Source organism: Culex pipiens, chromosome 3, assembly GCF_016801865.2.
Source record: "Culex pipiens pallens isolate TS chromosome 3, TS_CPP_V2, whole genome shotgun sequence".
In the NCBI taxonomy this organism is placed as follows: Eukaryota; Metazoa; Arthropoda; class Insecta; order Diptera; family Culicidae; genus Culex; species Culex pipiens.
The window spans coordinates 67587425-67726733 of record NC_068939.1 but is presented as its reverse complement, the minus strand read 5'-3'; the positions used below and the strand labels follow the sequence as shown (position 1 = coordinate 67726733).

At 37.6% G+C, this 139309-nt stretch overlaps 11 protein-coding genes across 13 annotated transcripts; 6 read left to right on the top strand and 5 right to left on the bottom strand.

Annotated features, from left to right (window-relative positions):
- Positions 1-332: 332 nt before the first annotated feature.
- LOC120420921 (HMG box-containing protein 4) lies at positions 333-1821 on the top strand. Its single transcript, XM_039584048.2, has 2 exons — positions 333-491; positions 549-1821. Exons 1-2 carry the CDS (start codon positions 467-469, stop codon positions 1718-1720), a joined length of 1197 nt encoding a protein of 398 aa, XP_039439982.1. The 5' UTR covers positions 333-466; the 3' UTR covers positions 1721-1821.
- A 2633-nt stretch (positions 1822-4454) lies between these two features.
- LOC120420914 (HMG box-containing protein 4-like) lies at positions 4455-6229 on the top strand. Its single transcript, XM_039584039.2, has 4 exons — positions 4455-4692; positions 4762-4829; positions 4918-5856; positions 5921-6229. The coding sequence occupies exons 1-4, from the start codon at positions 4560-4562 to the stop codon at positions 6071-6073; spliced, it is 1293 nt and encodes a 430-aa protein (XP_039439973.1). The 5' UTR covers positions 4455-4559; the 3' UTR covers positions 6074-6229.
- A 3634-nt stretch (positions 6230-9863) lies between these two features.
- LOC120420919 (ADP-dependent glucokinase) lies at positions 9864-15640 on the bottom strand. The gene is made up of 3 exons (XM_039584046.2): positions 15089-15640; positions 14867-15031; positions 9864-11043 (listed from the first exon to the last, which is right to left on the bottom strand). The coding sequence occupies exons 1-3, from the start codon at positions 15439-15441 to the stop codon at positions 10068-10070; spliced, it is 1494 nt and encodes a 497-aa protein (XP_039439980.1). The 5' UTR covers positions 15442-15640; the 3' UTR covers positions 9864-10067.
- Positions 15641-17744: 2104 nt separating this feature from the next.
- On the bottom strand, positions 17745-46874 carry LOC120420926 (phospholipase B1, membrane-associated-like). 2 transcript variants are annotated; one of them, XM_039584055.2, is made up of 5 exons: positions 46570-46874; positions 25415-25612; positions 25033-25361; positions 19217-19491; positions 17745-19150 (listed from the first exon to the last, which is right to left on the bottom strand). In XM_039584055.2, exons 2-5 carry the CDS (start codon positions 25601-25603, stop codon positions 18708-18710), a joined length of 1236 nt encoding a protein of 411 aa, XP_039439989.1. In that variant the 5' UTR covers positions 25604-25612; positions 46570-46874; the 3' UTR covers positions 17745-18707. The 2 variants fall into 2 exon arrangements, with proteins under 2 accessions (XP_039439989.1, XP_039439988.1); XM_039584054.2 differs by lacking the exon at positions 46570-46874 and adding an exon at positions 25947-26056.
- A 7867-nt stretch (positions 46875-54741) lies between these two features.
- LOC120420927 (phospholipase B1, membrane-associated) lies at positions 54742-57409 on the bottom strand. Its single transcript, XM_039584056.2, is given in 4 exon segments — positions 54742-54913; positions 54916-54957; positions 56277-56714; positions 56779-57409. Coding segments are annotated over 4 exon segments (1098 nt in total). The 5' UTR covers positions 57329-57409; the 3' UTR covers positions 54742-54845.
- Positions 57410-61025: 3616 nt separating this feature from the next.
- LOC120420918 (uncharacterized) lies at positions 61026-64222 on the top strand. The gene is made up of 3 exons (XM_039584045.1): positions 61026-61036; positions 61358-63044; positions 63095-64222. The coding sequence occupies exons 1-3, from the start codon at positions 61026-61028 to the stop codon at positions 64220-64222; spliced, it is 2826 nt and encodes a 941-aa protein (XP_039439979.1).
- A 622-nt stretch (positions 64223-64844) lies between these two features.
- Positions 64845-72714, bottom strand: LOC120420923 (uncharacterized). Its single transcript, XM_039584052.2, has 4 exons — positions 72548-72714; positions 65951-66388; positions 65411-65884; positions 64845-65353 (listed from the first exon to the last, which is right to left on the bottom strand). Exons 1-4 carry the CDS (start codon positions 72624-72626, stop codon positions 64929-64931), a joined length of 1416 nt encoding a protein of 471 aa, XP_039439986.1. The 5' UTR covers positions 72627-72714; the 3' UTR covers positions 64845-64928.
- Positions 72715-77509: 4795 nt separating this feature from the next.
- On the top strand, positions 77510-78624 carry LOC120420917 (uncharacterized). The gene is made up of 2 exons (XM_052709903.1): positions 77510-78520; positions 78595-78624. Exons 1-2 carry the CDS (start codon positions 77510-77512, stop codon positions 78622-78624), a joined length of 1041 nt encoding a protein of 346 aa, XP_052565863.1.
- A 3402-nt stretch (positions 78625-82026) lies between these two features.
- Positions 82027-90128, top strand: LOC120420910 (uncharacterized). Its single transcript, XM_039584035.2, has 9 exons — positions 82027-82151; positions 82200-82399; positions 82463-83201; positions 83262-83708; positions 83774-84199; positions 87580-87591; positions 88643-88842; positions 89018-89252; positions 89615-90128. Exons 1-9 carry the CDS (start codon positions 82079-82081, stop codon positions 90040-90042), a joined length of 2760 nt encoding a protein of 919 aa, XP_039439969.2. The 5' UTR covers positions 82027-82078; the 3' UTR covers positions 90043-90128.
- LOC120420911 (gustatory receptor for sugar taste 64a-like) lies at positions 90028-93202 on the bottom strand. 2 transcript variants are annotated; one of them, XM_039584037.2, is made up of 4 exons: positions 92295-93202; positions 91602-92238; positions 90264-90516; positions 90028-90202 (listed from the first exon to the last, which is right to left on the bottom strand). In XM_039584037.2, exons 1-4 carry the CDS (start codon positions 92608-92610, stop codon positions 90116-90118), a joined length of 1293 nt encoding a protein of 430 aa, XP_039439971.1. In that variant the 5' UTR covers positions 92611-93202; the 3' UTR covers positions 90028-90115. The 2 variants fall into 2 exon arrangements, with proteins under 2 accessions (XP_039439971.1, XP_039439970.1); XM_039584036.2 differs by having other exon boundaries at positions 90028-90516; positions 92295-92890.
- Positions 93203-105703: 12501 nt separating this feature from the next.
- Positions 105704-137261, top strand: LOC120420907 (alkaline phosphatase, tissue-nonspecific isozyme-like). Its single transcript, XM_039584028.2, has 6 exons — positions 105704-105932; positions 114159-114293; positions 120172-120364; positions 125033-125152; positions 136094-136491; positions 136680-137261. The coding sequence occupies exons 1-6, from the start codon at positions 105771-105773 to the stop codon at positions 137082-137084; spliced, it is 1413 nt and encodes a 470-aa protein (XP_039439962.1). The 5' UTR covers positions 105704-105770; the 3' UTR covers positions 137085-137261.
- The last annotated feature ends 2048 nt before the right edge of the window (positions 137262-139309 follow it).

Genomic DNA, 139309 nt, shown 5'->3' with positions numbered 1-139309 from the left:
ATTTAAGAATTTTAATAATAATTATTTCTGGAGCAACATTTGAAAAGGGCGCATAAGCATTTTGACAGCCAGCACTATTTTGCAAATTCTGAGCCAAAAGTAAAATATTTAACAAAACCCGAAGTGTTGAAAGGTAGCTGGGTAGGCCAGCTATTGATTAACATTTCGGGTTTTGTAAAAAAGTTACCTGTTCGCTCGGAATTCGCAAAATTGTTCATCGCCGTCAAAATGCTTATCCGCCCTTTTCTCGTGTTGCTCCAGATTTTGGTTTTGCGTGTAGGAAATATTTCAAAGCACGCAAAACAAAAATAACGTAACGCCAGTAACGCATATGGTTGTTATTTTTCCAAGTGACAGGAAACTTTATTTGTAAATATTAAATTTTCATAAAAGTTGATAACAATATTTATTTAGTTGATCGGAAATTGTAAAATTGTGTATTTCTAGAGCAATTTCCTGTTAAAATATGGAGCACACTCCAAAAGCTCACGGTAAGAATGATTTATTTTGTAGCTTTAAATTTTAATTGAAATAACTCTTCTGAACAGCCGAGCTGGAGGTGACGGGAGTGTCCCGAAGTGGCCGTGTCTGCAAGAAATCGTCCAAGTTGATGGACTTTCAGTCCCCGGACGACATCACCGATGCCAAGCAGAAGAAGGCGGCGGCAGCCCAAAAGTCCAAGCATTCGGTAACAGGTTCCGGGGGGACCACCTCCGGTCATTCGGGAGGATCGGGTCTGATGCACTTGACGGACGCCTTGAAGGAGGAGTTTGACGAGCTTGACGATGATGAGCTTCCGTCGGATTCCGGCGGGGACGACGGGGATGACTCCAGCGGTTCGGAGGACGATGATGATGCGATGGACATTGAAGATTTGGAAGGCACGCAGGAAGAAGATGACAAAAGTGATGGCGAGCTTTTGGTGGAAATGGCCCCGAAGCGGAGTTTGTACATGTCGGAGAAATCGTCCAAGTACAAGAAGGTGCTAAAGGATGGCAAGGTCATCATGGGCAAGTCCCAGCGAAAGGACAAGGGCAAGCGACGTTTCACGGCGTACATCCTTTGGGCGAAGGAGGCCCGCAAACAGATGATGTCGAATCCGGATTTGGACTTTGCGTCCATGTCGAAACGGTTGGGTGAAATGTGGGCCAACGTCCCGAGTAATCAAAAGTACAACTGGAAGCGCCGTGCTAGAAGAATCGCCAAAAAGTTCAAGGAGGGTAACGATAAAGCCGTTGAATCGCCCTATGTCAAGAGATTTCTGAACCTGGATCAACAGATCGGCACCCTGGTAGCTAATCCGGCACCGGTGGCCGCCCCCGTTACGCCAGTCGTTCCACACGCAACCTCTAGAAACAAAAAAGCTCAACAAAAGGCCGTGGTGGACACAAAACCGGTCGTGCACCACTCGCCGGAATCTCCCACCAAGAGTGCCGCGACGCACGGGAAACTTCCCGGCTATCAACCGACGGATGTGGCCGCCCACTTGAAGTTGCTCGGCGATAGTCTCACCATCATCGGTGAGCGGCTGAAGGAGCACGAAGGTCAAATCGCCGTGTCCGGCAGTTTGTCGGTGCTTTTGGACAGTTTGCTGTGCTCGCTGGGTCCGCTCATGTGTCTGACGGTGCACATTCCGGGCTTGCAGGCCGACGCCGAACATTTGAAGGACTTGTTTCAGAACACGCTGGATAACATTGCGTACGTGATGCCGGGATTGTAAGGGAAGCGAGTATCGTGTTGCAATTTGATAAAAGAATCGTGAATTTATAATTATGATGATATCCATACAGCAAAACTTAAATATATATGTCGTGATTAGGACTTGTTCACGTTTTTTTTTGAATCCGAAAGATCTTTGCAATAAATTTAATTCGCAATTCGCAATTTTCAGTGTAAGAACGGGCCTTGATCGATCATATGCACTAGGTTCCTGAAGAACACGCACTGCCCTTACACCTACATCTCACCCTTGCTCTGAGTCAGTACGAGCAGCACGCTAGAACGCGCTTTGAGTGTTCGTGCCAGGCATGCACACCTTCTTTTCCGGTTACGCATTTTAACTCGGCCGGGGGTGGTACATTACGTAGGGTTTGATGTAAGTATAAGTGCCTAACCATCTTTAGTGTGCCTATCAACTTTCATTAAAGCAAAAACCTCTTTTATTTTTAGTTTGAATTCAAAAACTAATTGTTATTTACTGTGTATTGATTTCTCCTGGAATCTTCCCTATTGTTGAGTCTGTTTATCTGTTGCTATTTCTTTTGTCGCGGTGTTTTGTTACAATTTTTGGTCCTAAGCATGTTATAAAAGTTTACCAAAAATACAATAGTAATATTTGTGTTAATCCTTTAACTATTCTATAAATTGAGTAAGGGCTCAAACCTCACTTGTTTGAAAAAAAGGGTGAAGATTGAAAACAATTGACAGTAAAAGATAATTTATTTTATAAAAATCAAGTATCAATAGTAAGAGAATGATGAGCGTATTTTGAAGAATAAAAATGAGAAGCTAGATGTATTAGATGTAAAATTAGACAATAGTTAATAAAAAGAGATACAAAACAAGCTTAGATTATAGTAATGATAATTTATAGGAAAGATAAAGAATTATTCAAATAAATAAATTCGCAATAAAATCAAAAAAGATTAGGCGAATGATAAATAGACTTGATATTACTAGTACATTAAGGAAAAGTATATTTTTAAGGAAAAAAAAACTAAACAAAGTTTGTTACAGCAGTATCAATTGATAGAAAAGAGTGGAAAATCTTTGAGAGATAAGAGAATCAAAAGTTAGTAAAATTAAAATCAAATGTTGGATATTAAGTAAAAGAATCAGTGAAGAATTGGGAATCAGAAGAGCAAAATAAAAATAGGAGATAGGTGGTAGCTGAGAATGAAGAGAAGAGAAACCCCGTTGTGCGATGTTTCAGGTACATCCACAGCAGTTGACTCAACATACTGCGAATCAAAACAATACCGTCTACAATCACAAATTACTTCCCTTTCCCACATTGTTGCGCCCCTTTCTTTTAGCCGTCTCGACTTTGACCCGCGGTGGTCAAAGGTTTACGATCCGTTTCCACAGGCCACCAGCTAGGTCATCATGAAAACCAAGCCAACGTGGAGGTAAGAAAATAGGACACTCGCAGGAACCAGAGCTATACTGTTCTGATCAAGATAATTCGGATGATCTAACAGAACTACGGATGTAGTTAGTTACGCTACTTCCAGAATGTTCCTTACGTGGACGTCAACCGAAGAGCACGCAACAAGGTCAGTGCCATTGCATGCTCTTAGGTATCAATCCTTGGCCTGCTTTGCAATAAATATAATTTCAATCAAAACTTTAATGTAAGGTATGCAGAGTTACCAGGTCAAAATTGGAAAAATCTGGCAAAGTATGGATAAAAAATCGGGAAAAATCTGGCAGACGAAAATCGAACCATTATTATCTATGGTGAAGGGGAGGGAGGATATGGATTAGTTCAAAAATTTGTAGAATTCAGATGGTTTAAATGATTTTATGACATCAAAAATATTTTATCAACATCCCCTGTAAGAAAAACTCATTTGATTTTTTTTTATTTTCAATGAAATTCGTTAATTTTAATCAAAAAGTTGTTCAAAATTGGCATGAAATGAAAAATCTGGCAGAATCTGTCAAAATCTGGCACTGAGAAGGATAAATCTTTATTCTGGCTGACACTTGAAAAATCTGGCATTTCCAGATTTATCTGGCAACCTGGCGACCCTGGGCATAGAGCTTTATGACGTTTCGCGTACGCACACTAGCGCACCATTTGATTTTGCTGGCCGGACAAAATTTAACCTCACTTTTTTTCGTGTACGTACACGCAATACATGCGCACGTAAATAACTTTATTAGGCTTTCTAGGCCCAGTGAAAAAAATAAAAATAAAAATGACGAAATTTGCGTCACAGTGTCCTGATGCAAACAACGATCGAGCGCCAGCTGTCACAGCCCTGCTAAGTATGTTGGCTGACAAATCGGGCGGCCAGTCATAAAATCCAGCTAGAAGTCACCTGACAAAAAACTTTTGCTAGAAAGAGATAGGAAATCTGATGCAAACAAACGTCCAGCTGTCATGTAAACATTCTTTGAATGTGTTGGTAAATTTCTGACTAGAAAGCCTTATGCACTTCGGAAGAAAACGGTCAAGAAAAATTTCAAATGGGCAGCAGCGGTAGCGAAAGCAAGCCAGAGAGTGTAAAGAAAAGCCTCAAGAAAACGTTTCCACTCTTTTGTTCTGCCGTTCGTAAAATCCTTTTCTTTCGAAGAGCATACCGGCCCTAAAGGTTTTACAGAATTTTGGAAACGTTTATTGGAACTTTCTCGAGTTGGTCGAGATTTTCAGTCTATGAAGCGTTACGTAAGTTACCGTCACTTACGCTCTTTGTTTACGTGTTTTGTTTAGGTTTATTGTTGCTTTTAATTTTTTGTTTAGTTGACACTTCAACGCAGAGCGATTTTTTCGACTCTTAGAACAAAAATTTGTAAAATAAGAAAAAGTTTTGAAACTTAAAAGACAACAATAAATGGGACGTTTAACCAAAGCCAAACTGGCCGCAAAGGCTCGCAGGGCCGCTCGGACGAAGGGAATCGTCCTTGCCGAACCGGTTCCAACTACTGATTGTGAATCTCCGAACAAATCGTTGCCGGAAGTTGCAGGTAAGTTAGGCCATTTTTACGTTGCCTCTATAATATTTACCAAAAATTACAAAATTTTGCATGCATAAGCCACATGTACCACAGAACCGATCCCCGTGGAGCAAGATAACTCTCTGTCACTTGAGGAGCATTTGAAGGTAAATTATAAATTTTGATGAAAAATGTTTTCCTCTGAAATGTGTCCGAAAAAACTAAAACGTATTTAATTATGATTTGTTACCTCAGGTTCACGTTATTCCCAACGCGAACCATCCGGAAAACCAGGTCAAAAGTGACCAGGTCGTTGAAGAAAATCAGCAGCAAATTCCAGAAGCGCTCCCCGAGCAGATCCCTCGTCGTGCTGAAAAGTTACCCAAGTGTTGTGAAGAAGGTAAAAAGGTCAAACCCAAAAAGCGCCCACCGCGCTGTTCACCCTTCACCCTGTGGGCCGAGGAGGTCCAACGACAGATGGCAGCCGATCCGAAGCCGCCCCAGGTCGGGTCCACGTACAAGCAGCTGCTGAAAAAGTGGTCCCGACTTCCGCGGCTTCAGAAAACCTACTGGAAACACCGAGCCAGCTTGACGAACGAGCCAAGCCGGAAGAAAGAGAGTTCAGAGCGGGAAAAGAAGGAACGGCCGAAGAAGGCCAAGGCCACTCAGACCGATCCCCAGGAGAAGAAGAGTGAAACGCTGGATTTGATGGTTGAGATGCTGCCGGTCAAGAATGAACCGGAGGATCCGGCGACCACACCCCAACCCGTGGTCTTGGTCTACTCGGCTTACACGCTTTGGCTGTTGAACTTTCGTCGGAGCGTCTCGTCCGAGATGAGTGACCGACTCGGATCCGGTTCCAAACTGGCCGCCCGGCTTTGGGATGGGCTACCGATGAAGGAAAAGGTCGCCTGGAACAACCGTGCCTTCCAGGTCAACGGCCTGCTGCGTTACGGTTGGGAACAAGCTACGACATATGCGGCCGTAAGAAAGTTCGTTCTCGGGGAAAAGAAAGAATCGATCACCACCAGACACGAAGAACCGAACCAACTCAGCATAACGAACGTTCGATCGCTGGCAGAGCCGGTCATCGTTAAGCAGGAACCAGTCACAACTCCGGCGGAAGCCATCGGTTGCATCAAACTGTTCAGCGATAGCCTAACCATCGTCGGCGATTCCTTAAAGGATTGTGAGGTAAGGGATCAACACTGCTTTGATCACCAACCACTTCACTTTTGCTTTGGATATTTTTTGACAGAGTCCCGATGTGGCGAGCAGAATCACGTGGCTCGTCGGCAGTTTGCACAGCACCCTGGAACCGTTGAGCGCGCTCGCTCATGGGATGGACCTTTCCGCGTTGCAGGACAACGTGGAGCAGCTGAGGAAACTGTTCCAGCAGCAGAAGCTTTGAAGGCCATCGTTACTTGTAAGTACATATCTATTTAAACTGTTGTTTTTTGCGCTAAATTATCTTAAGTAAACATTATAAGCTTATTACTTAAAATATGTGAGAAAATTACTTACATTTATAATCCTAATTAAATACAAAATATTATCAATTTTCAAATAAATATTTTGAAATGTCACTAGATAAAGTGTGATGGACTGTTTGTCTACATCCAAGGTTTCGCCCTTTTGAAAAGTTATCACCGATATTTTGTAACATATTTTTTTCAAGATTTTGTATTTTTCCCGTGCATAGAAGATTTTAGAATTTTATTTTAAGCCATTATTGTTAGTACGGGGATCGGAAGAAACGTCAAGAAAAATTGCGCACTGTTTTCGAATGTTAAAATAAAAAATAGATAAAATACAAATTAAAAAAAAATACCATTAACAATTAAAGAATCAAGCTGAAAATTAAAATAAATTTAAAATATCCGAAAAACAAAAAGAATTGTTACTTTAAAATTTTGAATAAGGTTTTCTAGCTTTTCTAGTCCCAATGAAAATAAAAACTACCCAAAAATGACGAACTTCTCGCCACAGTGTCCTCATACAAACAATGCATTGCAACGATCGTGCTCGAGCTGCCACACTGCAAAATATGTTGGCTGACATATCGGGCGGTCAGTCAAAAAAAAGACAGCTAGAAGTCGCCTGACAAAAAACTTTTGCTAGAAAGAGATAGCAAATATGATGCAAACAAACCCCCAGCTGCCATGTAAACCTGCTTTGAATTTGGTGGTAAATATCTGACTAGAAAGCCTTTTTTTTGTGTGCAACCAACCAAACGGGACCACGCGGTCACTTCTTACAAATTGAGTTGTTTCCATGTATTTTTAAATCTACATTCTATACATGCAAATAACTCGCATAGGCATTTGGAAGGTGTTAGCTCTGCCGAGCTTCGGTGACCCATTTCTACGCTGGCTAGCCGAGCGCGAGGTACTTCAGCTTTATCAACAAGCCCCGCCCTGAAGAACGTTTGGACCAATCGGATTCAAACGTTATTTAGAACTTCCGAACCCTTGTCAAATGGACAAGGACCCAGCGCGTATATAGTTGATAGTAACAGTATTCCTAATTCCAGTCATAGCTCACCAAGTCGCGAAGGCATAGTGGTTAGCATTTTTGCTTACCAATCCAAAGGACGGGGGATCGAACCCCGACTCGAGCGACTTTGATTTTTCGTTCATGTTCAGAGTTTTAAGATTTATATTTCCTATACTTTCTTGTTGGGAGCAGATGGGAATCGAACCCAGGACCATTCGCTTACAAAGTGAACACCGTGACCAGTAAGTCACGGCCGCTCCCTAAATATCTGACAAGAAAGCCTTAACCTTAAATTCAAAAATAATTCAATCTTTAATTTCTTAAATTTATTTTTTAATTTCTTATTTTTTTAATTCTTGAATGAACTTGAAACAACTGAAAATACAAAAAGGTAGACATTTTTGGTAGAGGTGGGCAAAATCGCTCTTTTTTAGGAGCCGCTCATTTTCGTTCGCTCATTGAAAAGAGCCGCTCTTTTGAACGGCTCTTTCGTTCTTTTTCAAAATTTTGATGAAAAGGTTTTTTTAAGAATCGTGTGATTTTATAAGTTTTTTTCTTATTGGACTTTTATAAATTATTTGATGAAAAAAATAAACTGAAAACGAGAAGATGCCCTTGAAAACCATAGGTCTTGGTGGTCTCTATGTCAAGATTTCTACTCGCACCTAAACATTCGAGTAATAGAATGTCATCCAAACTTAAATCTAGGATGCTGGACAAATTGCTATTAATTTTAAAATTGTATTTATTTCTACATGAAGTAAAAAATGCTAATATTTTATTTGCAGAAAATATTCTGTGATTTTTTTCTACATTCTGATTTAATCGATAAAATCTCTAAACTATTCAGTAGATTTTTGGTTATATTTTTACAAATCATTAACTTTTGGGATTAATTTTTAAAAGCATCGAAATATTTAAAATTGCATTTCAAATTCTCAAAAACAAATTTAATACTATTTTTTTTTAAATTCAATAAATTAAATTTATGTCAAAAATAATGCCATCTTGAAACGGTTCTTTCAAAAGACCGGAGTTTAAAAAAGAACCGCGGTTCTTTTTTTGTGAGCCACGGTTCGTTCGCTCTTTTTAGTGAACCGGCTCTTTGAGCGGCTCGCTCTTTTTTTGCCCACCTCTAATTTTTGGAGTCATATTCATTTTTTGTATTAGATAGAAAATACTGAACGATTTTTGAATTTTAAGTTCTTCAAGTTTTTTTTTTAAAATAATATTTATTTTTCAATTCTATCTTTAAAGCATTATTAAATAAATAGACGACCTGAAGTTTGAATTTGGTTATCCTTAGAATTTTTCAATTCTAGATTTTTTTTAAAGGTCCAAAAACTAAATTTAAAATGTTTGCTGTTTGGGAGTCCGTCTTGAGTCAGGGGTATTAAAAACACAAAACGCAAACAATTAAAATTCAAAATTTTGATAAATAAAGTGTTTTGAAATGCATTCCAATTTTTAGTTTTAAAAATATCGTAGTATTTTTTTCGGGATTTTTATTCGTTGGATTGAACATTGGTATTTTATGAACATTTAAAATGTTTTCAAAGGAGTTAAAACATGGTAAATATGATTATAAACGCATGAAAATGCATTTTAACTGGTTTTCAACGGTTTTTTTTTAGATTTTTTTTGTTTGCTCCTTGATTATTCAAGCCTACTTTGGGGAGGGGACGTGAAAATATTTGCAACAGCCTTATTTTTTTTAGTTTTTGGTTTTTAAATTTTTAAGTTTTTTTTGTGGATTTCTAAATACTTTTGTTTCAAATTTGATTAGTTTCCGATTTATTTATTTTTCTTTCAGAAAATGTAATGATAATTTTCAGAGTTTCTTTATTTGCAAAAAAAATCTGTCATTTCAATTCCAAGATTCTTTGCTTTGTGATTTGGCTTTATAAGGCAAGTTTGCAACGGTCATACAATATTTTAAGAGGAGAGGAGGGGGTAGTATGCACCCCCTCCTAAGGGAAAACCATAACAGCATTTCTGTGGAAGAATTTTGTTAGATGTTTCAAAACAACTACTATTCTTCGTCATCCATATGAAAAAAGTCTTGAAACCCCTCAAAATTATTTTAAAAAGCAAATTTTTTAAAACATTTTAGATTAATTTTAAACAATCATGCGGGGCAATGTGCACCACAATATTGGGGCAAAAAGCACCGGGTAAAAGCAGTTTCCACTAGTCACCACTAGATGACACCACTGCATCACAGCGGTGCATTTTGCCCCGACTACGCATTTTGTAGAAAATTTAATTAAAAATGCATTTTTTGATGTTTTTGGACTCATCTATCTACAGTATAAAGATGATTCTGGCAAAAACTATATACCTCGACACTTACAATATCAATAAATGCTTTTTATATTGTCCAAAAATCATAATGAAGGTTCAATGAAAATTAGATGAAAACACAACATTTTAATGTTTTACAAATAACTTAAGCTCACTTTATACTACGAAACTCAATTTTTTCCCGCATGGTTTAGCAATATTAGGCTTCCAATTTCTATATTTTTTTTCCCGGACAATGCTTCCAAATACCGAGAAAAGCAGGGGATGCATTTTGCTCCGGGGGGCATATTACCCCCTCTCCCCCTTTTCTTTTCGTTCTTCGATAAAGTTACCAATCATAAAATAAATAAACTTGCTGGTTTGTGATATTCGTCTTTCCTGTATATTGAAATTTAAGCGGAGAATTGAGTAAAACATCTTTTTTGCGTAATATCATTTCAACTGTATTGTCAAAAGTTGCAAAGGTTGAAATTAAACCATTAGGAATGTCGTAAAGAGTCCAGAACGGGAACAGATCTTTGAAAGCTTTGAGGATTAAAATTTGGAAACATTTTGCGTAACAATATCACTTGAAAACGTGGAATGATCATCACTACAACTACACACTAGATTTGTAGTATCAGTCCGGCTCCGGAGATGTTATCGCCCGCTCCGGCCGTTTGCTTGGCCACCTTGCAGATCAGCACCGGTGCCACGCAGATTTCGACCTCCACCTTGTGCTGCTCGTTGATTGTGACGGTTTCGTCCCAGCAGGACACCGGATCCTTCACGGCGAACGGAATCCTCCGTGCACCTTCCTGCGTGGAGGTGGCAAAGCTGTCATCCAGCAGCCGGTACGAAGCGTCCGGATTTACGATCGTGGTCGCACACACGTGCCGATGGGCCGTTAGGGACGCCTTTGCGGCGGCATTTTTCGTGTGCTTCCAGCTGCTGCCCTTGGCCACCAGAATAGCCTGGTAGGCGAGGGTGTGCAGATGGATCCGGGAGATCATCCGGCGGTGAGGATCCTCCAACCGGTGCCGGAAGAAATCGTCGTTCAGTATCCGAAACACGTTTCTTGCTTGGTCGAGCGATGCCGCCACCCGGGGATTGCAATCGGCCACCAAGCTGATCTTGCCAGTTTGCAGCACCTGTCCGAGATTGTCCAACTCCTGCTCGTTCATTCCTAAAGAATCGCTGAACGGAATAACGTTCTTGAGCAACTGCTGAAGCAACTCCAGCTCAACGAAGCTGGCCATCTCAAAGTGGACCAGAGTTTCCCTCGACTGGGCTTGTATTTGGTTGCGAACCTTCATGATGCGACCCTCGCGAATGCCAGCTTCGTACTCGTAGTTGTCCATCATCTGGAGGCCACTTACGACAAACAAGTGAGGGTTAAAGTTGGGCAGGGCCTGTTCGAACTCTTCCAGCGAAGTAATGAACGGATTGTGGTAGTCGCTGTGCAGAATGTAACGATTGGCTCGCGGTGATTCGAGTGTTCCCCACCGGTCGCCAGTTTTGTACTCCAGAATCAGATGGATGTCATCTTCATCGATGAGGCTACCGGTTAGGCGGACGTCCGGTCGCAGGTGGGTCTTTAACCTGGAAGAAGCGATTGTTTGTTAATTTAATGTTATTTAAATTTTGCGTGAATTGATATTTCTTTTCCAATTGACATTTCACAAACTTTTTCTTTGAATTGTTGATTTTTATGAAACTTTATCCATGCCTTTTTTAAACAAAAACTAACTTAATCCACCTATGTGGTTGGTGCCTTGATCAATCCTTACTAAAAGATTCTCATAGATTGTTGACTCGTTAAAGGTCTTTCGATTACCTAACCAACGATTGGTCGGATGACGGATCTGGACATAGTTTACATACAAATAAGTGAGATTCGGCTACAAAAAAAGTAAATAAATATCACCTAAGTTGTCATAACTTGAGATAGGATTGCCAGATCTTCAATGTTTTGGACTCATTGGAAAGGTTTTTTAATTACCTATCCAACCTATATAACATGGTGAAATTTGGTATGATTTCACAACATTTATCTAACATCCGGATATATGCGAAAACACATTTTCATACATAACTTCTGAACTACTTATCGAAGCATAAATTTTATTGAAACTCGATCGACGGATCCCTAAACCAAGTCAAATGCGACCGGTTTGGTCTAAAGCGGTTGAGCCAGTGCTGAGAAAACTGTGTGACAATTTTGGTAATACACAGAAACACAGACAAACAGACATTTGTTCAGTTTTCGATTCGATAGGTATACGTGAAGGTGGGTCAACGAGCTTTATGTGAAAATTTTAGAGCAGGATTATAGCCTTACCTCAGTGAGGTCAAAGTTGGTTTAAAAAATCAAAATATTAAAAAAAACATCAAAATGTCAATGAAAATTAAAGTGCAATTATCTGAAATCAATGAAAAAGGCTTTCTCTGACGTTTAGAATCATTTTTAGCACGTTTGGGTTTATTCAAAAATCTTTTGAATTTTTTAAAGTTTTTGATGTACAGTACCACAAAAAGTTTTGTTTTGCAAAAAAAAAAAAAATGTTTTCGTCAAATCTTACATTTTTGAAAACTCATTATTGCAAAACATCTGAACTAGTGTAAAGTGCAATTTATAACACCTTTTTTCATGAAAATTTTGAGACTATGGATTATTATTTCAATTTTCATATTTTTTTTTTAAATTTTTGCCTTCCCTCCCCCCTCGACCCAAGCCAGTGCCGGGGAACAAAAACTTTGAAAAATATTTGCATCAGCCTCATTGCAATAATATTTTTTTTTTGACGATACATCTCTTTTTCGACGGTCAAGTATGACCTTTTTTGTCAAGAAGGACTGCGAAGTTATTTTTTTTAATTGATTTAAACAATCAATTCAAATCCTTTGCGGTCGTACAAAATGTCATTGTACTTAGAAAAATAAACTTTATCGTTATAAACAATTATATCACAAATTCAAACTTCATTTTAGGACCCAATTACAGGCAGAGTAGGGTACACTGAGAACGATGAGTTCATTTTCATCGTTTTGAATTCTTTGTTAGGCTGTTTCTCAGAAACGAAACTAATTGTCCAATTTTCAAAGTCGTTACAAAAATATTTACTTCGGAGGTGCTTTTCTTTGAAGAAGTATTAAAAAAAAACCTTAAAATATATATCCAAAGGTGGCTATAACTTGTGAATGCTTTATTTTATTGTAATGATTTTAATTTAAATGATTTTTTTTTTCAATTTGCCGTTTTTTGAACATTTAAAAAAATATTTTTATGTAAAATCATATCTTCGGAACCAGATTATGTAAACTTGTGTTTTATGACTCAAAATTTGCCTTCTTTAGTCCCTTAAAACATCTTAAAAAAATCCGAAGGAAAAAAAGTGAATTTTAAAATATAAGTGTTAGTGCTAAAAAGTTAATAAGAAAAATCGGATTTTTTCCGTGTACCCATTTTTTCCGAGTTCTAAACATAACCTCCAACTTTGCCGAAGACTTTAAATCGATCAACAAATTCATTCTCAAGATACAGAAATCCATACATTAACAAACCTATTTTATATGATTATAGCTCCCAAAATTGTATGGAGACTGGCATGAAAAAAATCGATGCAAAATGACTTCTTTTGACACCATGGAATACAAGGACAAAGTTTCATCCAAATAAAAAACCCGATTTAATCCCACCAGGGTTAAGATAGAACCTTTCTTACTAAGGAATATAACTTCTTTCAATTCATAACATCCACTTTGTTTATTTATAACGTCAGCACAAAAGAAAGTGACATGATACAAAAAATCTTATGATGAAAGCAAGGTATCATTATGGAGTGTTTTCCAAAAGAAATTGAAAAAGAAATTTTCACCAAAAGAATATTTTTAATCGTATTAATTCTTAATCAAACAAACGTTTGTGCAATTCAGCATCTACGAAAGTGAGAGAGTCAGAGAAAGCTATTTTCAGGTAGATAGCCATTGGCGTCGCGAGCATTGAAAACTTTGAAAACGATATAAAGCTTAAAAGCTTAGAAAGCTCCCATTGGAATCCAATGAACTCTGTTAAATAAACTTACGAAATCACGACAAAATGAAGCCTACTTAAAGGCGATTTAAGGAGCACACGGGAAACAAATTGTTTATAGCCGGATGAATGTCCTAAGTCACAAAAGTTTTTGCATAAACATTGGACAGTTATGCGAAAACGGACAGGGCAAAAGAAACCGAAAAGCTACGATATCTTGCATTTTGTAGGAAACATCGGTAGACAAGCAACTACAAACGAGTATATCTCGAGGCTCAAAATATATGCGCCAGTATTCGAAGCTCAACTTGACAACTTGTCGACTTGGCGACGAAGCGTCGAAAATCGATGCAGTGTGATTTATAGCGACTTTTCCGATTAAAATTCATGCTGAATCGTTATATTTACGAACATGAAAATGACGTCCAGCCATAAAGTATAACCTATAACTTTCGGGATTGCCGATCGATGTCAAATTTGTTTCAAATGCTCACTCATGGTCTGTACTATGAATGTAGGAAGAAATTTCGGATAAAATTAGAAACGAAAAATGTTGGCGAAGGTCACCAGGAGGGCTTTTACCTTTTTTTAGGGTTTTTTTTTTCTTATGGTAGGTTAATCAAACGGCTCTAACTCCAGAACCATATTATGAATCTTGATGAAAATTTGGGAGGTTGTAGAGCTCAAAACTTTTGAGACAAATAAAAGATATGAAAATGGAAAAATGACCAAATTTTCATTTGGAAACTGTGTAATTCGTTGGAAAATCTTTTCACATCCGAAAACAGATGGATATTTCGAAATTTGAGCGGCAACTCGCCCAGGTTCAGCACACTAGCTTTCATCTGCATTCAGAAGAATCAAAATCGGATTCAGGGGAGCTGAGAACGACGCGACACAAAATTTGGCAAAATTTTACCACACACGAACATCACTCGATCTCCACGGAATTTATTTTCTCAAAATTCGAGGGTTCGAGATATACGAGTTCTGTCAAGATGAATCGATAGAGCGTCGAAAATCGATGCAGTGTGATTTTTTGGCGATTCTTCCGATCAAAATGAAAATGACGTCCAGCCATAAAGTAAAACCTTTACCTTTCTTTAGTAAGAAAGGCACTCCAATTTAACGCACAGACATTTGCTCAGAATTTGTTTATGAGTAGATATGTATGCGTGAAAGTGGGTCCACGAGGCCTATTTAAGAAGTTCATTTTCGAGTGATTTTATAACATTTCCACATTTTTTCAATGCAATCTCCCCTAACCACTAAAGTGCTACGTCTTTTGTGGATCGCCCTTAATCCAAACTTCGGACAATCAAGTCGGGACTATACTAAAATCATGAAATAATTGTTCCCTTTTTCATTTTCCTTATTATATTCCATACTCACTTGGACGACATCTTCGCTGCGAGCACCACTTCCGCGCCTTCCGAAGCCAGACGGGACCCAATGACCGGTGCGTTGCCTCCCAGTGCCCATCGCGGTTCGGCCACCGGGTGCTTTTTCGCCAGCCGAACCAGCTTCTGGAATAGCTCCTTGTTGCCGGTGAACCTCCTGAAATACGAGATTTGGATAAAAAATCCTCTTGGGCTTTGATTGAAGAAATTATACTCTGCGGCGGCTCCTCGCTGAAAGTAGTACGCAAAGCTCTGCAGGAACTCGTCCTCGGTGGTGATGTCGTCCACGTTGAAGGGCGTCGTCTGGTCCAGCGAGCGCTGCAACGCCTCCGTAAAGTTCAGGAAGTCGACGGCCTTCACGTACAGATCGCTGCACGAGCCGTAACCGATGGCGACGCGCGGTTTCGACACCTGCACAGCAAACTCAAGGTGGTTCAAATTCTTCAGGATGTCGGTGAGGCTTCGCAGGTCCAGCGAGGCCAGGTAGCCCTGGTAAATGATGGCAAACAGGGCCGCAAATACGCTGAGCACGGTCAGCAGCGAAAAGTACGAGGACACCGAGCCCATCGCGAACCAATTCAGAACTAAACGAACCGAACTAGAAACTACTGGAATGCATTAGATTGCGACGAGAGAATCAGTCGCGACAGTCAATTAAGAGTATTGATTAACGTTTAAGCCGGTTTTGGGGCCGCAGAGGGACTACCGAAACGAAGTGAGTGTGATAGAAGAAGATGACAAAGCGAGACTGAATGCATACGTAGAAAGTTTTTCTGTTTTTGTTGTGAACTCGGCAGAGGAGGCATGAATGGATCTCTACCTCTGCAATCGTCGTCGTCGTCGTTGCCGGTATATGGGCATCATGGGCAATGTCCGCAGCGAATGTTCCCTGCCGTCGCCGGGTGTTATGAATGGTTACGGCGTTAGTTTAGGTTGAAATGTTTCCAAATGGTAGGGTTGTTCATTTTTTAGAAAAAGCAATACAAAATTTCGCGAAGCGAAATGAAATACTAAGTAAACCACTTTTTCCCATCTCGGGACGTGCTATTCAAGTATCTGAAGTTCTTCGTCATGATGGTTATCGCTGTAGCATAAACACCAAAGAGTATTGAAAGTAGAGAGAAGTGTTGCACTCAAGAAAATAGTTGTCATTATGCAGTAATATATCTCTAGTAATTTGTGTATACACTTAAAAATCATTCCCAGTAAATGAAACCTATAGCTGGTGGCCTGTGGAAACGGCTCGTAAACCTTTGACCGCCGTGGGTCAGAATCGAGACGGCTAAAAGAAAGGGGTGCGCCAATGTGGGACAGGGAAGTAATTTGTGATTGTAGACGGTATTGTTTTGATTCGCAGTATGTTGAGTCAACTGCTGTGGATGTACCTGAGCATCGCAGAACGGGGTTTCTCTTCTTTCCATTTTATCTACCATCTATATTCTGTTTATTTTGTTTCACTGATTCTCTAACACGCCTTCTGTTTACTATCGTCCACTTGTTTTCGATTTTACTTTCATGATTCTCTTATTTCTCAACGCTTTTCCACTCTATTTACTAACTGATGCTGCTGTAACAAACTGTCTGTTTTCTCTTAATTTGGCAGCGATGTAAAAAAAATGTTTATCTTTATTTATATGTTTGAATAATTTTTCATCTGCCCTATAAATTGCACTTAACACAATCTAAGCTTGTTTGTAACCTCTATTTATTAACTAATGTTAATTTTTTTATCTACTTCATAAATTACTATTTTTCTTTTACTACTGATTCTTCAAATGCCGTAAACTGGGGTGACTTTGATAGCCCGGGGTGACTTTGATAGGTTTTTCAAATGCCCGTCAAATTGATATCAAAACATTTTTGAGAATTTTGAGTATGTAAGCGTTAGGGGTAGCTTATTATCGAACATAAATGCAAAAATGTGTTGGATGTATCAAAATTAGTGACCAAATCAAATTTCTATCAATGTCACCCCGGCCTATCAAAGTCACCCCAGTTTACGGTAGTTTAATTCTATCACTGTCCATTGTTTTCAATCTTCACCCTTTTCTTCTAACAAGTGAGGTTTGAGCCCTTACTCAATTTAACACAAATATTACTATTGTACTTTTGAAAAACTTTTATAAAATGCTTAGGACCAAAAAATGTAACAAAACACCGCGACAAAAGAAATAGCAACATATAAACACGACTCAGCACTAGGAAAGATTTCAGGAGAAACAATACACAGTAAAATAACAACTAATTTTTGAATTCAAACTAAAAAAACTGTTTTTGCTTTAATGAAAGTTGTTAGGCACACTTTAAATGGTTAGAAGCTTATACTTACATCACGTAATGTACCACCCCCGGCCGAGTTTAAATGCGTAACCGGAAAAGAAGGTGTGCAATGCACACTGTGCATGCCTAGCACGAACACTCAAAGCGTGTTCTAGCGTGTTGCTCGTACTGACTCAGAGTAAGGGTGAGATGTATAGGTGTAAGGGCAGTGCGTGTTCGTCGGGAACCTAGTGCATAAGATCGGCCAAGGCCCGTTCTTACACTGAAAATTGCGAAATTGCGAATTGCGAATTCAGCAAAGTTGCTCAAATGGTGTTTCCTACAACTATCTCGTCATCCCGCCAAAATAAAAATTCTGAACCACCCTTAAATTTGGACCACCCTATTGTCCACCATACCAAAGGTGACCCTATTGACCCTGATCATTTCTCTCGAAGACACCAAAGCTCTTAATCTTAACGTGTGGCCACTAGCAATTTTGTCACGCTAGATTAAATAAATTTTGTGATTTTGATATCCCAAAAAAAAAGATTAGATTTATCCGAAGTGATTTCTCCATGGCTTTCGGATGATTGAGTCTGGACTGTACAAAATATATAAATTTTTAATCGCGAACATAAAGCGGAAGGGTTGTAAATTGTTGTATGAAATAACTAAATCATAATAAATGACAAGGTTCCTTACGTTTCTACACCCAAAACTGGCAGCGCTAGTCCGAGAGAATGTTGGTCTCGAGTCGAGAGAATAGTGGTACCATTCACGGACGCAGAGAACAAAGCTCGAGATGGGCGAAAGAACTATTCTCTCGAGGTTCATTTGCAAAAAAAGTTCATCCGTCAAACAAAAAACCAAAAGTGTCGACAACGGGAATCGAACCAGAGACCTTTGACAAACCAATCCAATGACTTAGCTGCCTCGGCCACCACAGCTTGGTGACCAAGGAGAAGTCAGAAGTCGATGTATGACACTTGTTGGAGATTTATTGATTCAACTAACGAATGAACTCATTTGTTATGATGGTGTGAGTTGGTACCATTATTCTATCGATTTTGGCTCTGAGCCCTCAATAAATTTTGAGAGAACGATTATCTCGATTCTGAATTTTGGGTGTAATTGATAACGTTTTTCATAATAAAACAATAATTTTAAAAGTATCGAAGTATCATGTATATTTTTCTGAACTCATAAACAATAAGTTTTCTATTTACCTACCTTATTGAGCAGTGTTTATTCCAAGTCTTATTTCAATTGAACAATTTATTGATGACCTTTTTTTACAGAAAATGTACTCTCCAACATTTCCCAAGCGTGATTGTTTGCCGTCGATGATGGAAGACCCTTAATTTTAAACTGACCTACGCTGACTTACATTTAAACGGCAAAATGACAGTCTCTTGATAGGATTGCTATTGCACTAAGTTTGCGTTTATCACCTGACCTCCCTTTTTCTCCAATTCCCCTTTTCAACTTTGCAGCTTAGAAGCCACTCTCATTTCACCTCTATCACAGATTGTTCACTGAAAATAATTGATTCCCTCGCGGTTGACCCCCTCCTAACTGTTACCCCTGGTGCGAATGTACGGCATTTCCGGCGTGGGACAGATAAAGCGCGAAAATTCCTGCTCCCAGTCGTGGGCCTTCCGTCCGACCGGTTCGAACATGTTGTTCCAGAGGGCGTTCGCCGACCGGGCGTAACCCTTCTGGCTCAGGTGGAAGCAGTCGTAGGACATGTAGCTAAAGTCGGTGTCGCCGTTTGGCTTCTTCGGGAAGCTCAGATCGCTGATGAACGGCTGCACTACGACGCTAAAGTCCGGCTTGCTGTGGAACTCCGTCCGGTTGGCAATGTCCTCCTGCAGCCGGTTCCAGCGCTCGATGATCTTGATGTACCGCTGGCGCTGGCTTGCGAACCGCGTGGCCATGAAGCAGGGACATTCGAGGACGTGCAGCGTGACGCACTCCTGCGGCTTGCCCCGGAACTGGGTCAGGATGTCGACGTCTGTCAGGGGGAGGGAAGTTGATTGTAAGTGTTTGAAATTCAAGCAAAAAGCGATCCCAAACTTACTTGGACTGGCCACGATGTTAACCAGGGTTCGTGGGAGATACTCGCGGAAAATCCGCAACACAGCTAGCAGATTTTGCTCGTGATATTTGAGGGCCTTTTCCGGTGGGTTCAGGTAGCACATGTTGGAGCAAAAGTCGTTTCCTCCAATCAGCAGCGTGATTAGCTTCCAGTGGTTTTGGATGTCCACTTTGGGATCAGAGAGCATGCGCTTCACCAGGTTCTTTGCCATAGTTGGGATGTCCTGGCTCATGCCACCGGCCTCGGCGGCGTTGAAACTGAAATGATTATTTGTTTGAATGTTGAGCCGTTATGGTAGTTTTTTACCTTTTTTTTCATTTCAGCTATAAAAATTGCAGCTTTTATTTTGTTACCACCTTAATCTGATTTACCGCATTTTTTTATTACCGTCATCAGGGAGACATTGGGTATGGGGGTGAGATTGGGTTATACAAAAATGTCGAAATTTATAAGACTCAATCCCACCTCCGGACCCAATGTCACCCCTGATGACGGTATTTTGGAATATTTATAAAAAAAAATTAAAAAGATTCTTCTTTTGCTTTAGCAAATTTTGTTTTTTTTTTATATTTTTTTGTTTGAATGAAACTTTGTCTCTACCTTTTCTATGAGCAAAGAAGACATTTGGTATCTTTAAATCGTCAATTCAAGTCTCCATACAATTTTGGTAGCTGACAATACAAAATGGCTGATAAAATATTCAAAATCTGTATTTTTGAACGGTGATGCAAAACCTCAATTTTCCTGTTTGCTTTAATTTCATTGGCTGTATTTAAGCAACTATGCATTGGTCCAACCTTTTGTGATATAAATTCTTATCTTGTCGAAAAAATAATTTTAATTTGTCCTAGCTTGGTTATGATTTCGACCAGTAAAAATTTGTTTTTAAATTCCCATGCAAACTTCAACTCTCTAAACCGACCCCGCCATTTTAAGCAATAGAGAAGTACGGCCAATATTGTTGTCGCCAAGTTAAACCGTGCAAATATTGTTCAAAGTTTATGTCGACCCGCACCCAAAAAGTACGAAAATACTTTAAATAAATATTGAAAAAGTGCGCCACTTAAAGTTTGAATAAAAGTATGTAATAGACTATGACAAACAAACAAACAAACAAACTCGCACTTTTTGACAGTTTGCCTGCATTTGTTTGCAGAAACGTCAGCCTGCATACATTTTGAGTTGTTTGTGAATTTGCCGCAAATACCTAGTTTGTAAGTTTAACAACATTCAAACACGAAAATGAGCGTGTTTGGTTGTTTGTCATAGTCAAATACCTGCTTGACAAACGGTAGGAATGGATCAAAGCAGATTTGCGGTGCGTTCGATTTGTGCCTGAACGTGGAAGGGTCTTTTTTGAGCAGGACTCTTGTTCTTATCTTTTCAAAAGTGCTATCAAAATGTTTGACAATCTGTATCTTGAGAGGGAACTTTCGATCGATTTTTTCTTTCCAGAAAAGTTGTACGGTACCACCTAAAGCGGTATACGCATTTCGGAAGGAATCGGTCAAGAAATATTTCAAATGGGCAACAGCGGCAGAGTAAGCAAGCCAGAGAGGGTGAAGAAAAGCCCCAAGAAATCACTCCCTCTCCTTTGTTCTGCTGTTCGTAAAGCTGTTTCTTGACCCCTTTCCTTCCGATCAGCGTACTAGCCTTAAATCGATAATATGTTGGAAATTATTTATTCAATTTCAATGTCTAGGAGTCAAAATTCCCAGAAATTTCTACATCTCCTTACAAAAAATAGAAAACGACGAAAATTAGCTCTTTTAAAATGACGGTTTAAATTTCAAAATAAAAATAAGGTGTGAAAATTTGAGATATCGTCTACTGACAAATAAGAGCTAAACTAGTCTAGGCAATTTATTAATAAAAAAGGTGCAGATAGTTATGTTCTACATGACCAATATGACAAAGAACTTTGTACAAAACTCTAAAAAAATATTTTTTTTTTCAATCATGGCACCCCTGTGGAAATTTTTTTGCCAAAACAAGTATGGTTCGGAAAATGCCCCCCCCCCTCTCCCTCCCCCCCACAGAAAAAAACGGCAGCGATAGAGCTGCATCCGGAAAATCATAGACCAGTCAAGTCCAGTCTCAAAAACCATATTGCCCCAAATCGTATGGTTCGGTAAATGTCCCCCCGGGAAAACCTTCCCCCAGGGCCATATTTACTCCAAGTGTGGCCAATCCTGTCAAAATTGTCATTTTCATTACCAGTTTCAAAAACCATGAATTGCCCCAAGTCGTATGGTTCAATAAATGTCCCCGGTAGAACCTTCCCTCAGAGCCATGGCCACACTGGGTGTGTCCAATCCGGTGAAAATGGCCATTTTCATTACCAATATCAAAAACCATGAATTTTGTTACCCATTTTGCTGGATTTAACGGTGTACTTTTTTTTTTTAATTTCTTTATATTATTTTTCGAATGCAAATTCCAAAAATTTCCAAAATTCATTATTTATAAAGCGGTTTTTCTTTTTTTGTTTCTGTTAATTTAGGAGTACTTTTCATTATGCATTATCTTGTTTTTTTTTTCAAGTTTTTTTTTAAATTTATCTGAAATCGAAACCCGTTTAACGTTTAACTTTAGAAAAAAATATGTTTACATGAATTCAAAAATTTTTGAAAATAAGGCTTGAAATTTGATTTTTTCAATCCTCCTCTTGACCTCAAATTATAATAAAAAAAATTTAATCCTTACTATCAAAAAAATAAATTTAATGTAATAAGGCCGTTGCAAATATTTTTCAAAGTTTATGTCGCCCCCCCTTCAAAAATGGTGTGAAAAATCAGGGGGCAAAAAATATTTTTCCAAAAAACTTCAAAGTTTCCTCAAATTTCAAATGTTTGAGCTTGTTTAAAAATGTTTTGAATTTTTATGAAATCCCAATGTACAGCACCGCAAAAAAAATATTTTTCGCAAAAAATTAAAAAAAATGTCAATACTTAGATATTTTGGAAACTAATGATGGCAAAACAACTGGACTAGTGAGCAGTTCTCTCAGATTTAGGTCATTCGATTTTTTTGTATGTTTTAATCCGACTGAAACTTTTTTGGTGCCTTCGGTATGCCCAAAGAAGCCATTTTGCATCATTAGTTTGTCCATATATTTTTCCATACAAATTTGGCAGCTGTCCATACAAAAACGATGTATGAAAATTCAAAAATCTGTATCTTTTGAAGGAACTTTTTGATCGATTTGGTGTCTTCGGCAAAGTTGTAGGTATGGATACGGACTACACTGAAAAAAATGATACACGGTAATTTTTTTTTTGTGATTTTTTATTTAATTTTTTGTCACTAAAACTTGATTTGCAAAAAAAAACACTATTTTTAATTTTTTTCATTTTTTGATATGTTTTAGAGGACTGATGTGACTGAGCGTAATATTGAATATTTGGCCCATTTGAAATGTTAGTCTTGATTCAAAAATTGTGAAAATGTTTTTTTCGAAAAGATCGGAAAATTTCACGAATGTTTCATGCTTTAACATTGTAAATAGGACCATTAGTTGCTGAGATATCGACGTTAGAAAATGGTGGGTGAGAATTGGAAAACATCAATTTTCAATAAACATTTGCATGGCAATATCTCAGCAACTAAGGGCCGTATTAACAAAGTTCAAAAAAGCAAAATATAGAGAATTTTCTCAGCTTTTCAAAAATATTTTTTTCAAATGTGGGCAAATATGTGCACTAATTTAAAAAATGAAAAACTGCGACTATTTAAAAAAAAAGTTACCTGGAAATGGCCTTAACTTGAAAACGATGCACTTTATCAAAATTTCACTAAAGTACTTTTTGATTGCAATCGAAAAATGAAGTTGAAAATTTGTTGCGACCTATATTTCGATTTTTTGAATAAAATCAGTATTGATTCAAAAATTCATAACTCGGTCAAAGATTTTTTGCACAACCTGGAATTTAAAAAAATAGCATAAACAGCTGTCTTAATTCGTTACTTTTGTCCTGATTTGCTCCAGATGCCGGTTTATGATGAAAAGTATAAAAAAAAATCCCGGGATTTTTGTCCCGGGAATTCCCGTGATGAGCGCACTAGGCATACCAAAGGCACCAGAAAAGTTTCAGCCGGATTAAAAAATACAAAAATTAAATTTAAATGAAAAAGACCGATTTCGTAGAGAACTGCTCTAGTGTATAATGCATTTTAAAACACTTTTTTTCATTTAAATGTTGAAACCATGGCTCGTAATTTAAATTTTTATACTTTTTGCCTTCCTCACTGAGGAAAGGCTATAAAATCACTCGAAAACTGAACTTCTCAATTAGACCTCTTAGACCCACCTTCATGTATACCTATCGACTCAGAATCGAATTATGAGCAAATGTCTGTGTGTGTGGTGGGATGTTGATCAAAAAATTGTCACTCGATTATCTCGATATTGCGTGAACCGATTTTGTCCGTTTTGGCGTCATTCGATCCGTTTTGGGGTCCCATAAGTCGCTATTAAAAATAATGCAGTTTAGTTAAGTACTTCAAAAGTTATGCTAGAAAAACGATTTTGACAAAAGTCCGGAAGATTGTAAAAAGGGTGGTTTTTGTAAGAAACCCCGGCATGTTATACATTTTTAGAAAGGTATTTAAAAGACCTTTCCAACGCGACCAATACATTGAAGATCTGACAACCCTATCAAAAGTTATTAGCACTTAAGTGTTATTTATGCACTTTTTGGAAGCCGGATCTCAGATATCACGATGAAAACGTTGTCCGGATCTATCATGCAACCCGTCGTTGAACAGGTAATCAAAAGACCTTTCCAACGCGTCCAAAACATTGAAGATCTGACAACCCTATCAAAAGTTATAAGCACTTAAGTGTTATTTATACACTTTTTGGAGGCCAGTTCTCAGATATTTAGATGAAAACCTATTCCAAATATATCATGCGACCTATCTTTGGATAGGTAATTAAAAGACCTTACCACGAGCGTGTCTATTTTGGATAGCATTACCCTTTGAATGAGAGGAAGGCACCAACCACCTACGGGTGGATTAAGTAACGTTTTTTTTATATTTTTGCCCCCCTCGACTTTGGTTAGAGTCGAGCGACATGAACTTCAAAAAATATTTGCAACGGCCTAAATCAAAATTAAAGAAAATCAAAAATATTGTTTCGACAACCTAAAATTTGTCTGAATGTAAATACAGATCAATAAAAAAAAGTAAAGATTTTCGTTTTATTTATAAATATGGAATCGGGTCCTAAAATGAAGCTTACATTGCTGATACTATTGTTTACAGCGATAAAGCTTATTTTTCTGAGTACAATGATCCTTTGTACGACCACAAAGAGTTTAAAATGGATTTTTAAATCAATTTTGAAAAATTAACCTCGCGGTCCTTCTTGACAGAAAACGGCCTGCTTAAAAGCTCTTTCTAAGGGAACCATAGTTGATCCATCGAAAAAATGTTGTCTTGCCAATATTTTTTTTGCGTTAAAATGAAAAAAAAAAAGTGATCAGAAATGGGTTTTAATCGTGTTTTTTACCGTTGTACATAAAAATTTACATAGGGCTTTAGTACCCAATTGATGGGTAAAACTTCATTAGAATTGACGCAAATTTTTCAAATGGTGCTATGTCTCACGCAAAACCCATGTAGCAACGAAATCAAATAATGCTATGGAAAATTGGTTTGTGAAAACGAGATATACCATGATTTACTTTATGAGACCATCTTGCTTAACATTTTTTGTGACAAAATATATTTTTGAACAATGATTCAATTCAATTCAAAGCTTTTTCCTTTTGTTAAGTATATGTAAATTTTACCGCGAAGCCTTCCGCGTCGAAAGCGTGTCCATGATCGGATACCCGTACAGGGCCGGGTTGTACTCCTTCAGTATATTCGGCACCGTCAGGAACTGCCGCCACGTGCCCTGTCCGCCGATGCTCCACGAGAGTCCCTTGTTCTCAACAAACACCTCCAGCAGGTTCGTGGCCATGGCTCCGTTTCCGGCCGTCAGCGAATCGCCGATGGCCCCGACGACGTCGATATCGCCCGGCCGGAGTGCGTCCACCGAGGTCGGTACCGTCGGGCTGCGCATTCCGGTCGTGTTGCAGAAAAACGGCGCGTCGGCTGGGAACTGGGGCTGCACTTTCTGAAAGCAGTGTAATTTTAGGGTAATCGTCAGTTGAACCACGTTCTTCTCACCCCTTGCCGGTAGTTGGTCTTGAATTTGTTCGCATTGTCGCCGGTGGTGCCGATGAAGTTGAACGCCAGGTTGCGAAAGTTGCGGAACTGAGCCACGAACAGTGGCGAGTCCAGTGCCGTGATCTGGGCCTGGCCCGAGCAGTGCTGCACGACTGCGGTAAGCAGGACGAGTGTGGTTGAGCGGAACATTGTGTTGGTCTGAAATGATAAAAAATGCAATCTTTGATCAGACACATAATTCTATCAGCATAAATAGCAAAAAAGTTATCTACTTTTGAAATGAATTTAAAGAAAATGTTTTTTAAATCTTGATTATGAGGAAAATATAATTAGGGTTGTTACTTTTGGATTATTTATTGGATTGGATTGTATATTTATTTATTTTTTCTTACAAAGACAAATTCAAAAGATTCAAATATTTATGGAAATTAACATCTAAGTGATTATTTGTTCACAATAACTTGAATAATCATTGAGTTTTAAAAAGATATCTTTTGAGCTAATCTTCGCAAATGTTTGAAGAATTTAATACCGGAAATACTCGGAACCTCTGTGACATCTAATGACCTCTCAATGATTGATTGAAGAGCAAAAAAAATCATCAGATAAGCAACGGAGAACAAGTTTTAGATAAATAACAGTTTGATGATCCGGTGACGCCCTTCCACTTCAGAGAGGTGAATCACATTAGTCCATCCACTTGGCAGTTGTGTTTTGCTGAACTGATAATGTCACAAGATACCGTTTGACGTTTCTATAGTGTTATTTTGTTTCAAACGAAGAATTCAAATGATGTCATTTCTTATCGAATTTAATACATTTTAAAAATCTTTGAATAATTGAGAGTTATTAGAACGCCCACTAAGTCAAGTTTATACCAAATTTGTTTCTTTTTAACGGTGACGGCGGTAAGTGTGCTCGGATATTTTTGTAATATTTAGTCGAATTTAAAATTCTAGTCACGTTTCGAGCCCAACATTTTACACATTCGGAATATTAAAAGGCTCAAAATTTGAATGAAACTGTTATATCAGCGAGATATGAACTAGATGGGACTGATTCGGTTTGATACCAGTTGACACTTGGGATGTATTTTTGCTCTTGTAACCAAATAAAGACCATTTATTTAATTGTGCCTTCTTTGCATGACTAACGAAAAGCACTTATGAGGAATCATTTTCTGCGGGCAGAATAAATTAACCACAAAGAGAAATAATCTCACGGCTTCACAACACAAACGTTCACCTCGCGGGGTAAAAAAGAAAGAAAAAATCTTTAAGATTGCAGATCGTTGGTTCTTTCTCCATAAAGATGACTTGTGACCAATTTGCACGCAAAAGATGGGCAGAGGTTCAACGGTCAGATCGCGCGCGACATGGGAATGATTTATTTTGCTCGTTCAGTGTGCACGGTAAAAAATTCACATTAAGTTCGCAGTTATATGTCTTAAGTCACTTGTCTGGCCCTTTTTCCCCTTAGAATCAATTGTTGTTTTTAATTTCTACTGTGTGGCGCTATGCGTTCAAGTTCAGGAAATAAACCGTTGCTCTTATGCTTCAAACCTAGTAAACGATCAGTTGGAATCTTGAACAATGCACACGAGTCACGGCATTGCGGTTTCTTGTCTTCCGACAGTTAACAGAGAAATTTGCTGTCTGGTTTCAGACTGGATAATCATTTCTCAAAATATTTGCTTTCTGAGGCTTTATAAGAAGTACATAGGTGGATTTGTGTGATTTTTTTAGTGAAGAGTTTTAGTTTAGTTTAGCAAAGAAGACATTTTTATCATTAGTTCGTCAATACAAGTCTCCATAAAACGTTGGCAAATTTGAAAAGGCCCTAAAACCAGACGTGCATCGGAACTCAATAGCATTTCACAACATTTTTAGATCATTGTCCAAGCAAAACGGCAGAGTGAATCTTTGTTCATTTTTTGGATTGGATGGTCTTTCAGAAGCTGTAAATCCATTAGTCCAATTTTTAATATTTTTAAGCATATTTATAGAGAATTTAAAAAAAAATCTGATCTTAAAAGATCATAATCAGAATCAAATCAGAAAAAAGTCAGGTCGAATTTCAAACAAAAAAAAATTAAGTCGCTTTAACATGAAATCGGTGCGCAATCTAAAATTTCTGAATTCAATCTAAAATAAGCCATATACCACGTAGACCAGGGGTGCTCAACCTTTTGGCCCTGCGGGCCAGATCTGATTTTTCAGAAGCAGTGACGGGCCGGAACTAATATTTGATAAAAGTTGAAACAGTAAACACATTTTTTTCAATTTTCTCATGATTCATTTTAAGTAAATACATAGTTCTTTTTAAGTAAATACATAAAAGAACTAGTGTTGCAAATATGATTCATATATTTTGATTTTAAGAATGAGAAACAAAGATAACATTCAAAAATGTGTTTATTAGACTTATTAAAATTTTTGTTTGTTTAAAATTGTATAGATATTGTTTAAAACAAAATGACGATTGCAATTAAATACCTTGATATTTTTTTTATAAAAAAAAATTAAATTTCAATGGTTGTTGCAATCCTTTGAAGTTTTTGATACATTGTTTAATATTTTTAAAATATTTGCAGCGATCTATTTTCAGGATGAACAATTTGATTTTTAAAGCTTTTAAAAAAACTTAATCACTAAAAAGTTGTTCTGGAAAAATACATTAGTTTTGCTTACTTATTTATCTATAAAAAGAAAATAGAAAAAAAAACTTCAATTTGAAGTAAACAAAGTTAAAACTGAACGAAATAACATTTAGTCTTTTTTTTGTAAATTTTAAGACAACAGTCCTAGTTTTTTCATAAATTTCTCAATTTTACGAAATGGATCATGCTCTTTTCCTGCAAAATCAGTTAAAAAATATCAATATAAAAATTATAAGAATTGCATTCAAACATGAAGAATGTTCTTATAATATGTTAAAATGTGATCTCAAGCTTATTTTTTTTTGATCAGACAATAATTTTATTTATTTAATACTTCATGAACAGCCTTAAGGGCCGGTCATAGAACTATTTTGAAAAGCCGTTGCGGCCCGGATCCGGCCCGCGGGCCGGACGTTGGGCAGGCCTGACGTAGACACTTTTTTTTAACTGTCCTTAAAAAACTAAGGTAGACACCTCGGAGTTTATGAGACCTATTGCAAATTTGATTTAAAAATAAAATCAAATAAGTTTTTCCACTTTTTCGACAGTTTTTTTCAATGTGTATTTTTTCCCAAAGTTGGAAACACTTGAATAAACAATGAATTTTGACAAGTTGTGCCATAGCTCAAAAGATGCATTTTTTGTTTGCATTTTTTATTTGCATTTGATGATTTTTTGTCAAAAGTCAAATAAAAAAAAGGATAATTTATTAAAGTGTTTCTATTCATTTCAGAGAAATCGAAAGCAAAATCTTTGCCTTTGAGCAGAAAATTCGTTTTTGCTCATAACGTCATGATTCGAAATCCGGACACTTAGTAGCATATCATTTTTGTTAAAGCTTGCTAAAAATCATGTAATAAGTTGGAAATGTAGAAATATCATCAGAATGTAGTATAAACAGTCGGTTTCAAGAAAATGCATACAAAATATGTCTTGTATGGCAATTTTTCATCAATGGATATTTTATATACAAATTTTCTAGAATTTAAGGAAATCGAAACCATAAATTTCTGCTTTGCCTTCCCGGTGCATCGAACGCCTATGAAATATTTCAAGTGAAATGTTTCGTATTTTTGGTAAACTTATAATTTTATTTTATTTTAATGTTTTGGCATTAACTACAGCGTTCAAACAAACTTTAAATGAAAGTTGATGTAGGAATTCATCAAATAACACCATTTTGACATTCTAAATGCGAACTTATATCCAAATGATTGATAAAACAAGATGAAGTGTCCGGGTTTCGAAGCGTCCGGGAATTCGAATCATGACGTTATTCATAGTTCAAATTCCTGATTCAATTTTTTTTAAACTTCTGCTTGTGAGGCAGAAGCCGCAACCATTAGGCCACGGAGCTGGGTTTTACAAGATTTCATTACATTTTTTTATTTGACTAAAACTTCTCATGCACAAAGAAACCATTGTGCATGAACGATCTGCTCGTGTTTGAGTTTACGATAAACTTGTAGGTGTTAGTAATTTTAATTTTTTTATTCTTCATTATAGAGTTTATCAGCCGGAGGCTGGTACAACTCGGTGTTAGCTAGGAATTTTCTTATAAAATAGTTACAATTAAAAATATACCCATTTCTTATCAACTTTTTATCACTAAAAGTTGAATTCTAATCAAATCCATCAAATCTAATCTAACACAAACGCAGCCAGTTCGATGTAAACATGCTGGAAAATATATTGCAAAAAATTAAGCTTCCAGTCCTACTACGTTGTGTTTATCGCAGAGAGGATTCTGAGAGCAGATCACATTTCACAGAATCTACACGGTAGGAAGGATGCGTGGACATACCGTACCAAACGCTATAGTTTACAGTTTCATTTGTGTTTTGTATGGTGTGTTTAGTGTAAAATATTGTCACACGTTGTATTTTTCCGACATTAATATAAAATAGTCTGACCATTACAAACGCAGGCGATGGTGTTCATCATGTAGAAGGTAAATAAATCCAGAAATTTTGAAGAAACTCACTTTTAATTCTTCAAAATTGCCTATTGTCTCTGCTTATATTAAACCAAAACTGATACTTTTTCAGCAAATTGTTCAGAAAACTGTTCTCTACAATGTGTTTGATTCGAAAATGTTTTGAAATGTCATGGTGTAATGTAGCAAACGATTCAAAATATAATTTTGGGAGCCTATTGAGTAATATACAGCTTTGCAATGAAATAATCTATGTTTTGCATTGATTAATGCTTAAATTCGTATCTGGACAATATGTTACTGTATTTTCATGACAAATTTGGTCTTGGTTCTTCCAGCATTGATTTTGGGCTAATTTAAAGGAAAGCTAGAAATTTGGCAAGTTTGGTTCGGAAACTTTAAGTTAGAGTTAGAGTCTCCCAAGGCACGTTCATAAGAAATTTGATGGATATGTACAAGAATCCATTGGTTTTTAGCGACTTTTCTGAAGAAATATCCTATAGATAAGTGCAGTGCTTCTGGGGACGCGCAGTTCTGTTTTTTCGTGATAATTTTCGTCTCTTTTGTGTCGCTGTTTGTGTGCATGGGGTGATTGGTCAAAATTTGCTCGCGTTATCTAAATTGTAAAAACAGTAAAAATTTACTGATAAGTCCAGCCCATAGCACTACTGCTCGGCTGGCACGCGTTCGATAAAAAAAAACTTTTTAAATAATTAATTATCGATCTTTCCGCAGCCGGCTGTCTAAGATTTAAAATTTTCAACCGATAAACAAAATGCTCATGGTCACATCACTGCCACTCGTGAATCCTGACCTCATACCCATCTACTAACCCCCTCAAAACTCATGTGATACTTTGTCGGAGATGCAGTCGATTGGGCGCTCTCTATCACTCAAGTATCGGACTAACATTCCCATCCACTTCCCCGTGACCCTACCACTGGTCGTGGCCGGCGCCGGTATTGATCAGCATGATAAAGGCCTTTGAGAAGTTGCGAAGCGAGGAAAGATAGCTCCCACTCATCTTCCACGGCACGTGGATGTAACTTCTGGAGGTCCTAGTCAATAACGGAATAGCAACTGCGGGTGGGCACCTCTGCTTATGCTTACTTTTCTGAAGAAATATCCTATAAAATAGAAAAAAAAATCTAAAAAAAAGTTGCTGTAGACCCCCGACGAAATATTTCGGCCATACCCCGCAAAATGTTGGAATAGAGCCATTCTTTCGCGGTGCCAAATATCAGACATGCCGAATTTTTCATCTTAACTTTGTTCTACGAATCACCCCGTGGTCCCTCTTGCCCAGAGTTACGAACAGAACAGAAAAAATCTGACAAAAAATATGAAAAAAAAAAAAAAACTAGAAAAGCACTTTTCACAAAGAAATGAGAAAATGGTGTTCAAAATATATTTTAATTTGGTGTGGAAGAAGCATAGATTTTTTTTTTCAAATCGTCACCAAAAAATTCTGGACTTGCCAGATTTATCTGGCAACCTGGCAACCCTGCGCTTGCCCCATAGGGCCGTCTTGCTCAACTTTCCCCTATCTTGTATTTTTACAACACTTCTTTCAAGTCAGATTTTAATCAAAGTTGATATTTCTACCGAGAAAGATATCGTCTATACCAGTGTTTCTCAACCGGTGAGGAATTTCCCCCTGGGGCGAATTTAACTATTCTTAGGGGGGAGGGGGGGGGGGTGGGGAAATGAAAAGCTAAAAAAAATCTAGGGAATTTTTATCAAAATGTTATATTTGTAATTATTTTTAAATTGCTTGTGAAATGCTTGAGTTTCCCTGCCATTTTTTGGTCGTTTTTTTGAAAATGTCTAAAATACGAAATAAATAACTTAAAAATAATTAATGTTTTTTCGAAGATATAAATTTCTCTGAATTTTCATATTGTTTGAAACATGAAGAGTTCTTGAATATCTTAGTTCTAGTTTTCAAAAATTAGCTGTACTAAATGTCTGTGAATATGTGATACAGAATTCATTGACATTCTTTCAAACATGAGCAGTGCATTATTTTTAATAATTTCCTCGATTTCTGTTTGTTTTTTCGGTAATGAGCTAATCTTTATCTTAATTTTTCTTTAGACATTTGCATTCCATTGACCATGAGCAGCAAAAAATGTTAATACAAATCGTTGAGAATTTGTTCTTTTATTGCAAGAGTAGAAAAATATTTCGTAATGAAATTTTTTGTCTTTCTACATAAATTTTAGCCAAAATTATGATTTTTGTGAATTGAGCATGAGCATGAGCATGAGAGATCACCCATGGTTGCCCCTCCGTTGCTGAACAGAACCGTAATATCCTTTCAGCACTACTGATCATAGGCTTCGACTATCAAGTGGTGTTTCCCTTATCAACAGCATGTATGAATGCGCTGAAAAGATAAAACACCATGATTGCCAAAACAAGATCAGTTGCGAATAGGTAACAGTCATTGGCCACCAACGGCGCCCGCCATGTCAGTTTGTAGACCTCGATTTTAAGGGACGGGAATGTTAGTTAGCGCAGGTTGCTACTAGGGCAGCTGATTTACTCTGTGCTTACACCCCACGAGCGCCAGGAACCTGAAAACTTGTTAGTAGGATAGGGTGTTTGGTCAGGATTCATCATAGAAGATGATGATGCGACCCAAAATCATAGTGTTTGTTGAAAGGTGTTATATATTATTCTCAAGGCAAACAATCGGATGCTGCGGATGAGACATTTCCCGTTTAACTGTTGTTAAATTTTTAATTAAATGGTTTAATCTTAGACAGCCGGCTGTGGAAAGATAAAACCAAATAATATTTATTTATAAAATGAGTTGTTAAACGCAATGCTGCAATGTTAGCGTAGTCTGATTTTTAATTATATAATCATTTAGTTCACAAATTTGTTACGGAATAGACGCGACGAACTCAACCATCAAGTGCCTTCCGATCTTATTTCTTTTAGCTAAATAAGGTATTGATTTTCGTTGCCTCTCGAGCAAAATTATGATTTTTGTGAATTGATACTTAATTAATAATTGAAGGGGGGAATGGAGGAGTTGAAAATAATCCAAGGGGGGAATTGGTCGAAAAAGGTTGAGAACCGCTGGTCTATACTCTTAACACGCGGAAGTCATCCGTTTCGCCGGCTTTGCCTTTCATGCAGATGTACCGTAAAACGGGGTGACTTTGATAGCCGGGGTGACTTTGATAGGTTTGCGATTTTTCCGCAAAATGAAGAGTACAATTAAATTACGTAAGGAATGGTTTAGAAACATACTGACCGTGGTAGAGAAGTGTTCAAAGTACCCCAAGAAGAACTTTTCATAAAATTTTGACAGGATTGAAAAGTTAGTTAACTATAGTTAAGAAAATGTTGATGAAAGTCATTATTTTAAACTTCTCAAAGTGTCATGATTTTCTCAATGAAAATATTTTTTAATCGGAAAACAGAATGGGACCATCCATAAACCACGTGGACACTTTAGGGGGGGGGGGGGGGGGGTATGGCGATTGTCCATGCTCCATACAAAACAGTTTTTTTTTGTATGGACAATTGTCCACGAAGGGGGGGGGGGGTTCGAGATTCCCAAAAAAGTGTCCACGTGGTTTATGGATGGTCCCAATGCATTTTCGGATTCTTTGGAAAATTTTCCACTAAGAGAAGGTTAAAAAAGTTTGTAAATAATAAATAATATGTGTTTTTGAAACACAATAAAAAAAAATCTCCAAATTTTTAGGCAATTTCAGTTGAACAAATTTCATGTAAAATGTGAAAACTTGTTATTATTGCCTTGAATTCATTATAAAATGCAATATAAATCGATAATTTTATAAACAAAACTAGTTTTAACAAATTTCAGGCAAAATTCCGACTTTTTAAAAATTTTACCTAAAATTTATATGTATTTTGCTAAAAAGCATATACACTTAGTTAACTAAATATAAACATTGATTGTTTTTCTTAAAAACTATATCAGCTACTTTAGTGATGGTACATTTAGCGTACAAATAAAGTTTGAACATCTTAAATATGATTTTAACAAGAAAAACTATGACTATCAAAGTCACCCCGGAATTAAAACTAAGAATTTTTAACGTAACTATTTTTCTAAACATTATTGAAACAACTTTTTTCCGAAATAGTGCATGGACTTTGTGTGGCCTACCCCAGTACATGTTTTAAAAATAATAATCTTGAGAAAAACCTTACTTGTTGGAAAATATTCTAAAAACAAATTGAAATCCTATCAAAGTCACCCCGGTTTACGGTACGTTAAACAACGCGGGTGTAATTCATGTAATCGTCTCGTTAGCAAGAGGTTGGAGATTACTCTATTGAGCGATGTTACCGGTGAGTGGTGCCCTCCCCGGTGTCAAGTGCATGTGCCTTCTCAGTTGCAAATACGATCGCATCTCTCACGACACGACTCTTCTTCCTCATTCTGGATGGGAGATGCTGCTGATACGCTACCGGATAATGATGTATGATTATTGAATTACATGTGCAAGGAGCGATTTCGATCGGAAGAAATATTCTTGAATAGATTTTATAGTAATATTAAAAGTGTTAAACTTGTTTTGACAATAGAAACCTCATAAAATGTTACGACCACAGTTGATACCGCTAGATAACTGCAAACCATGACGCTGTTATTCTTCTACAGATGTAACAGCAAATTTTAGAAGGACATCTAGGACATGCATTTTGCTAGCTGCTTAGGACGCACGCCTCAGAGGAAGACATTAAAAACTCAAAGTACAATTTGAACAAAAAGATGCATAAACAAATCGCACACCGGCAGAGTTCTCGTAGGTCACTCAGGTATGGTTCACTCGTAGACAATAAATTATATTAACTTGACGTGATGAAGGGGGGATTCTCCATCCGTTCGTGTTGTGTGGCAGGGGGGTGTGTACGAGCACTTGTCGTGAATTCATACGAAACCGGTAAGGTGTGTTTTGTTGACATTACAGTGCGTACCGTTTCGTGCGATGTAACGTTAATTTTTATAAAGGTGTGATACGAAGGGTTTGGAGATGATACTAACATTCAGTACCGTAATGGTTCACATAAGTGCCTTTATCTCATACCAGGGTTGCCATATCAACAATGTGAATGACTTCATCAGAAAAAATATTTAAATCTCTATCTTATAATTTACAACCAAACTGTTCTGTGAGTAATTTTTATATAAAATGCCTAGAAAACATTTAAATTATTTAAAGTGCTACTAACCTAGGGTAGGGTTACCAGAACCTATTTTGTTTAATTGATGGATTTTTCGGATATTAAAAATTCTAAATAGCCTGACATATTTCACGCAGATTTACGCAGTTGTATTCTGACTTTTTCTCGAAATTTCCATAATTTACATTGTTTACAGTTTTTAAGTGTTAGCAAGTCACTGTACCACAAAAGAACCCGCAAATGAATGCACGTGGGGGAGCTATCAAATTTGCTTGTCATGTGGATCATACTTTGCAAACGTGAGCTTTTATTGGGCAACGATCTTTTTGATAAGTGATTGACACGTACGGCGTTTTAAGACGCCATGAACTTGCCCCCCAGGGTCACTGCAATTAGAGGCGGTTTATAAATCAATTTGAGCTATTGTAATTGCACTCTCGATGGTTTTATTGATGGTTTGAAAATTTGAACCCTGGTCATCGAACCCGGTCGGTGAACGGTACCGAGAAGTTCAGTTTTTGGCAAATGGAATTTTCGCGTATTTTATTACAGCCTGGGTGGGGACCAGGGATGGAAAATGGCAAAAACCATCGTGAAGCCCTCGTTTGATTTATTACCTTCCAGTTACAGAATTCACTATAATGATGTATGAAGCAATTGTAGATTTTGAACAAACGAACAATTTTGTAAAACATTGTTTTGTTCCTTAGTGAATGCTGTTGACACTAGAGCGTAAACAATGTCTAAAAATGCCATCATCGGCGTCCCTCACTCGCGATGGTGAGGGGATGTTTGTTTACGCTCTAATGTCAACAGCATTCAGTTTAGAACAAAACAATGTTCTACAAAGTTGTTCATTAGTAAAATATCTACTAGTGCTCCATACATGATAATAGTAAATTCCTTAACTGGAAGGAAATAAATTTAAAAAGCTTTTTGGAGGCCCATCGGCAAATACCTTCCCTGGTGGGTACACTCTCGGGTTTGTTTGTATTTCGCGGTCAAAACTCCAGGAAGGCGTGTGCCGATCCATCAAATGTACATTTTGTGACGGGCAGTAGGGTAAAGCTGATGAACCGGTTGTTGCCAATTTTTTTCTTTGCGTATTTGGGTTGGTTTGGTGGGATCAACATCTTGACAATCGAACCTCCTCCTGAATTCCAGATGGTCGGGTTCTAATTAGTAAACAAGTTTCTAGTATGGTCACAAAACGTTGTTAGAAACAAATGGGATTAGACAAGGAATGCTTTTACTGTGAAACTTTGATAGATTTTTTTAGCTGTGGCGTTTACGTTAGTTTTCGAAATCAGCCAAAAAGAGGTGCGGTCAAGGTCGAAAGAACCTTTTAGTTTTTGGCATCAACCCGTTCAAGGAGCTTACTAAACTGGATTGGCAGGTTTGTGTAATGCAAAGGGATGGTTTTGCATATTTCATATCAGATTAGAATGGAACCATAAAACACGATCAAGAATATGCTAATGAGCTAACAAAAACCAGTGCTAAACTTTGCGTGTTTGGTATGTGGAGATTCTTTGTTATTTTTTTGTATTTTTTTTCTCTCCAAAATCAAACTAATGTTCTCTTGTTTGCTTGAAATTTTATTGCCTTATTGTTGGTCAGAATAAAAAAAACTGTTCCAGACACTTACCAATTTCATATTTGACATTGATGCCATCATCAGAATCTTTTTTTTTACAGATGTTTAAATCTACAGATCGAGTTTGTCGGCGATCATTGCGTGAATTGGGGGGTTGTATAATCGCAATTTTAGCAATTACTAAGCTCACGTTTCAATTGATGTCAGGAGTTTTTTTTTATGTTTTGACTGTTTTGTACATTTGCCACATGGAACAAAACGGCAGTTTTATTTGCCATTGCAAATCTCTTCGCGGTACTCCAGAAAACGGTGACCAATTTCAACACGGAGGTACTGGTCAAGACAAATCCAATAGTCGATGTGATAACCATGTTCAAGGCATGATTCCATCACGGACGAACGGACATGACACCAGCATTTCGATTTTTAAGTTGGTCTTCTCTTTCTTCTTCATGTTCTTTTTTTTTCCTGCTTACATTCAGAACGAGATCGTAAATGTCAAAACAAAATTTGACAGTTTGCTTTACTTGACCGTTTGCTTGTCAAAACGTTTGGAATCGTCGATTTGCGTGCTAAATGAAATGGAATGAAAGTTTCGACGTGTTTTAACAACTAAACGAAACAGAATGGGGCATCTTAAGATTTCCTTCAGATCTTGCAGTTTCTAAGCAGTGGGTTTTGTTTTGCGGCTCAGAAGAACTATCAAATAATTGAAAGGAGCAAGAAGGTCGTGCCGCGACCGCAAAGATGCTCAGTTTATTTTGCGGGAGGTTTCCGTATTGGGTGTCGACCACCCGAGAGCTTAGATTTGGGACAGTTCCGCGAACCGTTGGCTGTTCCTTCCTTCCCGCACATGGTGTTTTGTGGCAGAGGCTTTGCGGATTAATGGACCGGATCTTACGAACTTGCCATTCCCTAGTGTTGGGAGGCCAGTTCTCGAATTCCGTGTGCTAAGCGTCCTTCTGACGATCTGATTAGTTATATTACGGACGACCGTGGTTATATCTTTTCCATTTATAGCTGTTGAAAGCTGGAATCTTGGGACGTGGAAGAATGGCATAAAAATTTTGGTTTACTCCCGTTTACGACAGCGGAAAATGTTATGCTTAATCACGAGCTCAAAATAATGAAAAATTCTAATTGTCAGGAAAATTATAAATAAATTAAATACCTGAACTTATTTACTAAATTTGTCGTGAACTTAGCACATCCTGCTTGCTCTGTTTATTGACAAATTCATGATTCAGTTTGGATTCGCTTCAAAAAGTATTGTTGACATCAATAAAATGTGTATAACTACCGTTCGCCGCAAAAAGAACAGCGCGCAATGCAAAAGTATTGGTAGCGGATAAAAAAACAGAAATTTTTCAATCGCCGCAGTATGCCAAAACTTTGACTGAACGTGTAATAATTTCAAAACAAATATAGTTCGCCAACGTGAACACAAGCGGCGCTAGTGTTTCATCGCGGTTTCAACGTATTTTTATTCGGCTGAAATTTGAATTTTGCCTCACAAAACTGGGCCAAATTTGTTCGTGGTGTCATGTCCGTTCGTCCGTGATTCCATTGCATTTAGTAGTCCAAATATATCATACCTTAACGACTGACTTTAACTTCAAATATGTCGAGTTTTATTTTTTAAAATGGATACACGAATCGAAATTTTGTAAGCATATCCGATAACTCCAAGTTTTCGATTTCGCAAGTATAGAAATGTATCCAAAATCGTCTACATTTCTCTCGAATTTGATATAAATGTTTTCAAAATCGACAACATTTACATCGAAATCGGAAAAAATGGTGGCGATTTCAAAAACATAGAGTTACCGGATAAGCTTACAGGATTTGTATCCGTGTAAGTAAATTCGATTATTTTACTATTATGAATAGGGTTGCCAGGTTGCCGGATTAATCTGGGAATGCCAGACTTTTCAATTGTTTTAATTTAATTGTTTTAAAAAAGTTTTTCAGCTGTTTGAATTTGGTACAGACTACAAAATGAAAACCAAGCATAAAAAAAATTGAAAAAATAATATTTATAGATATAAATATGTTCTAATCATAATCAACAAAACTTCAATGACGGCTTAGCATTTAGTGATTGTTTTTGCTGATTGTCCTTGAAAATTAGGTTTTGAATTTGATTTTTGTTTTTATTTATTTGACCTATGATTTTAAATATTAATATCTTTCTTTTTTGCACCTCTCACGATATGTTTCATAGAACAAACTTAAGAAAAAAATTGGCACCATGAAAGAACGATTCTTTCTCGACATTTTGCGGGGTCCATCTAAATATTTCGTCAAAAGATCTAGAACAACTTTCTTAAGATATATTTTATTGAATTCATTGGTTTTTCCTCCAGAAAAGTCCATGAAAATCGATGGATTCATGTACATATCCATCCAATTTATTTTGAATATACTTTGGAGACTTTAAACTCCATATTTACCAAAATTTGATCTCCAATAAAAAGTTTCCAAGCCAAATATATCACAATAACTTGAAAAAGCTGTTTATTTCCCAATTGGTCACCAACGTTATTTGTCCAGTCCTGTAGATTTTACACTGACATTTTAAAAGATTATTGAATCAATCACTTTTCAAAATCAGTTGCAGAACAAGTACCTACACCCAAAACTGGCAGCGCTAGTCCGAGAGAATGATGGTCTCGAGTCGAGAGAATAGTGGTACCATTCACGGACGCAGAGAACACAGCTCGAGATGGGCGATAGAACTATTCTCTCGAGGTTCATTTGCAAAAAAAGTTCATCCGTCAAACAAAAAACCAAAAGGGTCGACAACGGGAATCGAACCAGAGACCTTTGACAAACCAATCCAATGACTTAGCTGCCTCGGCCACCACAGCTTGGTGACCAAGGAGAAGTCAGAAGTCGATGTATGACACTTGTTGGAGATTTATTGATTCAACTAACGAATGAACTCATTTGTTATGATGGTGTGAGTTGGTACCATTATTCTATCGATTTTGACACTGAGCCCTCAATAAATTTTGAGAGAACGATTATCTCGACTCTGAATTTTGGGTGTACTTTAAAAAAAGTATAAACGACGCAAATGTTTGTAATTATATTTTAGGATTAAATTTACAAACATTAAATTCTCTTTTTTTCTACAAAATGCTGTGTTTAACGATCCGGGGGTAGGGGTAAGGGTAAGCGTGGTTGCCTCTCACCCAGTCGGATTGGGTTCGATTCCAAACGGTCCCGGTGACCACGCCTTCCATCCGACGGGGATGTAAATGTTGGCCCCGGTCTAACCTAGAGGGTTAGGTCGTGTGCTCAGCCCAGGTGTAGGAGTCATCTTCCTGGGTCCTGTCTCGGACTGGTAAGCAGTTGGACTAACAATCCAAAGGTCGTCAGTTCGAATCCCGGGGTGGTTGGAAGCTTAGGTGTAAAAAGAGGGTTGCAATTGTCCAACAATCAAGCCTTCCGACTCCTAGTTTCAAGTAGGAATCTTGCAATCGAGAACGCCAAGGCAATGCTGTAGAGCGAATAATTTGATTTTTTTGTGTTTAACGTACTGTGGTTTGATAGTTTATTGCAAATTATGAAAGTTTGATCATTATATGAGTTACGGAAATTGCTTTCCGTAGAATTGATCGACGCCACCAACATTACGACGTCGTCGTGCTATCTTGTCGCACCCGCCATTTTGACGTTCCGAGAAAAACGCGTTTTAATGTTTGACCTTGAATATTCAAAAACGAGAGCATGCAATGTAAACAATAACAAACACGTTTTGTTTGGCTCACCATTCTGTGCATTGTCCCAAAGTTTGGTTGAAGTTGGTTGCTGAAGTCCCGAGTTATAATTACAAATGTTTATGGTAGTCTAGCTTGTACGTGCGACAAACGCATCCTGACTTTCCTGGCCTGAAATCCCTTTGGCCTTTTGTCGCACTTACATGAATTTTTATGGAGTGACAAGATAGCACGACAAGATTGAAACTACTTTCATATGTAAAGTGACAAAAATGCACGGAGTTTTTTCGGTTTTTGTTGAATATCTCAGTATTGAAATCGAATTTTGGGGATCTGTGAAGGTCAAAAGGTGAGGCATTGTGAGCTGCACAAAATGGCGTTCTTAACTCAATTTGGCCCAAAATGCACGTACGACAAGTTAGCACGATGGCGACGATTAGCAGAACAGCCGACAACAGTTATCCAAACTGCGAACAAAGCATAACTTCGTTTACCTCGCTGCGATTAAAGCAAGTGGCTCGATTAATGCTCAATAAGTAAAACCTCAGTACCCATGTGTGAGGCTCTGAGGGACTTTTCGATTACAATAAAATCAGAACGTTTTGGACAGTCTAGCTAAACGCTTCGGCGAATTTATTTTCGAGAAAACCACCCTTTCAACATGGAAGCTTTATAACTTATGCTTACAAAAATTAAACACAATTTTGCGTCATTTGATTAGTTTATATGCCTGAACATGTTTTTTTTTAAATGGTCCAATAAACCAAATTTTCACTTTTTATGCTTTATACGTATTTTGAAACCGTCCTGACCCTGAGTCTGAGGTATTCGAAAACACCCAATAAGTTAAAAAAATAACTACACATTTCGACTATTTTGAAATTTTGAATGTTCCGACTGTATATTGAAAATTCGTGGAACATAATAAAACATGACTGGAATTTTAGGGTGGATTCGGAACGCATAATTTGCATATAAAAATGAACGAAAACCTAAAATCCAAACCAAAGGAAGACTCCATCAATCTAAACAGTGACTACAACTTAATCCAACCTGTTTGGCAGCCTAGACCTCTTGCACTACATAAAAAAGATAGATTCGTTCCTCGCTTTGTGGCATTACCCTGCCCAGTACAATTACCACTCTTACCTATATAGGACATAAAACATGCTAAACAACGTCCGCATAGTTAAAACCAGATGATAGCATCGAGTTGTCTCCACCTCCACACAATCATGTCGACGTCGTTGTGCTATCTTGTCGCACCCGCCATTTTGACGTTCCGAGAAAAACGCGTTTTAATGTTTGACCTTGAATATTCAAAAACGAGAGCACGCAATGTAAACAATAACAAACACGTTTTGTTTGGCTCACCATTCTGTGCATTGTCCCGAAGTTTGGTTGAAGTTGGTTACTGGAGTCCCGAGTTATAATTACAAATGTTTACGGTAGTCTAACTTGTACGTGTGACAAACGCATCCTGACTTTCCTGGCCTGAAATCCCTTTGGACTTTTGTCGCACTTACATCAATTTTCATGGAGTGACAAGATAGCACGATAAGATTGAAACTACTTTCATATTTATGTAAAGTGACAAAAATGCACGGAGTTTTTTCGGTTTTTGTTGAATATCTCAGGATTGAAATCGAATTTTGGGGATCTGTGTAGGTCAAAAGGTGAGGCATTGTGAGCTGCACAAAATGGCGTTCTTAACTCAATTTGGCCCAAAATGCACGTACGACAAGTTAGCACGATGGCGACGATGTCTTGCCTTTTATGTTTTCAATCTTCGTCCGTTCCGCGGGTTCGGAATTTGGAACAAGTGCTAATTGTCCACGCTCAATTAGTGTGTCGTTTCTGCAAATCATGGTTTTCAACCAAGAAGCCGGTCAGCAGCTACTGAAGAGGGAACTTGAGGTGTTTGATCTATTGTTGACATGCGGTGTAATACTTTTGGGGTGAGGGTACGTATTTTTGATCCTTTTTAGATTTTGCTGACTTTTTACAGGTAGTTTAAATTATGATATTAAAAAGAAATATGCAAAACAGAAAAAAATTTAGATCCAATTAAGGTTCATTATAAGGTCGAATTTAGAAACACGCGTGATCTTTAAATGATTTTAGTTACTTTAGAACTTATTCGAATCAAAATTAACTCTCACAGTCAACAATAGGTCATCCTACACTATCGCTTCCGAGAATTGGTGGGAACGCCGATTTAACGTTGTTCAGCAGTTTCTCTCGGCGTGAGATCAATCAATGAATTTCAGGCCCCTCGGCGGCGCAGACGAGGATGTGCCTGGTAGAGAGCACTTAAAGTGTGTGTTTACACATGGTTTGGGCACGTGTCGGCCGATATGCCTTAATCGGTACAAAACATTAAAAAAATATTGATAAAACATTCATCTTATTTCTAACCTGTTTATTTTTTTTTATTGTATCGTTTGTGAACAATATTTATATGAATATAAAAATATATTTTTTTCTGTGTAATGGTGCTCTGACAACAGTAGGGTTTGAGTGGTGATAGAAGGTAAGCTAGCTAGCTACATCGGAACTAACCTGAGATGGAGTAGGGAGGGAAGAAGGTGAACGAGCTCCTCGTATTGCATCATTGTGCGGATAACGGTTTGCCGTGTGACCAGACCAGATCGTGTTTGTTATGGTAATAAGTGCTGAATTAATGGATCATTCATCGCGAAAAATCTTCAACAGAACACAGAACGGACGATTATGGCAATGTTTTGGTTGAGATGCAGACTGGTTCAGCTGTTTTTAATTTCCAAGAGATATAACTTCCTTCGATTTGTATTTTAGTTTTTAAGTGCATTACAAAAATTGTGCATTTAATTCATCTCTGGTATTTTTAAAGTCTCACACAACCAACATTCTTTTAAACTGTGTTTGGCTCACTGGAAATTCAAAAGAAAACGCCAAATTTGTAATGTTTCAGATTTTTTGGTTTGAAGTTGGCCTATCTGTAATAAGTTTGAAATATTGCTTAGCAATAACTTAAATTGATTCTTAAATTGAACCTATGTGTTTTCGCCCTAGACATATATGTGCATGGGTACTGTTATCTAGATTAGCACCTAATAGAAAATTTAATATAGATGGCATCAAAAACAAAATAACCTCGGCATTGCAAATTTGTCAAAATTTGATTAGGGGAATTATACCCATTTTAATCACTCTAAGCTGTTCGACCAATTATCATCAATTTGCCATTTTCCGCTATTAAATCAACATTTTCAGATGTAGCAACAATGGAGAGTTGCTTGCTCACTTTTATTTGAGCTATTTATTACTTTGGAACAATCAAAAACACTTTATGAAAGCTGTAATTCATGATCAAAGTGCTGATAGGCCGATAATAGAAATAGGCTGAAAAAGGGTATAGTTCCCCTACATTCCTGTTTTCTGATGAATTTCAATCGACCAAATTTGAGCTTTTTTGGAATCCGGATATAGCCAATTGTATTGTAAATTTTTGATATCGGCGCAGCATAGATTCAATAAATGGCGTTCAAATAAATATCAACACTAAATTTAAAAAGTCCAAATGTGTATTTAAAATATTGCTTGAAAATTTTCTTTGATTCATTAAAAAATCATAAAATATATATCGGGACCATTCACAAACCACGTGGGCACTTTTTTTTGGTAATGTCAATCCCCCCCCCCCCATCGTGGACAATTTTCATACAAAAAACTTTTTTGTATGGAGCGCTACCGCCAAACCACACCCCCCCCACCCCCCTAAAATGTCCACGTGGATGGTCCCATCATAAATTATTTTTGTGATTCAAAAATGATCAAAAATATTTTTCACATTCGATGCCATTTTACACAATTTAATATCATTTTTAAAGCAATCGGGTTGTAGAAAATATTTTGCCGAAGAGTTATCTAAAGAAAATATCAGCTTTGGTTCAATTCTAACAAAGATATTTCTGAACTTCAACTTAATTGTGGAAAAGAATCAAATTTTATTCAATTTAAATTAATTTTAAAATTATAACTTTATAAAATGCACCGTTTTTAAGTTATTGCCACTCAAAAGTTATTTCAGAAAAAGGAAGCTTCTTTTTAGATGCCATGTTTTTTTGCATTTCTGTTTTTTTTCAAATAGCTGAGAAATTTCTCGCCAATTTTCAATTTAGATTATGAAAATTGGACCAATTGTTGTTGAGATAGAGCATTACATAGAATTTAAATTGAGAACGTGAAATTCCTACGTGTCTTCAAACATGCCTAATTAAGGGTTTTAAAATGAGTTTTACACTAAGCCAGTTGTGTTTCAATCATTAGTTTTCAAAAAATGTTTAATTTTACAAAAATAAAATTGTTAGCGAAAAAAAAAATTTTGTGGTTCTGTACGTCGAAAATTATCAAAAATCCAAACGATTTTTGAATAACCGCAAACACGCTAACATGCTAAAAATGATTCTAAAAGCGGGGAAATGCATGTTAAACTGATTTCAGTTGATTGCACTTCAATTTGCATTGAAATTTTGAAATTTTTCTAAAAAATATTTTTTTTGCCCCCTGATTTATCGCGCCGATTTTGAAGGGGAGGTGGGGACAAAAACTTTGAAAACGGCCTTATTTGAAAACAAACTTTTGCCTAAAATTTACAACATGGCTTTATCTTGAACATAGTACATTTCTGATGTTTTGTTTGAAAATGCCCAAAAAACTAAATGTTTATTTTTTGCTTTTTGTCAAAGATTTTTTTGTTTTTTTTTTTACTATTAAAAATCCCTCTAGATTTAACTTATAAAATTAAACCACTATTTAATTGCGACTTTTTTTATTTTTTGAATGTATTTCCAATTCCAATTGTTTTCAATATTCTAAAAAATAAAACATTTAAAAAACATATCACTGCCTTTTTTGTTTTCTTAAGCGGAATTCCTCAAATAGTTTCCACAAAACCAAAAAATGAATAAAAAAATTGCATTTCGTGGAGAATTGACCATTAGGTTTAAACAATGTTTCGATGGATTTTTCTTTAACCTTTATGGCTTAAAATGTTTATTTTTTCTTTTGTTCTACCTCAGCAAAGTCGACAAACATTGACATTCAAAGCAACTTGTTCAACTATCACTCAATAATTAACATTATAAAAAAATATGTTAGATATGAAGATCCTTTTTCAGATAAAGTGAAACATTTGAATACTTTCAGGCCCGTGATAGGGGAACAGCATCTAATTCCAGCGTGCCTCTAATGTTGGCAGGTCAGAACTTTGACATTCAATTAAAGCTAATTAAAAGCGTTTTCAACTGAACTCGAGTGATAAATAGCTCAATAAGAAGTGAGCAAGCAAGTTTCTATCAAAAGTTTTGCAAAATAAGTTGTTTAAATAGTGAAAATCAGCAAATTGGATGGAGTTAGGAGCGAGTGCTTGACCTGCCAAACATACGAGAATTTCCCCTAGGTCATGTATGACTCAAACCGTTTTTTTGTTTTTCAAAAACAGATTGTATTTTTTAAGCATTGACAAATAAACAAGCCAGCTTTTAATCTGAATAAACACTCACTTCTTTAAACACGCCAACGTAAACCATAATTTTCCCTAACTCTTGCCTGTTATCAAATGCTTAGCTACCGCAGAACTGATCGTGTGATTTTCATGAAACAGGTGTGAAGTGGCTCTATAAACTTCTGGATTGTCGACATTCCGGTTCGTACGAGAATATATTTTGTACATTTATTCCACCACTATTCAAAAAACACCTCAAATATTAGGCACGGCAAACTAAGTTGGTCCATTAAATGATTCTTCTGTGCGCTTGGGTTTTTAAGTGTTGAGTGCTAGGTGTTAATTAACTGCTTTAGAAATTTTTTGTGTATATTAATGCTGTTCTCATCACAAATTGGCTTGGTTTTTTTCTTAAATTTTTAATCATTTTACAGGCAAATTTAAAGATAAAGCTATGTGCAATATGTATATTTTCTAGACACTTTTTCAAATTAAAAACTGATGATGATGAATTTTGGAACTAATGTTTCCACATTATGACGAATCTTCTCACTAAATTTATCACTGGGACTCACCTTAAAATTTGATATCTTCACTGATCAATCATCCACAAAATCGGGAATCCTCAAATATTCCCACTCGAGCTGTTTGACGTCAAATAACGCCAAATCTTCACATTCACCGTCGATGGTCCAGAATGTCTGCCGGGTCAGCAGCAGCAGTTATGCTAAGCCGGTGAAGAATGACAGCAACAGCACCACCAACAACAACAAAGTCACCACCCGCGCAACACCAGCTGAATTCACAAACGACACTCTTTCGACGCGCGCGCTTGAAACGCAGGACGACGACGACGCAGGCAGAACGATGCGAACGGTGCGCGTGCTCCGTCGAGAATAAATTTCCCAGAACGTTTGAGCCCGGTGGAAGCCTCAACTCTTTCGAAGTCAGAACTTATTCCGGCTGAGCATCAAGAACTGGCTGCTGCTGCTGCTTCTCCCGTGTTGAAAGCGAAATCAACGCAGGCTGTGAGCACAGGTAAGTTTGTAGGGTGACCCGATTTCTAGGTTTTGGTTTTTAGTGTTTAGTTTTTAGCTTTTAGGTTTTAGTTTTTAGTTTTTAGTTTTTAGTTTTTAGTTTTTAGTTTTTAGTTTTTAGTTTTTAGTTTTTAGTTTTTAGTTTTTAGTTTTTAGTTTTTAGTTTTTAGTTTTTAGTTTTTAGTTTTTAGTTTTTAGTTTTTAGTTTTTAGTTTTTAGTTTTTAGTTTTTAGTTTTTAGTTTTTAGTTTTTAGTTTTTAGTTTTTAGTTTTTAGTTTTTAGTTTTTAGTTTTTAGTTTTTAGTTTTTAGTTTTTAGTTTTTAGTTTTTAGTTTTTAGTTTTTAGTTTTTAGTTTTTAGTTTTTAGTTTTTAGTTTTTAGTTTTTAGTTTTTTGTTTTTAGTTTTTAGTTTTTAGTTTTTAGTTTTTAGTTTTTAGTTTTTAGTTTTTAGTTTTTAGTTTTTAGTTTTTAGTTTTTAGTTTTTAGTTTTTAGTTTTTAGTTTTTAGTTTTTAGTTTTTAGTTTTGAGTTTTTAGTTTTTAGTTTTTAGTTTTTAGTTTTTAGTTTTTAGTTTTTAGTTTTTAGTTTTTAGTTTTTAGTTTTTAGTTTTTAGTTTTTAGTTTTTAGTTTTTAGTTTTTAGTTTTTAGTTTTTAGTTTTTAGTTTTTAGTTTTTAGTTTTTAGTTTTTAGTTTTTAGTTTTTAGTTTTTAGTTTTTAGTTTTTAGTTTTTAGTTTTTAGTTTTTAGTTTTTAGTTTTTAGTTTTTAGTTTTTTAGTTTTTTAGTTTTTAGTTTTTAGTTTTTAGTTTTTAGTTTTTAGTTTTTTAGTTTTTTAGTTTTTAGTTTTTAGTTTTTAGTTTTTAGTTTTTAGTTTTTAGTTTTTAGTTTTTAGTTTTTAGTTTTTAGTTTTTAGTTTTTAGTTTTTAGTTTTTAGTTTTTAGTTTTTAGTTTTTAGTTTTTAGTTTTTAGTTTTTAGTTTTTAGTTTTTAGTTTTTAGTTTTTAGTTTTTAGTTTTTAGTTTTTAGTTTTTAGTTTTTAGTTTTTAGTTCTAGAAAATTTTCCAATTTTAATAGACAAAGAGAAGAACGTTTTTAAGTCGGTTTACTAGAACTGGAAACATACAAATTTCTTTGCCATTTGAGCAATTCTCTACGAAATCGGTCTTTTTTCTTAAATTTTAATTTTTGTATTTTTTAATTCGACTGAAACTTTTTTGATGCCTTCGGTATGCCCAAAGAAGCCATTTTGCATCATTAGTTTGTCCATATAATTTTCCATACAAATTTGGCAGCTGGCCATACAAAAATGATGTATAAAAATTCAAAAATCTGTATCTTTTGAAGGAATTTTATCATCGATTTGGTGTCTTCGGCAAAGTTGTAGGTATGGATATGGACTACACTGAAAAAAAGTTATACACGGTAAAAATTTTTTGGTGATTTTTTATTTAACTTTTTGTCACTAAAACTTGATTTGCAAAAAAACACTATTTTTAATTTTTTTTATTTTTTTATATGTTTTAGAGGACATCAAATGCCAACTTTTTAGAAATTTCCAGGTTGTGCAAAAAATCTTTCAGCGAGTTATGAATTTTTGAATCAATACTGATTTTTCAATAAATCGAAATATTGGTCGCAAAAATTTATCAACTTCATTTTTCGATGTAAAATCCAATTTGCAATCAAAAAGTACTTTAGTGAAATTTTGATAAAGTGCACCGTTTTCAAATAAAATCCATATTTAGGTGACTTTTTTTTTTAAATAGTCGAAGTCTACCATTTTTTAAAATTAGTGCACATGTTTGCCTACCTTTGAAAAAAATATTTTTGAAAAGCTGAGAAAATTCTCTATATTTTGCATTTTTGAACTTTGTTGATACGACCCTTAGTTGCTGAGATATTGCCATGCAAAGGTTTAAAAACAGGAAAATTGATGTTTTCTTAGTCTCACCCAAACAACACACCATTTTCTAATGTCGATATCTCAGCAACTAATGGTCCGATTTTCAATGTTAAAATATTAAACATTCGTGAAATTTTCCGATCTTTTCGAAAAAAATATTTTCAAAATTTTTAAACCAAGACATACATTTCAAAAAGGGCCAAACATTCAATATTACGCCTTTTTTAAATGTTAGTCTTGGTTTGAAAATTTTGAAAATATTTTTTTCGAAAAGATCGAAAAATTTCAGGAATGTTTCATATTTTAATATTAAAAATCGGACAATTAGTTGCTGAGATATCAACGTTAGAAAATGGTGGGTTGTTTGGGTGAGACTAAGAAAACATCAATTTTCCTGTTTTTAAACCTTTGCATGGCAATATCTCAGCAACTAAGGGTCGTATCAACAAAGTTCTAAAAAAGCAAAATATAGAAAATTTTCTCAGCTTTTTAAAAATATTTTTTTCAAAGGTGGGCAAACATGTGCACTAATTTTAAAAAATGGTAGACTTCGACTATTTAAAAAAAAAAGTCACCTAAATATGGATTTTATTTGAAAACGGTGCACTTTATCAAAATTTCACTAAAGTACTTTTTGATTGCAAATTTGATTTTACATCGAAAAATGAAGTTGAAAAATTTTTGCGACCAATTTTTCGATTATTTCAAAAAATCAGTATTGAGTCAAAAATTCATAACTCGCTCAAAGATTTTTTTGCACAACCTGGAAATTTCTGAAAAGTTGGGATTTGATGTCTTCTAAAACATATAAAAAAAAAATAAAAATAGTGTTTTTTTGCAAATCAAGTTTTAGCGACAAAAAGTTAAATAAAAAATCACCAAATTTTTTTTACCGTGTATCATTTTTTTTCAGTGTAGTACATATCCATACCTACAACTTTGCCGAAGACACCAAATCGATGAAAAAATTCCTTCAAGAGATACAGATTTTTGAATTTTTATACATCATTTTTGTATGGCCAGCTGCCAAATTTGTATGGAAAATTATATGGACAAACTAATGATGCAAAATGGCTTCTTTGGGCATACCGAAGGCATCAAAAAAGTTTCAGTCGGATTAAAAAATACATAAAAAACGAATGACCGAAATCTGAGAGAACTGCTCATTTTTTGAATGATGCTATACAACTATGATAAACATTTAAGACACATACTTAAACAAGCAGCATCATTCTATTAGCAAGTTAAGTGTGAACAATCTTGCACAGTAAGTAACTTCTATTCAGACACTGTTCAAACGATCGCAACCATGAATCAAACTCACTTACGTGACCTCCAGATTGTGCTTTTAGCTGTCATGGAGTGTTTTTTCTTCTCCCTAGCTCAGATACTCCAGATGCCTGATTAATGATACGGTGCTAGGGTGTCAGCTTCAAGGAGGTCCTCGATCTGAGGGGGCAGGTCAATCCATGATTATTAAGAATCACAAAACTGCAATTGTCGCACACGTGTCCGCGTCTGCCCTAGGATCGGCAACCGCCACAAATGATAGACGCTGGCCGGTTCAAGTGATGCTGTTGAACTCTTTGGCACCAGCATCTCCCAGGCTGAAAACGTACAATTATCCTGCCTGCACACCTCATATGTGTATCATCATCAGCATGACTCGGTAATTCAATTAAGAATAGCTTTGCGTCTGATTGCGGTGGTCTGGAAATATGACGCGAAAAGGAAGTTCATGAGTGATAGGTAGGTGAGTAAACAGCTCCTTCGTCGCGGACGCAAACACGTCTGTCAATAACCGTAACGAGAATTGCATGCTTACGTTTTTGTTGAAATGTTTTCTCATAGTGATGAAATGATGAAATATCGCATTTCAAAAGTTGTACGAAAAAATCAGCTAGAATCATGAAATCGACCACTTTTGCCAAATTTGAACAAACTTCTTACTCATCACGTTTAATTGTTTCAACGGTTTAATGAAGGTGAAGGAAGTATCAATCACCTCGATTGTACTTGTACGTTTCACGTTGCGTTGGAAAAGAGAGAATACAAAAACTCTCTCACGAAGCAAAAGCCGACCGAGCACGTGGTGGATACGAACGACGAACGATCGCGAATTCGAAAGCATTCATTCAAACTAGGGGAAATATGCTCATTTTAATCACTCTAAGCCGTTCGACCAATTCTCATCACTTTTGCCGTTTTCCGCTATAAAATCATCATTTTCAGATGTATCAACAATGGAGAGTTGCTTGCTCACTTTTGTTTGAGCTATTTATTGCTTTGGAACAGTCAAAAACACTTTATGAAAGCTGTAATTCATGATCAAAGTGCTGATAGGCCGATAATAGAAATAGGCTGAGAAAAGGTATAGTTCCCCTACTTCGAGTAAACTTGTGGAACTGAAATCCACTAATGAATAACATCGTTCATCTGTGCTGTTGTGGCTCTTTTTGGCTAGTTTTATTTCGCACATGAACACTGCGTATGTAAAACGGAACGGAATCGATGTAACACCTTATAATGTGGCCCTCTTAAACCTTGCGGTTTCGTCAACGGATCCACAGGCGGGTCTCCTAAGTGTGAAGGTATGGCACGGGGAGAGGGCACCGAAAACCTATATTTACACTTAGAATTTTTTGCGTCCGCCTCGGGATTCGAACCGGTGACCTCTGGATTGTGAATCCAGTGCGCATGTACTTCGTACAAAACAGCAACTCGTGGGTTTCGAAGTAGTTTTTTTGAAATTGAAAATTTAATCAGTATTTTTCGACATATTGCGAGTTGAAAAATGATGGCTTATTAGGTGACACTGGGTAGTCAAAATCAAGTTTTGCAATGCGTTGAATACAACTTTTTTAGTAATTTCGGGAAACATCTTTTGTTTGTTTGAATTTTTTTCAATGAAACGTTTGTTTCACCTGTTGAATGTTGTTTCATAAAAAGTGTCAAATTCGGTTCTATCCCATACCCCAGAATCCCATTCCTCAGAAATCCATTCCCCAAAATGACCCATTCTTCAGAAACTCATTCCCCAGAAACTCATTCCCCAGAATGACCCATTCCCCAGAAAAGTTTCATTTTAATTATGAATGTACTTTATTTCAAAAAGTGAACAGTTTTGAAGTGTGAAGTGCTCGGATTTCGCCTTTATTGTGATTACTGCTGATAAAAGTTAAATGTTTCCTTCTTTAAAGAAAGGAAAACTCTCTTGACTTGTGATAATTGCTGACAAAAGTTGAATATTCCCTTTAAAGATGAGGTTTTTTCTTTAAAGAAGGGAAAACTCTCTTGTCTGTCAGTACTGCTGACAAAAGTTTTATTTTTCCTTTTAAAGTTGAATTTTGCCTTCTTTAAAGAACAACGCCCTTGACTTGTGATAACTGTAGCATGCTGACACAAGTTGAATTTTTCTTTAGCAGTTATTCATAGTAAAGAGAGTTTTCCCTTCTTAAAGAATGAAAAAAAAAATTAATTAGTGTCAGCAGTTATCACAAGTCACGATGTCTTCGCGATTCCAATATTGAATTAATGGTGAAAATTCAACATCATTATGCCAATTGACCATTATGCGTCATTATGACAAATTATGTTATGCCAAACGGGGTGCTAATTGGCATTATACCAAATGAAACACACGCAGAAAAATATTTTGTAGAATCAGCCTGTACAAGGTTTGATTCAACAAAATTTTTGTTGAATATAATCAACGCCGATTTTGCGTTGAAACAAACCTTGATTTTCTCAATTCCACAAAAAATATTTTGTAGTTTTGAAAAAGTTGTTTTGAAGTTTAACGTTGATTCAACAAAAAACTTGATTTTCAAATCAACAAAACGTTTTGTTGATTAAAAAATGCCTTATTTTTCTGCGTGCATAACATGTTTTGCAAGATTCTAAATCAGGAGGTATATTTCCTCTAAGATATATTTCCCCTAAGATATAAATGCGATTTTTCGAACAATTGTGAAGTTTGGAAAAAAATTGCCTACTTTTCATCTTAACAAAACTGATAAGTGCTTGTTAACATCTACTTGAGTGCTGAAAATAACAACTTTTCAGCACTTGTTGAGTAATTTGACGGATCTATCCCATTCCCCAGATTGACCCATTCCCCAGAATACCATTCCCCAGAATGCCCCATTCTCCAGAATGATCCAATCCCCAGAATGACCCATTCCCCTGGAATATTTCTGGAGTTTTTGTTGAAAAGGTCCAATAAACCAAATTTTCAGTTTTTGCTTTTTGGGTGTTTTTAGAACCGCCTTGAGTCAGGGGGTATTGAAAACACCCAAAAAGCAAAAACTGAAAATTTGGTTTATTGGTCCTTTAAAAAAAAACTCCAGAAATATTCCAGGGGAATGGGTCATTCTGGGGATTGGATCATTCTGGAGAATGGGGCATTCTGGGGAATGGTATTCTGGGGAATGGGTCAATCTGGGGAATGGGATAGAACCGTCAAATTACTCAACAAGTGCTGAAAAGTTGTTATTTTCAGCACTCAAGTAGATGTTAACAAGCACTTATCAGTTTTGTTAAGATGAAAAGTAGGCAATTTTTTTCCAAACTTTACAATTGTTCGAAAAATCGCATTTATATCTTAGGGGAAATATACCTATTCTAATCAAACACCGATTTTCAGCTAATGAAAAATAACTGTTTGAGTCATAAATTTACCACCAACATGCGATTTACTGGCCAACAAGATCAAATTAAAGCAAAGCTGCCTCAATTTAAAACTGTCAATGTGGAACCAATTTACTGTTCGCAAAATTATATCAATAATTGGCAAGTATTGTAATCGATCTATAAATTATTTTGTCAGGAATAAAAAAGTTGATGGCATGTAGTTTTTAAGGTATTCGAAGTCAACAAATCACGCAAAACCTAAGTTTATGACGTTTTTTGAAATGTTAGTGACGAATTATCAGTAAATATGAATGGCACATATAGAATAATCTTACTCCGCTATTATCACTACCATTAATACCGTATTTTGTCACGTTGGGCCTCTTTTAGCCGCTCAACGTTAAGCCTACGAACAAAAAAAAAAGCACTTAATTTTTCATCAAAAACTTTAACATCAAAAGATCGAAAATGTTTCAAAACAAGTCACTTCAGCAACAAAAAAAAAAAAAAACGTAAGGCTACTTTGTTTATGTTTACAGCCGTACATACGTTACACATTCTGTCTTTTCAGCTCCCAGCTTCCAACTTCCGGCAACAGGAACATAGTTTAGCCACACACTTGAAAAATAATCCAGAAACATGTTATTAATTACCAAGTCCTAAAAAAAAACAAAATTAATCACCCCTTAGGTGGTTGGTGCCTTCCTCACATTTAGAGGGTAATGCTATCCAAAATAGACAGGTCGCATGATCGATCCGGATAACGTTTGCATCAAATTATCTGAGATCTAACCTCTAAAAAGTTCATAAATAACACTTAAGTGCTTATAACTTTTGATAGGGTCGTCAGATCTTCAATCTTTTGAACTCGTTTTCAATACCTTTCTAAAATGTGTAATATGGCAGGGTTTCATACAAAAACCACCCTTTTTACAATCTTCTAGACTTTTGATAAAATAGTTTTTTTAGAATAACTTTTGAAGTACTTAACTAAACTTTATAATTTTCGATAGCGACATATGGGACCCCAAGACGGATCGAATGAGACCAAAACGGTCCAAATCGGTTCAGCCAGTTCCAACCAGTTTTTTATCAACATCCCACCACACACACAGACATTTGTCCAGAATTTTGATTCAGAGTCGATATGTCAAAATCAAAAAAAAAATAATAATCAAACCATCCACATTGACGACCCCCGGGTCTTTTGTGGTCTCTATTGCAAGTTTCTGCTCGAACCTAGGAGTCCGAAGGCTTGAATGAGGAGAGCACCCAAACCTCTTTCTACTCCAAGGAACCTTCCACCCCAGTGTTTGAACTGACGACCTTTGGATTGCGAGTCCAACCGCCGCCAGCGATTCCACCGGAGTAGGCTTGGTTTGGTGTGTTGTTTGTACTCCTCTTATCCTCCTCTTATAGAATAAATTTTTCGTTGGAATTTCGTACCAACCCGGAATTACGTCGTCGGAAAATCCGCCGGTTGGTACGAAATTCCAACGAAAAATCTATTCTATCGATACAAATACCCCCAAAACGGTGTTATATCCACTCCAAAATGTTTATTTAGCAATTCTATGGTAATATATTGACATTTAGTTGAATTAAAAGTTTGCAAAATTAAGTTTAGATAAGTTTTATATAGAATTTCCAGAGTTATATAAACTTTTATACTAAGTAGTTAGTAAACTTAATATTCAATCCAATTTTTTTATTTAATCAGTCAAGGCCTATTTGGAGTTGGGAGACTGGATTTATGGTGATTTGTCAACAAATAACATTATTTATGTTAATTTTTCGAAAGGTGTACAAACTTTTTTTGCACCTTTTTTATTTTCGTAATAGTATTTGTTATATAACTTTTTATAGAAATCATCTTTTCATGAGTTTTTTGTAGCAAAATGTTTGTCATAAGTTTCTGAACATAACATAGTTCTAGGTTCCTGTCAAACTTTAAATTGTTTACATGTTTCATCACAAAATGTGCAAAGTGCCCAAGGGGTGTAAATACTTTTTTGACATACTGTATACATGAAGGTGGGTTTAGGAGGTCAAATTAAGAATTTCGTTTTTCGAGTGATTTTACAGCCTTTCCTCAGTAAGGTGAGGAAGGCAAAAACCAAACGAACTGAGTCACTTGACCGATTCTAATCAAAGGATGTCGAAACCTGGGCTGGCCACCAACACCACCAGCAGCGCGTGTATGAATGAGCAAGTGATACCAGGAAACTCTCTCTATAAATGCCATTTTTTTGTGACAAATTGTACCACTAGGCAGACACAAAAGAGCGCTGAAGGAAAAAAGAACTCAGCCGACAATAGAAAAATGGGCGGGCCTCAGTGCATTCTCGTCAGACCAGAATACAGTTGGGAAATATTTTTGTAAAAGGTTTTGAAAAGGAATAAGAATAACTTTTACTAAAAGTCAATTTAAAAAGAAATGCTCACAAAAAGCAGCTCTACTGGTTGGTGTACATGGTTTTAGTAAATTTCAAGGAACACTCCAGATTATCCAGCATGATTCAGACACGACCACTTAGTAAGCTGGGAATGGATATATTTCCCCTATTTTGTATTCTATAACACAAAACATTGGAAAAAAATCATTTTTTAGATTGTTTTTGTCTTCTCAATACTTATTTTATATTTTACCAGTTATTTGAAAACAACTACAATTAAATGTGATAACAAAATCTCACCCAATTTATTTTTTATTACTATTTCCCCTCGTACGAATGAAGGGCATTTCCGGTGTGGGACATTTAAAAACAGAAAACTCGTCAACCCAATCGTGAGCCTTCTGCCCCACCGGTTCCATCATATTGTTCCACAGGCCATTCGCCGCTCGGGCATATCCCTTCTGACTCAAGTGGAAGCAGTCGTAGGACATGTAGCTGAAATCGGAATCACCATTTTGAGTTGTGGGAAAGCTAATGTTGGCGAGGCAGGGTTGCCAAACGACGCCAAAATCGGACTTGGTGTGAAATTCTTCGCGATTGGCAATGTTGGCTTGCAGGGCATTCCAGCGCTCGATGATTTGTACAAAGCGTTGTCTTTGTCCGGCGAAACGAGCTCCGAGGAAGCAGGGACATTCCAGCAAGTGTAGCACCTCACAACGGCGTGGTTTTCCCTTGAGTTGGGTGAGGATGTTGACGTCTGTGGGAAGGTAAATTTGGGGTTTGGAGTTGAATGTAAAGATAAGGTCATGATTATAGCTTACTAGGAGTGGCTACAAGATTCACGAGGGAGCGTGGTAAGCGATCTCGAAATAATCGCAACACTTCCAGTAAATTTTGCTCATGAAACTCTAAAGCTTTTTCCGGAGGATCTAGGTAGCAGATGTTGGAACAAAAATCATTCGATCCTATCATAATGGTTATCAACTTCCAGTGATTTTCAACGTCAGCTTTAGGATCAGAGAGCATCCGTTTCACCAGATTCTTTGCCATATTTGGAATATCCTGCGACATTGCACCGGTTTCAGCGATATTAAAGCGTGATGATTTCTCTGTTGCGACGCTATCCTTCTTTGGGAAACCGTACAGATTCGGATTAAACTCTTTCAGAATGTTGGGCAACGTGAGAAACTCCCTCCACGTACCTTGCCCTCCGTTACACCAGGAAAGTCCCTTGCTTTCGACAATCACCTCCAGCAGGTTCGTGGCCATGGCCCCATTTCCAGCCGTTAGAGAATCGCCTATGGCTCCCACTATGTCAATGTCTCCTGGCCGAAGCTTGTCCACCGACGATGGCACCTCTGAGCTCCGCATCCCGGTAGTATTACAGAAAAATTGATGGTCTTCCGGAAATTGAGGTTGTAACCGCTGTGAAATTGATCAATTTATATCAAACATTTGCTTGTAATTTATTTGTAATACCTACACTATTGTTGTGATTCACTTCAATCTTATGCCCATTGTCTCCAATATCACCAAGTAAGTTAAGGGCCAAGTCTCGAAAATTACGAAACTGAGAAATAAACGGTCTCGCGTCCAGTGGAGTTATGTGAGCTTGGCCGTCACAGTGAATCAGAAGATTTAATATGAATAAAATTACACATTGGATCATTCTCAGTTATCTGTAACGATTCAATTAATGTTTAGATCATTAACAAATACGTACAAAATAATAACAGTTCTTGGACAATCAAAGTGACACCTTATGAAACACCTTCAACGAAACTTACCTTAACGACGCGTGGCTATTAATCGTTTCAACAAGCACATCTGAGCACGTGTTTAGTGTAGAATGAAGTGACAGAGTTGCGTCTTGCTAACGCTTTGAGAGCAATTCTTCGTACTTTTGCAGAAGAAGCCTAATCTGATCCGTGTGCACGTGGGCACAGGTATTTAGGGTGGAAGCGGGTATTGTGGATCGAAATAAAATGTGGTTTTCAAATGTTAATTACAAATACCTCTTCAAAATATTCACAGAGCAGATTTTCTGCCCATATTCATGTAATTGTCTAAGTTTGAACAGCAAGCAAGCGCTTTTAAATTCAATTCAATATTCAGAACTTATTTTCAAAATGAGCATGAGCATGAGCATGAGAGACCACCCATGGTTGTCCTTCTCCGTTGCTGAACAGAACCGTAATATCCTTTCAGCACTACTGATCATAGGCTTCGACTATCGAGTGGTATTTCCCTTATCAACAGCATGTATGAATGCGCTGAAAAGATAAAACACCATGATTTCCAGAACAAGATCAGTTGCGAATAGGTAACAGTCATTGGCCACCAACGGCGCCCGCCATGTCAGTTTGTAGATCTCGATTTTAAGGGACGGGAATGTTAGTTAGCGCAGGTTGCTACTAGGGCAGCTGATTTACTCTGTGCTTACACCCCACAAGCGCCAGGAACCTGAAAATTGGTTAGTAGGATAGGGTGTTTGGTCAGGATTCATCATAGAAGATGATGATGCGACCTAAAATCATAGTGTTTGTTGAGTAGTATTTTTTTTTCTCAAGGCAAACAATCGGTTGCTGCGGATGAGACATTTTCCGTTTAACTGTTGTTAAATTTTTAATGAAATGGTTTAATCTTAGACAGCCGGCTGTGGAAAGATAAAACCAAATAATATTTATTTATAAAATGAGGTGTTAAACGCAATGCTGCAATGATAGCGTAGTCTGATTTTTAATTATATAATTATTTAGTTCATGAATTTGTTACGGAATAGACGCGATGAACTCAATCATCAAGTGCCTTCCTATCTTCTTTCTGTTAGCTAGATAAGGTATTGATTTTCGTTGCCTCTCGAGCTACGATGCTATGGAGAGGGCTTAACACACAAACAACCGACGTCGAGCCCTCCGAGCTACGGAGCTATGGGAAGGTCTTTTCAACACAAAAAAGACTCGCGCACCACACGACGTTCTTAATAAATCAAAATAATTTTGTTACGCGATAAACCTAACGAACTCGGATCGTTTTTATCGAAAACTATATCACAATTCACGACAAAAATGCGAAACAAAAGGCACACACAAAAAAAAAATCACTTTTCACTCCGAATAGTTTTTTACGACCACGCGCTCCCTTTGCCAATTATGCACTTCACTCGAACAGCGACACAAAAGAGACGGAAAATAACACGAAAAAACAGGACTACGCGTCCCACAAGCACCGCACTGCTGATCAATATTCAGAACTTAGTTTCAAAATTCATTTTTTTCGAAAATACTCAGCTTCGCAAATTATGGAAATTTTCAAAAGTAATGTAAAAAATGCGGTATTTTGTTAACCCTCTAACGACCAGAGCTGCTTGCTCATCGTAAAAATAAGGAAAATTACAAAACGATCGGTTTAATAACAATGTTTTGTCTTGTTCTTGAATAGTCATAACGTTTATAAACTTTTGTTTTCAACAAGATTTTTTCTGTAATTTAGAAAAATATGCTCCTGAATATTTTGTTGCTCATATGCCTAGGTGGTTAATTTCCTTAAAATTGGCCAATTTTTGTTTACAATTCGCACTGTAACTTTGCTTGTGCTCTGGAGTAACATGGGTGGGAGAGGGTTAAAATTTAAATATTTTACAAAAAAAAACTCTATACAAAAAACTCTAAACAAAGTGAAAAAGCATACAAAATTTCGTTTCGTTTGATACCTATATTGCAAATTATTAAAATTTGAGTATTTTCGAATAATACGGCATTTTGTGAAAAACTGAGTCATTTTCAAAAAAAACTCTAGCAAGAGTGAACAGCATACAAAATTTCAAAAAGTTTGATACCCATATAGCAAACTAGAAAGATTAGAGTATTTTCAAAAATTACGGTATTTTGTTTAAATTTTTAGAATTTCATTAAAAAAAATCATTTTTATTGATAAAGCATACAAAATTTTACTTGGTTTGAAACCCATATTGAAAATTCTTTTATTGCTAAAGCATACAAAATTTTACTTGGTTTGAAACCCATATTGAAAATTCTAAAAGTTTGAGTGTTCTCGAAAAATTTAAATTTTAATTCCAAAAACTCAAAAATAATGAAAATACAAAATTTCGAGTCGCCTGATACCCATATTTACAAATTATGGAAATTTAAGTGTTTTAAGAAAATACGGTATTTCGTGCAAATTTGGTTAATTATTGCCAAAAACTCTAAAATACTGAAAATGCAATATTTTGAATCGTATGACATACATATTGCAAATTAGTAAAATAAAAGTATTTTTAAAAAATATGATATTTTGTGAAAAGTTTAGTATTTTTCAAAAATCTAATAAGGCCGTTGTAAATATTTTTTGTAGTTTATGTCCCTCGACCTTGGCTAGGGGGCGACATAAAATTTAAAAAATAAAAAAAAGTGAAAAAGCATATTTTTTTGCAAGCCATGAAAATTGTAGTATTTGGAAAGGAATACAGCATTCAGTATTCATAAAAAAAAAACTTAAAAACTTAAAAACAGTGAAAATGCATGCAAAATTTCGAATCGTTTAAAATAATGAATATTTGAGTTTTTTCGCAAAACACGGATTTTTGGGATTTTTTTTTGGTATTTATGCTTTGAAAATTACTACATCGGAAATTTAACATGATATTGATTGTTTAAGGCTGGTACAAATTTTATTTGAAGTTTTTGTCTCCCCCCCTTGAAAATTGGCCCGAAAATCGGGGGGCAAATAAAATATTTGTTCAAAACACTTCATAAGTTTAATCGAAATTTAAGTGCAATCAGCTGAAATCAATTTAAATTGTATTCCTCATCATTTAGAATCATTTTTAGCATATTAATTTAAAAATGTTTGAAATTTTTGAAATTTTCGATGTTTACTACCGCGAACGACTGGACAACGCGTACCATAGGTACATTATGTACCGTAGGTAAAATAGACCCACCAAGTGGTCCTTTAGCCTCTTGTCCTGTAACTCCGATACCCTGGCCTCCCCGCGGTGCTGGCCGGGATACTAGTAACCATTGCAGAGATCGGGTAACCAACCCCCGGTGGAAACTTTGGTAGTATGCTGACAGGGTAAGGGGGGCTCCACCCTCTTCGGAGGGTGTAGCTGTACCGTTAGGCTTCGAGACAAAAGCCCCCGTTACGGTGTCGAGAGAAAACCGCAGCTGGGTCCCAGAAGCTGCAAGGTGGCAGCCCCACCCCGAGACTAGGTATTCGCAGCCCTGGTTAGGCGGCATACCGAAGCGAAACACTAACTCAGAAAAACAAAAGAAGAAATTCAGGACGGATAAATCGGCATCAGACCAGGCGATGTAAAAAGGACAACGATTGGAAACTCGGTACTTGGAACGTTCGAACTCTCCAAGATCCTGCACGTGCTGGCCTTCTTGCCAGGGAGCTGCACAAGCTGAACGTGCATGTGGCCGCCATCCAGGAAGTTCGATGGCCCGGTCATGGAGAGCGAGAATTCACGGCGGTGGACCCCATCGCCAACACCTCTTTCAAGTACCACATCTACTACAGTGGCGGCGAAAAGGCGATGCATGGAGTCGGTTTCGTAGTGATTGGGGATCAGAAGAACCGAGTCATCAAGTGGAAGGTGGTGAATGACCGGATCTGCGTGTTGAGAATAAAGGGCAAATTCTTCAACTACAGCCTGATCAACATCTACGCGCCGACGAACGACAAGCCCGATGACGAGAAAGACGCTTTCTACGAGCGTCTGGACAAGACCTATGGAGAGTGCCCAAGACACGACGTGAAGATAGTCATCGGAGACGCAAACGCGCAGGTCGGAAGGGAAGCCTTCTTCCATCCTGTCATCGGCAAGGAGAGCCTTCATCCTCGCACGAATGACAACGGCCTACGTTTGGTCAACTTCGCCGCAGCCAGAGGAATGGCTATCTGTAGCACCTTCTTTGCGCGCATGAACATTCGGAAGCACACCTGGCGACACCCGAATGGCGAATCGTGCACACAAATCGATCACGTTTTGGTGGATGGTCGACACTTCTCGGACGTGATGGACGTCCGATCGTACAGAGGACCGAACATCGACTCTGATCACTTCCTGGTAGCGTGTAAAATCCGAGCTAGGCTGTCGAACGTGCTGACCCCGCGGACTGCGAGGGTAGCGCGGTTGAACGTCCAGCGCCTCGCGAGCAGCGACGTTGCTGCAGAGTACAGTCGGAAGCTTGACGAGCGGATCAACGAGGACGCGCCTACGGGTAACCTGGACGAGCAATGGGGAGCCCTCCAGAGCATCGTCAACACAACGGCTACCGAAGTGATCGGCACGACCAGAGGACGCAAACCCAAAGGGTGGTTCGATGCGGAGTGCCAGCGAGTGACGGACGAGAAGAACGAGGCCAGGAAGCGTATGCTCGTTAAGGGTACGCGCCGAAACTGTGAGCGATACAGTGAGTTGCGAAGAGCAGAGAAACGAATCCACCGCCGAAAAGAACGGGAGTACGACGAAACGGTACTTGCCGAAGCGGAAGCACAGTACAACGCGAACGATAAGCGGAGGTTTTACGCAACTGTCAACGGTGTAAGAAGGAAAACCACGCCTTCCCCTGTGATGTGCAACGACACGGAAGGCAACCTGTTGACAGACAAGACTGCGGTGGCGGCTAGGTGGAAGGAGCACTTCCAGCAGCTGTTGAACGGTGAGGCACGAGAGGGAATCGTCGAGGACAGGATACACGTTGAGGAAGATGGAAAAGCTGTGGACCCGCCTACGTTGGAGGAAGTAGCTAAGGCTGTTAAAGAGCTCAAGAACGGGAAATCCGCGGGAAAGGACGGACTTCCGGCCGAACTTTTCAAGCACGGGGGTACGCGGATGACCGAGATTCTGCACCAAATCATCCTACGCATTTGGTGCGAAGAACAGCTTCCGACCGACTGGTTAGACGGGCTCGTCACCCCAATCTACAAGAAAGGGCAAAGACTCGATTGTGCCAACTATCGAGGCATCACAATCCTCAACGCAGCGTACAAAGTACTCTCCCGCATCCTGTGGAGCAAGCTGAGACCGATGACCGAGACCTTTGTCGGCGAATACCAGTGCGGTTTCGAGCGGGTCGGTCAACGACGGATCAGATGTTCACTCTGCGACAAATCCTCGACAAGTTCCGGGAGTACAACCTGCAAACACACCATTTGTTCATCGACTTCAAAGCGGCGTACGATTCGGTCAAAAGAAACGAACTTTGGAAGATTATGGTAGAACACGGCTTTCCGGCGAAGCTTATAAGACTGATTCGTGCAACGCTCGACGGAGCAAAATCAAGCGTGCGAATAGCCAACGAGACATCTGAAGCTTTCGTTACGTTGGATGGATTGAAGCAGGGCGATGCTCTCTCGAACTTACTGTTCATCATAGCGTTGGAGGGTGCTGCGCGAAGGGCAGGCGTGCAAAGAAACGGAACACTCATCACTAATTCGCACATGCTGCTTGGATACGCTGACGACATCGACATTATTGGTATCGACCGTCGTTCAGTTGAGGAGGCGTTCGTCCCTTTCAAGCGGGAAGCTGCGAAGATCGGACTGACCATTAACACTGCCAAGACCAAGTATCTGGTTGCTGGCAGAGCGCGTGGCAGTGCAGGTGATGGTGTTTCGGAGGTGGAAATAGATGGAGAAAGATATGAGGTGGTGGATGAATTTGTATATCTTGGTACACTCGTGACGTGCGACAACGATGTGAGCTGCGAAGTGAAACGGCGGATTAGTGCTGCAAACAGGGCCTTCTACGGTCATCGTAGCCAGCTAAGGTCCCGCAGCCTAAGGACGCCTACGAAAATCACGCTGTACAGGACCTTGATACTCCCTGTAGCTCTTTACGGTCACGAGTCGTGGACGCTAAAGGAGGCTGACCAGAGAGCACTTGGGGTCTTCGAGCGGAGAATCCTGCGTTCTATCTTCGGCGGCAAGCAAGTAGGAGACCGGTGGCGCAGGCGCATGAACTTCGAGCTGTACCAAGACTACAAACATGCTGATATCGTAAAAGTCATCAAGCACGACAGGCTGAAGTGGGCTGGACATGTAGCCAGAATGTCGGACGAACGGGCGGCTAAAACGATATTCAGTAGCGAACCTGGACGGGGTCGTCGGCTTCGTGGAAGGCCTCGTACGCGTTGGCTGTGTGCAGTCGACGAAGATGCAAGAGCGGCCAACATTGTGGGCGACTGGAGACGAGCGGCCCAAGATCGAGCATCCTGGAAATCTTCGATTAGTTCAGCGTTGGGTCGATAGACCTGTTGCTGATAAAGTAAGTAAAGTAAAGTAAGTACTACCGCGAAAAGTTTTTTTTGGAAAAAAAATTGTTTTCGTCAATTTTTACATTTGTATAGAAAACTTATGATTGCAAAACACCGAAACTACTGAAAATGCATTTTAAAACACTTTTTCCTTGCTAATGTTGAAACTATGGCTTTTTTATTTCAATAAATATTTTTTTAATTTTTTGCCCTCTCCTAAAATCCGGCCGGAGCCGAGGGACAAAAACTTTGAAAAATATTTGCATCTGCCTAAAATAAAAATAAGATTTAAAAAATGAGTTTTTGTCGATAGAACTGATACAATTATCGAAATAACGATAACGATAACGAATCAAAATATTTGTTTTCATGTGATTTCAGCAAACAATGAAAGGATTAATATCTAGACCAAAATTAGTGTAAAAAAATAAATTCTAGTCGTCGCTTCTCGGCTGTGAACAAAATAGCTCGTTCCACTTTGAATTGGACAGAATGAATGCAAAAGCCGAGTGAATACGGAATTGAATCGACCAAATGAACACTGTCCGAATGACTCCTTTACTCAATGTATGATTTGTAGACTTGTATGATTTACCAAGAATCAGTATCAGACTGTGTGACTGTGATTACATTTCCAAATAATTATTTTATTTCCAGCAAATCAGCTGTTAAACTTAAACACAGGATATCGTAAATCGTTATTAGTTTTCGACCAGAATTTCAAATTCTGTCAGCGAAATTTCGTTCCACTCGAAGGGCACCATCAGCACGCGCTGGTTCTCCATAACCCTGCCCGGAATCATGGCGCCCTTGTGGTAACCGCGCCCAATGTAGACCGTCTCACCCCACATGGTGCGGCCACAGACGATCGCCTTGGCGGGGATCCTTCCGCTGAACGGCACCCAGGACGCCCGGGTGTTGCACAGCGCCTCGTACGAGCTCATTTCGATTTCCTTGCCCTTGTACGAGGTGCGACACATCCGTCTACGCGGGATGACCTTCGCCGGCAGTTGGTTTCCTTCGTACGTGACGCGGCCCACGTAGATCGGTGCTCCGTCCTTGTCGTATCCACCGAGGATGGCGCCTTTGGGGAGTGGGGACGCGTTAGTGCTCGGCTGCCAGTCCACTGCGGATTGAGAACTGTTAGGATGGTTGAGTTTTTAGCCAGTTGGACAATACTTACAAGATTGAGCGCAGCGAGTCGTCGGATTGCTGTTGTCCACCAGAATGTCAAACTCCCTCAGCGTGTACTCCTTGAAGTTGTACGGAATCTTGCAGACTTTGCTATTCTCAAGGATTTTTCCCGGGGTCAAGCTGCCGCTGAACTGTCCCCGTCCAAAGTACAGCTTCTCGCCGTACTGATCGCGGCCACATTCGATCGCGTTCAGGGGGAACACCCCGCGGAAGGGCACCCAGGACACGTTGGCACAGCACAGGGCGTCGTACTCGGTCATCTCGAACTCGAGCCCCTGGTCACCGGTGTGGCACATCTGCTTGCGGGGCATGACCTTCGCCGGCAAAACTTGGCCGTAGCGGAACACACGACCCAGGTAGATCGGAGAACCGTCACTGTCGTAACCGGCCTGGAGGGCACCCGGTGGAACCGGACCCTTGCTCGATGCCCGCACCCAGTTGCCTCCGACGCTTTGCTTTTGGGCTGAAAAATTAAAACAAAGGTCAACTTCACCTCCTTCACACTACAGAACAGAACAGCTCAACTCACACTTTCCTCCATCGACCAGCACCTCGTACTTGGAGGTCGCTTGTTCAAATCCACCAAACGGAACGTACAGACAGCCCTGGCTTTTGAGGACCTTTCCCGGCGTCACGCTTCCGTCCAGGTGACCCCGTCCGATGTACATGGGTTCACCGTGGGTGGTTTTGCCGACGAAAACGGCACCCTTTGGAATTTCTCCGTTCACGGCAGGAACCCAGGTGAAGCTGAGTCCGGTGAGCACTTCAAAGTGTGCCTTGAAGAACTCGATCCCACCCTGGGACACGTAGGCCACCCGACGTTTGGGTAGGAACTTGACCGGCAGCATCTCGCCGTAGTGCTCCGCACGGCCCACGTAGATCTCCGAACCGTCGGTGTCGGTTCCGGCGCGGACGGCATTCGCCGGATGGACGCCGGCGTCGGCCGACCAGGGGACCCAGTTGTAGACTGGAAGGTGAAATTTAATCAATTAAAAATTTTGTTGTAGTGTTGTATTTAGCATGACAAAAAAAGCCTGCATTTTTGTTCGATGTCTTGACAAAAAGTTTTTAAAGAATTGCTGATAACTTTGCAGGATTAGCTCGGATAATGTTGTGGTTTTCGATTAAGTTGTTCCGATGTTTCGACAAAATCAAGTTTTTTTAGAGTAAGTCCAGTTAAAAAAAGGAATTTAAGTTTTTATTTCGATTTAAATTGTGTTTTTATGTTTTGAGATTATGGCCATTTTATAAGCCATTTTTACGTATATGGAGCCAGTTACACTAAAAAATAACATTTGAGAAGGGTGTAAGTAATTTAAATATTTTTGTATTTTGTAATTTAAAAATGACTGTGTCTCGAAGCCGTTGCATCGTATCAAAAAGTGGTGAAAGACAAACTTGTAGGAAATTGGATGAAAAAAAAAATACACTGAAAGAAAAAACTACGGCACTTTTATGAGATTTTTTATTTTTAAGTTTAAAAGTCACATTTAAAGGTGATGTCACGATTGTTTTTCGTTTAAAATTTTTGAGGAAATAGCCTAAATGTAACAAAAAGACTCACGAAAAATGCAGGATAGTCTCTCCCTTAAAAAATACAAAAATCGTGTACTAAAACTGTTTTTTTTTAAATGGTCTGAAATCCGGAAGTGAGAATCAATTTCCCAGACAATTTTACATAAAAGTCTCCATATTGACCATTGTCCTATGTCCAATCCTTTTGAAAGGTATAGCGGTTTTTTAAATAAAAATGGTGAAATAATAGATTTTTTGGTGGTTTATGGCAATTTCTATACGAGAGACTTCTTTTTTTTTACCGGCAACGAGCAATGCGATTAAGGTGAAGCCGTTGATCATTTTCGAAGAAAATTGATCATCACTATAAAATATTCTGTATTAAATTTAATTTAACGAATTTCAGCACCAAAAGGAATCAGCATGTGCCGGTTGCCTTCTTGAAGCCACTGAAAGAATTTTTGATCTAAATCAATTGTGCTTCAAAATTTATATAATTTTGTGGCACAGTCATTGACGTCTTAGTTGGCAATCATTGATTAATGACGATTTCCATAACTTTACAGGGAACGGGATAATCGTTACCAAAAGGAATCAGCATGTGTAGGGCACTATTCTAGGAAGAAGGAATTGGCTTTCAGATATAAGTTTAATAACATTGCTCATAACTGAAAATAGATATTTTTTTCAGTGTGGTAGAAACCTGGATAGTAAAAAAGCTTACGTAAATATTAAGATGAGTCAAATTGAAAAGCTGTCAAAGGCAAACTTATGGGAAATAGGACGAGCTTTCCGGTAAAAATATTTACGAGACTGAAATATTAAGTCTGTCATATAGAAATTGCCAAAAACCACCAATAAACCTATTTTTTCAACATTTTTATTTTAAAAACCGCTATACCTTCAAAAGGATTGGACATAGGACAATGGTCAATATGGAGACTTTTTATGTAAAATTGTCTGGGAAATTGATTCTCACTATCGGATTTTAAAAATCTTGACGTTTATAACACTTTTCAAAAAACTGCAGTTTTAGCACATGATTTTTGTATTTTTTTTAGGAGAGACACACCATCCTTCATTTTTTGTGAGCCTTTTTGTAACATCTTAGGCTGTTTCCTCAAAAATTTTGAACGAAAAAAAAAAATCGTGACATCACCTTTAAATTAGACTTTTAAACATAAAAATCCAAAATTCTCATAAAAGTGGCGTAGTTTTTTTTTCTTTCAGTGTATTGTTTTCAGAAAGCCCGTTCAATTTCCTAAAAAATTGTCTTCGATCACTTTTTGATACGATGCAATGGCTTCGAGATACAGTCATTTTAAAATTGGGTAATTCTCTACCAACTCACACGAAATCGGGAAAAGTTGCCCCGACCCCTCTTCGATTTGCGTGAAACTTTGTCCTAAGGGGTAACTTTTGTCCCTGATCACGAATCCGAGGTTCGTTTTTTGATATCTCGTGACGGAGGGGCGGTACGACCCCTTCCATTTTTGAACATGCGAAAAAAGAGGTGTTTTTCAAAAATTTGCAGCCTGAAACGGTGATGAGATAGAAATCTGGTGTCAAAGGGACTTTTATGTAAAATTAGACGCCCGATTTGATGGCGTACTCAGAATTCCGAAAAAACGTATTTTTCATCGAAAAAAACACTAAAAAAGTTTTAAAAATTCTCCCATTTTCCGTTACTCGACTGTAAAAAATTTTGGAACATGTCATTTTATGGGAAATTTAATGTACTTTTCGAATCTACATTGTCCCAGAAGGGTCATTTTTTCATTTAGAACAAAATTTTTCATTTTAAAATTTCGTGTTTTTTCTAACTTTGCAGGGTTATTTTTTAGAGTGTAACAATGTTCTACAAAGTTGTAGAGCAGACAATTACAAAAATTTTGATATATAGACATAAGGGGTTTGCTTATAAACATCACAAGTTATCGCGATTTTACGAAAAAAAGTTTTGAAAAAGTTACTTTTTGCGTTTCTCTTTGTTTCGTCGTCCGTGTCTGTCGCGAGTGACCATGAACGGCCATGATCGATGACGACCAACTTTTTCAAAACTTTTTTTCGTAAAATCGCGATAACTCGTGATGTTTATAAGCAAACCGCTTATGTCTATATATCAAAATTTTTGTAATTGTCTGCTCTACAACTTTGTAGAACATTGTTACACTCTAAAAAATAACCCTGCAAAGTTAGAAAAAACACGAAATTTTAAAATGAAAAATTTTGTTCTAAATGAAAAAATGACCCTTCTGGGACAATGTAGATTCGAAAAGTACATTAAATTTCCCATAAAATGACATGTTCCAAAATTTTTTACAGTCGAGTAACGGAAAATGGGAGAATTTTTAAAACTTTTTTAGTGTTTTTTTCGATGAAAAATACGTTTTTTCGGAATTCTGAGTACGCCATCAAATTGGGCGTCTAATTTTACATAAAAGTCCCTTTGACACCAGATTTCTATCTCATCACCGTTTCAGGCTGCAAATTTTTGAAAAACACCTCTTTTTTCGCATGTTCAAAAATGGAAGGGGTCGTACCGCCCCTCCGTCACGAGATATCAAAAAACGGACCTCGGATTCGTGATCAGGGACAAAAGTTACCCCTTAGGACAAAGTTTCACGCAAATCGAAGAGGGGTCGGGGCAACTGCTGTGTGAGTTGGCGGAGAATTACCCAATTACAAAATTCAAAAATATTTAAATAACTTACGCCCTTCTCAAATGGTATTTTCAAGTGAAACTGGCTCCATATATACAAAAATGGCTTATATAGGCCTAAGAAAACATGTCTACAAAGTTTCATTGAAATCGGAGAGGGTCGGGTACAAAAGTACCAAAAAATCCCGATTTGAGCTGGAATTGCTCTTTACAATTATTTTGTTCAAACATTTCAAGCAAAGAAATTTAAAATTATAATTAAAAAATGTTTGGTTAATAAAACGCTGTGCAATTGCTGAATTTGAGTTCAAGAGGCACATTTCCGCGAAATTGTACCCGATTAATGTCAAGCTTGCTTCGAGATTTCTCAATCGAGAGCCGGCGTAATAAATCTCAAGTAGCATCAGTCAGTCTGAAACGCACGCCAAGATCGCGTAAAATAGCTCCGAGCTGCCGAGCTGAGCTGAGAACAACCGTGGCACGAGCGGCACAGCTGAGATAACTACTGCTGATCGTGAAAATTTCACTCTCTGGGTTCAAACCAGGGCTGTGGAGTCGGAGTCGGAGTCGGAGCCGGAGTCGGTGGAGTCGGGTCTTTTTGGGGACCTGGAGTCGGAGTCGGAGTCGGAGTCGTCAAAACTCGAACAGCTGGAGTCGGAGTCGGAGCCGGAGTCGGCTAAATTTTAAAAGCTGGAGTCGGAGTCGGAGTCGGAGCCGAAGATTTCTGATAACCCGGAGTCGGAGCCGGAGTTATCTTAAATTTAACAAAAAATATGTTTTTTTTATTGTTCAGTATTTTCTATAGAACAGCTTAATTTACAAAACATCTTATATTTTTAATTGATTTATCAGATGACATTATGTTTTTGAAACTTTTTATTGTGATTGAAAAGCTCTAATTGTGTTATTACACTACAATCACTAAATGATAACCTCTTACCCAAGTATGTGGTATCATAATTTAAAAAATAATAAAAAATATTGGTTATGTAGTCAGACATATCTAATTGATTCTTGAATGCTTCCTTTTGCCTATATTTATGTGCCTTTTCAATTCAAATTTGACCAAATTTCATCCAGTTATTTCTGAAAAAAGTAAACACACAGTCATCTTTTACCCCGATGGCATATGTCTTGGAAGTTTTAAGTTAAATCATGTTTTAGGAAAAAATTACGAGGTACATAAACAGATTAAAAATAGTAATCACTGTTTTTGCAAATCGAAAAAAGTCACTGACAGTTTAACTTTTGTAACAAATAATCAACGATAATAACAATCTCTTACTTGGAACTAAACATGCGCATTTTTTTTATAACTGAGTACAAGAAAATCAAAGTGGTGCATTTAAAATAATTGAAACTAAAAAAAATATCAAAACAAGCTGCAACAAATTTTGAAATAATCATTGATTGTTGATGTTGATGTTGATTTAAGGTAAACTATTTTGATATCGTTGCAAATTATCGTTGAACAAATCTCAAGAATTCAGTACAAAAATGAACTAATAAAAAAATGTGTAGAACAAAATATAGGATTTTAATTCATTTTTCAAATATTATAAAAAAAAAAACAAAATCAAAATATTATCAACTGGTACGAATTTTCTCATACTATTTGTCCCACGCCAATATGACGGAAGGTGATAATCATTGCATATCAATGTACCTTAAAAAGATGAAATATTTGTAACCTAGAAAATATTTTACTTGTGGATATTTGTTTTTTATTATATTTTAAGTTTTTCATATATTTTGATGGAGGCGCAAGATCATTCATAAAGCTTCGTTTTAGGTGAAGATTCACGAAGTATCGTGCGCCTCCTTTTCAAAGTATATAAAATTTTAAAATAAAAATAAATTAAAAAATTCCAGGGTAAAATATTTTCCATGTCACAGATATTTGAAGAGGACATCTTAAGCGTCCTTTCCACGAAGAAATTGTTTAGATATATTGATTTGCAATAATGATCTCCTTCAGCCATGGCGTGATGTCCATGTACGTCTGAAAAAAAAACAAGAAAAAATGTTTCGTTTAAAATTGTCATTTAAAAACAAGGTGCCTGTCACTGTGCTTCTTACCAATGTCAGCCTGAAAGTGAGCAAATTGAATTTTAATGTTCAATAGATCATTAAGGCCAGGTTTCTTTTAGTTATTCATTCAAAAATAACAATTTAATATTTAAATTTATCAGCTTTTAAATTTTTTTTTCAAATTTGAGGTTAAGCAAATAAATCCAAATTTACTTACAAAACTGTTCTTCTCAAAATGCCTCTAAAACTGAAGATAATTTTTGATTTCTGTTTCCATAACGTATAAAACTTGTAACCTACAAACTTTTTTTCCGTTTATTTACTTTACTTAACTTATTTTTCTTGAGAAAAATATGATGCTTAGAGAGTATTTAAATAATCCTATTTATCAATGTTTTAAAAATAATTCACTAATAATAGTTAACTAACTTTTGAAACATTTAAAAAATTGTGGAGTCGGAGTCGGAGTCGGAGTCGGAGCCAACCATTTGTTGAAAGCTGGAGTCGGAGTCGGAGCTGGAGTTGGCTAGAGTTGGTAGGCCGGAGTCGGAGTCGGAGTCGGAGCCAACCATTTGTTAAAAGCCGGAGCCGGAGTCGGAGTCGGAGTCGGCTAATCTGAGAAAGCCGGAGTCGGAGTCGGAGTCGGAGTCGTTTGAAATATGACCCGACTCCGCAGCCCTGGTTCAAACTAAGGGAAAATGCAAGGTTAACGAAATTTAGGGCAAGGGCAATAGTTTTTTGTTGGTAATGTTCTATATGTTTCCTGCTTTTGATTTATCTTGGTCACATTTATTACTCTTTTTCATCTTTTATGTACGAAAAAAAGGTTACGTATTATCTCCAACAAAAAAGGATCTGTACTTGAAGGTTATTTTTGCGCTTACAAAATTTTTCAATTCAATTTTCACTTTTTCTCACCTGGCACGTTAACGTCATCCTCAACTTTTGAGGCAAAGCGTTCCCTTAGCCCGTACCGCGTCACTTCGTAGCAGGACATATCGAAATTTTGAATTATCACTCTAACTTAACCAAAAAGAAAAGCGTCTTGCTTCGATATCGCGGGAAAATCGACTGAAAAAGAGCGTAGTTTTTCCCGTGTCCCGTCAGTTATGGTACGAAAATAAATTTTCGTCAAGAGCGCGGTTATCCGAATTTCCGCTTGTTCTTCGCGAAACAACGGCAAAACAAATATTGAAATCGTGAGGAAAAAAAAGATACGACGCAAGGGAACACAAATGGGTTCTATTAATATTGGCGCATATGATGATGATGGTGGTCAAAGTACTCTAGAGAACGCCAACCGTTTTGTTTTGGTTGTTCGAGCGGGGGTGATGCCTTAGCTAATCACGGTTGATGCAGGTCATTTAGGATTTTAGGTTGAATGCAAGAATGCATTGTAATACTTGTTCAAAACTTGGTCATAAAATTGTAATTTTTACTCCGTATCGCATTGTCTTGTTTTGTTATGTTTTGTTTTTTTTTTGTTATGTTTTATCATAAATATTCGCAATTTTTCAGGTTCCAAGATTTTTTTTATTTTGTATTCAATTTAAACCCAAATAAAAACGATATCATTCGCTTAAAAACACGGTCTCCTTTGCAAGTCCGAAGGCTTGAAATGGGGGAGTATTCACACCTCTTTTACACCGAATTTCCTTCCACCCCGAGATTCAAAACGACGTTCTTTGGATTATAAGTCCAATTGTCGACGAGTGCCTAGAGCGTCCAATTTCCCGTCCGGGGAAAAAAATCCAGGGATTTCTCGAAAAAATAAATAAATTACCCGGTAATTTCCGAAATTCAAGCGGAAGTATATATTTTCTTAACATTTTGAAAAACAAGAGTTCTCAATTTTATTTTATTAAATTCAATTTACTGTTCTTATTGAACTGATGATATCAATTTCTGAAGAATTCACAACTGGGAATAGATATTGTTTATTTGTTGGGCAACAAAAAATACGATATTATGGAATGAAAATAAACCATTATAATTTTGGTAAGTTCCGCAAAGTCACACAGCAATTGCCCCGACCCCTCTTCGATTTGCGTGACGCTTTGTCTTAAGGGGTAACTTTTTTCCCTGATCGTGAATCCGAGGTCCATTTTTTGATATCTCGTGACGGAGGGGCGGTACGACTTTCATTTTTGAACATGCGAAAAATGAGGTGTTTTCAATAATTTGCAGCCTGAAACGGTGATGAGATAGAAATTTGATGATGTAAAATTGGATGCCCGATTTGATCAAAATTCCAAAAAAACGTAGTTTTCATCAAAAAAACACCAAAAAAGTTCTAACAACTCGGCCATTTTTCGTTACTCAACTGTACAAAAAATTTGGAACATGTCTTTTAAAGGAAATTTAATGTGGGTAATTCTCCGCCAACTCACACAGCAGTTGCCCCGACCCCTCTTCGATTGGCGTGAAACTTTATCCTTAGGGGTAACTTTTGTCCCTGATCACGAATTTGAGGTCCGTTTTTTGATATCTCGTGACGGAGGGGCGGTACGATCCCTTCCATTTTTGAACATGCGAAAAAATAGGTGTTTTCAATAATCGTGATAAAATCGCGATAACTAATGATGTTTGTAAGCAAACGCCTTATGTTTATATATTATTTTTTTTTGTAATTGTCTGCTGTACAACTTTGTAGAACATTGTTACACTCTAAAAAATAGCCCTGCAAAGTTAGAAAATACACGAAATTTTAAAATGATTTTTTTTTTGAAAAAGTGCAGTGCTTCTTGGGACGCGCAGTCCTGTTTTTTCGTGATAATTTTCGTCTCTTTTGTGTCGCTCTTTGTGTGCATGGGGTGATTGGACATAATAATTGAATAATGCCTTCAAAAGTGCAGTGCTTCTTGGGACGCGTTCTTGTGTGCATGGGGTGATTGGTTTTATGTGAGTAGGTTTTATGTGATTAGGTTTTATTTTTTATGTTATTTTCTTTCTCTCCATTTCCTCAGTGTGATTTGCGATGCCTTTCCGTCGAGTCGTGTTTTTTTCGCGTTCGTCGTCGGTGTGTTTTTCGTTTTTTTTTCGCGTGCGTGTATGTGTGTAAAGGTGCGGCTGGCTCTGGTTGTCATCGATGACAATTGAGCCAGTCTGATTTGCGATGCCTTTCGGTCGGGTCGCAGGGTTTTTTCGCGTTCGTCGTCGGTGTGCAATAACAACAAAACCTTATCATACCATTTCAGCTCGATAAACATCGTAACTCGTCGTTCGCTTCGTTAATCAGTACCCCACTAAACATGAATCATGTAAAACTCGTAAAAACATCTCAATTAAAAAGTCAGACAGTTAAATCCTTCATCATTTAATTACAAATAATTTGGGTTCTATCTTTCCACAGCCGGCTGTCTAAGATAAATCCATTTCAATTAAAAGTTAACAGCCGATAAACGGGAAATGTCTCATCCGCAGCATCCGATTGCTTGCCTTGAGAATAAAACATAATACCTTTCAACAAACACTATGATTTTGGGTCGCATCATCATCTTCTATGATGAATCCTGACCAAACACCCTATCCTACTAACAAATTTTCAGGTTCCTGGCGCTTGTGGGGTGTAAGCACAGAGTAAATCAGCTGCCCTAGTAGCAACCTGCGCTAACTAACATTCCCGTCCCTTAAAATCGAGATCTACAAACTGACATGGCGGGCGCCGTTGGTGGCCAATGACTGTTACCTATTCGCAACTGATCTAGCTTTAGCAATCATGGTGTTTTATCTTTTCAGCGCATTCATACATGCTGTTGATAAGGGAAACACCACTAGATCGTCGAAGCATATAATCAGTAGTGCTGAAAGGATATTACGGTTCTGTTCAGCAACGGAGGGGCAACCATGGGTGGTCTCTCATGCTCATGCTCATGCTCATGAAATTCTAAAATGAAAAATTTTGTTCTAAATGAAAAAATACCCTTCTGAGTCAATGTAAATTCGAAAAGTACATCAAATTTCCCATAAAAGACATGTTCCAAAAATTTGTACAGTCGAGTAACGGAAAATGGGAGAATTTTTTAAACTTTTTTAGTGTTTTTTTTTTCGATGAAAAATACGTTTTTTCAGAATTCTAAGTAAGCCATCAAATCGTCTAATTTTACATAAAAGTCCCTTTGACACCAAATTTCTATCTCATCACCGTTTCAGGCAGCAAATTATTGAAAAACACCTCTTTTTTCGCATGATCAAAAATGGAAGAAGTCGTATCGCGCGATATCAAAAAACGGACCTCGGATTCGTGATCAGGGATAAAAGTTACCCCTAAGGACAAAGTTTCACGCAAATCGAAGAGGGGTCGGGGCAACTTTTCCCGATTTCGTGTGAGTTGGTAGAGAATTACCCATGTGAGCAGTTCTCTACGGAATCGGTCTTTTTTCTTTAATTTTATTTTTTGTATTTTTTAATCCGGCTGAAACTTTTTTGGTGCCTTCGGTATGCCCAAAGAAGCCATTTTGCATCATTAGTTTGTCCATATAATTTTCCATACAAATTTGGCAGCTGTCCATACAAAAATGATATGTGAAAATTCAAAAATCTGTATCTTTTGAAGGAATTTTTTGATCGATTTGGTGTCTTGGGCAAAGTTGTAGGTATGGATAAAGACTACACTGAAAAAAAATGATGCACGGTAAAAAAAATTTGGTGATTTTCAATTTAACTTTTTGTCACTTAAACTTGATTTGCAAAAAAACACTATTTTTATTTTTTTTTTATTTTTTGATATGTTTTAGAGGACATAAAATGCCAACTTTTCAGAAATTTCCAGAATTTTTCAACTTCATTTTTCGATGTAAAATCGAATTTGCAATCAAAAAGTACTGTAGTGAATTTTTGATAAAGTGCACCATTTTGAAGTTATAACCATTTTTAGGTAACTTTTTTGAAAATAGTCGCAGTTTTTCATTTTTTTTTTAAATTAGTGCCCATGTTTGCCCACCTTTGAAAAAAATAATTTTGAAAAGCTGAGAAAATTCTCTATATTTTGCTTCATTGAACTTTGTTGATACGACCCATAGTTGCTGAGATATTGCAATGCAAAGGTTAAAAAAACAGGAAAATTGATGTTTTCTAAGTCTTACCCAAACAACCCACCATTTTCGAATGTCGATAAATATCTCAGCAACTACAGGTCCGATTTACAATGTTAAAACATGAAACATTCGTAAAATTTTCTGATATTTTCGAAAAAAATATTTTCAAAAATTTAAAATCAAGACTTACTTTTCAAACGGGCTAAACGTTAAATATTACGCCCATTTTAAATGTAAGCCTTGATTTAATTTTTTTGAAAATATTGTTTTTAACAATTTTACATCGAAAAATGAAGTTGAAAAATTTTTGCGACCAATATTCGATTTTTTGAAAAAATCAGTATTGATTCAAAAAATCATAACTCGGTCAAAGATTTTTTGCCCATTCTGGAAATTTCTGAAATGTTGGCATTTTATGCCCTCTAAAACATATAAAAAAAAAAAAAAAAAAAAAATAGTGTTTTTTTGCAAATCAAGTTTTAGTGACAAAAAGTTAAATTAAAAATCACCAAATTTTTTTTACCGTGTATCATTTTTTTTCAGTGTAGTCCATATCCATACCTTTTGAGATGGATTTTCGGCTTGCAGTCGTTGGAAGCAGCTCAAACACTTATTTGTGTACTTTATCCGACGTTTCGATTTTTATTAAATCATCTTCAGGGAAACTAGAAATTTGGTTTTTGGTTTTTCCGTTAATTTTTGTGTGTTTTTGTGTATTTGTATGTGTACTTACTCGTACGTAGGTGTTCGGTTGTCTTGGTACAGTTTTGTAAAATTTGTAAAATGTCGGTTTTGTGGCGTCGAGAAAACTATGAAAATTGAATGTTTGAATTGAATGTTCATCATGAACAGCGAGGAGTACAAACAGAAAATGCTAGATCTCCTGAAGGACGACCAAACATACCAGCCCATAACACGTGACCCCACCTCGCGTTTCCAGAAACTAAACAACAATCTCGTACAACGTCTACACACACTGAAGCTGATCGACTTGAGAACTACGTACAAATTGAAAACCAACAGCGCGTTATGCCCGAGGATATACGGTCAACCAAAGGCGCACAAACAGGGACTGCCCTTAAGACCAGTGGTTCCCAACATAACAGCGCCATCTTACAACCTGTCTAAGTACATTGGACAGATGATCCGCAAATCGATCAACAGCCAGTACAACGTCAAGGATTCTTTCGAATTCTGTGAGTTTATCAACACTGTCACACTACCACCTGGACACGTGTTGATCTCACTTGATGTAGTCTCGCTCTTCACATGTGTACCCAAGCTACTAGTCGTCCATGACGTCATATATGGGTGGGAGGGGATCAAGAAGCATGCCAACAACATCAATCTCGACCTTTTCTTAGAGATGATCGAGTTCTGCATCGACGCGAGCTATTTCAAGTTCAATGAGCAGCATTACCAGCAGATCTTCGGCACGGCCATGGGAAACCCATTGTCCTCCACGGTAGCAGACCTAGTGATGGAAAACCTCCTAGTATCTGTCGTCCATAAACTGGACTTCCAACTACCTTTCCTCAAAAAATACGTAGACGACATCGTTACGGCCATTCCCCCAGACAAGCTGGACCACGTGATGGAGGTGTTCAATTCGTACAACGAACATCTTCAATTCACCTACGAACTAGAAAACAACTACCGACTACCATATCTCGACATGCTGCTAGTTCGCACTGAAACCCAAACCATCAGGACAGAATGGTACCAAAAGCCCATCGCGAGTGGTCGGTTCCTCGACTTTCACTCGCTCCACCCCTTGAACCAAAAACTCAACACTGCCACCAATCTAATCAACCGGATCAACACCTTCTCTACAAACCTGTCCGACCAGCAGAAGGTGAAAATAATGGACAACCAGCTGAAAATCAACAATTACCCCCGAGCTCTCCGCAACCGGCTTATCAACCACAGAAACACTCGCCGTATCAACCCCCCTGTTGATCCAGTCCAGAATGACCAGACTACACCCACACAACATCTGCAACATACCTACCGTAGCATAGCATACATCCCAACACTGACTGAACAAGTCAAAAAGCAGCTGAAAAAGGACTACCCACACATAAAACTGGCCACAAGGAACATCAAAACAACCAAAACAATGTTCACACAAATGAAGGACACCACCCACAAGGAGGACCACAAAAATGTTATCTACAGCATACCCTGCACCGACTGCAACCAACAATACATAGGAATGACAACAAACAAACTCCGAACCAGGATATCAGGCCACAAATCAACACTCAACACACTGGAACGACTACGACAAACAGGTATCCCCCAAGATGACCCCCAACTAACAACACTTAGCGAACGCACAGCACTGCTGAACCATTGCATCCAACAAAACCACACATTTTCTTTTGAAAACACAAAAATTCTAGACCGACACAACATAGAATCAGCCTTGCCCATCCTCGAAATGCTTCACATTTCAATTACACCAAACACAGTTAACAAACGTACAGACACAGAACAGTTAAATCCCATTTATGCTGGCATTATAAACAACCTAAAATTTCATAACAAACACAGACATGACAACAATGTCACTGTCAACTGTAACCCAACAGAAAATTAGACGAGTCCCTTTCCAATTCCCCAAAACACACAAACACACAATCAAAGTGAACAAGATAAAAGTGCACACGATAGAGCTCCGAACAATAACGACCAAAAACAGTTAGAAACGACATCTAGGCGAAAAAGAGAATCCCCAAAATCATTACCAAACCAATGCAGTAAGTCTCCACAATACGAATCCACACACTCCCGATCAAAAATATCGACCAATGAACAAACATTCAATTTTCATAGTTTTCTCGACGCCACAAAACCGACATTTTACAAATTTTACAAAACTGAACCAAGACAACCGAACACCTACGTACGAGTAAGTACACATACAAATACACAAAAACACACAAAAATTAACGGAAAAACCAAAAACCAAATTTCTAGTTTCCCTGAAGATGATTTAATAAAAATCGAAACGTCGGATAAAGTACACAAATAAGTGTTTGAGCTGCTTCCAACGACTGCAAGCCGAAAATCCATCTCAAATTAACAAACACAGTCGAAAAAAGCCACATTCATATCCATACCTACAACATTGCCGAAGACACCAAATCGATCAAAAAATTCCTTCAAAAGATACAGATTTTTGAATTTTCACATATCATTTTTGTATGGACAGCTGCCAAATTTGTATGGAAAATAATATGGACAAACTAATGATGCAAAATGGCTTCTTTGGGCATACCGAAGGCACCAAAAAGGTTTCAGCCGGATTAAAAAATACAAAAAAATCGAATAACCGAAATCTCAGAGAATCGCTCATGTACCTTTCGAATCTACTTTAACCCAGAAGGGTATTTTTTCATCTAGAACAAAAAATTTCATTTTAAAATTTCGCGTTTTCTCCAACTTTGCAGGGTTATCTTTTAGAATGTAGCAATGTTCTACAAAGTTGTAGAGCAGACAATCACAATTTTTTATATCAACATAAGGGGTTTGCTTATAAACATCACGAGTTATCGTGATTTTACGAAAAAAAGTTTTGAAAAAGTTGGTCGTCGTTGATCATGGCCATTCATGGTCACCCGCGACAGACACGGACAACAAAACAAAGAGAAACGCAAAAAGTAACTTTTTCAAAAAAAAAAAAAAAAACTCGTGATGTTTATAAGCAAACCCCTTATGTTTAAATATCAACATTTTTGTTTATATTAAACTACTTAACTACTATTTTGCTATGAAAATTATTTTCATCGAAGTAATTTATTAGGTTGAATGAATGAAAAAAAAAAAAAAAAACATCAATTTGGTAGAATTTTTAGAGTTTGATGCTAACGAATTATTTCAACAAATTCTACCATCGGTTTTCTCTGAAACTTACCCTTGAATTGCTACGTAAAAACATTTGATTTTTTTAGGCTTGTTCAATTGATTTCATAAAATTTCGACAATGTTGCTTGAATTGACAAGCCCAACAACTCTGAATAAATCCTCAAAATCTTCCTGAGAAGTTAGATTTTCAGAAAACACCTTAACTTTCGACCAAGACAATAGTTGGCCCTTTCCATTTGCAACAGCTTTTCTCGAAACCAGTATGGCACCATTTTTCGAAAAATCAATTTTCTACTTAATTTTACGACATTTTTTTGTGAGATGTGACTGAACCCTTCATTCGTCTTCACTTTGTCAACCTGAGATTGACATTTTGCTTTCGTTCGTTCACACATCTAGATTTTTTTTTAAAAGGTCTTATAAACTATTGTCTTTCATTTGTTTATAGGACCTACTAAAAAAAAAAAACTTTAGACATGAACGAATGAGCGCAACGCAAGATCACTCATATACACAGCCATGTGACTCTCACCACTCTCTCATTCGGGCAAAAAAGTTCGCTTGAGCTCTACCGAAATTCCGAGCCGTATTGTTAAAAAGATTGGTAGATCGTGGTAGATTTCCTTTAAACAATTCGAACAGTCCAAAAATCCACCAACGCATCTACAACATTGATCACACAAAAAACGCGATCTACCGCGATCAATTTTTGACAGTTCGACGCCAACGAATTATTTCAAGAAAATCTATCCATTTAACAACTCCGATCTTTTTTCCCATCACGCAGCACTACACAAGCACGCACAAGCAAGTGTGCTTGAGTGTCGAGATCGGCATTCATTCGTTTCAACTTCGTGTGCGTTCACTGACTGCATAATGACGATCACGACAGACGCACTCAGTCAACATTCAACGATCGGGTCCATGATAAAAACTGTCATTGATTGTTGTCACGCTTGATGTGAAATCTTAGGTACGTTTGTAATATATCCGATATCGAAAATCAAAACCAATTTATGATAAAATTGACTCTCTTTTTTTTTAAATGTTATGCAATCATTTCTTATTGCACAACATGAAATCAATTACAGGTTTTACCGGCATCAGTCATATCTAAAACACACTATATTTAAACGCGTTTCTCACCGATTGGCAGCATCTGTAGCGGGTTTCCCAGATGCGATATTTTCGGCGGTTGTTCATTGGTGGTAATGGTAGGGTAACTGTATAAAACATTACCTATGCTTTGTATATTGATAATACGCGTCCCTACTTGAGGAACATTGCTTAAGTATTCCATGGCTTGATCGTATAAAAGGAGTGAAATTCGAAATTCCTTTGAAAATTTGAAATATGGACCATTTTACCCTAACTGCTAGTTGGACAAAAAGCTGAGAAAAGCATACATGTGCCGACTTCTATATTTAAGTGAAGCGCTTTCAGCAAATCCAGCAGTTTTGTATTGAGAACCTGTGAAGGAACAACCTAAGTGTTGGCCTATTAGCCGATTGATAAGCAAAGCAAACATTTTTAAGCTTGAAAAATGGAGTGTGTCGAGCGCATGAATTGCATCGGAAGATGTCCACAGGTTGATCGAGCCATGATCATTCCACAAGGTTAGTTGTTTTAGTCTCTAGTCCAAGTTTTGATACATTGAATTCCAGAATTCGAGTGGATTCCCAGCACGGTGTCCGGTGGACTTCCCCCGCTTGCCTTGTCGGTGGGTCATGAACCTGAAGGAACGCCAATTTACGTTGGCCGAGCAGACTACAACGGGTGCACGTTCCCGGTGAAGATTGTACCGGAAAAACAATCCGCCCATATGACGGTCGATGGAGCGAATATTTTCGTGCGTGATTTTGAGGTTTGTGTTTTTTTTTCATGTTGAAGGATTGAGAGCAAAAAAATAGAGTTCATTTTCTGACAGATTTTGTGTGGTTCTGGTTTTCGCTGGATTCGAAGCGCCAAAGGTCACATTCCTAGCAATGCTGTATCGTGTCAGAAGTCATCGGAGGGCACCGCACTGTATATTGGCCGGGTACATCATGGAGAAGGGCTAATCCCGGGCAGGATTGATCCAGCCGAAGGATGTTTGTTCATCTCTACTGAAAAAGGGGTGACGAGCTACATTTCGGACGATGTTTTAGTTCACGATCATCAGTCAATAGTTGGTTCGCAACGAATTGATGATCGAGGTCAGTGGGTACAGGCAGCTAGTAACGGACCTGTTCCTGCCGGTGCTGTCCGAGCCGGTCATGACAGTGACGGAACAGTGATTTACGTGGGACGCATGAATCATGAGGGGAACACGATTCCGGCGAAAATTATTCCGGAAAAGAAAATGGCTCATACACAGCACGATGGGCAGGAAATTGGGAAGTCACACTATGAAGCGTTGTGCAGTGCTCAAGTATCGTGGGTTCCGTTTCGGGGAAGAATTCCGAAAGAAGCTGTGAGCTGTGGACGGTTGACGAATGGAGGGCATGTATTCATTGGTAGAGGAAGCTATATGGGAAGCCTGACGCCCGGAAAAGTTTTACAGTCTTCGAAGATGCTTTACATCCCTTTCGGGTGGAATGAGGTGGAAATTGACGAGTTTGAAATTTTAATCTACAATCGTAATAAAGGGAATGATCAGCTAAATGAAGAGTTATCTGTTAAAAAGTGTAAGTAAATCAAAATTATAATTTAAAATATGTACTTATAAAACGCCAAATCTTTTCCAGTAACCTGGCTACCGCGTAAAAACTACCAAGACCCACCCGAGGGAGCCGTCCTGGCCGGGTACGACAGTGACCGGTCGCCGATCTACGTGGGACGGGTGATGTACGAAGGGAACCAACTTCCGGCCAAGGTGATACCCCGCAAGCAGCTCTGCTACAGCCAGTACAATGGCGAGGAGATCGAGATGATTTCGTACGAAGCCCTTTGCCACGGGAATGTTGAGTGGGTACGATTCCGAGGAACCATTCCAGCGAATGCCGTGGTGTGTGGTCGGTTGATTTCCGGTGAAGTTGTTCACATAGGCAGAGGTAGTCACTTGGGAAGTTTGACGTCGGGACGGGTACTGTCCGGCGAGAAGGTTCTGTACATACCGTTTGGTTGGAATGAAATTCGCATCACCGATTTCGAGATATTGATTGATAATGACTTTAAAGTTTTGAACAGGAATCGTAAGTTATAAAAGTTTCCTCTAAAGTATTTCTCGAGTATTAAAAGTACTTGTACTTACTTGCAGTAAATTGGATCCACACGAAACGGGAACAACCAGCTCCGAAGGGGGCCATCCTTGCCGGGAAGGACTTCAACGGGTGTCCAATCTACGTTGGACGTGTTCAGCACGATGGCAATCGCTTCGTGGGGAAAGTCATCCCCAGCAGAGAGATCTGCGATACGACCGATGAAGGGGGCAAAGTTATTCCCAAACTATCGTACGAGGCACTGTGCGATGCCGAGGTTGGGTGGGTGAAGTTTGAGGGATCGATTCCAACGGAAGCCGTAGAGTGTGGCCGGGATCGGCACGGAGGGAAGGTTTTCATCGGAAGGTGCCACTGCCGGACGGGGATTATTCCGGGGACGGTGCTGGAGGCGGAGAAGAAGTTGCGATTTGTCAAGGGGACTGAGATGAATGTGGAAGCGGAGTTTGAGATTCTTGTTTATAGTTGTGGAAATTAAGCATGATTTTTAATAAGTTTTCATAAAATAAGACCATAAAAATACAATTTTAATTACAACTCTTCAGTATCCATATGGGTTGAAATTTTATTTTTAATGATTTCCTAGGATAATCTATATATATAAAAAATTTCGACGGTTATTTTCGAACGCGAATCAGTTCAATACGGAGCGTCGGATCGAGGTGCTCTTTGTTGCGTTGGGTTCGTGTAAAACAATTGACACTTTGGCCACTCTGGAACCGATTCCGGAGCATCTGCAGATTGTATGGAAAAATTTACGTAAAATCAAATTTTGATCACAGAAGGCTGAATAAGCAAACAAACTAAAAACGTCAAGAAAAAAAAAGTCAAGACGAAGTTTGGCGGGTAAGGCTTGTTTTCTATAAAATGCAACCAGAAGAAAGTCTTTTGATGTAATAGTTTAAAAAAAAGTTACGAGTAAAATAATTTAAAAAAAAAAATAGAAAATCGTCAAAAACGTGGGCGGGCCAAAGAAGGAGGGATGGTCCAATCGGCACCAAACTGTCTACTATCAATAGATGAACGTTCCCTCCAAGTTTGGTTCAAATAGGGCAAGGTCGAGTCCAAAAGGGTACTTAGTTGACCCGGAATGATCCATATACACTCAAACAGTTGGTGTGACACCAGCTGTTGTCAAACGAACGGGGTCACTTTTTAGTATGACACCCCTTTTACACGAGTTTCACACACACTACCAAACGTGTGTTTTGAAAGTGTGCGTGAGCGCCGTGTAAAAAGTGACAGTTCGTTCATTAAGTGACAGTTATCTACAGTCGACTCTCTGGTTGTCAATATCCAAGGGACCGTCGAGGAAGAGAATCATCAGTTTACAGAACGATGCAAAATGAAGACTCGATTGAAATAGTAGTTTATGCAACAAGTTGCAAAAAGAGGATTTTTTCAGCACGAGTCGTACATTTATCCAACGAGGTTCACCGAGTTGGATAAATACGAAGAGTGCTGAAAAAATCAAGTTTTGCAACGAGTTCCATACAACATTTTTTGCAATTCCGAAAAACACCCATTGAGTGAAATTTTAAGTCAAATTTTCGTGTATTTTGTCAATAAATCGTTTAAATAAAAAAAATGTTGAAAAGCGTTACTTTTCGAAACAAGTGCTGAAAAGTTCAACTTTTCAGCACCCATTTCAGTGCTGAAAAGTAGAACTTTTCAGCATTTATTTTGAAAAGTGTTGCTATTCGATTCTGTTATTTTTGGTACAGAAAAGTAGGCTATTTCGTCGTTCAAGAATGACAGGAAAAGTACGTAGTTTCACGACGGAATTGCAAAAATATTTTTTTTGATACCCAGCTATGGGAGAGAATCATGGCAACGTCCATCAAACAAAAACAAACTAATGTCAAACACCCATCAAAGCTACGTTTCACCAAGAAAAATGTCTGTGCAAGCCATGAGAAAGTGAAATTATTGACAACCGGAAGAGATTTTTAAAGCAAAAAGAATCCAAGGGACCGTCGAGGAAGAGATCCTTCAAGCAAGGGAAAATATCGAGGAATGAAGATAATTGAAGTATGCAGATTGAAGGGACTGAAGAATTCATCGATAGATGGGGAATTATTGATATCGAGAAGATCGACAGCCAGAGAGTCGACTGTAGTATCAAAACTCTATACGCCCCAGCATTACTCGCGTCTGCATATGAAGCTCAACTTAACAACTTGTCGACTAGGCGTCGAAAATCGATCGTCCATGATTTTTTGCTGATTTTTCGAATGAAATGATTTGATAAAGAAGCTTGATTTTGAGTCGGAGCCAAAAGCTATAGGGTTTGCTCTTTAGTAAGAAAGGCAAAAAATCAAAAATTAGTTTGACAGTAGAGGGCTAACTTTCTTAAAAATAAACAAAAAATAAACTTAATTGATATTGCGCAATTCTCACTAACTTGGACATCGCACTAAATTATTGCTACTGATCGCACTATTGCGACTTGTCAAACTGGCTTGAAAATTAAAAATTTCCTCAAAAATGATCATAGAGAGCCGAGGATTATCACTTGTTTTTAGCTGTCACTCGCAATTTTGAAGTGCGATAGTTCAGTTTGGTGGAAACTGCGACTGGAAATGTAAATAAACAACGAGTGGTTGCCTAGATTTTTGAATTTTTGTTGTCAAAAGTGCGAGAGAAAAGTGGGGGCAAAATCCAAGTTATAGGCTAGTATGGAGATCGAAAGGAAAGGGGTCAAGAAACAGCTTTACGAACAGCAGAGCAAAGGAGAGGGAGCGTTTTCTTGGGGCTTTTCTTCACCCTCTCTGGCTTGCTTCCACTGCCGCTGCTGCCCATTTGAAATTTTTCTTGACCGATTCCTTCTGAAGTGCATACACCGCTTATAATGCAAGAATCAATATAACAGTTGTCAACTATTTGTAATGTACTACAAAGTAAAAAATGTGTAAATTACCACTTTTATGATGTAATTTTACCACAACTTAGACTGAAAAAGTGCCATTACATCAGAAAAGTGGCAAAATTACACATTTTTTGAGGTAAAATTGCACAGTTTTTGACATAAAAGATATACCCCTCCCTAGATGTTATATTACCATGATTTTTTTTAACTATTTTATTAAGGTCAACCTGCTGAAATTATGAATGTTTATTAAGATGTAACAAAATGGGTAATTTTTGTGGGAATTTCATGGCATGATCCCCTAGGTGTACTGAGCTTGAATCTCAAATATGAGCTAGATGAAACATGCAAAAATTGTTAAGAGGTCAAAACTGGCAAAAATCAAAAGGCAACGATTTTACGAGTTAAATCCCATTGAAACCTCAAAGTCAAAGCGCCAGGTCCTATCGCAACCAATCAAGCTCATATTTGGGATTCAAGCTCAGTACACCAAGGGGATCGTGCCATAAATGCCCACATTATTCCATCATTTTGTTACATCCTAATGTTTATACAAAGAGTATTGAGTATGTATTTCCCTTCTCTCTTATACATATAAAACCGTTTCTCGAGAATAATAAATGAGTTTGCTTGAATCTGAAATTTAAATCTGGACTGCCCTATTATTAATGAGGTAATGCAGTTTTATTGAACAGTGGCTTTTCTGTTAGAAAAGTATGATGACTAAATTGTTTCAAACTGGAAATTATGTTCAATGATTCGCTCAGGCCCTTTTGGAAATCACATTTCAATGGAATGTATTGGTGACACCACTAATTACTTATCTTTCATCTGTTGGGAGGATTTTAGTATTTGTATCAATTATGAAAGAAGTGAATCATACACGTTATGTGGTGTGGAACGATAAGGAAAACAATTTGCCCATGTTATTCAGGTGATGATAAGAGCTAAACTTTCTTTGAAATGTTTAATTTCCAGTTTTGAATACGAGTAATTGTATTGAAATTGTGATCGATTTTTATTTTTAAGTTATTGTCTGCCTTAATTTAAAAATATTTTTGGTAAATGTATGTAAATGAGAAAAAAATCTAAATCCAAAATAAAGTTTGCAATTGAGAATGGTTTAACTAAATGAGATTCATCTATAAGTCATTATCAAAACATCACCAAGCCGTTTATCAGTTCCAGGCCCACTAACACTGCGTAGTATTTGGCAGTAGTAACTAACAAAATTGATAACAAAATGCGGCCTTATTTACGGACCAACTGGCAGTACCGCTGAAACCGGCGTCAAGTAACGATCTAAAGTACGCAGAAACAGCACGGCTTTTGCTGAGTTTTCCAAGTTATTAGCTTTCTAGTCAAAAAATGAACGCAGGTGAGTCACTGCTGTCTATCGGTACCAAGTGCTGGGTGTTTTGTGAAGAGTTTAAACAAGTGTTTTGTTCTTTTTGTGATGAATAATGAGGGAGGAGGATAGTTGCTGCTGCAACGAACCTAGTTTAGATGATAACAACGAAAAGGCTGTGGGTTTTTTGAAATGTTTAGTAATGAGTAATAATCGTCTATTAGAAGAGTAAAAGATTTCGGAGATCTGGGAACTCTATCTACAGTTTGTAGTATCTGAGTTTGGAGTAACAATTAATCTAGAAATTAACTAGGAAAATTGATTGGACGTGTTTTTTGTGAGTTTTTGAAGATCTGGATGATGTCATGAAATATAACTGCTTCAATTGTTTTTTAGTATTATGTCATGTAATTAGATAGATTAGAAAAAAATGTTTTGGGAACACTGCCAAGAGATATCGGTATTATTTTCAAATTAAAATTCATAAAAAAATGACGAAGCTAGCAAATACCTAAAGGTAGATTTAGTAACGTTTTCAATCTTTTAATTTAGTGTAGCGATTGATGAACTTTCAAATTTTCCTTGTCAAACGATTACAAATGTTTTGATAAAAACGAGACCTTGCACAACTTCTGAACTCATCGATACCGAAAATTTGTAACAATTTGATAAGAAAATTCCGTCCCACCCTAGGATACAACTGGATGCCATGGTCGGCGCATCAGGGCAACCCCCCGGCCGGAGTGTACGCCGGCAACGACCAGGACGGTTCGCCGATCTTCGTGGGCCGTGCCTTCCACGAGGGAGACCAACTTCCGGCCAAGGTCCTCCCGAGCAAGCAGGCGGCGTACGTGTCCCACAACGGATGCGAAATTTTCAAGTCACACTTTGAGGTGAGCTGATGGCATTTTATCAATTTATGAATAATACTTGAAACTGATAAGGGTGAAAAGTCCCCGGGCTTTGCAGCGTTATCTTTCCCCGGGGGCCTAAAGTGTGTTTATTTTCGCTGGCGTGGTCGATTATATTGATTTGCACCTTTTTCTTTCTTATCTTGCTGCGGTACAGGTATTAAGTGGCACGGGATTCACCTGGGTGCACAGCAGCAACGGACATGTCCCGGCTGGGGCGGTGTTGTGCGGTAATACGACCACCGGGGAGCCGCTGTACATTGGGCGTGCCCATCACGAGGGCAGTTTGACGCCGGGAAAGATCCACCGCAGCCACGGATGTCTGTACATTCCGTTTGGAGGGGCCGAGCAGAGCATTTTGCACTACGAGGTGCTGGTGGGACAGCAGCGATGTAAGTTTGATACTCACCGATTTTAAAATCGTTTATAGAAATATCTCTTTTGGCAAATTTGACTAAAAAAAACTTAGGACTGTGGAGTTGGGTAGCTTTTGAAGCGACTCCAACTCCTACTTCGACTCCGGTTTCTGACAATTTGGCGACTCCGACTCCGGCTCCAACAACAACTTCAATACGAAGTTGTTCAACATTTGAATTTGACTATGACTCTGGCTGACTCTGCTGACTCTGGCACCAGGTCCTAAAAAAGACACGATTCCATCGACTCCTGCTTCAACTCCGACCAACGGCCAATGAAATAAGACCAAAAAACATTCATCCAATTCTTTTAAAACTAACAATTCTTGCACCCCCAGCCAACTGGTCACACTGCTCGGCCGGTGCTCCCCTGCCGCCGGGCGCCATCCTGGCCGGCCACGATGCCGACAGCGCGCCGATCTACGTGGGCCGCTGCTACCACGAGGGTGACCAGCTGCCGGCCAAGGTGATCCCGAGCAAACAGGTCGCGTACGTGTGCTTCAACGGGCAGGAAATTCCCAAGTACTCGTACGAGGTGCTGTGCAACGGAAACGTCAGCTGGGTTCCGTCCGGCTTTGGGACCGTTCCGCCGAACGCCGTGCTCGGGGGTCGCACCTCCAGCGGTGAGGTGCTGTACGTTGGCCGGGCGCACTATATGGGCAGCTTGACGCCGGGCAAGGTTCACCCGAGCCACCAGACGCTGTACATCCCGTACGGAGGCAGTGAGGTCGCGATGAAGAACTACGAGGTGCTGGTCGAAAACTGAGTGTATTTTTGTTGAAACCTTTTGTCAAAACCAAATCACACCAAAACACACATTTAGACTTCAATAAAAGAGCTTAAAAGTTGCAATCCTTGGTAGTATCTTGATCCTTGGAGACCTGGTCCAGCAGAACCAGCTCGTACGTCACGATCGTGCCGGCCATCTACAAACAAAGTTAAATCAGTCCAAACCCATTTCTTGAAAGACCCAAGCTCGAAACTCACAGCCAAAATCAGCGGTCGGGTGATGTAGAAGAAGCGCTTCCCGGAGAAGGCGATGTTCTTGAGCGAGATGTGGTCCAGCAGACGTTGCAGGTCCAGGTTCCAGTTCAGGGTGGAAAAGTCCCGCAGCAGTTCGAGGGGTTTCAGTGAGGCTTCGTAGATGGAGGCCGATATGTACAGGGTGACGAAGCAGCGGCTCATTAGGAAGAGCAGCGAGTACCAGAAATAGACCGATGTCATCGGGGTGGGTTTGAGTCTGTAATGGCAGGTGCACGGAAAAAATCAATTCTCGAAATCATGAATTAAATTCACGAATGTGAGAAACACGAAGGAATATATTCAAGTTTATAGTGCAAATGCACCATATTCATGAATAAATTCCTTCGTAGTTCTCAATTTCGTGAACTTAATTCACGATTACGAGAATTGATTTTTTCTGTGTGGCCAGATTGGTTTCAGCTATTTCCTTTATTCCAATTAATTGATTTGTACATGTGTTTTTTATGAGCAAATCCGTATTAACTTTTCAATAGGATGAATCTGTAGATGTTAACAAATAGTCTATCCTACAGTTCACGTTGAGTAAGAAAAAGATAGGCTGTTTGTTTACATGTACGGATTAGCCCTATTGAAAAGTTGATTCGGAAATGCAACAAATATAGTCCAGACTCGATTATCCGAAGGTCTTGCCAAAATTTCACATCGGATTATCGAATCACAAAAAAACGTTTCCTTATTTTTTATTGTTGAGCTTAAGTATGACCCCTTGACTACTCTAAATTGATTTAGAATTTTTAATCCAAGATGGCGGCAAAAATTGCGGTGATGAAGTATAACAAAAATCATTTCTCAATATTATTGGCAACCAACCATTCAATTTTGACTAAAATGAGGTAGCAGAACTCGAATTTTTACATCAAAGCAAGAAAATAAAAAAAATACGAAAACTTTTTTTTTCAATATTTCATTATCGGAAGTCTTAAACAAATCTTCGGATAATCGAATTTCGGATAATCGAACTTCGGATAATCGAAACTTCGGATAATCGAGTAGGGAATATAAAACAAATACAACAAATAAAACAAATACAACAAATACAACAAATACAACAAATACAACAAATACAACAAATACAACAAATACAACAAATACAACAAATACAACAAATACAACAAATACAACAAATACAACAAATACAACAAATACAATAAATACAACAAATTCAACAAATACAACAAATGCAACAAATACAACAAATACAACAAATACAACAAATACAACAAATACAACAAACACAACACAATCAAAAACAGAAAAAAATATTCCAGGATTAAAACTCACTCAAAAATATTATACAACTGCACCGAAATGAAGAACATGTTGTTCGCACAGGACATCAGGATGATCCGCGACAGCCGATCGTCCATAAAGTTGACCAGCTCACTCAACCGCAAGTAATCCAACCTTATTTCGCGCCACACTTCCGGCGGTTGATCCACTCCCTTGAACCGCTCAATCCTACTATTAAATTGCCCGAATCGCTTCTCCAACGAGAGACACACACAAATGATAAACACATCAATGTAGTGCCAGGTGAACTTGGCCACCCTCATCATCAGCTCGATGCCCACTCCGACGACCGTGTGGTACGGAATGACCTTCACGATGTGGGCATGCTCCCGGTGGAAAAAATTCCGCCAGAAGTCGTCCCTGTGGGAACAGTACTTGATGTGGAGTTCGTTGAGCTTGTACGCCGATATGAAGTTCATAATGTCCTCGACAAAGGCGAAGAATATCACCGCGGAGGCCACGCACTTGACCAGCTTGTCCAGCTTGAGTCCCTTCCGAGTACTGTACGGGTAGTACAGGAAGGGCTTTTCCTGTTCCGTCCAGTAGGCGACAATCCAGTGCCAATTTCTACCCAGGTTCATGAACTCTATCAGTGCCAGAGTAATCACCGTGTAGTAGATGAAAGTTGCTTCAAGAAAAAGAAGCATTAATCGTGAATCTCCTGTTACAATACCTTAGTCTTACCGGCACTGCTCAGCCCGAGTACTCCACGCCGGATGGAGTACATCAAAAACAGCACGACAATCGATACTATTCCAAACAGCGTCACACAAGAGTACAGAAAGCGCAAACTTCTGACCCTGAACGCCAACTTGTCCGGAGTGCGGTGAAAATACCCGCTCACAGGCATCAGCGAAAACAGTTGCCCAAACAGGATAATCGGTGCCAGGGCCACGTGCGCCGTACAATCATTCGGGATGGGGCTTTCTTCCTTCACTTCTTGAACTACCAAAATGGGGCCCTTTTTCAAGGACCCTGCCGATTTTGTAGCGAAAAGCATTGCACTATCGGAGGTGGTGTGTGTCACGCTCGAAGGACGAAAAGTAAATGTTTGTCAACAACAGGTTCTAACCAGACTGTATGCCACCACCACCCCGTGAGAATGAAGTATATGCTTTGTAAATTGATTCTTGCTATGATAGGGACTAAATTAGCACGGCGGTGATGGGGTGGTTCTCGTGCAGACACAAAAATTTTTATATGTTCCTCTTGAAGGGTGAACTATTTGGAAAATGAACCCCATGAGGATCTCCAGGTCAGTGTTTCTCAACCTTTTTTGTTCCATTTCCCCCTTGACTAATTCCCCCCCCCCTGATTTTAAACTTGTTGGTATCAATGCATAAATATTATAATTTGATAAAACAAATCAAATTTTCTTACTAAGAATAAACAAATCATACCCAGGAAGGTGATGTATCCTATCCCTCGCCTAGAAAAGAAAAAAATCCATGATAAGGCTGTCAGACCAAATCTGTAAGACCAAGACTGTCAAACCAAAGACTAAAAAGTAAACATTCTTGGTCTTTGACGAAGGTGCACACAAAACAAGAAAAAAAAATGAAAAAGAATTTAATTCGCTTAGACAAAATATAACTTATTTATCAATTTTGAAAAATGCTGTTAGAAACTGTGAAAATTTACAAAAATATTTTGAATAACGTTGAAATTTATTTGAAAACATGAAATTTACATAGAAAGCAGCTTAGATTTTTTGTATAAATGATTAAATAAATTCGGTTTATGATTTATGACTAAAATCTATGATTGCAATCGTGTAGATTTGCAATTCTATTCACGAAATATGTACTCTCTTCGGAAAACATAACCCGAGCATGGGTAAACAACAAGGGAAATGCGTAATAATACCTTTCTCTGGTATTGTAACCGTTCAGTTACAAGATCCCTAGTATTTTTAATATGTTAATTTATTTATTTATTATTTAATGTTCTTTGTGGTAAATGTTCAATGTTTTGGGTTACGAGCTATAGGGAAACACCTATATTATATAGCGTAGTCCCCCGTCAACAAACACAACCAAATATTGTCTCTTAAGAAAGGGCTCAGTGGGTGCAAGGGGGGTATCCAGTGGGTGCAACTTAAGGGCAAGCTTCTACGATGTTGGCGGTATTGGGGGATGACGGTTGAGGAGACCGATGACGGATCCTTCGAGGCAGGTATGATAGCCGTGAATCGGCCATTTCAATCCCGGTGTTCGTGCGAGAAAGTTGAGTGCTTAAGTGAAAGTTTTTAAAGTGAGCCAGCAGAAGATGGAAGAAGGATTCCCGCATCCCGAGCATGGGTAAATAACAAGGGAAATGCATAATAATACCTTTCTCTGGTATCAATCCCAAATTTTGGTATTCCTGGACCCTTGAAAATTTGTCTTAAGGATTATGCAAGAGCAAAATGTGGTATCATACCAATTTAAGGTATTGTTTTGATATTGCAAAATTGCAGAATTTGTCAATGGTCGAATACCACATTTTGGTATTCTTTTGGTATTACAGTATTTTATCAAATTCCTCTGAAACTATGGGAAAATTTTGACCAATTTTGACAAAATAATTAATTTTGCGCTAAAATGATGTCTCAAAGCGAATGCTTTCATTGAAAACCGGAAATTTCAAACTTGATTTTAAACATTTTTGATATACCCCCTACAGAAATGACTTGAAATTGTGGAAAATTTTCTAAGTCAGGATGGCACATTTTGGTATTATTTTGGTATTAAAATGTTTTATCAAATTCCTCTGAAACTATGGGAAAATTTTGACCAATTTTGACAAAATAATTAATTTTGCGCTAAAATGAAGTCTCAAAGCGAATGCTTTCATTGAAACCCGGAAATCTCAAACTTGATTTTAAACTTTTTTGATATACCCCTTACAGAAATGACTTGAAATTGTGGAAAAAAATTTAAGTCAGTATGGCACATTTTGGTATAATTTTGGTATTAAAGTGTTTTATCAAATTCCTCTGAAACTATGGAAAAATTTTGAACAATTTTGACAAAATAATTAATTTTGCGCTAAAATGATGTCTCAAAGCAAATGCTTTCATTGAAAACCGGAAATTTCAAACTTGATTTTAAACTTTTTTGATATACCCCTTACAGAAATGACTTGAAATTGTGGAAAAAAATTTAAGTCAGGATGGCACATTTTGGTATAATTTTGGTATTAAAGTGTTTTATCAAATTCCTCTGAAACTATGGGAAAATTTTGAACAATTTTGACAAAATAATTAATTTTGCGCTAAAATGATGTCTCAAAGCAAATGCTTTCATTGAAAACCGAAATTTCAAACCTGATTTTAAAAATTTTTGATATATTTCCTACAGAAATGGTTTGAAATTGTGGAAAATTTTCTAAGTCAGGATGGCACATTTTGGTATTGAAAGGTTTCATCAATTTTGGCGAGATAATTAATTTTGCGCTAAAATGACTTGAAACATAAAAATGTTAAAGCTGATTTTTTTTGGTGATATACTCACTTATATTTTTTTTAAAAACGTTGAAGTTTCTTTAAGTCGGGATAACCAAATACTTTGAAAAACGAGTCAATCAACAGATTATTGAATTTTGGTGAATTTCAATCCGATTTCATTTTAATAATACTTATTTTTCAATCTTGTTATTTTTCAGAAACTTCAAGAACTTCAAACACAGGCCGTTCATCAATGACAAATGCATTCGGTGTGGTGAAGAATATCACTAAGAACAACATGGAATCATCAGGTGAGTAGATTTGGCTGTTGCATATGGATCATTTCCGTTTTTTCACAAACTGCAACTGCTGCACTAAAAATGGTATGAAAATACCAAATTTTGGTATTACTTGTGCAAATACCAGCGACCAAAAGGTGCTCTTGGTTGCCCAGTAATAGATGGTAAAATACCATGAAATCATACCAAAATCATGTATGTGAAAGACCACAGAAATACCAAAATATGATTTTCCAAGGGCGCGGGAATACCTTAAAATAAAACCATGGCAATACCAAGTTTTGGTATTCAAGCAATGTTCAAAAATCCTGAAGACCTCAACTTGGTATTGAAATGGTTTTATTTTGAGGTATTATTTTACCCTTTGAATAACATGGTTTGGTATTGTTGTGCCCTTACACATACAAGATTTTGGTATGATTTCATGGTATTTTACCATCTATTACTGGGCAACCAAGGGCACATTTTGGTCGCTGTTATTTGCCCAAGTAATACCAAAATTTGGTATTCCCGTGTTATTTACCCCTGCTCGGGATCACCCTGCTGTTCGTTCAGGACCTTTTGATTTCGTCCACCAAGCGTACGCGCCTCACACTCGCACGGGTCGGTCCATGTACGGTAAGTGCGGAGGAGCCAGTACATGCACCTAATCGTAATAGGACCTCCCGCTCTGGATCTACGGATCCATAACCCGTAAAGGAGCGTTTTTCTCGGGCTGAAGCCCTAATTATCAAGGAGACCCTTCTCGGAACGACCGTTACGGTGATCCCGTGGTCCGCCCGATCGAGCCAACGAAGGAAGACACCGTAAACCTTGACACCAGCCTACGCCATTGCTGGTCAGTACGCGCCATCCGTCCGCCATCGCTCAAGCCAGCCCGCGGTTTTCCACGGCCGCCATTGCCACCCAAGAGCACTGGTCGATGTTCCGTGCGCGGCGCTGAAGCGAGCGTGGCCATCCGAGTGGTGCTAGCCCACCAAGAACCCGAGCCAACCGAAGCCGAAGCAGAAGTAGGAGAAGAAGCAGTTCATCAACGGTACGTACCGCAGCAGTTCCAGAACCCCAGCAACCCCCACAATAGCCCAAATATCCCCCCACATCACACACACAGTAGTTTCCGTAGTTTTTAATAAATTTAGTCTTAATTCCGTATTTTTCTTTAGTTGTCTTTAATAAAACTCATCCCTTGATATTTCCCACAAAATTGCTTCATTTATTTAATCCGCGTAATCCTCCGACACCTTAGGTAAGCCGACTCTGTTTTCCGTTCCTGGGGGAAGAGTTAGTGCCAAGAGCTTGCCGACATCACACCTTTTTCCATTACTACTTTGTAAGAGAGTAACAGTATCAATACCAAATTTTGGTATTCCTGGGCCCTTTAAAATTTGTCTTAAGGATTATTCAAGAGCAAAATATGGTATCATACCAATTTACGATATTTTTTTGATATTGCAAAATTGTAGAATTGTTCAATGGCCGAACACCACATTTTGGTATTCTTTTGGTATTACAGTATTTTATCAAATTCCTCTGAAACTATGATGATTTCATGGTATTCTACCATCTATTACTGGGCAACCAAGGGCACATTTTGGTCCTTGTTATTTGCCCAAGTAATACCATAATTTATTATTCCCGTGTTATTTACCCCTGCTCGGGAAGTATCTCTTAAAGTCTATGGATTCATGTACATATTTCCTAATGATTTTGCCTTGAGAGACTCTACTTACATATTTGACCAATATTTGACCTCCTATAATAAGTTTCGGATTTCAAATATATCAGATTTCTGGCTTTCTTTGGAATTACCTCAAAATCAAAGCTGGAAAATCTATGGTGACAGAAGAAATTTTGTGTTGTTCAATTTGACATGAAAATATAGCAACATATTGCCCGGATACAAATTTGAGCATTTAACAATACTTTTCAAAGTTATTTTTACAAACTTCTGCCATATTGCACTATACATTTCAAAAAAAATCTAATCAAGAGATCCTTGATAAGTATCAGTTTAAACATAAGCTGAGATATGCCCAATTTCGTAAAATAAAAAGTGACTTTCTTCAACATTTCAGGATTGAAATTCCTTTCACATTATATTTACCGTCTACTGATTTTTTTATGATTCTAAATAAATTTTTCATGAGTTTCGACAAAATTTTATATAAATTCCATTTTTATCAAAATATTATCAGCATTACAATTACCTGAGTAGGTGGTGCTCATCATGTAGAAGGAAATTAAGTCCAAACATTTGAGAGAAGTCACTTTACAGTCATCCCACATATTCGGAACACCCACTAATTCGGAACACTTTTGTGGTAATTTGTCAATAAGATGCGAAATGCAACTTTTCTGTCGTTCCTGCTAGTTTTAGGACCTTTATTTGGACATTCTCTTGCTATTTCACTAGTAAAAATAGTACTTTTTGAACAAATAACCTCTTTTCAAGACTATTTCATCCAGAGCAGCAAAACACTGCCTCCAAATTGCCTGTTCCATAATTGTGGGATGTTATTGTGCCTACCACAATTGTGGAACACTTGAATTTGACTGATATTTTCACAAAAAAAGGTTATCAGACCATTCATGAAACATTACTAAGCTTGAGTTGTATTGGTATCAGAGTGTGAAGTCATTTTTTTGTAAAAAATATGTACTCCTGGAGAGAAAAAAAAGTTTGTTTACATCGTAAGAAAGAAGTGTTCCGAATTTGTGGATTTCAAGGTTCAATGTTTTTCTTTTAAAACTTAATATAAAACGTAAAAATGTACAGCAAGTCTATACATCAATCGAAAGATCGCAAGAAAAGCTTTCACATGATGGAAAAAGCAAATCATTATGTTCAATTATCGATTTTCTATGATTTGTTGAACATTGGCAGATATGTAAACTGTTCCGAATATGAGGGATGACTGTATATGTTAAGAAATTCGGCATATCATTGCCTGTATCGAACCAAATTGATACTTTTTAAGAGAACTTGTTCTGCAAACTGTTCTCTACAATATGATTGATTTGAAAATGTTTTGAAATGTACGGCAGAAGATTGAAAAAATAATTCTGTAGTAACATTTCATTAGGTCGAATCTGCATATGTAAACAAGCAGTCTATCCCTTTCGCTCAAGTGACAGTTCACGTCAAGTAAGAGGGGGATAGACTGCTTGTTTACAAACGCAGATTCGCCCTATTGAACTGTTACTACGGAATTGTGGGAAATTATTTGGAAATAATAAACCTTTTTAATGAAATGTGATTAGATTTGTTTAATGTTCAAGTTTGTATGTTGCTGTTTTTCATGACAAATAAAAGCAAAACAATGTTAATGGGCAAATGTGGATTTGTAAGCAAGCAGGCTGTCCTGCCTATGTCAAATGTAAACATCCACTATTATGAGCAGGACAGCCTGCTTGTTTACAAATCCACATTGGCCCATTTACATTGTTTAGCTTGAATTGTACAGAAAAATAATCTTTTTTTGCGTTACGTAATAAAAGAACGCTCCCTTAAAACTGTTGTCCCTATTCATACTGTAGTCCCGATTAGCCCCTGTGGATGGTATCCAATTTTCTTTATTTAAAAACAATATTTTGTAAAATATGCAATAATCTAATAGCAATTTAAATTTTTCCAAACGTTTGAAATTTGCTTGCAAGTCAATTCATTATTATTTAATAAACTTAGTAGATAAAAGTTATAAAAGGGAACCACTCCGATTTAAACGAAAAGCCCCAATACGCTCGTTGAGCTAAATTAGCGATATTCGTCTAAAAAGCACTTCCCAGAGTGAGCTTTCGTTCCTTTAGTTACAAACTTTTCACACAAGCAGCGCGCAGCGCATCAAAGAGAAATCGCCCAACAATTCTCACAGATGTCGCCTGCTGTATCGATTCTCGCTCACCGCGCTGCCGTTTCGCATGACTTTAATGAAATTTAGTTTCCTGAGGCATCCGAAGCACATTCAATTTTCACACCGATCGTTTACGAGTGTTCGAGCTCGTCTTTCATTCAGAATCGTTAATTTGGATGATTTGGCAGTTTTCATTATTTCTTCGGCCGTATTTCTCTAGCCACAATGCCATTTTTCTCACCAGGCTAGGAATCAAGGCGCCGCTTGGACGAAGGAATCGCTCCCTTTTTTCGTGTTTTGTGCTGGTGGCGGTCTAAATTTAAAGACACTGACTTGCGCAGTAGAAAAATAAACGCGCTGACTAGCAGAAATGAAACTCAACACAATAGAGAAAAGGCAGCAAAAAACAAAAAGAAGAAAAACACAATCTCTCCCCGCTAAATTGCTTAGGGTGAGTCGTGAAGAGAGGGAAAGAGGTTTTTCTTCAACTTCAACTCCAACTCCCTTTTCTTTGCTTCCAACTTCTTCTAGCTGCTTCTGTAGCTGCTAGAGTTTGGTTGGATTATCGATCGAAATCGTGCCAGCTTGTGCCTGTGAGTCGATGAATAAATGATGAGCTCGGCTCGTTGGCTTTGGCTTTGGTTTGGGTTGGACTCTGCTGTTTCCTTTGGCCTTCTATGCGACCTGACACGACGGGAGAGGAGACTGCAGTTTTGTCGACGTAGTTGGCAGCCAGTTTTTGCTTCGGAGCGCACTTTCATTTTGTGGGGTTTTTTTTTATTTTTGAAGCCTTTATCAGGGTAGATGCTTAGAAGGAGGTTCGATTTAGAAAATCAATTTATAGTGGATCGGTTAATTCGTGAAAATGTCCAATCGTCCTTTATCTCATCTGCAACAAACATTACACGTTTAAGTTATGACTGCTATTGAAAACTGGGCAGCGCTCGTCTGAGAGTATAGTGGTGCCTCGAGCCGAGAGAATAGTGGTACCAGCTACGGAAACAGAGATTATTCCCTCGAGGTTCATTTGCAAAAAAACTTGTTGACTACGAGAATCGAACCAGAGACCTTAAACATACTACATAACCCAATGCCTTGGCCATCACAGCTTGCAAGGAGTGGTTGATGTGTGACACTTGTTGGAAATTTATTGATTCAATTTATGAATGAACAAATTTGTTTAGACTTCTTTATCGACATCATTTTGCTAGGCGAGATAGGACGACGTCTATTTTTAGACGACGACTCAGCACTTTTCCATTGTTGCACCTAAAAAAACTGATTACAGCACGATGTATCGCACGTCCCTATTAATTTTGAGGGTACGATTCTCTCGACTTTAAATTTTGGGTGTGGTTTAGCCTTTTACTGCACAATTTTTTGATTTTTTTTCATTGGTTTCAAATAGAACAGACACAAAACATCAAAAATAGTGCAGCGTTTTACAAATAGCTATCTTTAAAGTACTCTAAAATCTACTGTATCTATTCAGATTGTACTCCCGAATGGCCCCAGATGACGGAGTATGAATTTTTAGTTTAGACTATTAAATGTTAAGTGAAAAGTTGTGTACCGCCAACTGGAACAAATCAGATTTCAGTAATATTGGATATAAAGCTGCAAATTGTTTACAATTTACGTTCATATTCGAATATTTGTAAGCTCTTTTCAAAAACTACCAAAATCGATGAAAAATATCTTGCCAAACAGCTGATTTCACGCGTTAAAATTAGTTTTAAAACCATGCCAATATTCTCTGAAGTGTCATGATTTTCTCAATGACAGAAGTTCAATTTAGAAATCGGACTGCCGTTTCGGTTTCTTTGGATTTGAGAACAGAGAACAGATAACACTGACCTACCAAAAATAATAAAAATGATTGCGCAGGCTCAACTCGAGGAGATGCAGGAAGTTTAGGATCCCCAGAAACAAGTGCACTTTGATTTTTTCGAATATATTTAGACAGGGCCGAATGGTTTTCCTACAAAGTTTGTATGAAGAATTAGGGCGGTTCGTCGCTGTAGCATACAAGCAAAAATTGCAGGCAATATGTGGGAGAAGCGAACAGCACTAATTCTCCATACAATCTTTGGAGAAAAAGCATTCTTCACTGTCTCAATATTTTTGAAAAATTCGAAGTGTACGTGTTTCTGGGGACCCTAAAGTTCAGGCATCCCCTTGAGTTGAGACTGCGCAGACATTTTGTTGGTCGGTGTAAAAGTAGTTTATGCACCAAGGTGCAAAAAGTAGCCCGACTCGTACATAAACATGACAATTGCTGAAAAAATCTAATTTTGCACCGAGTTCCAAACAACATTTTCGACGTCAAAGTTGTAGTCAGTTTCGTGTTCATTTCAAAAACTATCATGATATGCATATACAGTCCAGACTCTTTCGATTCATCCGACGTTTCGATTATCTGGTAGCTGGTAGTTGGATTTTCTAGCATCTTCTCACGGTCATTGGAAACGGTCGTAGATAGATCTAGGGGGTTCCCATTTGGTGTGGATAATTTTAATTAATTGAAAAATTATGGATTACAATTATGATTTTTAATCACTTCTCCAACATCAGGAATAATTGTTTGAACATGCTCGCAAATTTTTTATCCAGTCAAAAAATTTTATTTTTCTTGAAAAAAGTTTCAATGTGATTAACATTATCACCTCTAATTCTGCCTTGATGCCGCCATCATGCAACCGCGTGCTCTGTTTGTGTGTCAATTCGCGATTAAAAGCTCCATAATTCCGGCAGATGGAGCAGAGCATCGAAGAATGACGATTAAAATTTTCGCTGTTCGCTTATATAGGAATGTAAACTTAAAATTGAATTCACAGCTCTTTGAACAACTTTTGAGAAAAATTTAAGTATTACGAGTGTAAACATTATGAGCTCTATAAATTAACACAATAAAAAAGATTTTGAAAAACAAAATAATTTTGAGAAAAAAAAATTGTTTGAAATGATAAATCATCAAAAGTTAACAATGTATCATCTTGAATTTTTGCTCAAAACATGTTTTGAACGCAGAACAGAGCGAAGCATGTTGATTGAAATTTCCGTGCTTTGAGGTTATGTATGAGAATTCTGTTTTGTTAAATTCCAATTTTCAAAACAACTTTTGATCAAAAATTCGAGTTGATACTTTGTTAACTTTTGATGCTCTATCATTTTAAACAATATTATTTATTCAAAAAAAAAAAAATCATTTTTTTTTATTGCGTTGATTTATAGAGGGCAAAAAGTTTACACTCGTACTACTTGAATTTTTAATTTTTTCTCAAAAGTTGTTCTAAGAGCTGTAAATTCAATTTTAAGTTTGCATTGCTATGTAACCGAACAGCGAAAATTTGATTCGTCATTCTTCGATGCATTGCGCCATCTGTCGGAATTTTTGAGCTCTTAATCGCGAATAAAGCTGCAGCTGGATGGTGAGATGAAGTGATGGAGGGGGGGGGGGGGGAGGTTTTTCCATTGTTATGCCTGCATCTGACCCGCCGCCTATTTCGACGGTTGTTTTCAAGGACCGAGTCCAGTAAGGAAATGATCGTACAATATTAAATTGAAAATGCATTTTTCAATTTTCCATCACTGCCATTTTGGCAGCCATCTTGGATTGAAAAATTCTAAGTCACTTTAGAGTAGTTCAGGGGTCATACTTAAGCTCGACAAGCTAAATTAAGACAAAAAAAAAATAATCGTGATTCTATCATCTGAAGTCTGCCCCCCCCCCCCCTTTTCGGACAACTGTTCGTAGGTGTCAGCAGTGGAGTATGTTACGCTAAATTCGGACAATATTGACCCCCTCCCCTTATGCCAAACTTTGTCACGCTGGCTCTGACCCAATAAACATCCTTCATCCTAATATCCTAACCCGCTAACGCCCAGAGCTTTTCACCTGTTTTAAAAATAGTAAATGGGTAAATTTAGGTTCAGTATCTCTAGAATAGCTTTACTTTGGTCCACAAAAATTGAATCCATGCAAAATTCTAAAATTTGCAGTAGTGCACCAGTGCTCCACCAGGAAGATAAGGGACTTTTTTTCTGTGCCGGTAAAAAGTCTATTTTTTCAAAAACAGGATTTCATGGCTAATATACGTAAAATTGATGAAGGAGATTGGCACTACCTCTAACATCAACTTCTATGAATTTATTCTTGCTAAATTGTTAATGAAACTATTTAAATTTATTTCAATAATTATTTGATATTAAGAATAACTACACAGCTAAAAAAGTAGTAATCCAGCTGCATGTAAAAGGCCTGGGTTTAAAATAAATATTGCATTATTTTACGCAATTTTATGTGATTTTACACCCTGAAAGATGTAGCCCATCAGTATGGGAAACCTACTTGACCGAAATGTCAAGCTCATATATGCGTTTTTTTGGTTGATTTTAGCGTGACGTACTTTATGGATGAAGCCTTAAGAAGGGTCCATATGATTCATGAACATTCCATCTAAAATGTTTTCGTGTCAAATTTCATCTAAAATGTATTCGTGTCGGTTGTGCCAGCTTGTAAAAATAGTGTTTAGTTATTTTCCTAAAAATACTCGATTTTTGTTAAAATTTTGGTCTGTAAAAACGCTCGTACTCCATCAATTTGATCAGAAGTTAGTTTATATATTTCCTAAAGAAGCAGTTGAAAATATTGTCACATTGTTTGAGTGAGATTTAGAAAACTTAAATTTTCCTGTTTCTTTTCCTTTAAGCCGCTGTGTCTCAGCAGCCAGAGATCAAATCTTTAATGTCTCTTAGACAAATTTATAGCTATTTTTTTAAATTTTCAAATAATAAAATATGTTTCGAAATGGTCACTTATGGTCACCATTTTTAAAGTACTTTTCGATTGCAACAAAAAAAAATCCAAAAAATGTGGTAACATTTTTTTTAATGAAATTTCAACATTTTTTTCAAAAAAATCTCATTTTTTTTCAAAAAAAATATAATTTTTCGGCAGATTTTTTGACCTTCTCTATGGCTGAAAAGTTGCGGGTTTTTGTCCCCAAAAACATATAATTTTTTTTAAATAAGTTAATAAAAACTGGGAAAATATTTTTCTCCGTGTACCTATTTTTTCTCAATATTCTTCAACAATACCTACAACTTTGATCAGAAAATTTACTCAAAAGTTACAGATGTTTGAATATTTATGTACCATTTTTGGACAGCTGCCAAAATTGTTTGTAGACTTCTGGAGTTTTTTTTTTTTAAATAAGGTCCAATAAACCAAATTTTCAGTTTTTGCTTTTGGGTGATTTTTAATACCCGTGACCAAGGCGGTTTCAAAAACACCCAAAAAGCAAAAACTGGAAATCTGGATCTTTAAAAAAAAACTCCAGACTTGTATGATTGATACAACGTCACAAAATAGCTTTTTTTGGTCATAGGGAAGACCCTTACCAAATTTTATACAAATAAAAAAATAAAAAAAAAATTGGTGAAATCGGCCGATTTTGTAAAGAATTGCTTAAATCCTAACTAAAGTTCCCCAAACAAATGCAGGAATTTCCCACCCTTCCAAAGTCTACGGATCGGATTTCCCCACCAAAGAAATCCGAGGTGCTCGGCAAATCTGCTGACTCATCGCGCCTAACCATTCTTAAGTACTCTATCCACGGCGCTGTCTTATCTCCGCTAACCATGGGACGCGCGTATTGTTTCGAGTCCGCGATATCCATCAGCACCCAGATTGCTGTTTGCCTTTCTTTGTACGGCGAAATCACCCTCTCGGTGGCAACAAGTGGTTCACCACCTGAACCAATCCAAAGTCTCCACCCAAGTGACCGTCCCTGCCGGGCCTGCGCGATGTACTTTGTGGAACTGTGGTGCCGTGTGCAAAAACCTCTTATCTGCACACGGCACCAATGTGTTCGATTTCGAATCGGCTTTTTGCCATAAAGGTGTTCATTCTGTTATCAGAGGGTTTGTGTCCCGGCTAACGATGTTCTTGGAGAGAGGTGTTTGGAGGTTGGGAAGAATTAAAATCTTCTCAATTTTTGGTCAATTAATCCTTCCAGCGAACGAATCAATTTATCAAGATAAGCATCTTAATTTCGTCGGCTTTTGGTCGGTTTGATCGGAGGAACATCGAGTTCTCAAGCCAGCTCCAAACCGACCAAGAGCAAGGAAATCGTGAGGACCGGTTCTTGTCTCATTATCATTTCTCTCTCTTCTCTTCGCTGCAGCATCCTCCAAGTGGATTCCTCAACTTTTTATTCGGTCTCCGATGCTCGTTATCTCTGGTTCGCATCTCTTTTTTGATCACACTTTCGAAGAAGATTGTCTTCATCTCCCATCAACCCAAATCCTGCCAAGTTTCCAGAATCATGTCGCATCTTTAATCCTCTGAGTGGGAGTACCTTCAACAGAAACTCATGTTTTCAGATGTTTTACAAACCGTTTTGCTACTTTCCTCTCCGGCAGTCTAAACCATATGATATCTTGGTTATCAGCAGCGCCCACCGGTCGACTTTCTTATCAATCGTCTATAAATTCGATGAACCCAAACCATCCGAGCTCAATCAGTCTTCGTTTGTGGTCTCGCTCAGTGTTTTCAAGAAGTTCTCCCTAGTGCTCAAGAATGGCCCTCGGATGCCGATTTGGGCCAACCCTGGCCATCAGCTTGGTTCTGTTCTGCGCCGCTGGATTGACCGGTGGCCACGAGGAGCACGATCCCAACTACTGGAACCACCAGGCTCACGAGCTGCTGTTCGAGAAGAAGGACTACACCATGCAGAAAATTGTAATTAAGAGTTTGCTTTATTTTTTATGTTTGAGGGTCATGTGGAAAGTCGCAGTGGAAAAGCTTCCATTCATAACGAAGTAATGAGGTTCATTCAAGTGGTGATAAGCTGTGCTGAAAAAGTGTTGTGATAAGAGGGCGAACGAGTGCCGGAATTATGCAATTATGAGTGTGAATGGCTTCGAATAAACACATTAATGGCGCTGAAAATATGTTGCAAGCATAATAATCAGTGCTGTGATATGACGTGTAGTGCAGTAGGGGATTAAGAAACTCTTATCAAATGATATGGTTGAGTGGTCGAAAATAAGTGGAAAATTTTCATAGAATTCGATTAAACATAGTAAGCATGACTCAGCAGAAATCGAATAGCGCCGGAACACGTGGCTTAGTGGATTTTGGTGATGAATTTGGCTGAAGTGCAGTTAAGGCATCGGATTATAACAAGGCTTAAGGGATATATTTTCGTTAAAGTAGTTATTTCATTTGAAACTTTGACCTTTTCCTAGATGAATTTTTCATTATATTTATATTTGTTCATGTTTTCGGTCTAATCTGTTATTTGTGCAAAATAAGAAAATTAACAAAATTCGTTAGTAAAATAAAAATAGTCAACCTAGAAATCAATCAACACAATGTAAATGGACCATATGAGCTAGTAAACAAAGAGTGTATCTTGATCACTCCAAATGCTAAAACCCATTGACGTGAGCAGGATACACACTTTATTTTATTTTGAATTGGTCCATTTACATGTTTTTTTTTTTAAATTTTGCCTCATATAACGTCATGATTCGAATTCCCGGACGCTTTGAAACCCGGACACCTCATCTTGTTTTATTTAGTGTTTTATCAATTATTTGGATATAAGTTCGCATTATGAATGTCAAAACTGTGTTATTTGATTAATTCTGTAATCAACTTTCATTTAAAGTTTGTTTTAACGCTGTAGTAACGCTATCAAAACAATTGAATATAATAAAATTATAAGTTTACCTAGAATGCGAAACATTTCACTGAAATATTTCATAGGCGTCCGAAGCATCGGGAAGGCAAAGCAGGAATTCATGGTTTAATTTCCTTAAATTCTTGCAATTTTTAATATAAAATATCGATTTTTTTATGTAAACACTTCATTTGAGACCTAAATAATGCCATTCACTAACGTTTCAGTCTAAATTTGTGCGATTCATAAGCAAAATCGAGTGTCCAGAATTCGAAGCTAAACTGTCCGGATTTCGAAGCAGCTTTTATCAGTGTCCGGGGTCAGTGGTTCGGGGTGGCAGTGCGTGGCCGAATGGTTACGCTGTCCGCTTTGTAATCGGATGATTCTGGGTTCGATTCCCATCTGCTGCAACCTTCCATCGGATGAGGAAGTAAAATGTCGGTCCCGGCCTTGGTTGTTAGGCCGTTAAGTTATTCCAGGTGTAGGAGTCGTCTCCATGCCATAAGTACAAACAACACACCAAACCAAGCCTACTCCGGTGGAATCGCTGGCGGCGGTTGGACTCTCAATCCAAATCCAATCCAAAGGTCGTCAGTTCAAACACTGGGGTGGAAGGTTCCTTGGAGTAAAAAGAGGTTTGGGTGTTCTCCCCATTCAAGCCTTCGGACTCCTAGGTTCGAGCAGAAACTTGCAATAGAGACCACAAAAGACCCGGGGGTCGTTAATGTGGATGGTTTGTTTGTTGGGTTCGAAGCACAACAAGTCATTTTAATTTTCAAATTCTGATGCAAAATTGTTAGAAAAGACATAGTTTGCAGGTATTATCTTAAAACAGACTGTTTACACTACATCCTGATGATAGTGCTACATTTCCAACTTATTACAAGAATTTTGTCAGCTATAACCAAACTGATATGCTACTATGTGTCCGGATTTCGAATCATGACGTTACCGTTGTTCATTTCTATTTCAGCATTTTTTTATGACCCAATCTCACCCCCAGACCCAATGTCGCCCTTGATAACGGTACTCATATCTTTTTATAAGAATGACAGGTCTTTTGATTACCTTTCAAGGAAAAAAAATCTCTAAAAAAACACACTTTTTATAATCTTCCGGGTCGAATTAAAGTGAAACGGGAAGGCAGTGCCATATTGCTACCACAACTCGAGTATTTGAAAGCAATCTGTGGAGTTCAGAAATTGATTTCAGTTGAACAGGGGTTTTATAAAAACTTTCGTACACCATATTCTTTTTTTAAGTCGCCTTTTTTTAAACGATTCTCGATTTACGCAACTTTTTTTAAGTCATGACTTACAAATAGAATGTCCATGACTTAAATTGAGAAAATGACTTAAATTAAGAATATTGGGGATTTCGTAACTTTTCGGAGAATTTTCAAAATGTATCAATTGTCTTTTGTTGAGAAATGTTATTAAAACATTTTATCATGGTTTTGGAACACCTGGGATGTTCTAGTCAATCCGAAACTTCCGCAAATGTTGTGCAACAGGCTTACCAAAGAAACAAGTAGAAACTTCAAGATTTTGACAACGGATCCTACCCAGACTGCTTCAGTGAGTGTGGTAGGCTACAGATCATTATTGTAACAACTAATTGGGATGATCTGGGACATCCAAGAACTCCCTGGAGTTAAGATCTGTGGGTCTACCGCCGTAACAAGCAAGAGGTCGACGATTTTTTACCCCGGAACATATCCGCATAGCTTCAGTGAGTATGGTAGACTACTTTTCTGGGGTGTTGGGATGTGTTTGGATGTCCAGGGTCATCCAAAGACTTCCTAGAGTTAAGATCTGTGAATCTACCGCCGTAACAAGCAAGAAGTCGACGATTTTTGACCCCGGAATATATCCGCATAGCTTCAGTGAGTATGGTAGACTGCTTTGCTGATATGTTGGGATGTTCTGGGACATCCAAGAACTTCCTGGAGTTAAGATCTGTGGGTCTACCGCCGTAACAAGCAAGAGGTCGATGGTTTTTGACCCCGGAATATATCCGCATAGCTTCAGTGAGTATGGTAGACTACTTTGCTGATGTGTTGGGATATTCTGGGACATCCAAGAACTCTCTGGAGTTAAGATCTGTGGGTCTACCGCCGTAACAAGCAAGAGGTCGACGATTTTTGACCCCAGAACATATCCGCATAGCTTCAGTGAGTATGGTAGACTAGTTTGCTGATGTGTTTGGATGTTCTGGAACATCCAAGGACTCCCTGGAGTTAAGATCTGTGGGTCTTTCGCCGTAACAAGCAAGAGGTCGACGATTTTTGACCCCAGAACATATCCGCATAGCTTCAGTGAGTATGGTAGACTAGTTTGCTGATGTGTTGGGATGTTCTGGGACATCCAAGGACTCCCTGGAGTTAAGATCTGTGAATCTACCGCCGTAACAAGCAAGAAGTCGACGATTTTTGACCCCGGAATATATCCGCATAGCCTCAGTGAGTATTGCAGACTAGTTTGATAATGTGTTGGGATGTTCTGGGACATCCAAGGACTCCCTGGAGTTAAGATCTGTGGGTCTACCACCGTAATAAGCTAGAGGTCAATGGTTTTTGACCTTGGGACACCCCCGCATAACTTTAGTGAGTATGGTTGACTACTTTGCTTATGTTTTGGAATGTCTTGGGTCTTCCAAGAACTCCATTGAGTTATAACACGAGAGTTTATGGCTGTAACAAGAACTTTCTCGAACGAGATGTTCACATAACAGCAAAGAAGTCTAACAAACTCGCTGAAGCTCTGCGGATATTTCCCAAGGTCAAAAACGTCGACCTCTTGCGTTTTACGTCGGTTGACCCACAGATCTTAACTCCAGGAAGTCCCTGGATGTTCCAGAACATCCCAACACATCAGCAAACTAGTCTACCGTACCCACTGAAGCTATGCGGATATGTTCCGGGGTCAAAAACCGTCGACCTCTGACTTGTTACGGTGGTAGACCAACAGATCTTAACTCCAGGTAGTCCTTGGATGTCCCATAACATCCCAACACATCAGCAAACTAGTCTACCATGCTCACTGAAGCTGTGCGGATATGTTCTGGGGTCAAAAACCGTCGACCTCTAGCTTGTTACGGCGGTAGACCCACAGATCTTAACTCCAGGGAGTCCTTGGATGTCTCAGAACATCCAAACACATCAGCAAAGAAGTCTACCATACTCACTGAAGCTATGCGGATATATTCCGGGGTCAAAAACCGTCGACTTCTTGCTTGTTACGGCAGTAGATTCACCGATCTTAACTCTAGGAAGTCTTTGGATGACCCAGGACATCCAAACACATCCCAACACCCCAGCAAAGTAGTCTACCATACTCACTGAAGCTATGCGGATATGTTCCGGGGTCAAATTCGTCGTCCTCTTGCTTGTTATGGCGGTAGACCCACAGATCTTAACTCCAGGGAATCCTTGGATGTCCCAGAACATCTCAACACATCAGCAAACTAGTCTACCATACTCACTGAAGCTATGTGGATATGTTCCGGGGTCAATAACCGTCGACCTCTTGCTTGTTACGGCGGTAGACCCACAGATCTTAACTCCAGGGAGTTCTTGGATGACCCAGATCATCCCAATACGTTGTTAAAATAATGATTTGTAGCCTACCACACTCACTGAAGCAGTCTGGATAGGATCCGTTGTCAAAATCTTGAAGTTTCTACTTGTTTCTTTGGTTACAACATTTGCGGAAGTTTCGGATGGACTAGAACATCCCAGGTGTTCCAAAACCATGATAAAATGTTTTAATAACATTTCTTAACAAAATACATTTGATACATTTTGAAAATTTTCCGAAAAGTTACGAAATCCCAAATATTTAAGTCATATTCTCAATTTAAGTCATGGAAATTCTTTTTTTAAACGATTCTCGATTTAAACACCCCCATTTCGTTGTGTAAATCAAGAACATGGTGTACTAAAAACAAACACATCACGAATTGAGTTTTTGGAAGCACCTTTGAGGAAAATGCCGTAACTTATGAAGTTTCGTTTTTCGCAGACGCATAATAACTTTAGGTCGATAGCAATCAATAAATTGAACAGATGTTGCTCAAGAATTGGCTTTCCGTTTCACCTTAAGAAGTTTTTTTTTTGAGTAAAATTGCATTTTATCAGTAGGGTGAGAAAAGCAAAAATGCAGTACAGATATAAAGGATCAAAGTTCCCCATTATTTTATTTATCAAAATTGAAACGTTTCGATATTTCCTTTGTTCTCAACAGGGCTGAGCTGTACACAGAAAATAACTGTGTAAATTTGGAAGGTGTAATTTTGAAAGGTTGAATATTACCTCTTTTATTATGTTTTTTTTTCTGTGTAGGTTAGTCGAAGTTATTCGTCGCCTAACAAGTTCTTTAACCCTATATCGCCTACGGCAGCACCAATGAACCAACAATTTGAGATCGAATTTCACGGAGATGTGAAGATATTTTCAATTGCTTCTCTTTGCAATGTAAACAAAATTTTTGACAAAATAATTGAACACAATTTTACAAGCTGGTACAACCGACACGCAAGCATTTTAGATGAAACAAGAAATGTTCAGGAATCATTTGGACCCTTCTTAAAAGCCCTTACCCATTGAATTTGAAATTTTTACTTGTTTGATTTATTTTACAGATTTTTCAAATTGGTGCACCAGAGCACCATTAGGCATAAGGAGAACAAAATCACTTGAAGGCTGATTTTTTAAAGTGCGATAAAATTAATAGTTTTGTGACAAATAAGTTTGAAACAGTCAGAACTAATGAAAAGCGTGTTAATTGATTGTAATGCGGTCAATAAACTTTTTATAACATTTTTTTATATATTTTAGTTATTCTTGGACTTCTATGGAAATATCAGAGAACTATTGATAACAGTTTAACTATTTTTATTGAAGGTTTAGCAATGAATAAATTGTAAGAAAATGATGTTAGTAGTAGTGCCATTCTCCTTTATCAATTTTACATACATATTGGCCATGAAATCTTGTTTTTGTAAAGATAGAGTTTTTACCAGTACAGAAAAAAAGTTCCTTTTCTTCCTGGGTGAGCATTGGTGCACCATTCCAAATTTTTAAATTTTGCACGGATTCAATGTTTGTGGGCCTATAGCCTATGGCTATTCTAGAGATATTACCTAATTTACTATTTTTAAAACAGGTGAAAAGCTCTGGGCGTTAGAGGGTTAAAAATTTCGTCCTCCTTAAACAATGCTCCAGGGAGAAGAGAACCATTTAGTTTGATATTTTTCACTGGTTCAAATTATATTAGATTTTCAACTTGTGGAAAGAACTGAAAAGAAAAAGGTTTTATCAAATGCTCATGAAACGGAAAGTACATGCAAAATGTGTTTTAACGAGCAAAATATTCCCGAAAACATCTTTATCAAATTCAAAATTTAACAAAATGTAGTTGGAATCCACGAAGAAATTGAAACGATTTTTTCATCTTCACGCATAAATTTAACACAAATTTTAACATGATAACCAAGAATCAAAATGAAATTAATTATTTTCATCACTTACTTTTGGCGTCTTTCTAGTACTTAATTTTTCCCAAATAAATATTGACCAAATATGGTGAGAGCCATTTTCTCACGAATGAGCTTTTTTTCACAAAGAAAACCATTTTTTATTGAAACATTCTGAATAAAGATTTGATTTTTTTTTCTAAAACAAACATGGCCGCCAAATGGCCGATCGGGAATGATGCCTTCCAGAGCCTTAAATGATTAAAAATCTGCATCTTGAGAACGGGTTCTCTGAACGATTTGATGTCTTTTGCAAAGTTGTAGGGGAGTGTGGGGTGATTTGGACACCCTAAGAAAATAGCTCTGCCACGGGCTGTATGGATATTTCAAAGGAATGTGGATGACACCAGAGGATAATAGAGACCATATTTGATGGAAAAAAATCATTCTTTTCGATAAATTTTGAAGAAAAACCCATTTTTATCGTAAAAATTAAAAGGTGTCCAAATTACCCCCACATTTTTGTATGGGGGTAATATGAACACCTCTATGGGGTAATTTGGACATGCTTTGTGGGGTTCAAATATTGAGGGGTCCATTCAAATAAAAGGGGTTTCGTGAAAGTCTCATTGCTAACATTCCTTTTTGAGTGTTTTGATATTTTAAATCCCTCTTAATTCTAAAAAACTCAATCGACCATGAAAGTTACTTTTTTTGCCTGTCAGGTAGACTTTCAGGTATGTCCAAATTACCCCTATAGCATGTTCTATCAAAAATTGCAATTTTTGATGATAAAAATTGATAAAATGCACAATATTTATACTTACATATCTCCGGCATCGTCCAAGCAACCCCCTTAATCGAATATTGTCCACTTTTTTGCTATATAATCCCTGCAAAACCGTATTTCCCAACCCTCAAATATTAGAACTTAAGGCAGTGTCAACCAGCCTTTGGAAACTTTTACATATTATAACAAAATTACTCAACCTATTCCAACTTTTATGGTTTGTCCATACTCCTATGCCATTACTAGTACTAGCCTTATCACTTAATTTGCCGTTTTCACTTTATATCCCAAGAAAAGGTGATTTTTAAAGGTGTGTCCAAATTACCCCCACTTGTCATGTTACCCCAAATTCCCCTAGATATTGCTTAGAACTTCTCAGAATAAAAGTATCAAATAACGCTAACCTGTTTTTAAGTCGATTTTCCACACAAAAAATGATTGCGCAGTATAACTATTTTTGAAAATTTTAGTTATACTTTCCTCATCTCAATGAGGAAAGGCCGGAAAAAAACCTCGGAAAACGAATATCGTAATTTGACCTCGTAGACCCACCCTCACGTATACATATCGACCATACCCCTGTTGATGTGCTCCACTATAAAAGATTCCGCCAACTGAGGCAAATCGGGAATATAAACTGAATAAGGACAGTCGTTTTTAGTTTTAGTCTGAATTGTAAGTGTTCTTTGAAATTGTGGGCAAATTAACATATCTACTCAATGTTGTGTAAAAGAGCAAGTTAGAAGTGCAAAAAGTTGTTTACAATAGATGATGCCATAGAAAATTGTATGTCTTGTATGACTTTGCCATATATGATTTTGGTCATATATTGAGATTAGATATGTTATATGACCGAATTAATGTATGGCTCAGTTTGCACGATAAATCGTCAAAGAATCTCCGCAAAGTGAAAGAAGAGAAAGTGATTTGTTTTGCCTAATAATGCATTTTTGTTTGCAAATTGAAGTTATTCTTAACTTACTAACTTCCTCTCCTTTCTTTCCTTCAATTTCAGAACATTGCCAAAAACATTATGGTTTTCGTCGGGGCTGGAATGTCCCCGGCGACCGTTACGGCGGCTCGGACCTTCGCCGGTGCCGAAAACGAAACGTTTGCCTTCGAAAAGATGAAATGGAGCGGTAATGCTCGGGTAAGTTGGGCGTTTTTGACAGAGGGGGGGGGGGGGGGGGTGGTTCCTCTATCATCACGTTTGATGGGGTACACATTTTGGGTTCAGAAGGATTGTATTAGGGTGACCTTAAAAGTTACAATTTTTTTAAACGAATATTACACTCCCCTGCCGAAATTCTAATTTAAATATGGCTTTGCACAAATTACTTGAAAAGCAAACAAAAGATCACCCTACCCTAATCCAGCACGTCCTTCTGTGTGGGTTGATGGCCTTTTAGTTGGAAATGCCCATTTTCACGGTGTCCGGACGTTTCTGACCGGGCAATAGTGAGCAGCAGGGGGTTAACAGAGGGATGGAATCGAACACGGAGTGAAAAAGAGAGTTTGTGAGTGGGAGGGGGTATTTTATGTGGTTATTGACACAAATCGTTTCCCCCGTCGTCGTCGTCGTCATCGTCGTTGTTCGGTTTCCTTTCCTCCGCTCTAGCTGGGAGTGATTTTTCAACTCATCCAGAAAAGTGGATAACGTGCAATGCCACGTGGAAGGAAGGTACCGTGTTGCAGCGTGAGTGTTTTAGTGAAACATGATGGGGTGTTTGTTAGCATGGAAAAAGAGTGGAAAATTTGCTCTGCGTTTTACGGACTGGAAAATTTTAGTGGGTTGGGAAGGTTGAAGGAAGTGTTTGGAGATTTGTTTTATTGAACCGAATATTGTAGCTTCAAAAGCAAATCAATCCACTTTAACAAACCCCGGGTCTTTTGTGGGCTCTGTTGCAAGTTTCTGCTCATTTCTAGGCGTCCGAAGGTTATGTGTCCTCTTTTACGCAAATGGACCGACGTTTTACTTCCCCATCCGAGAGAAGGCCAGGAGGATAAGGCGGGAATCGAACCCGCGCCCCATAGCAACTTAGGGGTCGTCAGCCGAAGCCGCTAACCACCGCGCCACGAGGCTCTCCATTCTAGCTTCATTTTTTTGCTATTAAAATTATTCAAATTCCTTGCATTAAACAGTAGATTTTCCATATTTTTCTCTCTGGCAATCATTGTTAAAGACAATGAATGTTCAGAAAATGGCTTGGATACCTTCGCAGTTCCAGAATCCGTGATCCGTGACTTTTTTATGAGAACAAACAAACCAAAACATAAATTGGAATATATTTTGACAACCAAAATAAATTTGATTGTCTTAGCGAAGCTACACCAAAATGTAACTGTTTTTCAATTTTCAATTTGTGAACTGGAAGATTTCATTGTAATTATGATTCGTTCAGTTCAAGGAGGAAAAGATTTGTTTTCAATTCGTTATAATGTATAGAAGAGCAAAACTTGTAAAAATTAAACTAGCAATACTGTATTGATTGTTTTGGTGTGCCTTTTGAAAGTCCATTACCGTTTCATTCAGGACTTGAATTTGATTTTTTTACTGGCAAAAATGAGACATTTATCCTATATTATAAAACGCAAGAACGGCTTTTTTTGTCTATCTGTGGCAATAGTGCGTCCATCCCGAGCATTCCTGGGACAAAAATCCCGGGATTTTTCCAAAATCGGGAATCCTCGAATCCCGGGATTTTTTTTATATTGATTTTTTTTTAAATTTGACATAAAATTTCAATCAGTGTGTGTTTTTTGGAATTGCAAAAAATGTTGTATGGAACTCGTTGCAAATTTGATTTTTTCAGCACTCTTCGTATTTATCCAACTCGGTGAACCTCGTTGGATAAATGTACGACTCGTGCTGAAAAAATCCTCTTTTTGCAACTTGTTGCATAAACTACTATTTTGCAATTCCGTCGTGAATCTATTTACTTTTCCTGTCATTCTTGAACGACGAAATAGCCTACTTTTCTGTACCAAAAATAACAGAATCGAATAGCAACACTTTTCAAAATAAATGCTGAAAAGTTCTACTTTTCAGCACTCAAATGGGTGCTGAAAAGTTGAACTTTTCAGCACTTGTTTCGAAAAGTAACACTTTTCAACATTTTTTTGGTTTAAACGATTTATTGACAAAATACATGAAAATTTGACATAAAATTTCACTCAGTGTGTGTTTTTGGAATTGCAAAAAATGTTGTATGGAACTCGTTGCAAAACTTGATTTTTTCAGCCCTCTTCGTATTTATCCAACTCGGTGAACCTCGTTGGATAAATGTACGACTCGTGCTGAAAAAATCCCCTTTTTGCAACTTGTTGCATAAACTACTATTAATTTCCCATAAAATGAAATGTTCCAAAATTTTTACAGTCAAGTAACGGAAAATGGGAGAATTTTTAAAACTTTTTTTGTGTTTTTGTCGATGAAAAATACGTTTTTTCGGAATTCTGAGTACGCCATCCAATCGGGCGTCTAATTTTACATAAAAGTCCGTTTGACACCAAATTTCTATCTCATCACCGTTTCAGGCTGCAAATGATTGAAAAACACCTCTTTTTTCGCATGTTCAAAAATGGAAGGGGTCGTACCGCCCCTCCGTCACGAGATATAAAAAAACGGACCTCAGATTCGTGATCAGTGACAAAAGTTACCTCTTAGGAAAAAGTTTCACGCCAATCGAAGAGGGGTCGGGACAACTTTTCCCGATTTCGTGTGAGTTGGTAGAGAATTACCCAAGTAGTTTCACGATGGAATTGCAAAAAATATATTAAACTATTCAGACTGTAGTCCCGGTTTTCTCCAGCTGGCCAAAGCTGAACAACAAACAAAAAATAAATATTATCAATTTCGTTTAAGGGGTTACATACATGTAGAAAATGCAAAAAATCCTATAACTAATCTTATAACATTTCGTCAGCTGTGTGCTATCTTGTGACATAGACCATTTTTGTCGAAAATAACTAAATGATGACGATTTGCTATACTTAACAAACACTACAAGATGCTTTAACCCGATTTTGGGAACTCGCTTCCGTTTCCCGGATATTGCAATACATACTTGTAGAGGGTGACGAGCGGGAATTCCCGGGAAAAATTTCCCGGGAAATCGACCATTTTTGGACCTCTCGATTCCCGGGAAATTTGGTCGAGACTCCCGGGAAATTTTAAGCTTATGAATATCGAAGCAAAATTATATAAACTAATCAGCCAATCAACTAATTCGAAATTGTTTTTGTCATTGGATGTTAAATTTAATATTCGGTGTTCAAGTTTGAATAAACCAATGCATCTCTAATCTTCTTATTCAGAAAGTTTAAATTTTAACTTAAGCATACTTAGCAGTTATTGTTTCTAATTATTATTTCAAAGAGGAAAAGACTTTTCAAGATAATTATAATTTACACATCCTCTCTCAAGCATAGCAATCCTCTCAATCTATTTTTTTTTTTGGTAATGCTAAGGTTTTTTTTTCTTTTTCGATGTCAATAAATTGTTTTGTGTTTCGCATCAACCTCATTTTTAATTAAAAAAAAACTCTGGCAATCTTTATAAAGTTAAGATCCGCCACATTTGAACATTCGGATTTTCCTAATAACTATTTCGTCAATTAATATTGCTTATTGCGAGATAAAATCACGTTTCTCCTTAGCTGTGAGTGACAGGAGATTATTGCCGCCTAACTACCGCAGTGTAAAAATCAGCAAGATGAACTGAAGTTCTGCGTTGATTTGGCGCGTGAACTCTAATTATTGACGCCCGCAGTTATATTTACAGTAAAAAAACAATTTTAAATTGTTGTTTTGAGACGTTATTTATCATATTGCAAAAATACCGATACTGGGAAATTTTACATCACAAAAATCTATAAACAAGTTTGTGCAACTTTTGAAAAATCACTTAGTACGAATTAAGATTCGTAAACATTTTAAACTGCAATTATGAGTCCAAAAAAATCAAGAAGCGATCTTGTATTTGCAGATTCAGAAAAAAATAAAGGTAGACAGTTCCCGAAAATAACGAGGCTAGTAATTAACGTTTAATTGAATAAGTATAAATTAATTGTATCTAAATTCATTGAAAAGAAACACATTAATTACTTTTCTTTATAAATGATTGGCACTTTTGGCATAGTTAAAAAAATCTCCCGGGTCCCGGGAATTCCCGGGAAATTGCAAAATTCAACTCTCGATTCCCGGGAAATTGAAAATCTCGAGAATCGTCACCCTCTACATACTTGTGACATAGACCAATTTATCATCAAAATGATTGTGCACACTTGTGACACGTCATAGGGGAAATATACCCATTTTAATCACTCTAAGCCTTTCGACTAATTCTCATCACTTTTGCTGTTTTCTGCTATCAAATCAACATTTTCAGATGTACTAACAATGGAGAGTTGCTTGTTCACTTTTATTTGAGCTATTTATTACTTTGGAACAGTCAAAAACACTTTATGAAAGCTGTAATTCATGATCAAAGTGCTGATAGGCTGATAATAGAAATAGGCTGAGAAAGGGTATAGTTCCCCTACATGGTGTTGGAAAATGTGGAAATTTTGTCTTGTTTTTCACAAATTTATGCTCACACATACTTTCTAAAGGCAATGCAACCTTTTGTCTTTGAAAATATACTGATTAAGTCGATCAAACCATTGATTTGAGCTTATTTTAGTTTGTATGGGAATTCTGTGCACACTTGTGACACGTAGTACAATTTTACTTTCGAAACACACTTGTGACACGTGCTTTTCAGATTTTTGTTTACATTATTTACTGTATCTTTCAACTGGTGTAACCAAATTAGTTGAAACTTGGAGCGTTTGTTAAGCGATAGTATGCGAACCGATTGCTTCAAAAAGTTTGGCTCTATCATTCATAGTTTTGACATTATTTACCAACAAACTTTAAAAGTCGATTTTCTCGAATAGTACTAAATGGTCGTTGTCACAAGATAGCACAAAACTGACGATTTATTAAATCCACTTGAAAGATGATCACTCCTGAAAGTTTCATGAAGATATTTCATTATTAAACTGAGTAAGAGACGATTTAAGCACAACATTTTGCCATGCGCATAGCAAACTTTCAAATTTTGTGAACATTTATGTTACCCCTTTAGCTATTTAAAAGCTATCGTCTATGTTTAGATTGAATTGTAGATTATCACCAATTAATATAATTGAGCTGATTCTATGATTTTTAGCTCAAAAACATTACAAATATAATGAAAATATATATTTTATGACTGTTTAGAAAAAAAACCGGGAATTCCAGGGATTTCAAAAATATTTTTCCCGTTTCCCGGGAAATTCAAAAACCCGGGAAAATTGGATGCCCTATGTGGCGAGTTACAAAAAAAATCTTAAGGTAATATAATCTAACACTGAATATGTAGAAAAAAGTTGCACAAATGCCTATTTTTTTGTTTTCATTATAAAGTTTCTAAATTAGTTGATTGAGTTTTGTTTATAAGATGTTATTTATTAATGTGAAATAATATTATAATTTTAAATTTACACAAAATTCAAAACATTGTGAAGTTTAAATCCATAATGTTTAGACATAAATTGAAATTCTGCCAACACTTTCTCTTCGCTTCGTTGCCAGTTGAGTTGATCGATTGAATTAAATTGGGGATTTTGAGTGGCCGGCCCTCGCAGCGGCAGAAGCAGAGAGCCAACATTGCGGCACCGTGTCGACACTGACACAGCATAAGTGGGTGGAATGACTGATGTGGTGTGAGTTGGGTGGGTGGAAGTAGAATAAATAAAAAAAGAAGCCGGTCGGTCGGGCGAGCATAACGATGGACGTTGGATATTGGATATGGGTTTTTTTTTACCTTAATCTATAGGGAGGGTTGGTGGTGCAAAATGTTTTATGATTTGTCAGTGTTTATTGATTGGGAACACATTTTCGGTGAAAGGTTGGAATGAAATATTGGGGACGTGCCGGATGTGGGAGATGTGAGTTCAAGGATAGAGAACATATTTTTAGAGAAAAAAATTGCTTTTTTTCAGACCTATTGCGTGGACAGCCGGGTGCCGGACAGTGCCTGTGCCGGGACGGCCTTTTTGACCGGTGTCAAGAGCAACCTGGGCACGGTGGCCATGCATCCGACCGTGAAACGTGGTGACTGTGTCGCCACTAGCGATAAGGTGAAACAGCTCGAGTCCATCGCCAAGTGGGCACTCGACGCCGGCAAGGTGGTCGGTAAGTTGATGTTGAGCAAAGAGGTGTTGTTTTTTGTTGCTTTCGTGTTTATTGTGATGTTTTTACAAGTGTTTGAGCTGTAAAGAGTAAGGGGCAAGCGAGGAATTACATGGGGGCAAATTTCATAAGGTAGCAATGTAACAATGTTACACAATGTAAACAAGGTTCAGAGAGCGTTTGAAGAGTTTTAATCTGATTTGAAAAAAAAAAAAAAATAACGGTATTCCTGGAATTTAATTTCATCACCTTAAATATTTTATATCTTGCATTAAAAAAAACAAACCTTAAATATCCGATAAGTTTAATAAAATTCGGAACAAATTGAAATAAACTCGACAAAATGTGTTACATGAGCTGGATAATTTCTGAACGAAATACCATCGATTGAATTAAGAATGGATTAAAAACCATAACGTTTTGTCTGTCAAAGCTTTTATCTGTCTATTCTAATCTAATCTAATCGAACAAAAGTGAAGCATGCTGGAAGAGCTTGCTGTTTGATGATTGCCGAGTAACCCCGAAAATGTACAGCAAAAATTAAAGCGGCCAGACCTACTGCGTTGCATTAACTACAGAGACACATTCTTTGAACCGACCACATTTATCAGAATCAACAGGGGAGGAAGGTTGCGTGGACATACCGTACCAAATGCTCTGAACCAGTTTGGTGTGATGTGTTAGAGGGATGTGGAATTGGGAGAATTGGTATTTGGGACTTGGAAAGTGGGGAAGAGGTAGGAGGGTTATTTAATTTATAATATTTTAAAATAGAAAAAATAAACATACAGCAAATAAAGATTGTAGGCTCTAATCAAGTAACATACAATATTCAACAAACAGCTAAAATCTTTAAAATACACAGTCAAATGGTATCCTGATCGGCAGCTCCTAGGTTCTCAGGAGACATATCAATAGGATGACTTGGAGGCTCATTTTTGGGCTAGTAATTTTTCACGACTCAAAAATTGGAATTATTTGGCATTTGTAATTAAAACATTGAAATTTCACGGCAATGTCTCGGTACTCGAAGAGATACTTGAAATAAATGCAAAAATATTTTATTTTAGTATTATTGTGTATAGGAAAAAATACTATGAGAACTAACAATACTTCAAAAAACAAAATATTGCCGCCAGGCACAAAATATTCCATTTTGTCCAGTTTTACATCTGAAAGACTTCAAAATTTTAATATCGAAATAATTTGCTAAAGGTTCTCCAAACGAAAACCATTCAAAAAAGGAGAGTTTTATATATGTGATTTTTTCAAATAAGTTTGGAAAAACTCAATTTGCAAACAGTTTTGCAGCATTTGGTAGTGATAATAACAAAGAAATAAATAACTATTCAAAATACTATTTTAAAATTGAATAAAACCCTGATTTCTGCCTAAAATATTCAAATTATTTTGAATTTTTACTCACGATATATAATGCAACTTATTCATCGTCATTTTACGAAATTAAATAGAGATTTAAAAACGAAATATGTAGCTCAAACTGTTTTAAGTTTTCTTTTATTAAAATTCACATTGTGTTATCCATGGCATGTTACAATCAAAGGTCATTTCGCTGTATATTTACATGTGAAAATCAGCATTTCGATAGGGATATTTTATGATCAATATCTTCAAAAAGGAGATCCTAATTGATCATTCAATATTTTTTGATTAATTTTCACAGCTGCTTCTAAAATGCTCTACACAGCAAAACATCCGATGGTAAAATCGCATGCAAAAGCATGAACATCACCTTCGTCAAAATAAACATTTAAGAGCGAGTTTTTCACCAATGTGTAACAGGTCGTATAGAGGTGCTCCGATTTGGATGAAACTTTCAGCGTTTGTTTGTCTATACATGAGATGAACTCATGCCAAATATGAGCCCTCTGCGACAAAGGGAAGTGGGGTAAAACGGGCTTTGAAGTTTGAGGTCGAAAAAACATAAAAAATCTTAAAATTGCTCGCATTTCCGTAAAACTTCATCAATTCCAACTCTCTTAGATGCATTCGAAAGGTCTTTTGAAGCACTTCAAAATGTGCCATAGACATCCAGGATTGGTTTGATTTTTTCTCATAGCTTTTGCAAATAACTGTTAAAAATGGATTTTTTTAAAACCCTAATATCTTTTTCCAACAGCCTCCAACACCCATACTCCCATAGGTCAAAAGTTAGCGAATTTCATGGACTATAAGCCTTCGGACATAACTTTTTGGCCAATCGCAGTTTTTCTCATAGTTTTTCTATTTTTCTATAACAAACATTTTACAACGTTAGTTTTTGCCCTGTAGACCGTCATAGCGGCACAGTTTGGTCTCAATTTTGTCATATTCGGAATCCTCGGACAATTTCACGTTAGTTAGAAGTATTGGAGTTGTAAATTTGATTGGAAAAAATGCCATTTAAAATGAATTAAAATATTTTTTAACATTTTGTCGGATTAGGGGTAAAACAGATATTCGCCTACTTAATACGGCATTTGACGTTTTGATCACAAGGTAAATAAGATCTATTTCTTTTTTCGAAAATGTTTTATTTGATTATTTTTTAAATCAAATTTACAATTTCAATATTTCTAACTAACGTGAAATTTTTCGAGGATTCCGAATATGACAAAATTGAGACAAAAAAGTGTCGCTATGGAGACCTACAGGGCAAAAACTAACGTTGTAAAATGTTTGTTATAGAAAAATCGAAAAACTATGAAAAAAACTGCGATTGGCCAAAAAGTTATTTCCAAAGGCTTATAGTCCATGAAATTACCTATCTTTTGACCTATGGAAGTATGGGTGTTGGAGGCTGTTGGAAAAAGATATTAAGGTTTTAAAAAAATCCATTTTTAACAGTTATTTGCAAAAGCTATGAGAAAAAATCAAACCAATCCTGGATGTCTATGGCACATTTTGAAGTGCTTCAAAAGACCTTTCGAATGCATCTAGAAGAGTTGGAATTGATGATTTTTTACGGAAATGCGAGCAATTTTAAGAATTTTCATGTGTTTTGGACCTCAAACTTCAATGCCCGTTTTACCCCACTTCCCTTTGTCGTAGAGGGCTCATATTTGGCATGAGTTCATCTCATGCATAGACAAACAAACGCTGAAAGTTTCATCAAAATCTGAGCATCTCGATACGACCTCTAGAACAAACCGAGCAGAATCTACAAATACTGCCTCTTAATATTACACACTGCATGTACAATTTTTGCAACACACAAAAAAAAGTTGCAACCGACGGGATTCAAACCCAGCACCAACAGTAAGGACTGGCGCCTTAGCCAACTCAGCCATCAGATCGATGTAAAGCTGTATGGATAAACGCATATATGAGCTTGACATTTCGGTCAAGTAGGTTTCCCATACTGATGGGATATTTCAGGATGTAAAATCACATAAAATTGCATAAAATAATGCAATATTTATTTTACACCCAGAGGGCTTTTGTTAATTTGATTTGGTTAACCGCGGTGGATTTTCTTGAATTAATTCGAACTGTCAAAAATCCACCAAAGCATCTACCGGTGCATACTTTTCTACCACAGATTTTTGTGCGATCAATGTGGTAGATGCTTTGGTGGATTTTTGACAGTTCGAATTATTTCAAGAAAATCCACCGCGGTTAACCAAATCAAATTAACAAAAGCCCTCAGGTCTTTTGCACGTAGCTGGATCACTACTTTTTTAGCTGTGTACTTGTGGTTTGTTTTAATTCGAAAATGAATTTAAAAAATCGAATCGTAGGTTTTGATATTTTTTCAAATTAAATATATCTTTATTGATTTATTTTTGCCTGCTTCTCGTCATTGGTCAGAGTCGAGGAATATAAATTAAAGCTTTGCTACAGATTTTTGGAAAAAGTGAATCAAGATTTATGGTATTTTAAAATTTATTCTGAGCAAGTGTCTATGTGTGGAAATGAGTGTTAAAAAAGTCTGGATTACTGGCTGAACGGATTTAGACCGGATTTGTTCCAATTGGTCCGGTTTGACTTCTCATAACTATCTTTTGAAGAATATTTATGTTTCGTAAAGTTTAAAAAGCAATACTAAAAAATGTTAGATGTAAAAAAGGTTTATTAAAAAATGTTTTTTTTTTTAAATAAGCTTGTTTTTATGCATTCAGGCGCATTGAAATAAAAACAGGAAGATTTTGCAATTGATTTTGGAAGAAGCGGTTTATAAAAAGAGTTGTTTTAATAAAAAGTGGAATTTTTAAAATAAGGGTTTCATACTGAAATGATAATGTTTTCCAGAGTGTTTATGAAGTGAAAATGTAGAACTAATTCAAGCAAAGTCATTAAAAAAATTTGATATCGTTGCTTCTCAAATTTTGTTTTCGTACCCTCTTTTCATTGTTGAGATAAAAAAAAGGTTATTTTTTAGTTGAGTTGAGTTCATTTATTTTTTATGCATTTTATAGGAATGTGAATTAGATCTTAGTTCAAATAGATCTTAAATTAATTTAGGATTAAAATATCACTGAGATATAAACTGAGGTATGAAAACAACATTATAAAAGGGGGTATGCAAAATTTTAAGGTATTTTCTAAATTTCAAATCAACTCCTATCGATTCCAATTACCGGTATCACTCCGATAGCACGACGACACCCCATTATTTCGCATTGCTGACGCTCGCTAACTGGTTTCCCGTCCGTCTCTTCTTCGCAACAGGTTTCGCCACGACATCTCGCGTTACCGCCGGTTCCAGCGCCGCCCTGTATGGCCACTCGGCGGACGCCCGCTGGGAGAACGACGCGGAGAAAACCAAGACCGGAAAACATGAAGGCATAAGTGCGGGAAGAAAACGGAGCAAGAGAAGAACGGAATCTAACAGGACAGGGGCCGGGGGTCACAAAGGGGAGCAAACGCGAGCGGAGGGTCGACAACACAAACATTGAAAACAACGAGAGGCGGCCGGATGATAAACCTAACTGCGTATACGAGCGTATACCACACACGCGTCCCCGCAGATCCCCGCTAAGATTGGCCAGCGGTAAACCGAGTAGTATGATATTACCCCCTAAAGAAAATCTCCTCAACCCAAACAAAAACCCACCTTATTATGGTAAACCCCAAACTCACCCAAAAACCCCCCATATATCCCTCCCTAATATACCAACCCCCCTATCCTCAAACACCACTCGCCTCCCCCAAATCTACAAACAACAACACAACCCATAACCTTACCAACAAAACATTTCTATCTCCTCCCTCCCAACCCCCACCCCTCTCCCATGTAATTCTGCCTTCCTTTCTACCTTTTCTCTCTTACACCAACCTTTCCGGCCTCTTTGCCCTCCTCACCCCACTCTTCTGTCAAGCCTCCTACGCCCTCCTCCCCTGCCCCAATCTAGCTTACAGCACCCCAACCCCCCCGCCACCGTTTTACCAGCCCCACACCCAAGTTGTTCTCAACTCTCTCTCCCAACACCTCCAAACAAAAAACGAAAAAGCACTCACCTACCACTCTCATCCAATTCAGGTCACTTTAACCTCTTTTCTCAGCAGAACAAACACCACCAAAAGTCCACCAATAAACCACCACACCCCAAAAAAAAATACTCTCCAAACCCCCCCCCCCTACAAACAACAACGCCCAGCCTCCACCCCCATCCCCCAATGGCCCCCACAAAGCCCGGTAAAACCGCCACCATTCTTACCCCCAACTCAGCCACACCGCCATCCTATAACAGCTCTCTAGCCACGCTACTCTACCTTTTGACCACCCACTGCACCCCCCCCGACCACGCCGCACTGCAAATGCCGCGCCGGCCCCGAACCACCCACACCATAAAGCGATTATCGTTGTTGTGACATTTTAAGCCACTCTGGCTGGCTCTATAGGAGTACAAGCCGGATTGCAAATAACCGCTTTTGAGGCACCGACGGCCAATTCGGAGTAACATGCGATTGCACCACGACGATTTGCAGTTCAATCAGTATGAGAACGAGAGAGAGAGCGTTGTGAAGCGAAACTTTTTCAATGGCGCAAAATTTCTTTCAATCAATCAATCAAGAAAATCGGTCGGAACGAGGAAGACAACACTGGGCACTGAACTGCACTGCTTGGGGAATTTATGCTGGTGCAGCATTGAATTGTCTGTCTGACAGTCCGGGCAATTGAGCTTTATGGTTCGATGAGCTCGAACAGAATTGATTGAAGGAGTAAGGGATTTGAACTTGACTAAAAATTGAAACAAAGAAATTATATTTTAGAAATCTGTTATCGCTTGTTCATGCAGCAAGTTGCCAATTAAAATTTTTCAGCACAATTTAACATTTATTCAACGAGGCTCTACCGGATTAGTGCTGAAAAAAACGAAATTTGCATCGAAAAAAAAAAATAAAAATAAAATTCAATCCCGAAAAGTACTCTTTGAATGGAACAGTAGTTTATGCAACAAGTTGATGTTCATTAGGGTGACAATTAAATAAATCAACCTCAGATAAACCCGCTGACTCGAATCTTTTGGCAAAAATAAGTAACTTTGCCAATTTTGAGTGAAATCGGTAAAGATTTAAGAGTTGCTATAGATCGTTGAATTGGTGAAAAAAATAATTTCTTACAGAAACGTCTTCTTTAAATCGCTCATAACTCATCAGGGTTAACTCGGGTCGTTTTGCCGTCTTTCCCAAAGTTGTTTGTCATAAAATTTTACGTAAGAATCTCACGCTTGACAATGATCCGACGCATTTAACGCCACCTTTAGGTGAAATTTTGAATTTTTTAGCTTTTACCCATACATTTTTGCGATTTTTTCCATACAAACTTCAACGAGCAATAGCGACCTTTTAACCTTATTCGATTTGGCTCAAAATTGGCACAGTTACTTACTTTTTCTCTAAGAATTACCGAGAAAAATAACTTCAGACTTTTCAGGTAGTTTAAAATTTTAGTCAACACTAATTTGGTTAGTGATTTCTATTGTCAAACTAAGCTAAGTTTCTTGATTTTCTCTGGATGGAATTGTGTTTATCATATAATTTGAAATTAAATAATACAATGTTAACAATGTATTAATTTTATATACTTCCAAAGCAAGTTTCATATCGGGAGGTGTACACAGAAAAAATAATATAAATTTGGAAACTGTAATTTTGGAAGGTTGATTATTACCTCTTTTATGATGTAATTTTACCTCAATTTAGACTGAAAAAGTGACATTACACCAGAAAAGTGGTAAAATTACACATTTCCAGAGGTAAAATAACACCTTTTTCTGACATAAAAGATGTACCCCTTCCCAGGTGTAATATAACCATGATTTTTTTTTCTGTGTAGGCAATATGCCCAATCTGTCATTACTTCAGCACTATATTACATTTATCTCTAAAACAAACTGAATTTTTATTGCAATTGAGTTGCCATTTTTTTTAATAAACCACTTAAAAGAAAATCTCATGAGATGAACGATTCGAAGCATTTTTGGAATTAGTTTATCGTAAAATGATTTAAAACCGAATCAAAATCTACTTTGCTTACAAAAGGATGCTGGAACCTATAGCAAAAATAACCTGAGATTTTTTCTAAATATATTCTTGCGTTCAATGAAAAAAGATGATTTGGATCGAACAATTTTCGAAAAAATGTTAATTACATCAATAGAACATTGTGTATTTTTTTCTTTACAAAAATTATTGAATGTTGTACTTGTAATTACATAAAAAAATAAAGTTCTAAGGTTAGTTCAGTTTTTGGTTACTCCAATGTTAAGACATTTGTCTTAGAAACAATTTAAATTTTACTCATAGCCTTGAATACAAAATAATGTTTGAAACTAAATTATTTTGAACAAATCAATATGTTGACCGAGAAGAGTGATGATCAGGCTTAACAATATAAAAATGGCAGATGAAGATTGAATAATTTACAATATTTCGTACCTTTTCGGATCTAATATACCAAATTTCCCACTTGATCAACTGGCAAAGTTAACATTTTAAAATGAACAAGTTTATGCAATAAAATATCATTTTATGGTATTTTTTTAGTTTTGATTATTTGGGGAAAAAAGAAAATAAAGGGAGATAGAAGATAATATTTATACTTTGCATTTGCGTTGACCTTACTAATTTGTAGCCAAAGTTTCCATAGTAAAATTACTTTTAGTTTAACCCTCTTTGTTTTAAACCCAACCTGTTGACGGGCTTTAATGTATATAAAAATCGATAAAAATCCATTTTCAACCCACTTTGAATCTTCTCCAAACATTTGAGAACAGATTTTTTAAGCTTAAAATAATCTTATAGAAAAAAATCCTAACATTACAAAAACATATATAAATATTATAAATGAATGGGGAAACAAATTCAACAAACGGACAGTTGTTCAAAATATAAAAAATGATTAAATACATTCAATGCCTTAAATATTTATAAAATAAAAAAAATCTAAACTTATTACTTATTAAAATTTGTCTGAGCTGTGAAAGTATTGCTTAACTTTTACTTAGACTTATATTTAAAACATAACACTACGATCTGATTTATACCAACTATTCACTCAACCGTAGCATACAGCTTCACGCTCATTGTTCTAGCCCTGGAGTGACACTAGACCATTTTTGCAACGACGACGAGCCAGCCGGGCCGGCGGCAAACTCCGACACACAACTGGGTCCCCCGAAACATCCCTGAACGAACGAACGAACGGTCTCGTCGGAGATCCAGGCCAGGCCAGGCCGTGCACGATTCGACCGATTTGAATTTGATTTATCGTGCAGAGCCCCGATGTAAAATGGCTGATATAAATCATTCACGTCAATTGCATTCTTCTGTAGGACGACGGCGACGCTTTTTTTTGTTGCTGTTTCGCTTCATTCGCTCCTTACGTTCCTTGTTGTGCAAAAATACTCTTTGCTCCGAAGAAACCTTTGCATCGTTTCGTGTGCCAACGATGTTGGTTTTTGCGAGAAGCCCTTCTTGGTAGTCGAGACATATAACCTCTGAAGGCTTTGTTTTGTTTGGCATGTTGGTATTATTATTTCGACTTAAAACGAAAACCGAGGGTTTGTTTGAAAATTTTAAGTTAATTTCATTTTAGTTGATCTCTAATAAAAGATAGATCGAACAAATCAACATAAATTTGAAATATTTTTACAACTTATAATCATGTTAAACAATTATATGGATTCATAGGCTCAATTCAAAAGCCTTTGATAAATCTAAGCATTTTTAATAGTTGAAGATTTCAAGAGGTATGTGAATTTGATAGGCCAATGTAAACATTATTTAAAGTTTTTGTTTCCTCCCTACAACACAATTAGAGTGTTTTAAGAATCATTGCCAAACATATAAATTTAAGGAAAAAGATAACAGATTTTAAATATAAAAAGAATCGAATATTTTGCACTACAGATCGGAAATTGACGTACCCTTTCTAATCAAATACCTATCTTCATCATATGGACAGTTTGATGCTCGATTAAACTCCAAAAAAACATTATTTAGGCTATAAACTTACCAGCACCGTCTCGAGTAAGCACGCAAATTTATGCCACTTACTGGCCAAAAAGATCAAATTGAATGCACTTTTGATCATAATTTCTATTTTGCGAGACCATTTCTCATCATTTTGTTGGAACACACATCCACACTGCTCAACGAATCTCAATCCGTATCTTTTCACTTGCGCTAATGTTTTCAAAGCGCTTAGATATGAAATTGCTTCCAACTACCGGCAACACGTTCTTTTGCACATTAGTTAGTCACTCACTTGAAAAATAATCCCAAAACATGTAAATAATAAGCAAGCGCCATCAAAAAAACAAACGCACCAAGTCTTTTGACGTTTCAATTTTGGCGACCCATTCCAATCGAAGACTGAAGAGAACCGAGCGAGAAGCGAAGGCAAATAAAGAACAAAGGGTGACCACCAACACCACCAGCAGCGCCTGTTGGAGTGAGCCAGTGATGCCAGGAAATTTTCTCTATAAATGCTTCTTTTCGTGAGTGTTCGCTTAGAATTTCATTAATTTTGGCAGCACTAAGCAGACCCAAAAAAGGAATAAAATAACTTTTAGTAAAAGTGAAAATAAACATAAATGTTCACAAAAAGTTGCTCTGGTCGTTGGTGTACTTGGTTTTAGTAAATTTCAAGGAACAATCCAGATTATCCAGCACCATTCAAACACGACCGCTTATTAGGCTTAAAATGGGCATATTTCTTCTAGAACCTTAGGAAAAAATATGTTTTTGCAATTCCGTCGTGAAACTACTTACTTTTTCTGTCATTCTTGAACGACGAAGTAGCCTACTTTTCTGTACCAATCATAACAGAATCGAATAGCAACACTTTTCAAAATAAATGCTGAAAAGTTCTACTTTTCAGCACTGAAATGGGTGCTGAAAAGTTGAACTTTTCAGCACTTGTTTCGAAATGTAACAATTTTCAGCATTTTTTTGATTTAAACGATTTATTGACCAAATACATGGAAATTTGACTTAAAATTTCACTCAATGGGTGTTTTTCGGAATTGCAAAAAATGTTGTATGGAACTCGTTGCAAAACTTGATTTTTTCAACACTCGTCGTATTTATCCAACTCGGTGAACATCGTTGGATAAATGTACGACTCGTGCTGAAAAAATCCTCTTTTTGCAACTTGTTGCATAAACTACTGTTATGATTTTTTTTTCGTTTTGATAGTGACATAACTGTGTGCTGTAATGGGCTATGAAACTTTAAATTGCTTAAAATTGCATTTTACACGCGCATAGTTGTTTTCAATTTTTAGTTTTCAAAACATCGAGATATCGACAAAAAGTTTTTTTCGCAAAAAAAAACTTGAAAAATATTTGCAATGGCCTAATGTCAAAATCTCACTCTTTTTTGACCCCATACCAGTTGGTCGCTTTTTTTACACAAAAATTGGTGGACTAACAATTTGTGGGATGAGAAATGATGCGATGATGAGAAATATATAGCACTACCAATTCAAAATAATACAATTCGCTGACCACACTGTAAGGTCCCATCCCGCCGGAACTCTAACCGGAAGGATGTCCGTAATGCGGAAACGTACCACAAAAAAACGAGACCAAGAAGAATAAGAAGTAGACCACCCGAGAACGACGACGAGGCAACAGACTAAGTAATAACAACATCCTCATTATCTTTCCGCATCAGTCATTTCCATGCCTACGAGCGACGGTCGGTCCGACCAACTAAAGTTGTGCAGAGGGGGTTCTGGTGAAGCCCAACTTCAGCAAACAGAAAACTCCCGAAAAGGAGGGTTCTCGCTTCGAGTCGAGCCGAGTTTGTTCTGCCTCGTATATTTTTTTTAAAGTTGAGCGCCCGTTGAACCTTCCTACCCGACCGAACACTTTAAAGAGTTCGTTGGATTATGCTTGCCTGTGCGCTGGCAGCACTGGCACGGGTAATGAGTTGTGCAAAAGGGGGAAGTCTGGCAACGACGGCGATTCGCTTGCACGAGGGGACCGAAATGAAATGGAATGAAAATCAAATTACGAAGAGCAGTGCGAGGGTCATACGAGGGTTGGAGTAGATGTTGGGAGTTTGGAGGGAACGCTGTGTGTTGTGTTTTATATTTTATATCATACATTTATGCTCGCCGTCAAATACGAGCGGGTTTTATCGCTGGTAAGCGTGAATATCTTTTTTTTTTATATTTTATGATTGCGCGTTCATGTTTGTGTGTTGGGCAGGCTGAATGAATTGATGTGTCCGATTAATTATAAATAACTTCAAAGATGGTGTGAGAAGGGTTGTGTGTGAACTGGAATTCAGAGTAATTATGAGGCGGATAACGTGCGTAATGTTGAATAATTTGTTCTAGAAATATGTTATCGTAAGATTGCATAGCTTTATTAAATATAGAGGTTTTAAAAAGAAAGGGAAATCAAGTTTAAAAATGCACGACAGATGACTTCCATAAGAGTTGCCCAGAAAACTATTCGATTTTGTAAAATTCCAAGGGGTAATTTTGGATCCCGATGACGAATCTGATCTCGTGGCAATGAGCTGACCGATCAGAGATGTGTTAAATGATTTCTAGCTCAAAATCATAATGATATTCAATTTTGTATCAAATTGATTTGTATTTAGAATAGCACGGATCATTCAACAGCATACATTTTTTCATTTGATAAGTAAAAAGAATTTTAAAACCTTTGCCATTTATGGTAGGTAACTCAACCGAAAAATATCAATAAAATAAAGTATTGATACTTTTTGAATCTGCAATGCAGCCAAGTTTTTCGACGTCAATAGACAAAACATACTGTGATTTAGTTTAAAGCTTTTCTATTTCTATCTTTTTCCTTAGCAAATCTAGAAGGTTTTTTTTTTTAATTTTTCCTTCTCTTGCCAAATCCATTGTTAGAATATCCAATTACATCAAAATGAATTATAGTTCAAATCATAGCTGAAAGAAACTCCAAAACTCTATTAGGATATAAGAAATACGGAATTGTAAATTGATTATTTACTAATAAAATAAATTGAATTGAATTGAATAAATTGAATCTGAGAAATTCTCTACCAAAACCGGAAATGGATTTTATTTGTATTTTTTGATTTGGCTCAAACTTTGTGGGGGCCTTCCCTATGACCAAATAAACTATTTTGTGTGATTGGTTAATCCATACAAGTCTCCATACAATTTTGGCAGCTGTCCATACAAAAATGGTATGTAAATATACAAACAGCTGTAACTTTTGATTGAATTTTCTGATCAATTTGGTGTCTTGGGCAAAGCTGTAGGTATTGTTGAGGACTTTTGAGAAAAAGTATAGGTACACGGAAAAAAAATTGCAAATTTTTTTATCAACTTTTTTTTCACTAAAACTCAAATTCCCAAAATACTTATTTTTTTATTTTTTGATATGTTTTAAAGGACAAAAATCCGCAACTTTTGAGCCATAGAGAAACATGGTCAAAAAATCTGCCGCCGAGTTTTTGAAAAAACAGTGATTTTTGGAAAAAAAACGAAGTTTCATGCAAAAACAAGTTTGACATTATTTTTTAATGCAAAATTGAATTTGCAATCGAAAAGTACTTTTTTAGATTTTTTGATAAAGGGCTCCGTTTTCAAGATATAGCCACCGAATGTTTGATTTTAGCGAAATATTTGCAGTTTTTCAATTTTTCAAATTGATCATAAGTGACCATTTCTAAAAATATTTTTTTTTGAAAAGTTCAGAAAATTTGCTATAAAATTGTCTAAAAGACATTGAAGATTGGACCTCGGGTTGCTGAGAAATAGCCGCTTTAAGAAAAAGAAACACGTAAATTGATTGTGGTTTGGTTGAGCGTTTTAGCAGAATGTGAATACAAAGAGACGAGTTGTTCCGTTTCATTCCGCTATATATTTTTAATATCTTGACAGATACGTATTTCGTCTACTACTTGCAGACTTCATCAGTGTTCTGTTCTCGACTGAAGGTTCATCGCTGGTGTATCCGTATTTGTAGTTACTGTAGGTACTACCTCCTCGTTCTTCTTTTGTGCCTGTATGGGTAACAGCTTAAACAGCCACGTTGAGCCGTTACCTGAATCCTTGTTGAGTAAACGTTTGTTGCCTGCCTTGAAGATTTACAAACTTTCGGCGACAACCAGCTTCGATGGGTTTGTGATGTGTCTTAAGATGACCGCGTCGCTAGTTGTGATGTTATGTTTTTCCTCGATGATGTGTTCGGTTACTGCTGACCTGAAATGGGGGACAAATCCTTTCCGTTTTTCCTCCTTGGCAATTTTGACATATGTGTTTATATGCTCATCCAACCTGGTTTGCAGCAATCTCTTAGTTTGTTCAATGTAGCTCATATCACAGTGGCCGCAGGATACCTTGTAGATGCCGGGTTTGCCTAAAGTCGGTATGGGGTCTTTCGTTGAACCTAAGATGGATTCCAACTGGCTGTTTCTACTGCTGAACACTAAATCGATGCCAAATTTAGCCAGTTTTTGTCGTAATGGGCGTGTTATCCTGTAGTCGAATTCGAAGTTTCTTTGCCGAAGACACCAAATTGATCAGAAAATTCACTCAAAAGTTACAGCTGTTTGAATATTTACATACCATTTTTGTAAGGACAGCAGCCAAAATTGTATGGAGACTTGTATGGATGAACCAATCACACAAAATAGTTTATTTGGTCATAGAGAAGGCCCCCACAAAGTTTGAGCCAAGTAAAAAAATACAAATAAAATCCATTTCCGGTTTTGGTAGAGAATTGCTCATATGTGACCTTAAAGTCAAAATTTCCAAAAGTAGAATATGATTTTCGTATTTTCGTAAGGGCCCTTAATATAATTTTCCCATCAAATTTTTTTTTAGAAAAATTCAAAAGACGTTAGGTCGAAAGAACAAAAGGTCGAAAGTGGACAAAAGGTCAAAATGAACAAAAAGCCGAAGGGACAAATACAAATGAGTAAAAGTCTTAATTTAATCATACTTGAATATTAGAAACATTTTTTGAGACCAAAAATGAGCAGTTCTTTCGAAAACAATTTGAAATTTACACTGAGCAAAACTTACACAGCTCAACGAAGTGTTCTAGACATGATCTGGCCCTGCTGTACAGAGCACTCAAATATCAATCGCAAAACACTTGAAATTTCTGTGATTGGCCATCAAATAATGTCAATAGCCAAACATTTGAATTTTAAATGGTGTTGAAAAATAAAAGTACGTACAAGCAATTTACAGGTTCTCGCTTGCTAGTCGTGCACGCTACCACTGCGCCGGCCGGCCAGTTGAAGACGGGAGAGTTTTTTGTGCTATTGGTTCTTGCCTCGCTTCTAGCTTTCGATGAAAGTCGCGCAAAAATCAATCAGTGAAACACATTAAATTCATGTGGATAATCACGTTGACTTTGAATAGTGCCTGTTTTGGCTAGATCTTATGATCATTTTCAAGTGTTTTGCTCATCACTTTGAATAGTTCAAGATGGTGGGACAAATTCACGAGCAAAACAATTGAAAAGCTTGAGCCACCCGAATGAAAATAACATGTTAAAAAATACCAAAAAGTCAACCGCCCAAACACTTGCATTTGATAGTGGTTTGGATTGATGTTGAAACACAAAACCAATTAGATCTACGATGTGATTTTATTCAATTATTCAGGTGTTTGGGCACTTGAATAAAAAGTGTGGCATATTTTCACTGTATGTCTGAATACATTCATAAACTAAGTATTTTTTTTTTTCCTTTTTGTACTTATTTGTTCTTGCTGCAGTTATTGCTGTTCATGATTATCTTAATAATTACTTGATGGGGTTCGTTCAAATATTACGTCCATGAATAGGGGGAGGGGGGGGGGGGGTCTTGGATTTTGTGACAGCCTATGTTAAAGGTATCCACATTTTTAAGCGAAAATGGCGTTCGAATGGTGAACGCCCGAAATGTCAAAATCACGCAGTGGTACCAACATTTCGAAAAAAGTGTGCCATGGCATGACCACCACATTTTTTTTCTAATGTTGGTGCTACTGCGTGATTTTGACAGTTCGGACGTTCACCAATCGAACGCCATTTTCGCTTAAAAACCTGGATAGGAAAAGTGCGTGACAGGGGAGGGGAGGGGTCTAAAATCCCGAAAATCACTGGACGTAATATTTTAACAAACCCTCGACTGTGACGTTATGTTAAAATTAAAAAAAATCGACTCATCCTTTCGACCTACTATTTATTCGACCTTTTGTCCACATTCGAAAATTTGTAAATTCGACCTTTTGTCTTTCGACCTTTTGTCATACATTTTAATCCCGCACTAATTCAAACGTCTGTCAACTCTATCTCTTTCAGGGAGAACTGGCCGCGCTGGACACATCCAAAATTGACCACCTCCTGGGGCTGTTCGACTACGACCAGCTACCGTACGCCGCCGACGTGGGCAACGGCCAGAACCCGGACACACCGCCACTGGTTCGCATGGTGCACTACTCGCTGGAAATGCTCCAGAAGAAGGAACATTCGAACGGGTTTCTGCTGTTTGTCGAGGACGGTAACATTCTGAGGGCACACCAGGAAAACAAACCCAACAAGGCGTTCCAGCAGGTGGCGCACTACTCGATGGCCTTTGACATGGGCCACATGATGGTTTCGGAGACAAACTCGCTGGTTGTCTCGTTGAACGACGTTGGAAGTACGCTGTCGCTGCCCGGATATCCGGTAGGTTTCACTTTAAGCTAGTATTATATAATTGGATTACATGAGATTATATTCTTAGTGACTAAACCATTTCATGACAACAAAGTTCTCATTAAAGAATTCATAGCAAACCACAACCCCAATCTCTAATCCACCCATATTTGCTTTGTTCTTTTTCCTCTTCCCACAAAAAAAAAACTCTTGCTCAGGCACGTGACACCGACGCTCTGGTGTCCGCCGGCACTAGCGACCAGGACTCCAAGCCGTACCTCAGCGTGTCGTACGCCACCGGCCCGGGATTCGACTCGTACTACAAGCTCCCCGAGGGTCGGTTGGATCCGGTGACGGTGCTGCAGAATGCGGCCACCCCTGCCAAGGAACGAACCTGCTCGGCCTCGGTTCCGATGACGGCGGGAGTCAACGGGGGAGAGGACGCAATGGTGTACGCGAGTGGACCGTGGGCGTTCATGCTGTCCGGAGCGTACGAGCAGAACTTTGTCGCCCACGCCATTACGTTCGCGTCCTGCATCACGGACGTGTGCGGGGGTGCCTCGAGCGTTGTCCTGTCGGCGGCCACCGTCCTGTTGGCCATCGTGGTGAAACTATTCGCTTGAGAAGTGAAAATAACCCCCAGTTAGGAACGGTGAGACCACAACGGCTGAAAGATCCACTAAGAACAAAACCAAAAGTATTTGAAAAAGAAATATAAACTCCACTACTGTAGAAGGCTCGTAATGCTAGTTAAGTTAGGTTATCAATTTGTACTGTTAAAATAAATCGTTAGCTAATAATTGAAAAATCTTTCCAAACTATCAAAAACCTGTTTCCCAAAATTTCACAAAATAAGCATTCCAATCCCACAACGCACTTGATAATCCCCTGACCACACGGCAAAGCAAAATAGTTGGCCTGTGGAGGTTGTCGGATGTGCATCAAACGTGTGGAAGGCGGGGGATGTGGACCCAGGCAGCAGCAGGGCTCAGGGGCCCTCGCTCCGTATATTGGCTGCAGTTCCCGGCAGGCAAGCCGTTCGTTATAGCTCCGCCCTACCTCTCCGCGTTGTTCATGACAGACAGGCAGACAGAACGGGCCATGGCAAAGGCAAAACAGCCAAAGGCGGCAGTCGAAGGAACAACGCAAGCAGCTGCCAGTAGTCTGGTCGGCGAGTCTGGCCGGTGAAGCCCCAGCCAGCGCTGAAGGAGAGAAGGAGAATGAATGAAAAATGAAAAAAAAGTAAAATAAACAAGCAATATGAACACGATGAAGTAATGCCGTGTCACAGAAATGTGAATAACTTTGCCTTTGCACTTCTATCGTGGAATTTATACGAGCTAGCTGGGTAGAGCAGAGTTAAATCTAAAAGTGGGTGGTTGGGTGGTCACTGAATCTCGTAGCAGAGGAAGCTCATGAATATGGAATGTATTGGCAGTAATCATCCTAACGTGGAACGTATTTTAGAACGAATACCTTTTATTTCTTTGTCAACTATCGCTAACTGTTACTTATTCTTTTTTCTCTAAACACATTTCGAGCCAAACAATACATTGGGGCACAAAACCAAAACATAAACATTTGGGATTATTGCACCATTCCATTCATTAGTACACTCCCTACATGCCCTCTAAGAATCAGATTGATAGCAAACAATTTTGTATTGAAAAAAACAAAAACAATAAAGGGCACACTCCAAACCAGAAAAAAAAGTTCAATTGTGCCCTTTTCTTTTTTGTTAGTTTTTCGTGGTTAAGGAACTTTCTATGTTATAAAGTGAACTTTTCATACATTCTTAACACTAATTCACATCAAAACAAAGTTTTGTTTACGTTTCACCAAGGAACAATCTTCTTCGAAATACAATATTTAATACTACCCCGCGGCTGCTGTTCAGTACACTTTTGAAGAATTTTTATGTTTCACACACCTTATCTACACCATTCGTTCACAAAACATCACCAATTATCAAAATTTACGCTGAATTCCTCATTATTTCTTACAAAACAAAAAGGCCTATAAACATCATCAAAAACAACAATCAGGTGACAGCGCTTTAGTGCCCTTTCAGTTCTCTTCGAAATTGCATTTAGAAAGGGCCCTTTATGAACGACAGTTGGAAAGTTAAAAGGGCCCAATAACGAGATTTTTTTTTAAATTATGAGTTTTATCGCGAAAATCAACATAAATTAAGAAGCTTTAAAGCAGAGTAGAGGATAATGATGTGTTTTATCGTATCATCAGTAAAAATACCACCAATCAAGCTTTCTTTTTGAATAGGAATTGAAACAAGTTGTCCACTTTTTGTCAGCGATTTTCTCGAATCGCGGTTTTTGGGTTTGTGCCCTAATGAAATGTTTGTAGTAGTACTTTTCATTTAACCAAGACGCTGAAATGAAAAAAAAATGGTTGACCATTATTACAACAAAACAATTAAGGTCCCTTTGAGTGTTCCAAACAACCTCTAAAGCATTTTACGTTTTTTACTTTTTTGCTGTCTATTGTTAAAAATAGCTATTTTTAACAACATGACTAGGACCATCCTTATAGTCTGAGATTGCTCAGTAAATGTCATATTTTACTGAGCTGTCAGTAATTTTTGTCAAAATTACCATGCTACAGTAAAATACATTTTGCATCATTAGTTTGCACATATAATTTTCCATACAAATTTGGCAGCTGTCCATACCAAAATGATGTATGAAAATTCAAAAACCTGTATCTTTTGAAGGAATTTTTTGATCGATTTGGTGGCTTTGGCAAAGTTGTAGGTATGGATATGGAGTACACTGAAAAAAAAATGATACACGGTAATTTTTTGTTTGTTTTTAATTTCACTTTTTGTCAC

Bases quoted from the DNA above. Each gene is read 5' to 3' on its own strand.
- LOC120420917 (XM_052709903.1), top strand. From the start codon at position 77,510: ATGAACAGCGAGGAGTACAAACAGAAAATGCTAGATCTCCTGAAGGAC. The intron at 78,521-78,594 runs GTGAAAATAATG...TATCAACCACAG, and splicing joins ACCTGTCCGACCAGCAGAAG to AAACACTCGCCGTATCAACC.
- LOC120420923 (XM_039584052.2), bottom strand. From the start codon at position 72,626: ATGTCCTGCTACGAAGTGACGCGGTACGGGCTAAGGGAACGCTTTGCC. The intron at 66,389-72,547 runs GTGAGAAAAAGT...TTCACCTTCCAG, and splicing joins GGATGACGTTAACGTGCCAG to TCTACAACTGGGTCCCCTGG. The intron at 65,354-65,410 runs GTAAGTATTGTC...CTCAATCCGCAG, and splicing joins GACTCGCTGCGCTCAATCTT to TGGACTGGCAGCCGAGCACT.
- LOC120420926 (XM_039584054.2), bottom strand. From the start codon at position 25,973: ATGTCACAGAGGTTCCGAGTATTTCCG. The intron at 25,362-25,414 runs GTGAGAAGAACG...CACTGCTTTCAG, and splicing joins AGACCAACTACCGGCAAGGG to AAAGTGCAGCCCCAGTTCCC. The intron at 19,151-19,216 runs GTAAGTTTGGGA...TCCCCCTGACAG, and splicing joins TAACATCGTGGCCAGTCCAA to ACGTCGACATCCTGACCCAG.
- LOC120420910 (XM_039584035.2), top strand. From the start codon at position 82,079: ATGGAGTGTGTCGAGCGCATGAATTGCATCGGAAGATGTCCACAGGTT. The intron at 82,152-82,199 runs GTTAGTTGTTTT...ATTGAATTCCAG, and splicing joins AGCCATGATCATTCCACAAG to AATTCGAGTGGATTCCCAGC. The intron at 82,400-82,462 runs GTTTGTGTTTTT...ATTTTCTGACAG, and splicing joins TTTTCGTGCGTGATTTTGAG to ATTTTGTGTGGTTCTGGTTT.
- LOC120420907 (XM_039584028.2), top strand. From the start codon at position 105,771: ATGGCCCTCGGATGCCGATTTGGGCCAACCCTGGCCATCAGCTTGGTT. The intron at 120,365-125,032 runs GTAAGTTGATGT...TCTTCGCAACAG, and splicing joins CGACGCCGGCAAGGTGGTCG to GTTTCGCCACGACATCTCGC. The intron at 136,492-136,679 runs GTAGGTTTCACT...ACTCTTGCTCAG, and splicing joins TGTCGCTGCCCGGATATCCG to GCACGTGACACCGACGCTCT.
- LOC120420921 (XM_039584048.2), top strand. From the start codon at position 467: ATGGAGCACACTCCAAAAGCTCACG. The intron at 492-548 runs GTAAGAATGATT...TCTTCTGAACAG, and splicing joins GCACACTCCAAAAGCTCACG to CCGAGCTGGAGGTGACGGGA.
- LOC120420919 (XM_039584046.2), bottom strand. From the start codon at position 15,441: ATGGGCTCGGTGTCCTCGTACTTTTCGCTGCTGACCGTGCTCAGCGTA. The intron at 15,032-15,088 runs GTATAATTTCTT...CTCGTATTTCAG, and splicing joins CAGCGAGGAGCCGCCGCAGA to GAGGTTCACCGGCAACAAGG. The intron at 11,044-14,866 runs GTGAGTATGGAA...CGCTTCTTCCAG, and splicing joins GCAGCGAAGATGTCGTCCAA to GTTAAAGACCCACCTGCGAC.
- LOC120420911 (XM_039584036.2), bottom strand. From the start codon at position 92,610: ATGCTTTTCGCTACAAAATCGGCAGGGTCCTTGAAAAAGGGCCCCATT. The intron at 92,239-92,294 runs GTAAGACTAAGG...TTTTTCTTGAAG, and splicing joins ACTCGGGCTGAGCAGTGCCG to CAACTTTCATCTACTACACG. The intron at 90,517-91,601 runs GTGAGTTTTAAT...CTGCCATTACAG, and splicing joins CAGTTGTATAATATTTTTGA to ACTCAAACCCACCCCGATGA.
- LOC120420914 (XM_039584039.2), top strand. From the start codon at position 4,560: ATGGGACGTTTAACCAAAGCCAAACTGGCCGCAAAGGCTCGCAGGGCC. The intron at 4,693-4,761 runs GTAAGTTAGGCC...TGCATGCATAAG, and splicing joins ATCGTTGCCGGAAGTTGCAG to CCACATGTACCACAGAACCG. The intron at 4,830-4,917 runs GTAAATTATAAA...TTGTTACCTCAG, and splicing joins CACTTGAGGAGCATTTGAAG to GTTCACGTTATTCCCAACGC.
- LOC120420918 (XM_039584045.1), top strand. The intron at 63,045-63,094 runs GTCGGTCAACGA...ATCCTCGACAAG, and splicing joins ACCAGTGCGGTTTCGAGCGG to TTCCGGGAGTACAACCTGCA.